At 38.8% G+C, this 144,179-nt stretch overlaps 5 protein-coding genes and 1 pseudogene across 5 annotated transcripts; 4 read left to right on the plus strand and 2 right to left on the minus strand.

Annotated features, from left to right (window-relative positions):
* The first annotated feature begins 692 nt into the window (after positions 1–692).
* Positions 693–41,956, plus strand: LOC104234679 (cis-abienol synthase, chloroplastic-like). The gene is made up of 12 exons (XM_070163469.1): positions 693–903; positions 1,011–1,072; positions 1,264–1,543; positions 2,458–2,638; positions 3,537–3,760; positions 39,240–39,360; positions 39,448–39,545; positions 39,818–40,029; positions 40,112–40,221; positions 40,452–40,550; positions 40,637–40,852; positions 41,878–41,956. The coding sequence occupies exons 1-12, from the start codon at positions 825–827 to the stop codon at positions 41,954–41,956; spliced, it is 1,761 nt and encodes a 586-aa protein (XP_070019570.1). The 5' UTR covers positions 693–824.
* Positions 41,957–49,465: 7,509 nt separating this feature from the next.
* LOC104213941 (histone H2B-like) lies at positions 49,466–50,191 on the minus strand (annotated as a pseudogene).
* Positions 50,192–64,032: 13,841 nt separating this feature from the next.
* LOC138884298 (uncharacterized) lies at positions 64,033–66,051 on the minus strand. Its single transcript, XM_070165410.1, has 3 exons — positions 65,548–66,051; positions 65,373–65,468; positions 64,033–65,300 (listed from the first exon to the last, which is right to left on the minus strand). The coding sequence occupies exons 1-3, from the start codon at positions 66,030–66,032 to the stop codon at positions 64,904–64,906; spliced, it is 978 nt and encodes a 325-aa protein (XP_070021511.1). The 5' UTR covers positions 66,033–66,051; the 3' UTR covers positions 64,033–64,903.
* Positions 66,052–69,181: 3,130 nt separating this feature from the next.
* LOC138882835 (replication protein A 70 kDa DNA-binding subunit A-like) lies at positions 69,182–75,477 on the plus strand. Its single transcript, XM_070163470.1, has 8 exons — positions 69,182–69,284; positions 69,404–69,473; positions 74,182–74,306; positions 74,385–74,466; positions 74,552–74,669; positions 74,748–74,905; positions 74,994–75,114; positions 75,223–75,477. The coding sequence occupies exons 1-8, from the start codon at positions 69,182–69,184 to the stop codon at positions 75,475–75,477; spliced, it is 1,032 nt and encodes a 343-aa protein (XP_070019571.1).
* A 2,432-nt stretch (positions 75,478–77,909) lies between these two features.
* On the plus strand, positions 77,910–79,588 carry LOC104238659 (uncharacterized). The gene is made up of 2 exons (XM_009793081.2): positions 77,910–78,194; positions 78,524–79,588. The coding sequence occupies exons 1-2, from the start codon at positions 77,910–77,912 to the stop codon at positions 79,586–79,588; spliced, it is 1,350 nt and encodes a 449-aa protein (XP_009791383.2).
* Positions 79,589–81,041: 1,453 nt separating this feature from the next.
* LOC104238658 (ATP-dependent DNA helicase PIF1-like) lies at positions 81,042–82,349 on the plus strand. The gene has a single exon (XM_009793080.2). It carries the CDS (start codon positions 81,042–81,044, stop codon positions 82,347–82,349), a length of 1,308 nt encoding a protein of 435 aa, XP_009791382.2.
* Positions 82,350–144,179: the final 61,830 nt, after the last annotated feature.

Genomic DNA, 144,179 nt, shown 5'->3' on the forward strand with positions numbered 1-144,179 from the left:
ATCTAGTGATCTTAGTTTTTACTGCCAAATAGAAAACCAAAAATATTTTTATATGCTTCGAATTTTTTAAATCTATTTTGAAGTGAAAAATAATCTTGTCTATTATGTATAAAAGTAATCAACTTTAAAGAACTTTTCGAAAGATTTTTAGATTTAATTATCAACATTCGCATAAAATTGTTATTTCTTATATATCATACGTTTCTTATGAAATTCGGGTTCGATATTCATTTCAAGTGCAATTTTCTAGGTAGAAATCATAGCAGTATATTTGTTAAAGAAAGAAATCAAACTTTTTCATTTTACATAATTCTTTTTTTAAACTTATACATAGTCTATTAGGTGTAACAAAAAAATGAGGCCCCTATAAATATGGGGCCTAAAGCGATTGTTTTACTTGCTTTATAGAAAGGTCACCCTTGATAACAACCAAAAAATATCGAAACAAACAAGACTGTTATAGAGATGTTTGACTTTATAATTGTTCCTATTAAGAACGAAAGGAATTTTTTTAACTTCTGACACTTATGGTTTAAAGATGATATAACATTTGTTAGATTACAAAATCTTATTACTAAGAATAACATAGAAAGTTTAAATTAAACTATTTATAAATTTAAGAAGTTATTCTTTCAACGGATTAAAAAAATATTGTGATACAAAGTAGAACAAAGGGGATTAGAATTCTTTATTGTTGATCTGTCTTGATTCAATCTACAAATAGTTCAACATTTATATACTATTCTGTGCTCTCTATATCTCTACATTTTTCTCTCCCCTCCCACAAAAAAAAGAAGAAAGAAAAATCGGGTTTTCCGCTTAGAATGATACTTGGACTGAGAAGCAAAATCATACCACTTCCTGATCATAAGCTGGGAAATATCAAATTAGGTTCAGTGACCAGTAAGACACATAATTTTGATTACTATACGCTACAAGAAGATAAGTATCATTCAATTCTTTTTTTAACTAATTTCAATCTCTTTTTTTCAATGTTTCCTTGTTCGAAGAAGATGCAATTTGCCACAAACCATGTAGAGTAAGATGCAGCCACAGTACTGCTTCATCAATGGTAAGCTAAGAGGCTTTTCTGTTCCATTTTCATATTATTTAATTAAAAGGATTATTTGCACTGTATGACCCTTTCCTGTTCTATCTGCGGGCAAATTCGCCCATTGAAGTAATTGAGACAGAATGTAAATAGTGACCTTAGAAAAGGTTATTTTGTGTAAATGTCCCTTAGTAAAACAGTAGTTGTTGCAGGAAGAGGCAAAGGAGAGAATAAGGGAAACATTTGGAAAAATTGAGCTATCTCCTTATTCCTATGATACAGCATGGGTAGCTATGGTCCCTTCAAGATATTCTATGAACCAACCATGTTTTCCTCAGTGCTTGGATTGGATTCTTGAAAATCAAAAAGAAGATGGATCTTGGGGCCTAAATCCTAGCCATCCATTGCTTGTCAAGGACTCCCTTTCTTCCACTCTAGCATGTTTGCTTGCCCTTCGCAAATGGAGAATTGGAGATAACAAAGTCCAAAGAGGTAAATGACGTAGAGTTTAAAGAAGAACCATTTTTTTTCTTTTCGTCTAATCTTAAATATGTCACTACATTTATTGGATGATAAAACAAGAAGTTTAAAACTAAACATTGTACAAACACTTATTCATTTTGAAACAGACTTAAAGAAATAATGTCATCTGCATGGGAACAAATATTTTAATTTTTTCTCCATAGTGTCACAATAACCAAGTCCAAAGAGGTAAATGACACCGAGTTTAAAGAAGAACGGTTTTTTTCCCCTTGAATTTGTAATTCTTAAATATGCAATGACATTTATTGGGTTACAAAACAAGAAATTCAAAGTTAAATTTCGTTCAAATATATAACGTATCACTCATTGTGGAATAGACTTAAAGAAATAACATCATTTGAATGGAGAAGAGATAGTAATTTTTTCTGTATCAGAGTATTCTAATTTTAATTGTTCACACATCAGTTATCTTATTCGAAGGTTTTGGTTTTAGTCTCCTTCTATGTACTAATAAATTTTGTTTTTAATATATAAAGTAGGGGTTAATGCCAAACCCCCTATGGCTTCAATTAAAAAGATTGAATTACGGGGGAAGCAAAAACTAAACTATGAGAAGGAAAGATATATACTTCCTGCATCCAATGAGTATATCAAATCAAATACCTTAACCTTATCAGAAAAATATAAAGCGAGAAACAATATATATATATCACCTAACTATGGTCAAATAATAATGTATGGATCAAAGATACATAGCTTACATTCATTAGTTTGGTGTAAACATTGTTACATGTTATTATTGTCAATTATCTAGATGATGAGCAAACTCAAGTAATGCCATTGACTTGGTTCAAGAAAGAGTGAGCAAAGGAGTTTGCCTTTTGTAGTATTATTGCTTGAATAGTTCATTCATTTTCTTTCAGGCCTTGACTTTATTCAAACGCATGGTTGGGCAGTTGATAACGAGGATCAGATTTTACCTTTAGGATTTGAAATTATATTTCCCAGCATGATCAAGTATGCAGAGAAACTGAATTTGGATCTACCTTTGGATCCTAACCTTGTAAATATGATGCTCTGTGAACGCGAATTAACAATTGAAAGGTATGCTTCTTTATTAAATGGTCATTTTACATATTATGGAATTTATTAGTTTGCAGTCTTGCGCATGTCCCCTTCATGCAATGTTTCTTAATTATAAAACAATGCCAAATTTTAATAAAGGCCTAAGAGTAATCTAATAAGATGCATATATTAATAAAATAAAATAAAATAAATCAATAATCAAACATGACCAAGAGAAATATCAAAAAAACTTGGTAGAAATTGGAAAGGTAAATCGCCAGAATTAGAAAAAATGAATGGATATAGGCATGAAAGGAAATATCATAGACGGTAGGAGAGGTAAATATATTATAGTTAATAATTTTTTCAAAGAAAGAAGTTTACACAGCTACTCATCCGTCCAAACAGTACAAAGCAACATGAAATTTGAAATTACTCATAAGTAAATAATTACACCCTCTTTTCCAATTTATAGAACAAGATTTTCTTTTTAGTCCGTTTTAAAAAGAATAGCGACTTTCTAAATTTGAAAAAATTTTAACTTAAACTTCTTGTTTTATCCTTAATAAAAAAAATTTATAGCCACACAAATATCTATAATTTTTTATAAACCAACCCATAGTCGGATTCTGAATGATAAAGCAAGAAAATAGTTTTAAATTCGTAGAGTACAAAAGTTTCACTTCTAATGATTTTTTTTTTTTTTGCTAATCTAATGAAAATATGACTGCAACACGCACCCCCTCCAAATGCACGCCAACAAATTATAAATAAAAAAAAAAATAAAAAAAAAAAGGAGAGAGAAAGAGAGATGATACAGCAATTTGACTTAGTATGTATTTGATTTTGATACTCTAGCTTCAACTTAATTACACCATACTAATAAATATCTTACATCACTAAACTCATCTTTGTTGGGCCATCTTTTAACCATTAGAGCCCTAAAGAAGGGATTCGAGGGGAATATGGCAAATGTTGAATATTTTGCTGAAGGGCTCGGTGAATTATGTCATTGGAAAGAGATGATAATGCTTCATCAGAGACACAACGGATCGTTATTTGATTCACCAGCCACTACTGCAGCTGCTTTGATTTTCCATCAGCACGATGAGAAATGCTTTGGGTACTTGAACTCAATCTTGAAACTGCATGAGAATTGGGGTATGCACTAATACGATCATCTTAGCACTTCAAGATTATCTGCCTAATTAGGAAATTACTTTTCATTTCTCTTCTTAGAAATCGTTGGGGTTAAGTTTTAGTTATGTTAATTATGTTAATATATGTTTACTATATGTTTCATAGGAAACTATTAGTTTTAGGATAGTAGAAAATATAAAGAACTTTTATTGATAAGAAAATTTATGTTAGTATGTTAATTTAGCGCTTGTGACATCCTTACCGCTTGTCCACACAAGTACGAATGTACATCTACGAACAAATCACATATAGAGTCAAATCATGCTTTAGAGAGAATCCCCAAAAAGAGTTAGTCTAATAAATTTACCTCTCAAGTCCAAGCTCTAACATAGTACTACGATGCTCCAATTTATTTTAAAAGCTCAAACGTCGTCAACAAGTGAATATCTACATATATGAGTTCATATGTCAATAATGCATCACAACAATACCAATTAATTAGTACGTACTCCCTCAGTTCCAATTTATGTGAACTTATTTCCTTTTTGGTCTGTTCCAAAAAGAATGACCCCTTTCTAAATTTGGAAACAATTTAGCTTAAACTTACAATCCTACCCTTAATGAGAAACTTTTATGATCACACAATACTCTTGGCCCCTTTTTAACTTGTTTAGAACCACAAATTCCAAAAGTCTTCATTTTTTCTTAAACTTCGTGCCCAGTCAAACAAGTTCACATAAATTGGAACGGAGGGAGTATCACTTAGGTCCAACTTCACATGACTTTCACAAAAATTCTTAGTTCACCATTGAACATCAATCCTTGAATTTTAACTCCAATTCATCTATTAAATGTGTTATGGAATCTAGTCATTGTGAGCACGTGATTTTTGCCTTACGAAAAATTACTCCAAAATAAATCAAAATAAATTTCTTGTACTGTGTAATTTCTGAATTTGCGTGGTGTTAAATATTTGTTTATGCCCGTAAAATGTTTGCTTTGTTATAATTAAACAAAATTAAAATAAAATACATGTTGCATGCATATAGGATTTAATTATGCATTTAAGAGATAATTTAAATAAAAAAAAACACAAAAATATGCATTAGTTCTATTTTAAATGTTTCACTGTGTGATTGATGTTTTTTCTATGTGTTAAATAATTATTATAGAGTAATTAATATTTTTTGTGTAAGGTTAAAAATTGTTTATAATTTTATTAGGATTTTTTTTATTTACTAATAAAATTAGAAAAAAAAATTGAAAAAGGAAATAAAAATTGGACCTGGATTTAAATCCAGGCCCAAAACAAATTACACTTCCTCAGCCCAATCCAAACAACCTGTCCGGTCCAGTCCCAAGCTAAGACAAAACGACGTCGTTTGGTCACCTCTCATCAAGAAACCGTTCGATCAAATCCAATCAACGGACAAGATACATTACCCTTACCCGTAACCCGTTACCCGATCCATTAACCCGATTCAGTCCGACCCCAACTTTAAACCAAACGACGTCGTTTGATTTAATGAATTAATCTCAGCCATCCATCCTTCCTAATCCAACGGTCCATATCCACCCACCATTCCCCTATATAAACCCGTAACCCTTTACCCGGCCCCCTAACTAAACACCCCCCCCTCTCCGCTCCTGTTCATCATCGTCCCAAACCCCCACTCTTAACCCTAGCCGCCCTAGGATTCCACCGCCTGAAACCCGGCGGCATCAACGCCGCCGGTCACCAACTTAACACCCTAGGACCCCATGAACACCCTCTATCCGAATATGTTACCAGCTTGGTTCAAATCTCCCTAGAGATTCTCGAATCTTCATTTGAAGATTCGAGCCAAGTTCAGATCTAGACCTAACAGTCCCAAATCGACACCACAGCTCCACCTAGTCACCCTGAATATGGATCTATCATTTGTTTGGTTCGAATCAGTTCGGAACTCCTCGAATCTTCTTTTGAAGATTCGGACCAAACAAAAACAGACTCAGATCCGTTTCAAACTAACACCAAATAACCCCTAGGCTACCCACACCCTCGTATCATGTTTGGTTCCCTGCAAATCTGCCTAGAAATGTTCGGATTTAAGATCCAAGAACCTGAAACCTTAAAAATTTCCAATCTTGGAATTTTTCCGATTTCAAGTAAAAGATTGAGGTTTAATCGACCTTAGTCGAAGTATTTTCAGTGGAAAATACTTCGACTAAGGTCTGTTTGATTTCAAACAAAAATCCGAAGCTGAGTTGGGATCGAGTCTGATTAAAGTTCAGAGGTATTTTTCTATTTATTTTGTGTATTCTATGTGTATTGTTGTCCGTATTAATAGCTTGTTAATTTTTCATATTTGTTTTGATCAATTCTGTCATTTCTGTCTATTTAATCCGAATGTGAATTGTTTCTGTTGGTTATGGTTATTTACAATGTGTGTAATCGACTCGATTAAGTTCGTCGATTAATTATATTACGAATTTTTTCATTTCTGAAAATGTTGACTAAAACAGTCTGCTTCTATTATTTTAGACTAATTATTGACAAATGTTGTAAATAGTCAATTGATTAATGCTCGTCAATTAAGTCATGATTGTCTGTGAATCAGTGAATTCAAATGTATGTTGTATATGTTATTGTCTGAACATTAAAGTTTCAGGACATTGTCAGTATTGACAATGATCCTGTGTGTGTTTGATTCTAGTTCAGTATTAAGTCCAGTCTGAATTGGTTTGATAATTGCAGTAATATGTTGTTAGTTCTGAATTCAGTATAATATTGCTGAAATATCCAGTTTGAATTCAAGTTTGCAAAAGTTGGTCAAATGCAATTGTGTTAGGAAGTTAATAGGATTGGTTATAGCTGTAAATCAGGAGATAACTAAGTTTGTACAGATTTTAGAATCTGTTTTGCTGTAGGTTCTGATTTTGTTTTCAGTAATAACACTAGGATTTCAGGGGCATTTCTGGGAATGAGCAGTAAAAAACAGGGTGTTAGTACTAGTATATTATAATGTAATGTTAGTTGCTATTAGTTAATAATACTAATAGGGAACAAGGGATAATGGGCTGCTGAAAATCAGGGAAAAGTTAGCCTAATGGGATTTAAAGTGGAAAAACAGATTTTAATGGAAATTTTCTGTTTTTAAAAGATAAAGGGGGTCCAGGCAGCACTTAAAAAGAAAGGGGCTGACCTGTATAAATACAGGAAGCTGGACAGATTTAAAAACTCAGATTTTTAGGACTAAGATTTTGAAGAAAGGAAAAGAACTCAGATTTTTTTTAAAAAGGAAAGATAGGAGAGTTTTGAGCAGTTTTCAGAGGGAGGGAAATCAGTTTTCAGAAGAAGATAGTTTGAGAGATTTTAGAAGAGGAAGAAGAAACAGAAAAGGAACAAAAAGAACAGTCATACACACACACAGATATACAGCAGCAGAAACAGAAAAATCAAAAAAAAAAATGGGAATTTGAAACTGAAAAGAAATTGAAATCTGAAATATTGTTTCTTTTGTTGAATCTGTTCAACCTTACTTGGTTCCATTGATTCAGTTAACATCTAAAGTATCTTTTAAAAATAACTATACTGTGCATCTGTTTTCTTCGGATCTTATTATTGTTTAAATTTGTGGGAATACCGGTATTTGGCTGAATTTGTTACTGCTGCCACTGCTGAAATTTACTCCTTCCACCTTCATTTTCAGGTACATGTCTTTTAAATTTTAAGATTGGAAAGAGATTCAACATGACTCATCAATGAAGTTTGAATTGAAATGTTATTTTCCAATTGTCCAAGTTCATTAGTTCTAATTTCATTTTTATGTTAGTTAACTAAATAGTAAATTCAATTTGATAGCTATGAGTTAAATTGTCTTATTTTGAAATTCATATAAAGTTTTGTAATAATGTTAGCTATTCCGAAATCTCATTGGTATAGATATATGTGAATTGTCAAAACAGGGAGTGAAGGCATAAAAATGGGCCATTGATTACATCCCATAATACCATTAGTTGAATGTAATGATTAAGAAGTTACATTAGTAGAATATCTTGTAACAAATATGATTTTTTTTGTTTAGGTTGGTATAAGTTATTATATGGTATGATGACAGGTATAATCATATGAGTAAAGTAAGTTGGTATAGCTCATCATGATGTTAAAACGTTATGAATATTTACGCCAAACAGTTAGGTTATATGTAAGGTAACTTTGTTGAATTAACTTGCATAATAACGCCTTTTCTATAAATTTGATGCTTATCTACTTTCATAAAACAAAGTGACCAAATAATTAGGTCTATTAAGATTAAAACGAGCATGTGAGAATAAAGTTGATTTGTATATACATAAATGGCAACTTCTTAAATCAATGGTAATTAAAAATAGAATTTGCATTAAATAATCATGAAAATTCCCGGAAATATTTCCTTCCTTTATGAATTATTTATTTTCGGTTTCATATGCAATTTATTCTTTGGCATATTTATATATGTCACATTTGTTTTAAAGTTAGTACTAATCATATTTTTATTCTGTCTTTTGAATTTGAATAATTGGAATGAATATGATTTATATTCGGAAATTATAATCAATGGTCGATATTTAATAAATTGTGGATTATTTTCCAAAAATTTAAAGAACATCTTAAAACGAGGTTTCTCGTGCTATAACAAACATTTTTTTTTAATTCCATAATATCATCACAAATATGTTGCGCAATTAGGGATACGTTCGCGTACCCCGATTATACTTTAAAAACAAAATTTTGAATTATGCGTACGCGCAATTTCGAATGATTATTTAATAAAAAGGATTTTTCTAAAAGCATTAAATCAATTTCATAAAAATCCAATATGTACGGTTCATTATTTAAGAAAAATAATCATTCTTGATTCAGCGCATTTTCGAAAAAATGTGCTTAATAAATATATTGTCAAAAGTAATTGTGTACACGTGCGCGTGACACAATTCCACATTTTTTTTAATTTACAACACGAATATACGTACGCGTAATTCGATTCAAAGAAGGTCCTTAATCACGATAAGTATAAGCGGTAGTAAAATCAGATAACATCAATATATTTAATAAAATCAAGATGATTAAGCCAATAATAAAAACAGTTAAGCGACCGTGCTAGAACCACGGAATTCGGAAATGCCTAACACCTTCTTCCGGATTAACAGAATTCCTTACTCAGGATTTTTGGTTCGCAGAAAAATAAACAGAGTCATATTCTCCTCGATTCAGGGATTATAATTGGTGACTTGGGACGCCTCAAAATTCCCAGGTGGCGACTCTGAAACAAATAAACAAATCCCGTTTCGACTGTCCTTTAATTGGAGAAAACTCCCCACGCGCCCCGCGGGCGCGGGAAAAAGGAGGTACGACAGCTCTGGCGACTCTGCTGGGGACCGAACCCGGAATCTCTGGTTCAGGGTTTAAAGAATTCAAGCTTAAAATATCTGTTTTATTGGCTTTACTTACTATATAATTTTCAACTGTTTATATGCTAATATGCTAAATGTTTTTTTTTACCGCTTTAATATTATTTGAATTGTGAATATATACAACTGCTACGAAACCCCCTTCTTTCTGAGTCTTCTGAATTTATGGTGTACACGTGCGCGTGACCCACCTTTCTGTTAAAGTCATACCAAATAAGACGGAGTTGGGACAAGTAACTAGGCCGGGCAGACTTTCGTGCTCCCGGTACGTTGCCCCCGCTTCGGCTCAAACTGTCCGTTTGGGTAAGCCAGGTTTAGAACAATCAACCTAAGGTTTTACACTTAGAATAACTCAGCCATGTACCGGATCCCTAGTAGGAACGAATATTTGCATCATATGCATTTGCCCTTGGAGACTCAACACAGGGGTTGGGTCTGTCTAGGACAGGTGAACCCAAAATTAAAAGACCATCATGATGCATCCTACTTGCTACTTGTGCATTCATTTGCCTCAAACATGCTTGTTGACCAGCTTAAATAAAATCATGGTAAGAAGCAAGGAATAAAATGGGTTGTTTTAAAATTTTCGAAAAAAAATAGTTTTAAATTTTGAAATAAAAATATTTAATGAAAAAAAAAATTCGAAAATAAATTTTAGTATAAATTTTCCCAAAATAAATTTTGACTTTATTAAAATTAAATTTCAGATACAAAATGAGCACTACACAAAGCCCCTCATCCACAAGTACTGAGGAATTTTTATGTCAGCTTCAAATGTGGTGGTATGATTTAGGCGAAGACGGTCAAAAATGGGTCGTCAAGCATTTGGGAAATCTCACGGACATTATGAAAGTTGAGCCTCGAGATGATCTGATTACGGCATTAGTAACTTTCTGGGACCCTGTTCACAATGTGTTCCGTTTCTCTGACTTCGAGCTTACTCCTACATTAGAGGAGGTAGCTGGCTATGTTGGTTTTGACGGAAGTTTAAGAAATCAAAGCTTGATATTCACAAAGGCTCCTTCAATACATCGATTCTTCGGTCTTCTGAACATCAGCAGTCAAATCAGGAAAAGCAATGTCATCAATGGATGTTGTTCCTTCAACTTTTTGTATTCCAGATTTGGAAAGTCAGATGGGTTCGAAATTCATGAGAAAGGCCTTACTAATAAGCAAAACAAAGACACTTGGCAGATACACCGACGATTTGCTTTCATGGTGGCTTTTCTAGGAGTCATGGTCTTCCCAAATAAAGAGCGAACAATTGATATTCGCACCGCAAAAATTGTGCAAATCCTCACCACTAAAGAAAATCACACCCTTGTCCCCATCATTCTGTCAGATATTTATCGGGCTTTGACTTTATGCAAATCAGGGGCGAAGGTTTTCGAAGGATGCAAAATTTTGTTGCAAATGTGGGTGATTGAACATCTCCAACAACAACCCAAGATCATACAGTATGGGTCGAACAGAGCTAATTGCATCGAGAGCTATGAGGAAAGAACAAAAAATTACCAAGCTCCAGAAGGGATAGAAGCATGGGTATCTCATCTAAAGGCTTTAACGGCAAATCAAATTGAATGGACTCTGGGATGGCTCCCGATGAGAGAAGTAATACATATGTCAACCTCAAATAGTTATCTACTACTATTGGGATTGAGAAGCATTCAGCCATATGCACCACTAAGAGTCCTAAGGCAACTAGGGAGATATCAAATAGTTCCTGATGAGGAAGATTTGAGTATGCAAGTAATCGAATTACACCCAGAAGCCACTATTCCCGAAGCTCTACTTCAGCAGATGTGGAATGGGTGCCGATACTTGAAAAGTGATACTCAAGTCCTAGACGCTACCAAGGGTGAGATAAATCCTGGATATGCAAGGTGGTTCGAAAAGCGGTCCCGCGTGGATGATGCACCGGAACCTGAGCTAAAAAGGCCAACAAAAAGACCCCATGTTCAAAATTTCAATGATAAAATCCAAGAGCGGTTAATCTGGGGAGAAAAAGAAAAAGGGTACAAAGCCACTATCCATGCCCTAAAAGAAAATCTAAGAAGCCTCAGTTTGGAGAAAGATTTGCAAGAACAAGAAGCCAAAGGCGAGAAAAAGAGTCTAGCTTGTGAGAATGAAAATCTTCATGCTAGATTCCAAAAAATGAAAAGAGTCTCTGAAACGCCAAAGAGAAGCTGGAAAGATCAAAAAACCATCTCCAATCTCTTCGAAAAAATGCAAGATTTTGACTCCATTCTTGCAGAAAACGAAAGGGCATTGAGCAAAGCAAAAGAAAGGATCCAACAATTAAATGAAGAAGCCAGATCTAACAAGGAACGCCAGGATAGGCAATCCGAAAAAGACAAGGCTCAATTCAAGAAGGAAAAAGACTATTGGATGCGATCAGAAGACCAGCTTCGTGCACAACTAGAAGAGGCAAGAAGATGCAACAGAGAATACCAACAAGCAGACCTCGACAGGGAAAGATCACAAGCAAGATTAGAGCAGGCCAGACTCCGAGCTCTATTAGAATCAGCTTTAGATCGTGAAAACCGTGTCAGAGACATAGCCACCACTCGTCAGCAGCAATTGCAAGACCAAGACCAACGTCTCCAAGGTTTCAGGGCACAAGTCCACGACTTGGCAGTCTTCACATCTCAAAGTTATGTAAACTGCCAAGGAATGGATTATGAAAGGTTTACAGAGCATGCGCCCACTTTTGCTCGTCATCTAGCAATAGAGTTGGAAAGGATGTATCGTACGCTGGGAGGCCATCCAGGTCAAGCCCCACATTGAGCAGATAATCCAATATTAGAGAACAAAAGTGGAAAGTGGGGCATTTTGTGAGATGTTATGAATTGTATCTTTTATTCTGATTTAAGTGTGTGTGTTTCAAGCTATTTTCTTAAAGTTTTCGAATGTAATTCCATCTTTGTGTAATAAATAAACATGATTGACTTTGGTCCGAACTACGCAAGGTCTGATTCATGTTTGACATAATACATAGGCAATCTCTAAGAGTCGACCACCACGATAAAGATATCTGTAATAAATAAAAGTGAATAACAATAAAAAATTTCAAAAGCTGGGACGATACAAGCAACCGAGCGAATGCATAATAGAAAGGGATTATTTGTCTAGGAGCATTGCATCTCAACGTGTGATTATATATGTGTTAAACTCTCGAAACTAACAAGTTTGTTCATTTTCAGAATTCAACCAGTTAGTTTCTCTAAAGAGTATACTGGCATATTATCACTATCACACAAGATCAAAAGGACCAATACCCGAAAGTATGTCTATCCCAGATGTTGACACAAGTATGGAGATAGAAGAGATGGATGTCGGGAAAATGAAAGAAGAAATGCTTAAGCTCAAGCAGCAAATGGCAGAAATGTATCAAGCTTGGTCTACAGGACAGTTGCCCCCATCTTACCCAAATAACCCTGCTCCATCAATAATCCAAACTCAGGATAATATCACCACTGAATTATCCCCAAGTTTCCCCATTTATCAGCACTACCGAGGCACCACCTCTCAGACACCACAGTCTCCACCTCCAAAACCAGTTCCGTACCTTCCTCCACCTATGACTCCTGTTTTTGTAGCACCTCCCCTGCTACATTTCACAAATCTCCTAGTGAGCCTACATTTCAGGCCCAAGACAACCAATATTACCCCCCGGAGCCCACCTTCAAAGCCTCCGAAATCAATTCACCTGCTCCTCAGTTTGATCTCCCAACCGAAATTAACAAGCCAGCCAAAAATGCTGAACAAGAAGAGATGTTCAGGAAGGTCAAAAGTCTAGAACAGTCGTTCCGAGACATGCGAGGATTAGGTGGGCAAGTCAGTGTAGCCTACAAAGATTTATGCTTATTCCCTAATGTACAATTGCCATTTGGCTTCAAGATGCCCAAATTTGACCTATACAGCGGGCACGGCGACCCAGTAGCCCACCTAAGGGGTTTCTGTAGCAAGATGCGAGGAGCTGGGGGAAAGGATGAATTATTGATGGCTTACTTCAGTCAAAGTCTAAGCGGATCAGCTTTGGAGTGGTATACACGCCAAGACCATGGAAGATGGTACACCTGGGATGACCTGGCACAGGCATTCGCATACCATTTCCAATACAATCTGGAAATCATCCCAGATCGATTATCTTTGACCAAATTTGAGAAGAAACACAATGAAAGTTTCAGAGAGTATGGTTTTCGGTGGAGAGAACAGGCGGCAAGAGTGGATCCTCCTATGAAGGAGAGCGAAATGGTAGACTACTTCCTCCAAGCCTTGGAACCAACTTACTACGCCCACTTGGTTTCAGCGGTTGGAAAATCATTCAACGAGGTAGTGAAGATGGGAGGTATGGTAGAAGAAGGCCTCAAGACAAACAAAATCATGAGCTATTCAGCAATTAAAGCAACTACTCAAGCTATTCAAGGCGGGGTAGGAGGAATCGGAAGAAAGAAGAGGGAGGAAGCAACCGTAGTTGATTCAGGAATTTGGCCAGGACCCAGGGGTTCACCGCTTTACTATAATCAGCAACGACCTCGCCAATCAGCTTACCACCATGATTCATCCCAACATTACTATCACCCTTCAGAGCCTCATTTCGCCATTAACCACGCTCAAGCATACAATCAGCCACCTGTTCACACCAATTGGCGTGCTCCTGTCACACCAAATACCTACCCCCGAGCTTATCCCGGACCAGGTTTCAGGCCTAGACCAGCATTCAGGGGAGAAAGGGAACAGAAAAAGAAAACTTACACTCCATTGGGAGAGTCTTACACTAGTCTGTTCCACAGGCTGAGACAGTTAGACATGTTGAGACCAATACAATCCAAGCTACCCAATCCTCCACCAAAGAATCTGGATTACACCATTAGCTGTGAATATTGCTCCGGTACACCAGGCCATGATACAGAGAAATGTTGGCATTTGAAAAATGCAATACAAGAGCTGATTGATACTAATAAAATCGAGGTTCAAACCCCCGAAGCTCCAAATATCAATAGAAATCCAATGCCAGCCCATCAAGAGGCTAATATGATAGAAATCATACAAGCTGATGGGGAGACAAAGAAGCCGTCACAAACTGTCATGATGATCAAGTCTCATGAAACCAAGCCAGATAAGCAGTTAATGGAGGAGAAGCCGGTGTCTAAGCATAACAAGAATGGTGGTGAACCGTCTATGATAGTCGATGAGGGATCATCGAACAAAGTTGCCGCAAAACAAGAGAGGACAAAGGTGATAGTACCAGGGGTTGCTAACAAACCCGTCGTAATTGTGGAAGGAGCACGTACAGATCGGGTTATTATTGCACCTGTAATTCAGCTGCCAATCATCAACAACAAAGCCATCCCATGGAATTATGAACGGGTGACCGTAATGTACAAAGGCAAAGAAATCAAGGAAGAAGTGTGTGAGGTACAAGGCTTGACTCGATCGGGAAGATGTTTTACTCCCGAAGAGTTGAGAAAAACTAAAAACAATCCAATGCCCACGAAGAAAGCTGTGACGGAAGAAGAGGCGGAGGAGTTTTTAAGAAAAATGAAGCTCCATGATTATTCTGTTGTGGATCAATTAAAGAAGACCCCCGCTCAAATTTCATTGTTATCATTACTGATCCATTCAGAGGAACACCGTCTGGCATTGATGAAAATCCTGAATGAAGCTCATGTTCCTGAAAAGATCTCTGTAAATCATTTGGGCAAAATAGCCAACAGAATCTTTGAGACGAACAGGATTACATTTGCTGATGATGAATTACCTGTGGAAGGTACCGAGCACAACAGAGCTCTTTACCTCACCGTGAAATGTGAAAACTCCGTAGTAACCCGGGTATTGGTCGACAATGGGTCCAGTGCAAACATATGCCCTCTCTCCACTTTAAACAAATTAAAAATTAAAGAGGAGAGGATTCAAAAGAACAGTATCTGCGTACGAGGATTTGACGGTGGAAGTAGAGATTCATTTGGCGACATAGTGTTGGAACTAACTATAGGGCCAGTTGAATTCACAATGGAATTCCAAGTTTTGGACATGACTGTTTCTTACAACTTGTTGTTGGGTCGACCATGGATCCATGCTGCTAAAGCAGTCCCGTCAACATTACATCAGGTTGTCAAGTTTGAATGGGACCATCAAGAAATAGTCGTGCATGGAGAAGAAAATTTAAATGCTCACAACAGCACCATTGTACCAGTCGAGGGAGCAGAAATTGACCAAGGACCATGGGTATACCAAGTGTCAGACACAGTGTCGGTAGAGAAAATTCCAGAAGGAAAATACCTTGCGAATCCAAAGGTATCCTCTACATCAGTCATGGTAGCTTATGAAATGCTGAAGAATGGCTTTATACCCGGCAAAGGTCTGGGCTTATCTTTGCAAGGAATTGTACAACCAGTATCTCTCCCCGAGAACTGGGGAACATTCGGTTTAGGGTTCACACCTACCACCAATGACGTGATAAAGGCCAGGAAGTTGAAACACCAAGCATGGGTTCTTCCAAAACCAGTACCACAGCTGTCGAAGTCTTTTGTCAATACCGGCGCTAAAAATCGCCCGGTAACAACAATTCCTAAATCCCGGATCAATCCTGAGGAGGAATTAATTGAAAGGTTCGAGAAATTGTTTGGTGATGTGAATATGTTGGAAAGCAGAGAAGAGTGTAGCAATGCAGAAGTTCAATTCGTTGGACCGAAAACAAAGCTCAATAATTGGGAAGCCACTCCTATCCCAATTCGAAAGGAGTCTTGGTAGTTTATTTTGATTTTCTTTCAGTTTGTTTGGGTTATTTCAAGGTTGTAATCCCAAAATTTATCTTACAGTTGGTTTGAAGCGTGCAAAACCTTGTTATCTTTCATTATCCAATAAAAAGCAGTTTCCTTTTTATTATCATTCCTAATAGCTTTCTTTTCTTTTTCTTCTTTTTTGTACAGTTCTTTTTATGCTGGCTCTAGTGATATGGCATGCATGAGGAATCTTCAGCCCAGTCTTAAAAATCAATCTGATTCCGAAATATTAATTCAAGAAACATATTGTGATTATGAATCAGAATATGATGAAGATGAGGTTTTTGAAGAGATTAGTAAAGAGTTAATTCACTTTGAGGAAAAAATCAAACCTAACTTGAATGATACCGAGGATGTCAATATAGGGGACACGAGTAATGTCCGAGAAACTAAAATAAGTGTCCATCTCGAGCCAAAAATCCGAGAGGATTTAATTAAAGCACTCATAGAATTCAAAGATGTTTTTGCATGGTCATATGACGATATGCCGGGCTTGAGCACTGATTTAGTGGTCCACAAATTGCCCACCGATCCAATGGTGCCTCCTGTCAAGCAGAGGCTGAGAAAATTCAAGCCTGATATGAGTGTGAGAATTAAAGAAGAAATCACCAAACAATTGGAAGCAAAGGTCATTCGAGTCACTCGATATCCTGTTTGGTTAGCTAATATCGTTCCTGTGCCAAAGAAAGACGGCAAAATTAGAGTATGCGTCGACTATCGCAATCTCAACAAAGCAAGTCCAAAGGATAATTTCCCATTACCCAATATCCATATCTTGATCGACAATTGTGCCAAGCATGATATAGGATCTTTCGTGGACTGTTATGCCGGATATCATCAAATTCTAATGGATGAAGAAGATGCAGAAAAGACGGCATTCATCACACCATGGGGAACTTATTGCTACAGGGTAATGCCATTCGGTTTGAAGAACGCCGGAGCAACCTATATGAGAGCAATGACCACAGTGTTTCATGATATGATACACAAGGAAATTGAGGTATACGTGGATGATGTAATCATAAAATCAAAGCATCAGACCAACCACGTTGGGGATTTGAGGAAGTTCTTCTTAAGACTTCGCAGGTACAACCTCAAGCTTAACCCTGCCAAGTGCGCATTCGGAGTTCCATCTGGAAAATTGCTGGGATTCATAGTCAGTCGACGAGGCATCGAGCTAGACCCATCAAAGATCAAAGCCATCCAAGAACTGCCACCCCCAAGAAACAAAACTGAAGTAATGAGTTTGTTGGGAAGGTTAAATTATATCAGTAGGTTTATTGCTCAGCTCACAACAACCTGCGAGCCAATTTTCAAATTGTTAAAAAAGGATGCTGCAGTCAAATGGACCGATGAGTGTCAGGAAGCGTTCGATAAAATAAAAGGGTACTTATCAAACCCACCCGTGTTGGTCCCGCCAGAGCCAGGAAGACCTTTGATTCTTTACTTGACGGTTTTGGAAAATTCATTTGGTTGTGTATTGGGGCAGCATGACCTTCACTGGCAGAAAAGAACAGGCCATCTACTACCTTAGCAAGAAGTTCACAGCTTATGAGGTTAAGTATACTCATCTGGAAAAGACATGTTGCGCCCTAACATGGGTAGCTCAAAAATTGAAACACTATTTGTCATCCTACACTACTTACCTCATTTCTCGTTTGGATCCCTTGAAATACATTTTTCAAAAGCCTATGCCAACGGGAAGACTTGCAAAGTGGCAGATATTGCTCACGGAATTCGACATCGTCTATGTGACTCGGACTGCAATGAAGGCTCAAGCACTGGCCGATCATTTAGCCGAAAACCCGGTCGATGAGGAATATGAGCCGTTGAAGACTTATTTTCCTGATGAAGAAACAATGCATATCGACGAGGTGGAACAAATCGAAAAACCTGGCTGGAAACTTTTCTTTGATGGAGCCGCCAACATGAAAGGAGTAGGAATAGGAGCTGTAATCATTTCTGAAACAGGGCATCACTATCCTGTTACGGCTCAATTGCGATTTTATTGCACCAATAATATGGCTGAATATGAAGCTTGCATTTTGGGGTTAAGGCTAGCTGCAGACATGGGTATCCGAGAAATCTTAGTCATGGGAGATTCGGATCTTTTGATACATCAAATTCAAGGAGAATGGGAAACCCGAGATTTGAAGCTCATACCATACCGACAATGTCTACATGATCTTTGTCAGCGGTTTCAATCAGTGGAATTCCAACATATTCCAAGAATCCATAATGAAGTTGCTGATGCATTGGCTACTCTAGCATCAATGTTGCACCATCCAGACAAAGCTTATGTGGATCCAATACATATTCAAATCCACAATCAGCACGCTTATTGCAATATGGTTGAAGAAGAATTTGATGGAGAACCATGGTTCCACGACATCAAGGAATATATCAGGATGAGCATATATCCCGCACAAGCCACAGGAGATCAAAAGAGGACCATCAGGCGATTAGCAAATGGATTCTTCTTAAGCGGAGGAGTTTTGTATAAAAGAACACCAGATCTTGGATTATTAAGATGCATAGATGCCAGACAAGCTACAACTGTCATGGCTGAAATACATTCAGGAGTTTGCGGACCCCACATGAGTGGATATGTGTTGGCAAAGAAGATCCTACGGGCTGGTTACTATTGGCTTACCATGGAGAGAGATTGTATCAGTTTTGTACGCAAATGTCATCAATGCCAAATACACGGAGATTTGATTCATTCTCCACCATCCGAGTTGCACACAATGTCGGCACCATGGCCTTTCGTTGCTTGGGGCATGGATGTGATCGGACCAATTGAACCGGCAGCATCCAATGGACACAGATTCATTCTGGTAGCTATTGATTATTTTACCAAATGGGTTGAGGCCAAGACATTCAAATCAGTGACCAAGAAAGTTGTGGTCGATTTTGTCCACTCAAATATCATATGTCGATTCGGAATCCCGAAGGTGATCATCACGGATAACGGTGCTAATCTTAACAGCAACTTAATGAAAGAAGTATGTCAACAGTTTAAGATTACACATCGTAACTCTACCCCATATCGGCCCAAGGCGAATGGAGCAGTAGAAGCAGCCAACAAAAACATAAAGAAGATACTGCGGAAAATGGTAGAAGGTTCAAAACAATGGCATGAAAAATTACCCTTTGCATTATTGGGATACCGCACTACTGTTCGCACTTCAGTAGGAGCAACTCCTTATTTGTTGGTATACGGCACCGAAGCAGTAATTCCTGCAGAAATTGAGATTCCTTCCCTTCGGATCATTGCCGAAGCAAAGATTGATGATGATGAATGGGTCAAAACCCGTCTAGAACAGTTAAATTTGATTGATGAAAAACGATTGACCGCAGTATGCCATGGTCAATTATATCAAAGAAGAATAGAAAGAGCATACAACAAAAAGGTGCGTCCCCGGAAGTTCGAAGTAGGTCAGCATGTGCTGAAACGCATTCTTCCACATCAGGTTGAAGCAAAAGGCAAATTTGCTCCGAATTGGCAAGGACCATTCATTGTGACCAGAGTATTATCGAATGGTGCACTATGTTTAACAGATATTGAAGGCAAATGCATAGATATGGCGATCAATTCTGACGCGGTAAAGAGATATTATGCATAACTTTTGAATGTTTGTATTTAGCACTATTTCAAAGATTGAAATGACAAAGGCAATTTATTCTGCTGTCCAAACACTATACCATTTGCTTCCCCTTTGAGCCATACTTGTTTCTTTCCTAACCTCTCTTGGAATCAATAAAATAAAAAAAAAAAAAAATCTTCACTATTATGGAATGAACTACGTTTGACCTGATTCCTCAAAGAAGGATACGTAGGCGCCTCACGGCTCGGTCATAGGGTGCACAACATGCACAATGTGCACGGAAAAGAAATATCAAGAGACCCCAATCAAGAGACTGGGGCAAGAATTGTATTGGAAATAAGAAAAGATTCCAAGAGTTGTAATTTTAAACCCATACCACAGCTATTTAGCTTTTAATACCTTTTCCATTCCTAACCTTATACCAAAAAGACCTTTCGATCAATCTTAGAAAAATGCTGATGCAAGCAAATGAAGTGGTACAAACAAGGAAAGAAAGTAAAAATGAGAGAGTCTTATAGGTGAAAACCCACACGGGCACCATAAGGCGACGGAAGTGGAGAGAAAAGTAAAATGAGAGAGTCTTATTGGTGAAAACCTTCCCAGGCACCATAAGGCGAAAGGGAAGTGGAGAAGTGAAAAATGAGGAAAATTGATCAATGAAAACTCCTTGAGACAATTGAAAGGAGATTGATTAAAAGACTGGGTTGATTAATCCGAAATGCATACCCTGATCATTGGTGCCAGTAATTCCAATCAGATAAGTCTTTTATTCCTTTTCCAACAGTCATCCAAAAATTGGATTTTTCTTTTCATTCTATAATTGTCGAAATCAGCGTATTTCGCTACTAATAATCTTACTTTCTCCAAGCTTTGAGATAAATTTTATTCTAAACAAATAAGAAAGAATGTCAAGGTATACTACCAAGATTCAAGGTTACGAAATACAGCCACGAAAGGTGGGAAGATAAAATATGGATGTAAGAAAGGTGAAATCAAAAATGGATCAGCAAAGTCAGAAGGGGCATATGATTACAGTTAAAAGGTTTTGAAGGAAAACATACAGAGGGGAATCCTATAGTCAAGGATCAATTACAAAGACAAAACAGTCTTTTCAACCATTCCAAGGCAATAAAGAGAGACAAAGAGAAGCATCACCATCTGCAAGAATACCACAGCAAACCAACCTGCTTTAAACTAACGAAGTTTTCTTTGATTTAAAACAGGGGCAAGTATAATATTTGTGTCAGAAAATACCTGGTAAAGAGAATTAAAGAAGTCAGGCGTCCACCTGGAGAATGAGGATGAGAATTAAAGAAGTCAGGCGTCCACCTGGAGAATGAGGATAAGAATTAAAAAGTCAGGCGTCCACCTGGAGAATGAGGATGAGAAAAGAAGAAGTCAGGCGTCCACCTGGAGAATGAGGATGAAAAATTGAAGAAGTCAGGCGTCCACCTGGAGAATGAGGATGAGAAAAAGAAGAAGTCAGGCGTCCACCTGGAGAATGAGGATGAAAAATTTAAGAAGTCAGGCGTCCACCTGGAGAATGAGGATGAAAAATTGAAGAAGTCAGGCGTCCACCTGGAGAATGAGGATGAGAAAAGAAGAAGTCAGGCGTCCACCTGGAGAATGAGGATGAAAAATTGAAGAAGTCAGGCGTCCACCTGGAAAATGAGGATGAGAATTAAAGAAGTCAGGCGTCCACCTGGAGAATGAGGATGAAAAATTGAAGAAGTCAGGCGTCCACCTGGAGAATGAGGATGAGAAAAGAAGAAGTCAGGCGTCCACCTGGAGAATGAGGATGAGAAATTAAAGAAGTCAGGCGTCCACCTGGAGAATGAGGACAAAGAATTGAAGAAATCAGGCGTCCACCTGGAGAATGAGGATAAAAATTAAAGAAGTCAGGCGTCCACCTGGAGAATGAGGATAAGAAAAGAAGAAGTCAGGCATCCACCTGGAGAACGAGGATGAAGGAAGAAAGAAAAGCAGTCGAGGCACCCACCTGAAGAACGAGGGAATGCAATTGAAGTGTTGAAACCAAAAGCCCACTCACGTGAGAAAGGAGCACACTTAGAATCAATAAAGCAGAGGAATCCAACAGAATCCCCAGCAAGAAACAACAAGAGTTCCAAGAGGAATACGGAATAAGCCAAATGCCCAAGATTCACCAAGATATCAAGACAACAAGAAACGCAAGGGCATGATCTAGATAAGATTTTATAATTCATGTACCATAGTCTAGTTTAATTTTGTATTTCCTTTAAAGTAAGGTGTAATAAGGAGGTCAGCAAGCAGTAAAAACAGCACGAAGCAGCAGTAACATCACAGTCCCACGGTAGTCCCAGCTACCCAAAACTTCCCGAACTACATTGACCTGATTCCTTTATAGCCAAGGATATGTAGGAAACCTTTGAAGCAGAGGTTCGGTCAAATCTTTCTAAAAATGCTTCCCACGGAGTATTCGAACGGGCAAAAATCGCTCGTGTCCGCTCACTTTATCTTTGTACGAAAACTCTTCGAGTTTCCGCACAAAGAGGGGCAGCTGTGAGCACGTGATTTTTGCCTTACGAAAAATTACTCCAAAATAAATCAAAATAAATTTCTTGTACTGTGTAATTTCTGAATTTGCGTGGTGTTAAATATTTGTTTATGCCCGTAAAATGTTTGCTTTGTTATAATTAAACAAAATTAAAATAAAATACATGTTGCATGCATATAGGATTTAATTATGCATTTAAGAGATAATTTAAATAAAAAAAAACACAAAAATATGCATTAGTTCTATTTTAAATGTTTCACTGTGTGATTGATGTTTTTTCTATGTGTTAAATAATTATTATAGAGTAATTAATATTTTTTGTGTAAGGTTAAAAATTGTTTATAATTTTATTAGGATTTTTTTATTTACTAATAAAATTAGAAAAAAAATTGAAAAAGGAAATAAAAATTGGACCTGGATTTAAATCCAGGCCCAAAACAAATTACACTTCCTCAGCCCAATCCAAACAACCTGTCCGGTCCAGTCCCAAGCTAAGACAAAACGACGTCGTTTGGTCACCTCTCATCAAGAAACCGTTCGATCAAATCCAATCAACGGACAAGATACATTACCCTTACCCGTAACCCGTTACCCGATCCATTAACCCGATTCAGTCCGACCCCAACTTTAAACCAAACGACGTCGTTTGATTTAATGAATTAATCTCAGCCATCCATCCTTCCTAATCCAACGGTCCATATCCACCCACCATTCCCCTATATAAACCCGTAACCCTTTACCCGGCCCCCTAACTAAACACCCCCCCCCCTCTCCGCTCCTGTTCATCATCGTCCCAAACCCCCACTCTTAACCCTAGCCGCCCTAGGATTCCACCGCCTGAAACCCGGCGGCATCAACGCCGCCGGTCACCAACTTAACACCCTAGGACCCCATGAACACCCTCTATCCGAATATGTTACCAGCTTGGTTCAAATCTCCCTAGAGATTCTCGAATCTTCATTTGAAGATTCGAGCCAAGTTCAGATCTAGACCTAACAGTCCCAAATCGACACCACAGCTCCACCTAGTCACCCTGAATATGGATCTATCATTTGTTTGGTTCGAATCAGTTCGGAACTCCTCGAATCTTCTTTTGAAGATTCGGACCAAACAAAAACAGACTCAGATCCGTTTCAAACTAACACCAAATAACCCCTAGGCTACCCACACCCTCGTATCATGTTTGGTTCCCTGCAAATCTGCCTAGAAATGTTCGGATTTAAGATCCAAGAACCTGAAACCTTAAAAATTTCCAATCTTGGAATTTTTCCGATTTCAAGTAAAAGATTGAGGTTTAATCGACCTTAGTCGAAGTATTTTCAGTGGAAAATACTTCGACTAAGGTCTGTTTGATTTCAAACAAAAATCCGAAGCTGAGTTGGGATCGAGTCTGATTAAAGTTCAGAGGTATTTTTCTATTTATTTTGTGTATTCTATGTGTATTGTTGTCCGTATTAATAGCTTGTTAATTTTTCATATTTGTTTTGATCAATTCTGTCATTTCTGTCTATTTAATCCGAATGTGAATTGTTTCTGTTGGTTATGGTTATTTACAATGTGTGTAATCGACTCGATTAAGTTCGTCGATTAATTATATTACGAATTTTTTCATTTCTGAAAATGTTGACTAAAACAGTCTGCTTCTATTATTTTAGACTAATTATTGACAAATGTTGTAAATAGTCAATTGATTAATGCTCGTCAATTAAGTCATGATTGTCTGTGAATCAGTGAATTCAAATGTATGTTGTATATGTTATTGTCTGAACATTAAAGTTTCAGGACATTGTCAGTATTGACAATGATCCTGTGTGTGTTTGATTCTAGTTCAGTATTAAGTCCAGTCTGAATTGGTTTGATAATTGCAGTAATATGTTGTTAGTTCTGAATTCAGTATAATATTGCTGAAATATCCAGTTTGAATTCAAGTTTGCAAAAGTTGGTCAAATGCAATTGTGTTAGGAAGTTAATAGGATTGGTTATAGCTGTAAATCAGGAGATAACTAAGTTTGTACAGATTTTAGAATCTGTTTTGCTGTAGGTTCTGATTTTGTTTTCAGTAATAACACTAGGATTTCAGGGGCATTTCTGGGAATGAGCAGTAAAAAACAGGGTGTTAGTACTAGTATATTATAATGTAATGTTAGTTGCTATTAGTTAATAATACTAATAGGGAACAAGGGATAATGGGCTGCTGAAAATCAGGGAAAAGTTAGCCTAATGGGATTTAAAGTGGAAAAACAGATTTTAATGGAAATTTTCTGTTTTTAAAAGATAAAGGGGGTCCAGGCAGCACTTAAAAAGAAAGGGGCTGACCTGTATAAATACAGGAAGCTGGACAGATTTAAAAACTCAGATTTTTAGGACTAAGATTTTGAAGAAAGGAAAAGAACTCAGATTTTTTTTAAAAAGGAAAGATAGGAGAGTTTTGAGCAGTTTTCAGAGGGAGGGAAATCAGTTTTCAGAAGAAGATAGTTTGAGAGATTTTAGAAGAGGAAGAAGAAACAGAAAAGGAACAAAAAGAACAGTCATACACACACAGATATACAGCAGCAGAAACAGAAAAATCAAAAAAAAAATGGGAATTTGAAACTGAAAAGAAATTGAAATCTGAAATATTGTTTCTTTTGTTGAATCTGTTCAACCTTACTTGGTTCCATTGATTCAGTTAACATCTAAAGTATCTTTTAAAAATAACTATACTGTGCATCTGTTTTCTTCGGATCTTATTATTGTTTAAATCTGTGGGAATACCGGTATTTGGCTGAATTTGTTACTGCTGCCACTGCTGAAATTTACTCCTTCCACCTTCATTTTCAGGTACATGTCTTTTAAATTTTAAGATTGGAAAGAGATTCAACATGACTCATCAATGAAGTTTGAATTGAAATGTTATTTTCCAATTGTCCAAGTTCATTAGTTCTAATTTCATTTTTATGTTAGTTAACTAAATAGTAAATTCAATTTGATAGCTATGAGTTAAATTGTCTTATTTTGAAATTCATATAAAGTTTTGTAATAATGTTAGCTATTCCGAAATCTCATTGGTATAGATATATGTGAATTGTCAAAACAGGGAGTGAAGGCATAAAAATGGGCCATTGATTACATCCCATAATACCATTAGTTGAATGTAATGATTAAGAAGTTACATTAGTAGAATATCTTGTAACAAATATGATTTTTTTTGTTTAGGTTGGTATAAGTTATTATATGGTATGATGACAGGTATAATCATATGAGTAAAGTAAGTTGGTATAGCTCATCATGATGTTAAAACGTTATGAATATTTACGCCAAACAGTTAGGTTATATGTAAGGTAACTTTGTTGAATTAACTTGCATAATAACGCCTTTTCTATAAATTTGATGCTTATCTACTTTCATAAAACAAAGTGACCAAATAATTAGGTCTATTAAGATTAAAACGAGCATGTGAGAATAAAGTTGATTTGTATATACATAAATGGCAACTTCTTAAATCAATGGTAATTAAAAATAGAATTTGCATTAAATAATCATGAAAATTCCCGGAAATATTTCCTTCCTTTATGAATTATTTATTTTCGGTTTCATATGCAATTTATTCTTTGGCATATTTATATATGTCACATTTGTTTTAAAGTTAGTACTAATCATATTTTTATTCTGTCTTTTGAATTTGAATAATTGGAATGAATATGATTTATATTCGGAAATTATAATCAATGGTCGATATTTAATAAATTGTGGATTATTTTCCAAAATTTTAAAGAACATCTTAAAACGAGGTTTCTCGTGCTATAACAAACATTTTTTTTTAATTCCATAATATCATCACAAATATGTTGCGCAATTAGGGATACGTTCGCGTACCCCGATTATACTTTAAAAACAAAATTTCGAATTATGCGTACGCGCAATTTCGAATGATTATTTAATAAAAAGGATTTTTCTAAAAGCATTAAATCAATTTCATAAAAATCCAATATGTACGGTTCATTATTTAAGAAAAATAATCATTCTTGATTCAGCGCATTTTCGAAAAAATGTGCTTAATAAATATATTGTCAAAAGTAATTGTGTACACGTGCGCGTGACACAATTCCGCATTTTTTTTAATTTACAACACGAATATACGTACGCGTAATTCGATTCAAAGAAGGTCCTTAATCACGATAAGTATAAGTGGTAATAAAATCAGATAACATCAATATATTTAATAAAATCAAGATGATTAAGCCAATAATAAAAACAGTTAAGCGACCGTGCTAGAACCACGGAATTCGGAAATGCCTAACACCTTCTTCCGGATTAACAGAATTCCTTACTCAGGATTTTTGGTTCGCAGAAAAATAAACAGAGTCATATTCTCCTCGATTCAGGGATTATAATTGGTGACTTGGGACGCCTCAAAATTCCCAGGTGGCGACTCTGAAACAAATAAACAAATCCCGTTTCGACTGTCCTTTAATTGGAGAAAACTCCCCACGCGCCCCGCGGGCGCGGGAAAAAGGAGGTGCGACAGTCATTTCATTAAAAGTTCAAAATGATATCGTTCAAAGAAGTCCAACACTATTCATCTTTCCTATTAATAAACTTTTCAATGTCAAAGTTAGGATAGTAGGGTTCATCTCTTTCACCCTTCTAACTACTACTTCAGCTCATAAATAACATTAAAACGCTTATTTATACTTCATAAATAAGGATCAAGAAGTAAAAATTACCTTTATAAGCAAATCCTAAAAAATCTCTCTTTTGGTATTTTTAGTTGATTTAATAAAATTTTGCAAATTAAAGGATGCTTTAATGTTAATACTAGTATTAATCAACTTTAATGAACACAAAACATCGATAAAAACTCGCCTTGTATAACCCGAATGAAGCTTTGGTCGAAATTCTCTCCAAAAGTCCTAATGAATGATCACACCCAACTATGCCTTATAAAAAGGGCTAAGCGGATGTTGCAAATGTAATCTGAGTATTTAGCCCAGAGCCGAACCTACAAGGAATTAACCTATCAATTACTCTTGTTAGACTCACTAAATTCTACGTAATCAATTTCCCAAACGTTTTGAATAACAATTGAGGATATTTTTACTAACTATAACTAACTGCAGTTAAGTAACTAAAGACTAACTATGATTAAGTTGTAAACAACTAAGAGAAGGATCTAAGGTTATGATTTCCCCTATTGATGGAATTCCTTCCTGTTATGTTTCACATAGATTTGCCTAACCGTCTCTATCGATCATGAGCACTCTTATTACCGTAAATCTCTCCCAAGTAATCACGACAATTTACTAGACGTACTCTCCCGAGTTACACTAGCTGGCTTTTAATACAGCTCACTTTAGATCGCCTCCAAGGCTTCGTTATCCCTAATCCCACCTTTAAACCCTCGGTTATTGATCCCTCATATACTTTAGGAGTGGTGTTGTTCAACAATAACCTAAATATGCACTCTCTCCCGAGTAATACATACTAAATAGGCACAGCTAATTGAGGATCCTATCAATTAACGACAACAAGAACATAGTTGAACAAATAAAGATTAAACCAGGCAAACTATATTAACATAACACGAAGTTCATCCTTCAATAGGTTCCATCAAAATTCTAGACTAAATATTTAGCTACTCATAGCAAAGCAAGATAAAACCACAAAAGTATTCCTAATGTGCAAATAAAGATAACAAAGAGAAGATTGAAAAACTCTAATGGTTGATTGTTCTTCTCACACTTGTTCTTGCGTCCAATTCAATCTAAAAACCTTGATAATGTTCCTTTGGGCGAGCTGGACCTTTTATAGGTTAAGTAAAATTAGCCCAGAACTTCCAAGTTTACCCCTGAATTATATTTTTCCGAATTGGACTAGCGTGGTTGCGCTAGTGGGCGCGCTACTGACCGCGCATATGGCGTAGTATTCTTCCTCGAACTCCTGGGCTAGCACGGTCGCGCTAGTGGGCGCGCTAGTCTGGGTCATCATTTCAGCCCTTCTTTCTCTCTTCTTTCAATGTACTCAGCTCCGAGGGGCTTCCCATACTTCAATTTAGCTCCAAATACAGTTCTAACCTCATACGCGCAACTCGCTCCTGCAAAACATCAAATTCACAATTAAAGCCAATTTATCATCATTTAACTATCCTATAATAGTGAAACATAGTCAAGCTGGGGCATAAATAATTGCCAAATTACATGAATCTAGCATATTATCAACACCCCACACTTAAATCATTGCTAGTCCTCGATCAATCCACCACACTCTATAAAGGTTCATTCACTAAGCTTTTCCCTTCACGCACCACACCAAGAACAAATCACCAAAATTACGTCTAGTAGTGAACAATCTTTGCCTCAAAAGTTGACTCTCACGTGCCAAGCAATATTCATACTTACTCAAGTTACTCTATACAGAAGTCAGGACTTACCTTTCCTTCGTGAATCACATGCCCTCACATCACACAAGAGAGTAGTTCCACAAATAATAATATTAAGCACAATTAGGAACTTAGATAGACCAAATTCGCTCACTCTAAAAAAGAACATTCACATACCACAAAGATGCACCATAGGCTTGCCCGTAGTGTACTACTCTACTAATCGAGCCCATTCAGTTTAAGATCAATTAGGACTTCATTTGGTTGTAATGTAGGCTAAGGGACGGGTAGGATATATTTGGATATAGCGACTAACCTCCCTAAGCACTTTTAATACAATCACATTAACCTTCAAAACCATACTTATGTCAACCAGACATTCCACCGCATTTTTATTTATAACATCCCACTCCATTAGGTGAAATTGTATCAAGTCACCACTTATCAACTACTACATTTACACATTCTCTTTTTTTTAAAGTGGTGCTTATTCTTTTACTTTTCCAAAAACTACACCTTTCCTATATTTCATCGGTTCTACTCAAAAACCAAACCACCACCACACACTTTAGCTTTTGCATATTTCAAGACCATTCAAGTGCTCATGGGAGGTAAAGGGGTTCAAACAGATGGCCATTCAAACGATTGGGTAAGGTTCATAATGTGGTTACCAAAGAAACATGCTTATAGGCTCAACGGGGTTGACTATGATGTATTATATTTAGGTGGGTCTACTTTATATATCTGGCTTAACAAAGAAATGTCTATATCACTTCTAAAACTGAATAAAGCTACTATTTTGCTTTGCAAACAAACGAGGCAAGTTCTAGGCATCAAATGTAGAGCATAGAATACAGTACAGCTCACACACACATGACACATGACTCACTCTAGATTTGATTATCAAGATACTCTCATTTGAGTATTCAAGTTAGTTATAAACCTACAATTTAAGGCACTCTAGGAAGAATCAACCACTGAGACTAAGCGTTACACTTTAGTGTCTACTGTGTTCAGGTATATCAACGCCAAGGGTTCTTTTTCCTATTTTAGCTCGTAGCCCATCAATACTAACTAAAAACTAAAAATAAAATAAACAAAAACTAACTATACTCAGTTCAAGCAAAACCCTTGGAAAAGAACCGTGGCCCAAAGAAAAACCAAGGGGGAGTTACTACACTACCTTAGACTTACTTCCCTCAAGAAAACTGTCTAAAAGATCCGTTATTAGGAAGAGTCCTTATATTCTTTTTTTTTCACGTCGGCTTAGACTCTCAAGAACCCCGTTGAAAGAGATCCGTCGTCGAGACAAGTCAACTTACCTACTTTAAACTTACCTAATTTGACAACCAAAAACAATCAAGAAAAAATAAAAAAAAACATCAAACAGTCAAATTGTTACATATACATACATATATTGAAGTATCCCCACCCCACACTTAAAAAGAAGACATGTCCTCATGGCATAAAAAATAAAGAACAGTGAGGTAAAGGAACTTCCCTAAAAGATCACTCTTGATCGGAGACTGTGTCTGGGTTCAAATTGCAAGCACGACCCAGAGCTCTCAACCAGCCCAATATTTTCTTCTCCGATTTCACCTGCTGGGCAGCTACCGCGTCAAAACGTTTACCCAAGTCAGCGACCGATGTATACAATCCAGTACCTCCTGCTCCAAAGTTGTGAATAGGGTAACCCGAGCAGCTCCAGATGGTGCTGCAGTCCCAGATGGCGTTGTAGCTGCTGCAATTTGCTCATGGGCTTGTGGCTCGGCCCTCACATCCTCCTGCTCAGCCTCTTCTTCCTCAGAGTTATCAGATTCACCACTATCATCACCACTTGCTTCCACTGCCTCCTTACACGTAGTGACCTTATCTGGTTGGAACTTATGGTCTTTTTGCACTCTTCCATCAACATCTAGATTTTTCGGGACCCGAGCTGCCTGGAAAAGTCGAGTAACCAAGGAAGGGAAGAATAACCCATACCTTTTCACCAGACAACAGACCTCGTGAATCACTTTGGCCAAGTCAAAGTTGTGACCATTAATAAAGCACCAGATCAGAGCCTCTCGAGGACCATTCACCTCCGTAGTGTTGGAAGACAGGATCAGGAGGTTGTTGATAACATACAACCAACACTTCCCTTCAAAGGTTAGCATCGAGGAGTGAAACTTCTGACGATACTTCATCCAGACAATTTCCTTGACGGGTACACAGATTGTTTCAAGGAACCTCTCCCACTGCGTGTGTGATCTTCCATACCCCTCATAATAGTCATCATATGGATCCATAGGAGGGGGCAGCTGGTACATCCTCCGTATAGCCTCAACAGAGGCATCCACCGCCTTTCTGTGCATAGTCACTACGCCATTCACATGTTCTTTTACATTAGCGTAGAACTCACGGACAACCATCACATTCCCCTCTACCAACTCGTCAATGAAGATTTGTAACCCCCGCCTTACCAGCTCAGTATACAAGTGAGGGCAACCAGCTGGACCGACCCTATATTTATGCCTCTTGCCGCTATTAGTTTCTTAGTGGCCTTATCCGCAAAGCGGTCCTGAGCCTTGGCAGAGATGGACCTGCTACTATCAAAGGGATGAGCAAGAGCTAACATACGCGCCCTGGACGATCCATCTTGACTACTGGAAGAGGCACATATGGTGCGACGTTTCCTAGATGGAGCCATAATATCTGGAAAAAGGAATATTAGCACAGCCCACGAAAAATTGTAACTCAATGCGGTTACTTAGACTTGACGCGCACAGTTGGTCACAATTACTCAATTCTATTCACTACGGCATTTAAACAAACACCTTGTGGGCATTATATACTCACACCCCATTCCAAACATGTTACAACCCCAATAACACCACATTTTTTTCCAAACACACCCACTAAGTTAAGATACAACTCCAACAATATTACCATCCACAAACATTACACAAACACTACAAACTTCTACTAAGAAAAGAAAAAGAAAAAGCTACTACATAAAAAAACAAAAATCTTGAAAAATAAGAAGAGAAAAATGGCACAAAGAACTCATACTTGTAGTGAGAGAATGCAGGGAGAAGTGAAGAAGAGTAGGGGAGAGCATGTCTTGAAACTTTGGGAAGTTGGGTTGGGAATTTGAAGAATAAGGGAGTTGAAGAAGATGGAATTTTGAAGAAGAAGGGGGTTAGGGTTGGGGGGTCTTTTGTTTTGTTTTGAGCGTGGGGGAAGTCTAGGGTTGAAGAGGGAGGAAATTAGATAGGGGGATTAGACTAAAGGAAAAATTAAAATAAAAAAACTATTATTAAGTTAAAAAAGAAAAAAATGCGTCAGATGGGCAGGACTAGCGAGTCATAGTGCGGTACGAGCGCGGTCGCGCTAGTCCAGGCAGTGTACTTGGCCAAATGTGCGGCCACTAGCACGGTCACAAGAGCGGTCATACTGCGGTCGCACTAGAGTTTGAGAGCTGAGGCAGAATGTTTGCCTGTATGCACGACGTGTAGTGCGGTGGGTAGCGCGGGCGCGCTCATGGGCACGAAGTTTTTCATTTTTTTCACCTGTTCTCTCCGCGTCCGATGGACTTATCACCTGCCCAAGCTCACTTGCATTAGTTAGTACTTCCCAAACTCAAAATTAACAACTACTACTATCATTGGGTTGCCTCCCAACCAGTGCCTTAGTTAATGTTGTGGCATGATGATTACAACAAATCAATGGGTTTCCTCTCATGCAGCTCCTGATTTAACATTGCGGAACGACGTAGATAAGCGCATTTAAGGCTCACTCGACCTCTGAGGTTCAGTTAGGTGGATATCTGACACTTCCTTTGATTCATTCGTGCCCATATATAGTTTCAATCTTTGCCCATTGACTCTAAATGTATGAGAGTCTTTCTCTGAGGCAATCTCTACCGCCCCTGAAGGGAATACTTCGAATACTCAAAATGGGCCAAACCATCGTGACTTGAGCTTACTCGGAAATAGCCTTAATTTGGAGTTATAGAGCAATACCATGTCTCCGGGGTTGAAAGTTCGCTCGACAATGTTCTTGTCGTGCAACCTCTTCATTCTTTCCTTATACAACCTTGTGCTCTCAAAAGCAAGATATTAGAACTCGTCGAGCTCATGCAATTCTGTGACTCTAGCTGAGCTCGCAGCCTCAATGTCTAGGTTTTGTTGTTTCATTTCCCACCAAGCTCTATGTTCTAATTCCACTGGCAAGTGGCAAGCCTTCCCGAACACCAACTTATATGGTGACATACCAATTGGTGTTTTAAAAGCAGTTCTGTAGGCCCAGAGCGCATCATCTAGCTTTTTCGCCCAATCAGTTCTTGTGGCATTCATAGTCTTTGTCAATACACTCTTTATCTCTCTATTAGACACTTTGACCTGTCCACTGGTCTGAGGATCATATAGTGTTGTCACCTTGTAGCATACATCGTACTTTGCTAGCAACTTTTCAAAGGCTCGATTGCAGAAGTGAGTGTCTCCGTCACTGATAATTGCTTTTGGGGTCCCAAAATGGGTGAATATATTCTTCTTCAAAAACCCCACCACCACTCTGGCATCATTGGTGGGAAGTGCTACAGCTTCCACCCAGTTGGACACGTAATCTACAGCAACAAGTATGTACTTATTGCCAAAGGAGCTAAAGATGGGGCCCATGAAGTCTATCCCCTAAATATCGAACACTTCAACCTCTTGAATTGGGTTCATGGGCATCTCATGGCCACGGAAAATGTTCCCAATTCGCTGACATTCATTACAGCCCTTCACCTATTGATGTTCATCCTTAAACACTGTTGGCCAGTAGAACCCGGTTTGTAGCGAGTAGCTGCTCATCTAGAAAGGTTTCTAGAATATCGTTAACCTCAACTGAGTTTTCAGCTCCTTCAAGTCGTGATAGATGATCAGCGACTTGGTTTTCTGTGCCCTTACGGTCACGAATTTCAAGGTCGAACTCTTGTAGTAATAGCACTCAACGAATCAGGCACGGTTTGGACTCCTTATTCTCAATCAAGTACCTGAGAGCTGCATGATCAGTATATACAATTACCTTAGAGCCAATTAGGTATGATCCAAACTTAGCGAATACAAACACCACAGCCAGCATCTCCTTTTCGGTCACAGTGTAGTTCAGTTGGGCTCTACTCAGCGTTCTACTGGCATAGTAGATTGGGTGCATTAGCTTGTCTTTCCGTTGTCCCAGCACTGTCCCCAATACGTAGTCACTGGCGTCACACATGAGTTTGAATGGTTGCTCCCAGTCGGGGGCGACAATGATGGGTGTTGTGACTAGCCTCTTTTTCAACTCCTCGAATGCTACCCTGCAATCATCAGAAAACAAGAAGGGGTAATCTTTTTCTAATAACTTACAGAGAGGGTTGGCGACTTTTGAGAAGTCTCTTATGAATCTCCGGTAAAAACCATCATGCCCCAGGAAGCTCCTGATTGACTTGACTGAAGTGGGAGGTGGAAACTTTGCTATTGCATCAACTTTAGCACGATCCACCTTGATCCCCTTACTTGATACAGGGTGTCCCAAGACTATGCCCTCTTGTACCATGAAATGGCACTTCTCCCAATTAAGTACCAGGTTAGTCTCAATACATCTTTTCAGCACTCGGGTCAGATTTATAAGTCACTCATCAAACGAGTTCCCCACCACTGAGAAATCATCCATGAACACCTCCATTATGTCTTCGACCATGTCAGTGAATATGGCTATCATGCACCTTTGGAATGTGGCGGGTGCATTGCATAGGCCAAAGGTCATCCTCCGAAAAGTATAAATGCCATATGGGCAAGTGAAGGAGGTCTTCTCTCTGTCCTCTGATGCAATGGAGATTTGATTGTACCCTGAGTACCCATCTAGAAAACAGAAGTGAGACCTCCCTGCCAATCTGTCTAGCATCTGATCAATGAAGGGAAGTGGGAAGTGGTCTTTCCGGGTGGCCAGATTTAATTTTTTGTAGTCTATGCAAATTCTCCAGCCTGTGACGGTTCTTGTAGAAATCAGCTCATTGTTATCATTTTTGACCACCATCATGCCACCCTTCTTAGGAACACATTGCACCAGGCTGACCCAGTTGCTGTTAGAGATTGGGAAAATAATTCCCGCATCCAACCACTTAATCACTTCTTTCTTCACCACTTCCTTCATGTTGGGGTTCAACCTTCTTTGGTGCTCCCTGGAAGGTTTGTGTCCCTCTTACAACAGAATTTTATGCATACAATATGCCAGGATGATCTCCTTAATGTCTGTCATGGTCCACCCAATGGCAGTCTTGCACTCCTTGAGTACCTGCAAAAGTTGTTGTGCCTGCACATCTAACAAACTAGATGAGATAATAACATGTAATGTGGAGTTAGGTCCTAGTAACTCATACCTGAGATGGGCGGGCAGTGGCTTCAATTCCAGCTTTGGTGGTTCTTCTATGGATGGCTTGGCTGGAGGAGTTTCTCTGTTTTCTACGTGCAGGAGCTCGAATTCAAGAGTTCTATCCCAAAACCCTCTGCCCTTTAAAGCCAACACACATTCTGCCAATTCTTCCCCATTCACCGCATCTAAATTTACCAGACATGCAGCAAGAGGGTCCTTAATAGTCAACGTTTCATCATCAACTTCTACGATTACATCCACAGCATCAATAAGAGAGCAATTGGCGAATTTACTCGGTCGCCTCATAGATTTTTGCACATGAATGTTATCTCTTCATCGTTCAATCTCATCTTGAGCTCCTCAGTTTCACAATCAATGAGAGCTCTCCCCCATGGCCAAGAACGGCCTTCCCAAAATTATGAGAATTTCTTCATCCACCTTGCAATCTAGAATCACAAAATCTGCAGGGAACACAAATTTTCCTACCTAAATCAGCACGTCATCCAAGATACCAGAAGGTCTTTTCATGGTCCTGTCAGCTAGCTGTAACAACATAGATGTGGGTCTAGCTCTTCCAATCCCCTACCTCTTATAAATCGCCAGGGGCATAAGATTTATGCTGACCCCCAAATTACAAAGTGCCTTGGCAAAATCAAAGTTACCAATGGTGCAGGGAATTGTGAAACTCCCCGGGTTAGACAGCTTCTCAGCAACTGGTCTAGTCACCACAACACTGCAGGTCTGAGTAAGAGTCACTGTGGCTAAGTCTTGGAAATCAAATTTTTGGGACATCAAGTCCTTCTTCATTTTTGCATAACCAAGCATCTCCTTCAACGCATCAATCAATGGAATATTTACCTGGATTTGTTTGAGCATCTCCAAAAATTTCTTGTATTGTTCCTCTTTCTGATACTTGGCTAGCCTCCGTGGAAATAGTACTGGATGTTTCTTCTTCCCAATGATTTGGGTATTTTTTTTGTCAGACACCACCTCAACTACCGGTTCCTGGGTTGTCTTAATTTCTTTCTCAGCCTCAATCTGTGTGTTATGTTCTTCTTGGGCAGGCTGCACTGTCACCTCTATCAGCTTCGTTGAATCATCTAGCTCAATGGGCACTGGTACAAGTGTCTCGGCCTGTCTTCTTTCTCGGGCCCTCTCTTGCTCCAAGTCTAAGTCTCTGCCATTACGTAGACTTACTGCCATCAGCTGCTTGGGGCCTTGATCTTTTGGATTTACCTGCGTGTCTGTAGGTAATGTCCCAAGAGGACGATTATTCAAAGACATCAAATCTAGCCCATCTGCACTTTAATATTGTTAATAGCTGACTCATGTGCATCTACTCTTTCACTCATTTTTGCATTTGACCCAATAACCTGCTGCATCATTGCCTCGAGTCTAGCAAACCCATCTTCTTGTCTTCCACCATGCTGCTGCTGAGGAGGATGATAACCCTGCTATTGATTTTGATTATTAAATCCATGTGCCCTTTGGTAAGGCACCATATTATTGTGAGGTCTCATACCTCCTATGTTTCCATTGTTGAGCTGTGGCTGGACTGGCTTGTATGGCTGATTTTGTTGGCCCCAATTTTGACCACCCTGTCTCTGGCCTCCATAATTAGACATATAATTCATGTCCTCGGGGTAGTGATGTTGATCACTTTCTGCATTCCACTGGTTACCAATTGGCTGACTAATACAAGATGTGCATAAGCCCCCATTGGTAGTATCTACAATGTGTATCTGGTGCTTCTGCCCTGACTCTTCCACCTTTTTGGTGAGTATACTCATCTGTGTCATTAATGTGGCCATATTTTCAGCAAGAGTGTTGGATAGATCTAAGGGCAATGAGTGAACTACTGGAGTGATAGGTGCATTCCTGGTTGTCCATCTTGAATTATGTGCTATCTTGTCAAGCAGACTCTGGATTTCTCTCTATGTTTTGCTAAAAAATGCTCCACCAGCTGAAGTATCAACATTACCCTTCACGCTATCTGCCAAACCCATGTAAAATCGCCGCCCTAACATCTGATCTGGAATACCGTGGTGCGGACATATAACCAACATTCATTTGAATCTTTCCCATGTTTCTTGTAGTGTCTCCATTGATTTCTGTTTGAAACTCAAAATTTCATCAATTTGTTGAGAAGTCTTGTTGAGTGGATGAAACTTGTACACAAATTGCTTGACTAACTCCTCCCAAGTCGTTATGGAATTAATGGGGAGTGAGTTTATCCAAGTCTGGGAAGCTCCTGTCATTGAGAAAGGAAATAACAACAGTTTTATTGCTTCCTGAGTTACGTTGGGCTGCCTTTGAGTTTTGCAAATTAACAGAAAATTCTTTAAGTGTTGTTGAGGATCTTCGATTTGTGACCCCGAAAATAATCCATTGTTTTGCAACAAGTGCAGCATGTTGTTCGTGATTTGAAATGATTCAGCCTCTATCTACGGGACTAAAATCGCTGTGGCCAAATTCTCTGTTGTGGGTTGTGCCCAGTCATATAGAGCAGCCTCTGGCACAAGAGGTGCCACTGGTGCTAATGGGTCTATCATGTTGTCCCCCATGTCTGGTTCGAATTGTTCAGTTGTTTGTTGTTGTTTGTTTTTCCGGTTGGCCTGATTCAAGGCCTTGAAGACTTTCTCGGGATCTGATAATGCTTCAAATACTTCACCAATTCTCGATGAGTTTCTAGGCATGCACCTGTACAACCAAGTCAACAAACGTTAAAATCTCAATGTATAGATTGGAAGTAAAGAAAATTGACTACACTAAGAAATTTTGTATTTCTCTCAATTGTAATTGAAAACACTGTTAACTCCCTGGCAACGGTGCCAATATTTGATCACGCCCAACTATGCCTTATAAAAAGGACTAAGCGGATGTTGCAAATATAGTCTGAGTATTTAGCCCAGAGTCGAACCCAAAAGGAATTAACCTATCAATTACTCTTGTTAGACTCACTAAATTCTACGTAATCAACTTCCCAAACGTTTTGAATAACAATTGAGGATATTTTTACTAACTATAACAGACTGCAATTAAGTAACTAAAGACTAACTATGATTAAGTTGTAAACAATTAAGAGAAAGATCTAAGGTTATGATTTCCCCTATTGATGGAATCCCTTCCTGTTATGTTTCACATAGATTTGCCTAATCGTCTCTATCGATCATGAGCATTCTTATTATCGTAAATCTCTCCCGAGTAATCACGACAATTTACTAGATGCACTCTCCCGAATTACGCTAGCTAGATTTTAATATAGCTCACTTTAGATCGCCCTCAAGGTTTTGTTATCCCTAATCCCGCCTTTAAACCCTCGGTTATTGGAGTGGTGTTGTTCAACAATTACCTAAATATGTACTCTCTCCCGAGTAATACATACTAAATAGGCACAACTAATTGATGATCCTATCAATTAACTACAACAAGAACATAGTTGAACAAATAGAGATTAAACCGGGCAAACTATATTAAGATAACACGAAGTTCATCCTTCAATAGGTTCCATCAAAATCATAGACTAAATATTTAGCTAATCATAAGCAAGATAAAACCACAAAAGTATTCATAATGTGCAAATAAAGATAACAAAGAGAAGATTGAAAAACTCTGATGGTTGATTGCTCTTCTCACATTTGTTCTTGCCTCCAATTCAATCTAAAAACCTTGATAATGTCCCTTTGGGTGAGCTGGATCTTTTATAGGTTAAGTGGAATTACCTCCAAACTTCTAAGTTTACTCCTGAATTATATTTTTCCGAACTGGAACTACTGACCGCGCATATGGCCTAGTATTCGGCCTCGAACTCCTGGGCTAGCACGGTCGCCCTAGTGGGCGCGCTAGTCCGGGTCATCATTTTGGCCCTTCTTTCTCTCTTCTTTCAATGTACTCAGCTTCGAGGGACTTTTCTTGCTTCAATTTAGCTTCAAATACAGTTCTAAGTCCTCATACGCGCAACTCGCTCCTGCAAAACATGAAATTCACAATTAGAGCCAATTTATCATCATTTAACTATCCTATAGCAGTGAAACATAGTCAAGCTGGGGCATAAACAGTCGCCAAATTACATGAATCTAGCCTATTATCAATGAACTCCCAAAATTTGACCCTAAATCATTTTTTTCCGACCTAGGGGGTATATATAATCTTTCCAGGTGTGCTGCAGCACAAACTTGAACGCGCAGCTGATCTAACCAACCATGAGTTGTACAAAGAGTATTTAAAGACACTGTAAACTAACTTCTAATCTGTAACTAACTAACAACTAATTACAAAGATCAATAACTAACACTAACTAATGAACCTTCTAGAAGTGTACTCCTTTAAATATTCTGCTGCACAACCTGTCTAAGCTACATATTTCAACATTACTAATATAATGTTTTCGTTGTTCTTATAGTTCCCACTATGTACCCTACAAAGATACATTCAAATATCTGTTTGGTTGATGCCCTTCAAAATCTTGGAATAGATCGGTATTTTAAAACAGAAGTCAAAAGTGTTCTAGCTGAAATATACAGGTAATTTGAAATGATCTTCGTTGTTTATACAATTTATCTTTTTGAAAACCTCTATTAATATTAATGATGAATTATGAATATATATAGGCTTTGGCAAGAAAAGAACGAAGAAATATTTTCAAACGTTGCCCATTGTGCCATGGCGTTTCGACTTTTACGGATGAATAACTATGAAGTTTCCTCAGGTTTGTAACTGAAAACTAAGAAAATTAAATTTTTACTTATGCACCAATAATAGAAGGGGAGCTTTGGCGTAACTGGTAAAGCTGTTGCCATGTGACCAGGAAATTACGGGTTCAAGCCGTGGAAACAACCTCTTGCTGAAATGTAGGCTAAAACTGCTTAGAATAGACCCTTGTGATTCGGCCCTTTCCTGAACCCCGCGCATAGCGGGAGCTTAGTGCAATGAGCTGCCTTTTACTTACGCACCAATAAATTGTTACTTGTCTTTTTGTAGAAGAACTAGAAGGATTTGTCGTTCAAGAACATTGCTTTACAACATCATGTGGGAAACTAATGAGTCACGTTGCAATTCTGGAACTTCACCGAGCTTCACAGGTGGCTATTTATGAAGAGAAAGATCACATTTTAGATAAAATTAGTACTTGGACAAGGAATTTTATGGAGCAAAAACTCGTAGACAAGTACATCGTTGATAGGTCAAAGGAGGTATCACTTGTATATAATTAAACTTACGTTGTAATTTTCAATTTTATGATATTCCATTACTAGCTAGTCGATGAAATATCAGATGGAATTTGCTATGAGGAAGTTTTATGGCACATTTGATCGAGTGGAAACTAGACGATACATCGAGTCATACAAAATGGACAATTTTAAAATCTTAAAAGCAGCTTACAGGTATAATTCTGGCACTATTATTCTAAGATTTTAGATAATATGCACCTTCAGAAGGTTACGTTTGCCAATTATTGCAGGTAATCTGTATTGTTTCAAGATTATAAATCTCACATGGAGGCTTACCTGTAGATATCATTTAAATAAAATGTAGTGGTACATTTTCTATCGAAGTTGGAAGTCCTTAAAACTTGATCATACTATTATGTGCTCTCTCTCTTTCTCCTTTTTAGGTCTTCCAACATTGACAACATAGACTTGCTAAAGTTCTCATCACACGATTTTAACTTGTGCCAAGCCCAACACAAAGAAGAACTTCAACAGATGAAAAGGTATTTAAACTGGTTAGCTTGATTAGAGCTTGTCATTCTTAAACACTGCTTCATTTTTGTTGATAAATATATGTATATGAATGTAGGTGGTTCAAAGATTGCAACCTGGAACAAATAGGATTTTCACAACATTACTTATACACTAGTTACTTCTTAATTGCTGCCATACTCTTCGAACCTGAATATGCTGATGCTCGTCTAGCATATGTGAAGTACATCATAATCGTAACGGTGGTGGATGATTTCTTCGATTGTTTTGTTTGCAAAGAAGAACTGCAGAACATCATCGAATTAGTAGAGAGGTATTGTTTTCTCTGTTCTTATAACATATCAACAAAATCATTCTACCTATATAGTTCAACTCCCATTTTTTTAGAGGCACTTGAGTTTATGATAGAGAATGTTACACTTGTCCCTCATCAGTTTTGTAAGGGCTTTCAAAAGGGTTCAAATAATCCTAGGCTACTCCATGCATAACTTTACGATTTTGGATTCATACTAATATTCTTTCATATGGTATCGGAGCTAAATTTTGATAAACCTGTTTGCATAATCTGTTTCATTCTTCATACTCTATCGCTCAAGGCTTAGGTCTCTCAACTCAGCCCATAGATCTGCTTAATTTGTACTTCTTTCTTTTTTAGTCCAGACCATTAAGCCACTAACATATTGCTCCAACCCAACTTATCAATTACCATGTTGAGTTTAATCTATCTAACTATTCAAAGTCACAATTTGTTGAGACTCTTCATTTTTTACTTAAAAGTAATAACCGTAGAACAGGTTATGTTGCAAGAGAGTGTTAGAGAATGTTACACTTGTCCCTTATCGGTTATGCAATAGTTTCCAAAAGAGTATAATTAATGGTCCTTGGCTGTGTTAGGACCGTAAAAATCAGGTGTCATGCGGAAGCTAGCAAAGCAAAACTTCAACGACGATAAATCAGACAACAAAAGAGAAATCTACCAAAAGAGACAAACATTTAACGTGGTTCGGTCAACTGACCTACGTCTACGGCGGAGATGAGCAATCCACTATATAAAATAGAGTACACCAATATCGAGAGAACAACCTCTCACGAAGAGACAAACACAAGTGACACACTAACACTTGTTCCGTAAAGTTCTCCCCCTAAACACTACTCTCAAGCCCCTATGGCTACATTGTGGATAGTACTGAATGAGAAGGACGGATCTTCAATTTATAAAACTCCAAAGTTTTTCCTACAAGAAAAAGGACTAGCCAAGTATAGGAGAATTATAATTTCCTTCTACAAAAAGGAAAACCCAATTAAGATAATTATATTGCACTTTCCTTCAACAAATAGGAAAGTGAAGTTTGAGTTCTGTAGAGAAGCTGCAGGGATAGTGGATCCACCATATAGTTGGAAGGGGGAGAATTGTTAGTTTTTCCAACAATTATGGTGATGTATGGGAGAGGTAAGCAATGATGCAACTCTCCTTAGTGAGATAAGCAATGATGCAATAAGTGGTAGGTGAGATGGGAATATTGCAAATTGATCCTTCTTGGTAGGTGAGATTTGCACTTTTGGTCCCTATCTCAAAACTATAAATACCCCCTTCCATTTCATTGTATAACACACCAAAAAAAATATATCAAAACTCAAGAAGAAAGAGTTTGAGAGGGAGAGAGATGTAGTTCCTTTAGGAATGTTTCCTAACAGGGGAGTGACAAAATAGTGAGTAGAAATACTAGTCGGGTATTTTTCGGGAAACACTTTTGTGTGCGCCACTATTTTGGGTAGAGCTCAGGAATTGTTGTACCTCCAAATTATTGGGGAAGTCTCTCTTTGTATGCCTGCTAAATGTTTTAGTGGAAGTTGGTGTCGGATTTGTGGACGTAGCCTAAACGTTTTAGGTGAACCACGTTAAATATTGTGTCATTTATTTTTGGTTTCGTTGATCATTTATTTTATTCCGCTGTGCAGTAGTGTTTAGTGCCACCGGGTCCTAACAAGTGGCATCAGAGCTTTGGTTAGAGTACTATTCATACGTACGGTACTATTCATACGTACGAGTACTATTCATCCATACGGGCACTATTCATATCCACGGTTACTATTCACCGTCGGAATTTTTTTTAGATTGCAGAAGTCTGTCAAATTCTGATCTAAATGGAGGCGAGGACAAGCAAGATGGTCAACCTGAATGGCACAAATTATCACTTATGGAGAAACAAGATGAAGGATCTCCTGTTCGTGACAAAGATGCACCTGCCGGTGTTCAGTTCTCAGAAACCTGAAGATAAGTCAGACGAGGACTGGGAATTTGAGCACAACCAAGTGTGCGGCTACATACGGCAATTTGTTGAAGACAATGTGTACAACCACATTTCTGGTGTGACACATGCAAGGTCGTTATGGGACAAGCTCGAAGAGTTGTATGCCTCTAAAACAGGTAACAACAAATTATTTTACTTGACAAAATTAATGCAAGTAAAATATGTAGAAGGGACAACTGTGGCAGATCACCTTAATGAAATACAAGGGATTGTCGACCAGTTGTCGGGAATGGGCATAAAGTTCGATGACGAGGTACTTGCTCTTATGGTGCTGGCAACACTCCCAGAGTCATGGGAAACCTTGAAGGTTTCAATCACCAATTCTGCACCCAACGGTGTGGTAAACATGGAGACAGTCAAGAGTGGCATTCTGAATGAAGAAATGAGACGCCGATCACAAGGAACATCTTCTTCACAGTCAGAGGTGTTGGCTGTTACGACCAGGGGGAGAAGTCAAAATAAGAGCCAGAGTAACAGAGATAAGAGCAGAGGTAAATCCAACAAATTTGCAAATGTTGAGTGCCATTACTGCAAAAAGAAGGGGCATATCAAAAGATTTTGCCGACAGTTCCAGAATGACCAGAAGAAGAACAAAGGCAAAAAGGTGAAGCCCAAAGAAAGCAGTGATGATGAAACGAACTCCTTTGGTGAGTTCAACGTTGTCTACGATGACGACATTATCAATCTGACAACCCAAGAGATGACCTGGGTGATTGATAGTGGGGCTACCATTCATGCGACGCCACGGAGAGAACTCTTCTCATCTTACACACCTGGAGACTTTGGTCGTGTAAAGATGGGAAATGCCAATTTCTCAACAGTTGTAGGCAAAGGTGATGTTTGCCTAGAGACCATGAATGGGATGAAGCTACTTTTAAGAGATGTCAGGCATGTTCCAGATATGCGCCTGAATCTGATCTCCGTAGACAAGCTCGATGAGGAAGGTTACTGCAATACCTTCCATAATGGCCAATGGAAGCTCACGAAGGGCTCATTGGTGGTGGCGCGGGGCACGAAGCAGTCAAAGTTGTACGTGACCCAGGCGAGCATCTCCCAACAAGTTATAAATGTTGCGGAGAATGATAGCAATATCAAGTTGTGGCATAGACGTCTTGGCCACATGAGTGAGAAGTCAATGGCGCGTTTGGTAAAGAAGAACGCCTTACCAGGTCTAAACCAGATCCAGTTGAAGAAGTGTGCTGACTGTTTAGCTGGGAAACAAAACAGAGTTTCGTTCAAAAGATTCCCTCCTTCCAGAAGGCAAAATGTGTTGGATCTGGTACACTCAGATGTATGTGGGCCTTTCAAGAAGTCCCTCGGTGGTGCCCGATATTTCGTGACCTTTATTGATGATCATTCACGAAAGACATGGGTATACACGCTGAAGACCAAGGATCAAGTGTTTCAAGTTTTCAAACAGTTTCTGACCTTGGTGGAAAGAGAGACTGGTAAGAAGTTGAAGTGCATCCGGACAGACAATGGCGGTGAATACCAGGGTCAATTTGATGCTTACTGTAAAGAGCATGGTATTCGACATCAGTTCACACCTCCTAAAACTCCCCAGTTGAATGGCTTGGCTGAGAGGATGAACAGAACTTTGATCGAGAGAACCAGATGTTTACTCTCTCATTCAAAGTTACCAAAGGCTTTCTGGGGTGAAGCTCTAGTTACAGCAGCCTATGTGCTGAACCATTCACCCTGTGTCCCTCTTCAGTACGAGGCTCCAGAAAAGATTTGGTCAGGAAGAGATATCTCTTATGATCAATTACGGGTATTTGGCTGCAAAGCCTATGTCCATGTTCCGAAAGATGAAAGGAGCAAACTTGATGTCAAGACAAGGGAGTGTGTATTCATCGGCTATGGTCAAGACATGCTTGGCTATAAGTTCTATGATCCGGTGCAGAAGAAGCTCGTCAGGAGTCGAGATGTCGTGTTCGTTGAGGACCAAACAATTGAAGACATTGACAAAGTAGAGAAGTCCACTGATGATTCTGCTGAGTTTGAGTTGCCTCCAACAGTGGTGCCGAGACAAGTTGGAGATGATGTTCAGGATAATCAACCTGAAGCCCCTGATCTTCCTAATGAAGATGAACCAGCAGATACTGAAGGTAACGAGGACAATGGTGATGATGATGCAGACGAGGAGGATCAACCTCAACCACCAATCCTCAATAACCCTCCTTATCACACAAGATCTGGAAGAGTTGTGCAACAGTCTACCAGATATTCTCCACATGAGTATGTGTTACTCACTGACGGGGGAGAACCCGACAGCTTTGAAGAAGCTATTGATGATGAACATAAGGAGAAGTGGATAGAAGCCATGCAAGACGAGATGAAATCCTTGCATGAGAACAAGACGTTTGAGCTGGTGAAGTTGCCGAAAGGCAAGAGAGCTTTGAAGAATAAGTGGGTGTTCAAGATGAAGCATGATGAACACAATTCCCTTCCGAGATTCAAAGCAAGATTGGTCGTCAAAGGTTTCAATCAAAGGAAAGGCATTGACTTTGATGAAATATTCTCACCAGTTGTGAAAATGACCTCAATACGCACGGTGCTGGGATTAGCAGCAAGCCTCAACCTGGAGGTTGAGCAGATGGATGTAAAAACCGCCTTCCTACATGGTGATTTGGAAGAGGAGATATACATGGAGCAACCAGACGGTTTCCAGCAAAAGGGGAAAGAGGACTGCGTTTGTAGATTGAGGAAAAGCCTCTATGGCTTAAAACAGGCACCAAGGCAGTGGTACAAGAAGTTCGAGTCGGTGATGGGGCAACACGGCTACAAGAAGACAACTTCAGACCATTGTGTGTTCGCTCAGAAGTTTTCTGACGATGATTTCATCATCCTATTGCTCTATGTGGATGATATGTTGATTGTTGGCCGGAATGTTTCCAGAATTAATAGCTTAAAAGAACAGCTAAGCAAGTTCTTCGCCATGAAAGACTTGGGGCCAGCAAAACAGATCCTTGGGATGAGGATTATGCGAGACCGAGAAGCCAAGAAGTTATGGTTGTCTCAGGAGAAGTACATCGAGAAGGTACTTCAACGGTTCAACATGGAGAAAACTAAAGCAGTTAGCTGTCCTCTTGCTAACCACTTTAGATTGAGCACCAAGCAAAGCCCGTCAACAGATGATGAGAGAAGAAAGATGGAGCGGATTCCATATGCTTCAGCAGTAGGAAGTTTGATGTATGCCATGGTTTGTACACGGCCAGATATCGCTCACGCTGTAGGAGTGGTAAGTAGATTTCTTTCTAATCCAGGAAAGGAACATTGGGATGCTGTTAAGTGGATTCTCAGGTATCTTCGAGGAACCTCCAAACTATGCTTATGTTTTGGAGAAGACAACCCTGTGTTGGTTGGCTATACTGATGCAGATATGGCCGGAGATGTTGATTCTAGAAAATCAACTTCAGGATACTTGATTAACTTTTCAGGGGGAGCTGTGTCATGGCAATCAAAGTTGCAAAAATGTGTTGCATTATCAACTACTGAAGCTGAATTCATCGCAGCAACGGAGGCTTGCAAAGAATTGATATGGATGAAGAAGTTCTTAACTGAACTTGGATTTTCGCAAGACGGTTATCAGTTATTTTGTGATAGTCAAAGTGCTATCCACCTTGCGAAGAATGCCTCATTCCATTCCAGATCCAAACATATTGATGTGAGATATAATTGGATCAGGGATGTGTTGGAGAAGAGGATGTTGCGGCTTGAAAAGATCCATACAGACGAAAATGGATCGGACATGTTGACCAAGACTTTACCGAAAGGGAAGTTTGAGTTCTGTAGAGAAGCTGCAGGGATAGTGGATCCACCATATAGTTGGAAGGGGGAGAATTGTTAGTTTTTCCAACAATTATGGTGATGTATGGGAGAGGTAAGCAATGATGCAACTCTCCTTAGTGAGATAAGCAATGATGCAATAAGTGGTAGGTGAGATGGGAATATTGCAAATTGATCCTTCTTGGTAGGTGAGATTTGCACTTTTGGTCCCTATCTCAAAACTATAAATACCCCCTTCCATTTCATTGTATAACACACCAAAAAAAATATATCAAAACTCAAGAAGAAAGAGTTTGAGAGGGAGAGAGATGTAGTTCCTTTAGGAATGTTTCCTAACAGGGGAGTGACAAAATAGTGAGTAGAAATACTAGTCGGGTATTTTTCGGGAAACACTTTTGTGTGCGCCACTATTTTGGGTAGAGCTCAGGAATTGTTGTACCTCCAAATTATTGGGGAAGTCTCTCTTTGTATGCCTGCTAAATGTTTTAGTGGAAGTTGGTGTCGGATTTGTGGACGTAGCCTAAACGTTTTAGGTGAACCACGTTAAATATTGTGTCATTTATTTTTGGTTTCGTTGATCATTTATTTTATTCTGCTGTGCAGTAGTGTTTAGTGCCACCGGGTCCTAACAACATAGACGGAAGTATGTAGTGGTTTAAGTAGATCAACTTATACTCGAACATCGGCCATACTTGGTCTAGTTTTGGTTCTTGTAGCAATATCCAATTCCAAAGGTGTTCCTGCTGGTCCAAAGACTTGTTTGGCATAATGCCAAGTGTGCATGTGGAATGGAAGTTCAGGAAACAATGCCCAAACTGTAGCAATCGGCAAATCTTCATCTAGTTTAAAATCCGGAGTCCATTTATGTATCCACATTTGAGAGCCTCTGATTACCACCACTCTCTTGAACCTTATAAAATCGAAATCTTCATCATTTGTAAAATCCAAGAATACATTGTAGTTGTCATAGACCCCTATCTTGACTGTTCCTTTAAGAGCAATTTTCTCTAAGAATTGAGCCCTAATTGTATCAATTTGGGGCCTAGTTTTCAGAAATCTTCCAACCAAAGTTCGTTTGCACGTTTCCGCCATCACACCATAGTAGTCTTTTGCTTTGAAAATTACAGCCGACATCCCATTGTGAGTGGTTCGCCTTGCAATTACGGCTTCTTGTTCTTGTCGACTTAGGGTCGGAGCTGAGTTTTGTGTTGTCGCCACAGTAGCGGCATATAGCTTTTTTGCTTGTACAGTTCCTTGGGTGTGTTTCGCTTCATTAGGAGGATCGTGTTGATGATCCAGATGCGCCGGATGGCCACGACCTGAGGGCTCCATGGGGTGGAGCGTACTGTTGAGATGTTTTGTGAGAATATATCCGTTGGGAGTGTTTAGTTTAGAGAGAGTCCCAATGCATCAGTTGAGGAGTTCAATGTTAGGTTTGCTGTTCACCCGAAACTTCGATGACTAATGTGCATTGGTTAACCATTTTAAGTGACAAAGGTGAGAATCCGAGAACGTCGCAACGGGCACCTAAAGAGCTTAACCCGTTAGTTGATCAAATCTCAACTAAGCCACTCAACTCAAGTCATTATTATGCAAAATCAAGACATACAAATCATTGTGACGCCCTTTATTTCTACCACAATAGCCCCTTTAAAATTAATAATAAAGTGATTTAAAAGTTTAAAAGGGTTTTCAATCATGAAAATGACAAAATACTCGTTTAAAAGAGATTTTCTCAGTCGCCACTTGGCATCTAATCTCGATATGCCAAGTCACCAGTTAAAACCAATTTTCCCTTAAAAACACATTTGACTCTAAACTAACTGCACTAGAAATTTTATGTAAGGTGGTTCATTTGACTCGGGGAGAAGGTGTTAGGCACTCCCCAAGTCCCGTGAAACTCACGGTTGCATACATAATCTAATTGGATTTTAAAAACATCCAAATTGAGGTAAAAACACAGAAAAAGAAAAATAAACACAAAAGTGACTTGAGGTCGTCCCCGCCTAATATAAGAAAAATAAGAGAAAAGAATAGAAAGTACTAAAAGAAAATATACTAATGGTTCTGATCTATCCTACACTATGCTTCCATTACAATGTAGCCTCGGCCTCCATTTACATTCACTTTGGGGCATACCCTGGATAAAAGAGTATAAAAATATGTAAAAAATTTAAGAGGCATTCCCGGATAAATTAATTAACTAAGGGGGCAACCTCTCACGTCAAAGAAAGCAAGCTTAAATGTTCTAATGTATGCCTCCCGCTCCCGAGTGAGATCCTAAAATTTGCCTATTTGTTTAATCCTTGCGGTCCTACAGTAATTGTTTAATTTGAACCAACCCCCAAAGATGTGCTTGAAACAATGAAAAGGCTCTAACGGTTCCAAGCATGGCCAAAAGCAACTTTCAATTTATTATTATTTCCATGGACTTACTGTATAACTAATTCGGAAAAAGGATCAAATATATTCCTCTACTATCGAAAAAAGTTTAAAAATAATATTTAGTCATCTCAACCCCTGCTGTTATACTATCGTTCAAATATACCCTTCAATTGGACGAACTGTCACGTGCCCTCACATGATTAAAATGACTCATCCCTTTTTTTTACCCGCTTCGTTTAGCCTCTACCCATAATCCGACCCAAAAAAACGTAGAACGATTGACAGCCTCATTTCACCTTATATATCTTCCTTAGCAAATCCATTTTTTATGACTTGATTCCACAAGGAGATTCACGATATGAAAGAATCATGCTTTGTGCTTCTAGATAGGTGGGAGTGAATGCCTGTTTGGATCAGCAAATTAGGGATAGGGGTTACTCTGAAGCACAAGTATTGCTCTCCCACACTCACAATTAACACAAAGAAAAATCATTACAAATGCAAAACTGCAAAACATTGTACCAGCAACTAACCAATCTTTCTTCTTTACATCAGCAAATCCTAATTAAAATCATAAAGCCAGCAGGTAAAACAATTTTAAGAGCTAGTGAATTTAGCAACAGCCCCAGTACCCTCAGAAACAGTATGCTTAGTCGGTTCACCAGGAAGCACAAGTCTCCCAGCAGTCCTAATTCCCGTGAAGTAATTGTAGGCTTTTTATTGTACCTAACAAATCTAGAAGATTCCTGAGCAAGCTTCTCAAAAATATTGTTATGAAACTGTTCATGAATAGCCATGGCTTTACTTGAAATACCGATATCGAGATGAACCTGCTTCAAAACCTTGAAGATGTAGATCTTATAAGTCTCAACTGACTTTTTTGCCCTCTTCTTCTTCTTCTTGTCTCCGGTGGCGGCGACGCTGTTCTTGGGAATTTTCTTTCCGGCCTTTGATGATTTCTCGGCAGCTGGCTTTTTCAGAATTTCTCAACGAGTTTTTTCTCTGCCTTTGGTGCCATTTTTAGGGAGAGATTTAACGAATCAAAGAGGAAATTAGCAGAGTTTGTAGGAAATCAGGGATTTTGAGTTTGAATTGAAGTATTTGCGCAGATCTATGTTTATGGGCTTTTTGTCAAAGGGAATGACTTTGGGTCGGGTTATGGGCAGAGGCTAAACCAAGCGGGTAAAAAAAGGAGTCCGGAACCAAAATGTGGTTCTTTTGGACTCAAAGTACACAAATAGGTGGTAAAAAAAAATTATATTTTTATGTATAGCGCCACAATACTTGGCGTTATACATTAACGGTAACGACACCGTTAATGTATAGCGCCAGGTATTGTGGCGCTATACTGTAAAAGCTGACACGGCACAGGTATAGCGCCACAATACCTGGCGCTATACATATGTTTTTTAAATTCCTTCCGTCTTCTTCATCGTTTCTTCCTCCATTTTTTTAACTTCTCCTCTCTTCTTGGTCTCCCACCCCATACCCGCTTCTGCCCTCCTTTTAAAAAAAAAATTTGGGTCCCCTCGACACATAAAACTTGAAAAACGTAGGTCCCACATTCGAGTAGAGTTTCGTGTTATTGTTGATTCACACTTCCGGAGTCAAAATTTCAATCTTTTTCCTTTCCGAAAATTCTAAATCGAGGTATTTCGATTTATTTTAAGTTGAAACATTTATAATAACGCATATTATTTGATTTGTATGTGCTCTATTTCGGTTTGTGTTTTTTTTCCGAAACTAGCATGTTAAATTTATCCGGATTTAGTATTAGTGTTTTCTATAAAAAATATAAATTTGTAAAATAAATTTGTCTGTTAATATCCTGATTTATATCTATGTGTTTTCATGCCGTTTTGTGTTTTATTTGCAATTAAATTTATTTGTTGTTTATGTTTAGTTAAGATTATTTTTTAGCCTAGTAAAATCTAGACCTTTTTAGCGTAGTAAAACGTAGACCCTTTTAGCGTAGTAAAATTTAGAGCCTTGTAGCGTAGTAATGTGTAGTATTTTAGCTTAGAATTCCTTTTGTTTAAGTATCTTATACTGGTTGTTGAAAATGCAAACTTTGTACAATTAAGTTAATAATTGTATCAACACACATAATTAGTAATTTGTACAATTAAGTTATTAAAAATATGAATTTAAACTATAAAAAGACACATAATTATTAATGATAATTTGGTGTCATTGGGCCTCAAAATATCGAGCCCGGAACTTATATATATATATATATATATATATATATATATATATATATATATATATATATATATATATATATTTGTACAATTAAGTTATTAAAAATATGAATTTAAATTATAATAAAAACACATAATTATTAATGATAGTTTGGTGTCACTAATCCTCAAAATATCGAGCCCGGAACCCATATATATATATATATATATTAAGTTATTAAAAAATTGAATAACTTGGTCAACTGTTTTACTTCCTGAAGTGGAGGCAATGTTAGTTGGTCCTTTCTTAGTATTCATTTCTTTTATTAAAATAGTCAAATCATCAAGTTTTTTATCAAGAGAACCAATATGTTCTCCTAAATTTTTTACATACAAACCCAAATAATTGTTTTGAGGGTTGAAAGGGTTAAGATTAACCCTCATACAAATCATAGGTATCCTTACCCGGAAAGCCCGTATAAGAAAAAGAGGTCTAGATATAGGCCTAAGGAAGAACGTGATACTAGAAAAGCGCATCAGAAATCTACTCGATTTGCGAAGAATAGATTTATATAAACATCATTACCATTACCTGCATATTGGTATGGTTCAAATTGCATTTAAACCTTTAAGGGTTAAAAGCAAAATGTTCAAATTCGTTCTTGTATTTTTCAACAGATTTTGAACTACTAGAACTAGAACTTGCAGCTAAATTAATAATTTTTTCACGAAGTTTTTCATCAGTAACTTCTTTTAAAAGTTCTATTACATTCTCAGATGTAATAGTTTTTATATTTAGATCATCAAATTGTGATTGCAATTTATAAAATTCGTCATTATCACAAGTACAAATATCACCTTTGCAAGCAGTGCAAGAAGTATCAATAGTTTTATTATTATCAGAAAAATCAATTAACTCAACTTCAGCTTCAGATTCAGTTTTAGTTTCTCTCCCCAGCCGTGACTATGTCCGGCTAAACGGATTCATATCTATGTTGAAGAACTAATTTCTCTTGCACCTTAACCATGAACATCCCAGACTCTTTCTAAATATAAAGAAATTTTAATATAGTTTCTTGGCTTGGTTCCAAGATGGTGGTACAGTCAGTTCTGGTACTACTCTTATTGGCTTTGCCTTAGTGGCTACGTCTAGCCAGCTGTGACATTAAAGCCCGTCGAAGTTGTCAAAAGGGCTATCTTTTTCACAGTTAGAACTGCTAGACACATGGGCTCAATAAGAGTATGTATCAGACCTAGACATGCCCCTTGCTTGGGTAAAAGGATATAGATCCTTCCATACAGTCATTAAAACTATAATAGAATTCTCGTATATTTCGAATCATTAATGGTCGTGCGGACTACCGCCAACCTAGCATTAATAAAAAGGGTTCCAAGTATAATTGGAGGGTATAACTGATTTTTTACTAAAAAGAAGAAATGAGGAATACAGACTTTATTCTGGCAAATATGAGTATTAGGCAGTTTGTACTCTATATCTAAAGCATGACCAGAAGCGGATTTCACCAAATGAGTGGTCGTGGTGGGTAGAGAAGATGCAGTTTATACCCTTATCCTTACAATCTTAGAGCATTTCAATGGTAGATTTACCTCAAAACCTTGATTTATTAAATAAATGGACAATCCCTAAAGTTTCTATAAAAACCATTTATGATTATGGTTGGTTTGATAAACTTTCTTCTAAACAATTGATAAAAACGACTGAGCAGTCTTTAGCATTAAATTCGTCTGAACAGACTATTCGTTTGTTAAACAAACATGATATAGATTTATATAAACATCATTACCATTACCTGCATATTGATATGGTTCAAATTGCATTTAAACCTTTAACCCTTAAAGGTTTACGAGAGACCTTCTTAGCAGCTCTTAGAGATGCTAGAAATCTTATAGATCCTTCCATACATTCATTAAAACTATAATAGAATTCCCGTATATTTCGAATCATTAATGGTCGTGCGGACTACCGCCAACCTTTAAACGGGTACTAAAGCAGCTAGATCTGGACGGTCGTGCGGACTACCGCCCGCCTACCCTGATCCTGGTGTAAATCGATTTTATAATCAGAAACGGTCTCAATTTTATCAGCAAATTTTTTTGATAAATCGATAGGTCTAATATTTAAACCAGAAAGCTTTTTATCTAAAAGCTGGGCTAAGTCATCAAGAGATTTAAATTTAAAATCCTGAATCTCAGGAGGTCTTTGAATATGAGTAGGAATAACTTGATCAACTGTTTTACTTCCTGAAGTGGAGGCAATGTCAGTTGGTCCTTTCTTAGTACTCATTTCTTTTATTAAAATAGTCAAATCATCAAGTTTTTTTATCAAGAGAACCAATATGTTCTCCTAAAATTTTTACATACAAACACAAATAATTGTTTTGAGAAATCAATTTATTAATTTCTGCAATATTAATAGCTGCCACGTTATCATCAATAAATTTTTGAAAGGCAGTGAAAGTAATACCAATATTATTAGGTAGAATAAAGGGAGCTTGAGGAGGATAAATTGCTTTAGTAATATTACCACTCCCATCTTTATAAGATCTTTCCAATACCTTTATATAAAGAGGTAAATGAGTTGTTATAAACCAAGGAACAAAATTCATAATTTGATTATGCAAGGCACAAGTTTCATAAAATTATATATATATATATATATATATATATATATATATATAATTTGTACAATTAAGTTATTAAAAAATATGAATTTAAATTATAATAAAAACACATAATTATTAATGATAGTTTGGTGTCATTGGTCCTCAAAATATCGAGCCCGGAACCCATATATATATATATATATATATATATATATATATATATATAATTTGTACAATTAAATTATTAAAAATATGAATTTACAGTTGACGACATGGACGCGACTATACAACCCGGCCCTCGGACGTTGGATCTATTAGCCCTACAGCTCCAACATAGATCCGAGTATATATGGGACGGACAGTTGCTTACGCAGACTTTCTAGGCTAGGAAAGTGGATCTATTGTGGGAGTTTTTGAGTTCTCCCCGCGTTCTACATCCCCGTGTGGTCCATTACCTAGAGGAGATGAGATTATATAGGATTATTAGGATTGACCGGATACAGCTCGACTATGCTTTGATCACGACCTTGATTGAGCAGTGGCGACCGGAGACGCACATTTTCCATTTGCCCATCGGCGAGGCCACCATCACACTTCAGGACGCTGAGATTTATATGGTTTGTCCGCTGATGGCTTGCCAGTTTTACTGCCTGCGACCATGAGATATTATTCGCGGCAGGCATATTGGGATATGTTGCACATGCTCACGGGTTTCATGCTGGAGAACGAGGAGGTAGTGTCTGGGTCCAGTCGTATACAGTTGGTCCCCATTAGAGACCACCTGGTGCAGATCCACCATACTATCACCGACGAGTCAGCGGAGGTGGATGTACAGCGATATACGAGGCTGTTGTTGCTCCTTCTATTTGGAGGGGTCTTGTTCCCGAACACTTCGGGGAACCTAGTGAGCCTCCGTTTTCTACATCATATTGCCCGGTTCGAGGATACATCCATCTACAGCTGGGGTGGTGCTGTCATCTCATATCTGTACAGGCAGATGTGTCGGGCTTGCATCGACACACAAAGAGACGTTGGTGGCTTTCTATCGCTTCTACAGGTGACAACATATTCAAATAATATGTCCATTAGTTACAATTCTACCTAGTTACAGTTTATCTTATACTTTACGTCAACTTTGTATGTTAGGTTTGGGTCTGGGAGCGATTTCTGCAGTTTCAGCTACCTCTACCACAGCTACCGGCTAATGTAGAAATTCCGCAACTCCATCTAGCCTGTAGGTGGGTTATGCGTCGTACTCTTGCACGAGAGTATGATGCCCATCATAATCTCCCCCTCTGCAGGGATGTGTTGGATCTGCTGAAGGACGCACACGTGAATATCTAACTAAACTTACCTGTTATAGATTAACTTAGTGTTGCGCATACTAACGGTTTGTGTTCTTATTTGATAGTTCATCTGGATGTTGTACAGCGATGAGGTGATAGGTACCCTGCCAGCGTATTGCACGTTCGGCCGCCATATTTAGAGGGCTTCTGTCCCCCTCATATGCCTCGATATTGTCGAGCATCATGCCTCCGAGCGGGTATTTCGTCAGTTTGGCCTGTCGCAGCCTATACTGACTCCGCCTGCATGGCATGCTTTATATTATGAGAGGGATGATCGGCCCAGGAAGGACGACACATTTATGGCATGACTTAACGAGTAGTTGGGTACTTGGGACAGGCGAGGGGACTTGACTCCACCTCTGTAGCACTTTCCTATTCAACGTTATATGGCATGGTACCGCACTGTTTCCCGACTTTTTATCGGGAATCCAGTTCATCAGGCACACGGTCGGTACGTCCCATACGCCGGGAGACATGAGGCCCTGGTATGTTTTATGTTATTATTAATTATATACATGTAATTTAGTGCCAAATATGTAGTTTATATTTTTTACTTTGTGCAGGCGATTGGATTGCATACCGTCTATCATATGGGGCAGCAGATGCAGAGTTATGTCCACGATCCTGTGGCCATGCAGGAGTATAGTCGTCGATTCATAGATGTGGTTGCCCAGACATTGCAGCGAGCCCGATCAGATCAGCGTTTGGCACACGAGGCTAATTATATGGACCCAGCGCAGTACCATTGAGGTCATGGTATCCCACGAGCTGGTGGTGCCCGACGAGCTGGTAGTGCCGGACGATGTGGTCGTGGGCGGAGAGGAGGTGGTCCCCAGCAAGGGGGAATTGAGGCTCCTACTGATGATGTTGCTGCTGATATGGCAGGTGGCATGTATGAGACGGACATGCCTTCTTACAGCCTTGGAATTTATCGCACTCCAGTGCCATCGCAGGTGACCCCATCGAGTTAATTATTGATCACGGGCTCGGATATTCAAGGAGTGGATTAGGGTAAATACTTCCCAGGTTCGTCTACCACTGTTGAGGATCGACCGACCCGAGATTTTTATAGTGGGCGCCGACTGAGTTATGGCTCCACATCACATGCGCAGGTATGAGTTTATTAGTATTGAATTTGAATTTGTTTTAACTGTAACTTATTTATTTTCTTTAACTTTATTAATTTCCTTTTTAAGGCTTCATGCGGTGTAGCGACATATGACTACATTCAGGATCTAGAGACGATGATGGTAAGATAATATAAATTATTGTGAATTGTTATGTAGTTTTCTATACTAAGTTTCATATTATTATGTGGCCTTCTACTGGAGCTAACAGCACCACCGATACATGTCATCCTGCGCCACATCCGACTATAAGGAGACGATTTGATGATGATGATCCTGATAGCGTACCCGGGCGACAAGGGATGCGCCTCAGGCCAACGGCTGCATTGAGACACACCGGATGCGGGACATATTGACATGGTGTAAACAATATTTTTGTATACATTAACAACAATATTAAATCGAACATGCCCATTACTTTTTTTAATTCTCTATTCGTTTGATAGTTTCATAAAATAAAATTTAGAACAACACAAGCACTTAAACTTAACTTCCACTTCAATTAAAATAAAATTTAGTACAACACAAGTACTTAAACTTAACTTTTATTTCAATTAAAATAAAATTTAGTACAACAAACAAGGAAAACATTACTACAGCACAAACACAAGTACAAACACAAACATAGCAGGCCAACATAATAAAAATACATGAAATATGAAAAATACACTAAACACATACATGCCAATATTTAGAACTGGTTGGCATTTATTCTCCGCTCCAACCACTTAAATCGTTCTTCCAGTTGTTCTTTTTCTTCTTCTACCTCTATCAGTTTTGCCTTCACCTCCGCAAGTTCCAGTTTATATTTTTTTATGTTCCTTTTGTGCTTCACAATTCCATTGTGTTTTTCATTTTTCTTCTCCCACCTCCTTCAGTTTCGCCCTCAAGTCTGCAATAATTCTATTGCTTTCTTTTTCATGTTCCATTTGCCTTAAACACATATTATGAAGAAACTGCAGTTGTTCTCTGTAACATTCCTGATAACATGGTTCATCAACCCATTCCTCAAAATCACAAATAGGTTCGTCGGGAACCTTGTAAAACTGGTTCATATAGTGCCAGTAGTGGCGTCCAACTTCACCACCGTCCCAACAATTTTGCATCAAGCATGCTTTTTCACAGTTGCACTTTGGTGGACGAAGAGGTTGAGCCATTTGTGAAATATTTGCTTTTAGTAAAAAAAAAACCTTACTTTTAATGAAATATTTGCTTTTAGTAAATTTTGAGCATACAAAATAACTACAATAAGCCCGTTATTTATAGGCGAGATAACACACACATAACGTACTATCTAATGGTGCTATATTTTGCGTGTTAAATATCATGATGTTGACATGACAACTTTATATCAGCTGGTCAGCTTTTTCAGTTCGACAAGACAACAAACACATAACGTACTATCTAATAGCACTATATTTTGCGTGAATATCATGATGTTGACAAGACAACTTTATGTCAGCTGGTCAGCTTTTTCAGTTCGACAAGACAACACACACATAACGTACTATCTAATGGCGTTATATTTTGCGTGTTAAATATCATGATATTGACAAGACAACTTTATGTCAGTTGGTCAGCTTTTTCAGTTCGACAAGATAACACACACATAACGTACTATCTAATGGCGCTATATTTTACATCATAAATATCATGATATTGACAAGACAACTTTATGTCAGCTGGTCAGCTTTTTCAGTTCGACAAGACAACACACACATAATAAATATACAGATAATTTTATTAAATTATTATTTAAATAGGTAAAATGGGAAAGTACAAATCATAATTAACAAGCATAATTTTATTTCATAAATCTTGCAACATAGACATAACAACTAATTATTACAACATCAACTCATGGGTAGTTAGGTACACTAGAAGAACACCCACCACGAGCTTGATTAGTTTTGCCACCCAAACCAGCTGAAGGACATTTACGATGGTCGTGTCCTGTTTGCGAGCATATACCACATTTACGCGCATAAACGGTGTCACTAACATCCATTTGGTTCCGTATACACGTTCTCTTCTGCACTTGTCTTTTACGCAAATAGGACTTGTTACACACCATTTTAAATGGTTCCGGAGGCCAATAATGCTCAGCACCCACTGGCTGCAACTGACCACTATATGTGTTTAGGTACTTGGAAACACTATATTGTTGATCAACATAGTTGGTCTCCGCATAACCAACACGTTGAAAATACTTGATGACATGTGAGCAAGGCATGTGGTAGATGGACCATTTTCCACAGGAGCATAACTTTGCAGATTCATTTAGGGTATGTACATTATTACCCCGATTATTATGGATAGCGGTGCGAACTTCAAAAACACCTCTTTCGTTATCATACTGCAAAAATGAATGCCAATGTGCTCGCAGTCTGTATTTCTCAAATATCTTCATAGGCACTGGCATAAATTCAAGACCTCTCTCCATCAATTCCGTTGTAGCTGCAGACCGTTCAACAAACCTCTCCGCCATCTGCTTGAATGACATCCGCACCATGGTTGTGACGGGCAATCCTCTTGCCGACTTCAATAACCCGTTGAATGAATCTGACATGTTTGTAGTAAGAATTCCACATCGTCTGCCACCATCCGCATGCAACGTCCACTTTTCAGGGTCATGTCGCATTAACCAACGATAGGTTGCCTCATCTTAAATGTGTGAAGACGCCGTTGTAACAACATTCTTGTTGTCACTGATCGGTCTTGGTATAGCCCTTCTAGCTTTTCCCACAACTGTTTGGCCGTCTCTTCGGTACCCGTACTCACTTCACAAAGCACGTTAGGTGCAAGGGATAGTTGGATTGCACTCAATGCATCCCCTTCAATCTTCTCCTTGTCGGGAGCTGATATATCCGTAGGATACTTTCCGTCAATAGCATGGATTGAACCTTCCCTCCGCAGTAACGCCATCATCTGGATCTTCCAGATATTGAAGTTGTTGCGTCCATTGAATCTATCAATTTCAAACTTCATGGAACTCATATTTGCTTGTTCTTTCTCCTTGGATCGTTAAAGAATCCTGTCGCTCTGATACCAATTGTTAGCGGAAACGTAAAAGAAAGAACACAAGATTTAACGTGGTTCGGATCAAAATAATCCTACGTCCACCAGAGAACAATTGCCCTTTTAATATTAACAAAGGAAGGGGAGATTTCCCAATTACACTTAAGAGAATTTCTCTCTTAACTCTCTACTCACTACAATGTATTGTATTATTTTGGGATGATTTCTACAAGTGAAGGAGTGCATCTATTTATAGAGGTAAAGACCTCCTCTTGATGTCATTGGTGACATCAAACTACCTCCTCTTGATGTCATGGGTGACATCAAAGGAGGAAGCTTCCTCCTAGCATCCACACCAACTCTTTCCACCAACTCTTCCAATTGGCATGTCATTGTTGACTAAACATAAACCAACATTTTCAGCATGCCATTGTTAACTAAACATAAACCAACATTTTCAATCTCCACCTTGGTTTGCGTTTCGAGCGTGTGAACAACTCTGGCCAAAACTTCTAAGCTTACTGGGCAACCCCGTTGTAAGAAACAAGAAGAATCAAACCATTGTTGAACATACCACCTCCACCTAGCAACTGTTCTCTTCGGAGTTGCATCAGTTGATGCACACCCCCGCCAAGTCCTTGCAGTGTGCAAACTTAGCGAGCGGGACTATCTTGGTCAACATGTCTGCAGCATTATCGTCTGTGATAACCTTCACGACCTTGATAGTTCCCTCATCAATAACATCTCGAATAAAATGAAATCTGACATCAATGTGTTTAGTGCGCTCATGAAATCTCTGATTTTTCATTAGATGAATAGCACTCTGACTATCACATCTAAGAGTTGATTCCAGCTGAACCAAACTCAATTCCGCTACTAAACTTTTCAACCAGATAGCTTCCTTTACCGCCTCCGCTGCTGCCATGTATTCTGCTTCTGTCGTAGACAAAGCGACAATCGACTGCAAAGTCGACTTCCAACTGACGGCACTGCCAACGAGGGTAAAGATGTATCCAGTTGTGGACCTTCTTCTGTCAAGATCTCCTGCATAGTCAGAATCCACATAACCGAGAATTGAAATACCTGTACCACTTTTTCGAAAGGTAAGACCAACACCAGAAGCTCCTTTGAGATATCTCAATATCCACTTGACAGCTTCCCAATGCCTCTTTCCTGGGTTGGACATGTATCTACTTACCACACTTACAGATTGAGCAATATCTGGACGTGTGCATACCATAGCATACATAATACTACCAACTGCACTGGCATAAGGAATCTTTGACATATGCTCCACCTCATCCTCGGACTGAGGCATTTGTGACTCTGAAAGTTTAAAATGAGGAGCTAATGGTGTACTTACAGGCTTGCACGTTTGCATATTGAATCTCTCGAGAACCCTTTCAATATACCTCTTCTGAGAAAGATGTACAACATCGTCTTCTCTTGAAATCTCCATACCAAGGATTTTCTTTGCAGCTCCTAAATCCTTCATGTCAAATTCCTTACTCAATAGTTTCTTCAAAGCATTTATCTCTGTAATGTTGTTAGCAGCAATAAGCATATCATCAACATACAACAGTAAATAAATCATTGAGTTACCAGACATCTTCTTGTGATACACACAACTATCAAATGCACTCCTTGAGAATTCATGTGTAGTCATGAATGCATCAAACCTCTTGTACCACTGTCTAGGGGATTGCTTCAAACCATACAAAGACTTCTTTAGTTGGCATACGTGATCTTCTTTTCCCTCAGCTAGGAAACCTTCAGGTTGATCCATATAGATTGTCTCTTCTAGATCACCGTGTAAGAAAGCAGTTTTGACATCAAGCTGTTGAAGCTCCAAGTCAAATTGTGCAACCAATGCTAGTAGCACGCGAATTGAGCTATGCTTCACGACCGGAGAGAAAATCTCATTGTAGTCAATTCCCTCCTTTTGGCTGAAACCTTTTGCAACCAATCTCGCCTTGAACCTAGCATCTTCCACTTCAGGAATTCCCTCTTTCTTTCGGTAGACCCACTTGCATCCAACTGTCCTCTTCCCCTTTTGTCTTTTCACTAAGACCCATGTCTGATTCTTGTGAAGAGACTCCATCTCTTCAGTCATGGCTAACCGCCATTGTGCGGCATCCTTGCAAGAAGTTGCTTCAATATACGAGGAGGGCTCCAGATCTTTAATCTCTTCTTGTGCAGCTACGAACGCATATGCAATCAAGTTTGCTTGATTTATAAGGCGTTCCGGTTCTCGTGTCTGCCTCTTCTCCCTCCCCTTCGCAATTGTGTATGGTTCATTGACAGCAAGTTCTTCAACGCCTACATCTTCTGACTCATCTTTAACCTGAGTCTCTTGATCCTTTTCCTTGGCAAGCTCCACCGGAAGCTCCACCTGCTCGTTGTTCTTGTTTCCTGAAAACTCCACGGAAACTTTACGGGGATCAAGTATAGAGGATTCATCGAAGGTGACATCTCTACTAACTATAAATTTGAGTAAAGACAAACACCAAAGTTTGTACCCTTTTACTCCATCCACATACCCTACGAATATGGCCTTCTTAGCCCTTGGTTCAAGCTTTCCTTCATTAACGTGATAATAAGCTGGACACCCAAATACTCGTAAGTATGAATAGTTAGAGGGTTCACCTGACCATACCTCATTCGGAGTCTTAAAGTCAATTGCCGATGCTGGAGATCGATTGACAATATGAGCAGCAGTGTGAACTGCTTCAGCCCAAAATACTTTGGACATTTTGGCTTGTAGGAGCATACAACGAGCCTTTTCAAGAAGAGTTCTGTTCATTCTCTCGGCAACTCCATTCTGCTGTGGGGTATGCCTGACAGTCCTATGTCTTGAGATCCCATGAACCTTGCAGAATTCATTAAACTCTTCATTGCAAAACTCCAAGCCATTGTCTGTGCGAAGATACTTGATTTTCCGCTCCATTTGATTTTCAACCAAAATCTTCCACTCTTTAAATGCTTCAAAAGCATCACTTTTTGCCTTCAAAAAATACACCCAAACCTTTCGTGAGAAATCATCAATAAAAATGAGAAGATACCTCTTTCCGCCCTTCGATGGAAGTTTAGAAGGACCCCATAAATCTGAATGGATGTAGTCTAGCACTCCTCTTGTCTTGTGTTTGCCAGTGCTGAAGCTGACCTTCTTCTGCTTCCCTAGAACGCAGTGCTCACAGAAGTCAAGCGTGCTGATCTTCTCACCTTCCAAAAGTTTACGATTGCTCAACATCTCCAGTCCACGTGCGCTCATATGACCCAGTCTCATGTGCCATAGTCTTGCCTTGTCATCATTAGATAACTGCACTGTAGATGCATTTGCAGAGCCAACAATGGTGCTTCCGGCCAATGTGTAAAGGCCGTTCTCCAGCTTGCCTTTCAGCATGACTAAAGAACCTTTAGTCACCTTCATAGTTCCTGCTTCGCTCATGTACCTGTAGCCTTGTTCATCCAGAGTACCCAAGGAGATCAAATTCTTCTTCAGATCAGGAACATGACGGACTTGTGTAATAGTCCTCACGATTCCATCATGGCAGCGAACCCGAACTGAGCCAATGCCAACTATTGCACAAGTTGCATTATTGCCCATTACTACGGTTCCTCCACTTTTCTCGTAGCTGCTAAACCAGTCTTTTCGGAACGTCATATGCAGAGTACAAGCAGAGTCTAACACCCATTTGTTTTCATAACTACTATTATTATTACACGATGTTGTTAGTACATAATCATTATCAAAATTATGTACCTGTTCAACTGTAGATGCACTCGCCTTTTCCTTGGACTTTGACATTGGGCAATCTCGTTCAAAGTGCCCCTTCTTGCCACAACCCCAACACTCTGTATTCTTCTTGTTCACACGAGACTTTGATCTGTGCTTTGATTTGGTCTTTCCCTGTTGGCTAGTCCGGCCTCTTACAAAGAGGCCACTTGCCTGGTCATCTCTATCTCCTTCAATGTGCCTCCGCACATCACTAGAGTTAAGTGTCTGCCGCACTTGCTCAAGCTTGATAGGCTCCTTGCTATACATCATTGAATTCTCAATATCACGATATCCTGAAGTCAATGAAAATAGCAAAGCACATGCAAGCGTCTCCTCCTCCCTTTTAATTCCTGCAATCTGTAAGTCCATGACAAGTTTATTAAACGCATCTAAATGATCTTGTAACGAAGTACCTGACCCCATCTTAAATGTGTGAAGACGCCGTTGTAACAACATTCTTGTTGTCACTGATCGGTCTTGGTATAGCCCTTCTAGCTTTTCCCACAACTGTTTGGCCGTCTCTTCGGTACCCGTACTCACTTCACAAAGCACGTTAGGTGCAAGGGATAGTTGGATTGCACTCAATGCATCCCCTTCAATCTTCTCCTTGTCGGGAGCTGATATATCCGTAGGATACTTTCCGTCAATAGCATGGATTGAACCTTCCCTCCGCAGTAACGCCATCATCTGGATCTTCCAGATATTGAAGTTGTTGCGTCCATTGAATCTATCAATTTCAAACTTCATGGAACTCATATTTGCTTGTTCTTTCTCCTTGGATCGTTAAAGAATCCTGTCGCTCTGATACCAATTGTTAGCGGAAACGTAAAAGAAAGAACACAAGATTTAACGTGGTTCGGATCAAAATAATCCTACGTCCACCAGAGAACAATTGCCCTTTTAATATTAACAAAGGAAGGGGAGATTTCCCAATTACACTTAAGAGAATTTCTCTCTTAACTCTCTACTCACTACAATGTATTGTATTATTTTGGGATGATTTCTACAAGTGAAGGAGTGCATCTATTTATAGAGGTAAAGACCTCCTCTTGATGTCATTGGTGACATCAAACTACCTCCTCTTGATGTCATGGGTGACATCAAAGGAGGAAGCTTCCTCCTAGCATCCACACCAACTCTTTCCACCAACTCTTCCAATTGGCATGCCATTGTTGACTAAACATAAACCAACAATTTCAGCATGCCATTGTTAACTAAACATAAACCAACATTTTCAGATATTACGGGCCGGCAATGCGAAAAACCATCAATTGCTGGCTTAAACGCCCAGAACACGTAATTGAATATGTATTCTGGTGTTCCCGGACTCTGCTCAAGCTTCCATTCAACAACTGTCCCGGGGTTAAAGTGTTGCAGTGCGGCTATGTACTTTGGTAGAGATGCAAATGACTTATCTCAATTACCATAGACAATTTCAAACGCTTGTTTGCGCCCGAGAAATGCCTTTCTTTTCGTAATGGTATGGCCATATTCCTGGTGGACTGATGTAATGCACTCTTTGATTGTATACCTTATGGACGCTTCGAGGTGCGGAATAAGTACAAGAGAAATCAAGTCAATATCCAAGTTGAAGTGATTCCCGTTGAATGTGTCCATTTCGCATGTGTGGGTGAGAATGTATTTACCCACTTTCCACATACCTGTATTCTTCTTGGTCGCACGCAACATCCAATTACATGGCCAAAACCACCTGCGGCAAATAACCTTGTATACCATCGGACTTGACTCCCATACTTGCATCTCACGATACTCTTTTACGTTGTGCATTTTACAAGCCCTGCTTAAGCGCACTTTATCAGGAAAAATATCCCCTTTGCAAGCACCGTTGGTCTAGACTCATCCCACATTGCTGTTCGAATTTCATCAAAATCCCTTGTGAGAGCTTCTACATCCGGCACGGTTGGCAAGTTATCAATGTAAGGAATCTCCCTTGAATGAAACGACACTTCGGACTTGTACACTCTTCGTCTAGGGGGGTCTCTCTTCAAATCAGGTCCTTCCTCCTCATCCTGCTCATCACCATCCTCACGAAAAAATGGTGTCTCATCTCCGGATTCATCGACATTGTTATCGTAATCACTGTTATGTTCCTCACTCTGTGCATCTTCCAAATCCCGATGTAATACGCTGTTTTCGGTCAATTGAGCGAGTACATGTGGTTCAACTTGCTCGTTTTCACTGCACAACTAACAAAAATATAAGCTACTGAATTAATAAATGCTTTCCATATGGCTATATCACTTCACTTACAAGTCGTAATGTGATAAAATTCCATGATGGACGTTTTCAATTAGGTGATGACTACCGGATGAGCCACTTGTAAAATTCATATCCGGCCGGTACCCCCTATTAAATATATGAGCGTTAATACAAATTCAATACGCCAAAATATACATAATTAACACAAATGAAAATTGAAGTTTACCACTCATCTTGTTTATTATGGAAAACAGGGTATAAATTATTTTCTCGTTGCTCATTCGCCGGCGGTGATAAGTTTAAATCAAGGAAAACTCCTTCATCCGGAACCAGTCCGGCAAAAACTGCTACAGAATGACCATTCGATGACTGAGGGTTATCTCTACTACGCACAACCTCATTTTTTGGAATGGCTTCGACCTTCACGTACATCTCCAACATTGTGATTACAAGAAATTCTCGGCATTCGTCTGGAGTCCTCGGAAAATCACTCAAAGTTTCATCATCGTCGATGTTAAACTCCGAGTAAAAAGCAACCCCTTGCGGAGTGACGGAATAAGAATATCTTCCAGTTACTTTAAGTATCACTGAACATTTCCTCACACTCATTTTTTTGCATAACAACAATATCAATTTATCGTACTCTATTGTAAGTGGCAATTTAACATGACACTGAACATGTAAACTGTAGCCCACAAAATTATTCTCCATCACAACTTCACCCCCTCAATATAATGAAACTCTTATTTTACGCTCTTCAGACATAATAAAAAAATGTTGGAGAATTTAACAACAATAAACGTTTCAACAAGAGTTAAAAATTTTTTTGAATGAATTTATGTACAATCCTAACCTCTTTATATAGGAAATGGCTAGCCGGAAATTTTATATATATATATATATATATATATAGCGCCCAAAAAGTTGGCACTATATGCTTTTGAATTATTGAAGTGGAGTATAACGCTAAAATACCAGGCGCTATATATAAAACTTTTGTATAGCGCCAGGTATTGTGGCGCTATACCTGGGTGTGTCAGCTTTTTCAGTATAGCGCCACAATACTTGGCGCTATACAGTAACGGCACATTTAACGTTACTGTATAGCGCCAAGTATTGTGGCGCTATACATAAAAATGTCATCTTTTTTTCCCACCTATTTATGTATTTTGAGTCCAAAAGAACCACAATTGGGTTCCGGACTCTAAAAAAAAGGGATGGGTCATTTTAATCATAGGAAGACGTGGCAATCCGTCCAATTGAGGGGTATATTTGAATGATAGTATAACGGTAGGGGCTGAGATGACCAAATAGTACAACGAAGTGTATTTTTAAACCTTTTTTTAATAGTAGAGGAATATATTTGACTCTTTTACGTAATTAATTATATCAATAACCACTTTCTTCAATGATATAAATAATAAATAAACTAAAAGACAAGCTAACCCCCACTAAATAAGACAAAGGCAAAGTTTATTAAAAGTGAAATGCAAACAGAGAATTAACCAAATATTCCATTCAAGCATCAACAAGAGCAACAAAACCAAAGATTAGGTAAAGTTAGAAAATAGACCTCACGCAGCCGCAACAATCAAATTAATCGACAGAACCTCAAACTCGGATTACACAACAAATCGGGTATTTGTTCCGCAAATGACCAGAGATTAGAACCGCGAACCAAACCTCTCGAACCGCCCCTTAACTGAGACCTCAAACCCAAAATCGGACAGTTTTTTCACCTCCTTATCACTCAGATCGGGCATTTAAAACCTCAAACCCAAAGAATTTTGCTCAACTAACAGAAGCTTTAATCAATCAGAGAATATTCGAAATATCTGCATACACACTACCCTCCTTAAACCCCACTTAGTGAGACTTTATTGGGTTGTTGTTGTTATAATAGAGGCTCAAGGTGGTGATGTGGTGTGTTTTACATTGCTAAAAATGAGTGGTGTCTAATGATGATTAATAGAAAAGGAAGCTATGAAGATGCTATTTTTGGAGAAAGAGGCTGCGGCTCTATGGATCTAAAATTGCTGGGTTACTTTTCTCCTCCAACTGCTGCCTAATCTCTCTCTTTTCTCTATGTCTGTTTCGTGCCTTCTTATCAAAGTCCCTCCGTTTTTTGGACTGAATCATCGTTCCCTTCTCCCGCTCTTTCTCACTGTTTCTCTCACCTCCCTCACTTTGCTCTTGTGTGTATTTTTTATTGAATGAGTGTTCTTGGGGAATAAGAAATGGGTAGAACCAGCCGTGCGGGCCCTCTGTCAAAATCAGATTCCTCCTCCGTGAATTATCTATGAACCTTAGCGAAATGTCGTTCGTCTTTTTTACCTTTAAGACATATAGTTCCCATAGGACAATATAGTAATTTAAGTATTTCATAAATATTTAAAAATATCACTTAATTAATTTAGTTTTCTGATTTTTTGATAAATTTTTCTTCAATTATTTGTTATTAAACTTTGCCTTAATTAATTGGTTAAATTTTGTCACGTTTCTTACCGAAGGAAAGTTAACAAAAAAAATTTCCTAAACTTTTACTCTCATTAAATTTTGTCCTGTTTCTAACCCAAGGAAACTTAACAAAAAAAATTTCCTTCGTCCGTTGCACACAAGGAAAGTGTAAAAAAATTTCCTTCGTCCGTTGCACACAAGGAAAGTGTTTAGAATTTGACTTCGTCCAGGGAAATATTTTGGTAGAAGTTTTTATTATTTGATAAATTTTTCTTGTCTCTTTAACTTACACACAAATTTACTTTATATAATTCCTTTTATGTGTCAAATTGTGTACCATAATACTTCTATAAAAGAAGCTACAATGTCACAATTTAATCATCAAAGTTCACCCTATTCCAATATCGCGATTTCAGGTGTTGTTTTTTTTACTAATATCAACATCTTTTGCTACTTTGTATTTTCCAAGCACGTTTGCATGCACCAGTTTTTAGTGTTGTATCACTAATTTATTTTTATTGTTGCATCAATAATTTTTTATTATATAGTTTTTGTTTCATGTTTTTGACTTGGCTAATTTTACATCTCACATAATTTATAAATTTTGTTACAGGTTATTGAAGAATTGCAATTCATCACAGAAAATCGGTTAGACATTCGATCTAAGTCTTATCATTTAAATATTAGTATTATTTATTTCCTTTGTTGTATAATTAATAATACTTACAATTGCTATGCCAGCTCAAGTTGCTTGTTTTAAAAAGAATTAAAAATTATACTATCTGCTTTAATTTGTGTTATATTAATACTACATGATTTGCGTTATTGCAATTTCCATGCTTGAATCACTCAGATTTCAACAATTACATCTGTTCAGGTAAACAATCTTCCTTATATTATAAAAATAATCAATTATTGAATTAGTCACTTTGATAACTTATAAAACTCTTAAGCATGTTTTATTTTAGGTACACTTGCAATGGCCAGTGAAAAGGAATTGTTAGACCAATGTGTCCCAATTAATAGTCTAAGAGTATCCGATTCAAGTTGGGTAATACGAGTGTTAGTGTTTGGGAGTGGAATAGTAAAAAAGTTCAACAATAAAACAAATCAAGGCACCCGAAAAATTGTGACATTAGTTGACGAAGAGGTAATTGTTATTTTATATCAATATTTTACTTCATGTCTTTTCATATTATAGTTTTAACCATCAGATTAACTTACAGTGAAATTTTTTATAGGGAACAAAAATTCACGCTACACTTTTCAATGGTTATATTGAGTTGTGGAAAAATTATTTACAACAAAACAAGATCTGTTATATCATAAACGGACGCATCAATAGTGCAAATCCGAATTTTCAATCAGTGCACAAGGAGCTTGAGATTGAATTTAAGGAAAATATGTTAGTTGAAGAAAGCAATAGTCACTTTTCGACAATTGGTTTTTCAAATAATTTTATTTCATTCGATGAGGCATCAAAGTGTACCAATGGAACAATTTTTGGTAAGTTGTTTAGATTTCATCCCATAATCTTTCACTAAATATACAAACAATATTTTATTTCTATTCTGCTTATTAATTTTTGGGTAATATACATATAATTATTTTGATATTCTTTTTAGATATAGTTGGAATTTTAGTGGATATTAAACCCTCCATGGGAGAAGGTTCAAAGAAACGAAGGGAGATAGTGTAAGCACGTGATTTTTGCCCGATATGAGAATTACTCCCAAACAATTCAAAAATAAAATGATTTTTCTTTGGTATGCAATTTTGTGATATTTTGTGATATTTTGAATAATTATTTGTATTTGTCTGTGCATGTTTATTTGTTAAATTAATAAAAATACAAAAATATGTCGCATTTTGCATGTAGGATTTAATTCTACAATTGTTAGTAATTAAATTTGTTTTACAAAAATTAAAAATTACAAAAATAGGCATCGTTTGCATTTTTAGCATTTAATATCCAAATATACAATTTTATGCTTAATTATTACTTAATTGTGCGTTAATTGTTATTGGGAGTTAATTTGCGCTTTTATAACTTAATTTAGTTCTTAATAATAAGTTAAGTATTTTTATAATTTAGTTTTAGAGAAATAAAAGAAGAAAAGAGAGCAAAAATATAAGGAAAGTCGGAATTGGGCCTCTTCTTCGATTTCAAGCCACAGGCCCAAAAAATGGCCCAATCTTCCCTACGACCCAGTCCATTTCGAACTGGGTCGACCCAGTCCATAACCCAAAAGACCCAAACCCCCTTTGTCTTTCATTTTTTACAAAACAAAAACAAAACAAAAACAAAAATAAAAGAAGAAAACCCTAGACTAAGTCATCCGCCCCCACCCCTCCTATCTTCTTCTTCTTCCTCTCTTTCTCCTCCTACCCCAAGCTCCTCCCATGGCAGCCCTTCCCCCTCACACCCCTGCCAACACAACCACTCTCACCCCCACGACATCCCCTCGCTGCCATGGCTGCGTTTTTCAAGTTCGTCGAGCAACTTCTACGCCACCATTGTTGCCCGTAGTTGCTTCTCCTCCTGCTGTTGCGTTTTCTTCTTCTCCAACACTGCTGCTGCTGCGTTTTTCATCCTTCATGTTGCTGCTGTGTCGTCCAAACAAACCACCACAACTGCTGCCCGCCGCGTCCAGCCATGGACGAGCTTCATCGAGCTCGAACTCGAGCTCCCATGGCTGCCGTTGCATCTTCTCCGACACTGCTGCTGCTACTGTTTCGTGCTACTGCTCCAGCAGTGTTGCTGCTGCTGCTCGTCGCAGCAGGTGTTGGACGGATTGCTGATGCTTCAGTAGCTGCGGGCTGCTTCTACTTTTTCTTCGTCTTCGCCGTCCTTCGTTCGAGCTTTGGTCGAGGCTTGGACAAATTTGTTTACAATCGAAGTTCGTCGTTGATTCATCTCCGGTTAGTTGTTTTTGAGTTTTATTTTGTCCATATTTCGTTTTTATATTTCTCGAAGTTAAAATCGTTAAAGAATTCAATTCTTGTTTTGTTCGTTGTTCATCGTTGAAATCATTTTTCTAGTTTGTTCATGTTCATGTGCTTTGTTAAATTAATTTTCAGATTTCAAAATAGAAGTTTAATTAGTTGTTTTCATATTCATTTCATGTTTGTATTATTGTTTAAGTGAATATTTGTTAGTTTGATGTTTGTTAGATTCAAATTGAAATTTAATTAACTATTTCTTCAATTTGTTTCATGTGTTTATGTATTGTTAGAAATTGTTAATATTGTTAAGTTCAAGCTTAAGTTCATAATTGTTTATTCGTCGATCTTGTTATTTGTCTAAAAAGAATTTAGTTGTGTTAAAGGAAATATATTGATTTAATCGTTTTAATCCGTCATGTTTGTTGTGTTAAAATAGATTCATTCATGTTCATACTTTGTTTGGATGATCTTGAATCCGAATTTTGTATAGTTTGATTTCTTGTTTATCATTTATGATTATTTCTTGAATTTGTCTCATAATCTTGTTTAAGTTTAATATAGGAATTGTTTGTTGTAATGTTGTTAGAGTAGTTGATTTTAAGTTCAATATTATTGAATTTAGAAATCTAAATATACTTGTTTGTTGTTGTTGTTGAATCCGAAAATAGGATTGTTTGTTGCTAAAATATTGTTCAATCAAATTTTAGTTGTTCTTTGTTGTTCAATTTGTGTTCATGTGATTTGTTGTTGAAATGTTGAAGAAATCATGTTCATGTGATTTGTTGTTGAAATGTTGAAGAAATCATGTTCATGAAATTTGTTGTTTGAACATTGTTAGAAATTAATCATATTGTCTATATTTTGGTTAAGTTTGATTAATTGATGTGTTATAGCTGATGGGTAGTTTGGTAATTTGCAGTACGTTCAGGGGTAGTTTAGTAATTTCAGTAAGGTCGGAGGGGTAGTTTAGGAATTGTACATTTTGTAATTGTTTATTTGAAGCATGGGGGACAAAATAAAATGGGGTGGGTTGTGATATGGTTATTTAATATAAAGGGGGGACAAGACAAAATTTAGTGGGGGAATCTTGCATTATTTTATGTTAAGCATGTGGGACAAAATATAATGGGGTGGTGTGATATGTTTATTTAATATAATGGGGATGAGTGGGAAGATAATGAGTTTGGTAGAGAAAAAGTATTGGTTTTAATTAATTGAAAGATTTATGGGATGGGTTATATATATGAAGTCTTGAAATCAGATTTATAAGAGAATACAGATAGAGAAAAACACACACAGATAGAGAGAAAAAACGGACAGAGAATAGAAGAGAGAAAAAAAAGGGGCTGAACATTTAAGAGAAAGAAAAATTCCGAAAAATATTTAAGCTTTCAAAATAAAAATAAAAACTAAAAATCTTCTGCTTTCTTTCTTTGTTTGAAATTAGTATTAATGGTTGTTGTTTCATTTAAAGCTTAAAGCTTTTGTTTTTGGGATTACTACTCCACCGGTCGGTTACTGGGTTGTTACTGTTGCTAGGCAGTTGTTGCTGTTGTACTGTTATTACTGCTGCTGATTCTCATCTTCATTTTTCTTTTGCTTCCAATATCAGGTATATATTTTAGACTCATGTTGTGGAAAGCTTCAACATTGCCAAATAAATGAAGTTCGGAATTATAATTATGTCTTTTACTCGTTTAAATCTATTAGTTTAAATTTCAGTTTTGTTTCAGCTGGTTAATATAGTAGCTTACATTTGATGTGAGAACTGTTAGTTAATCATCCTTTGAAATTCGCATAAGCTTTGTAATAATATTATTTATTTCAGAATTTCATTAAGTATAGCTATATTCAAATTATAAGATAGGGAACATGGCAGAAAGCTAGCCATTAATTAAATCTTATGATATTGTTGGCTAAATATGGAATAGTATGGAAGTATCAAAAAACTACATTACTAGCATATTTTGTCACAAAAGTCCGATTTTATTTAAAGCTAGATTGATGAAATTTGTATGTTGTTCGTACATGGCGTGATAACAGTTACATGTATAACCATAAGTGAAAGGTGAGTTGATATAATTCGTTACGAGTTTAGAATATTAGGAATGGTTCAAACGTACAACTATATTGCATGTGATGCAATTTTATTGAATCAATTTGTATAATAGTTCTCTTTCTTATCAACTTGATTCTTATCTACCATTGTAAACAAATTAACCAAACGATTACAACTTTGGATTAAAAAACAAGTAATGTAGAAGGTGATTAGGTTTATAGATTATAACATTTTTTTTAGCATTCGCTTCAAATAGAACAATGAAAATTCTTCAAAAATATCACTTCCTTTCTTACATCCATTCTTTCCCAATTTTTATACGTAATTTGCACGTTGTTTATTTGGGTAGGCAAATATTGTATTCACTAAATGGTAGTATTAATCACACGTTGTTTATTTTTACTCCTCAAATTCGAATGGTTTGAGGAATATAATTCATACGCGAAAAAATATAAATTGCGATCAACGTCCAATAAATTGTAAATTCTTTTTAAGGAATTTAGAGACTAGAAGAATATTTATTTCTCATGATGTTCACATAAAAATACGTGGATATAATAAACAATTTGTGGAAAATTTATACTACCATCAAGAATATTTTTGTGATTAGGGATACGTTCGCGTAACCTAATTATATTTCTAAAAGCAATTCGGATTATGCGTTCGCGTGACTTCGATCGAATATTTAATAAAAGGGATTTCTCGGAGAATATCATTATTAATTTCATAAAAACCCGAGATGTGAGGTTCACTACTTAATTATACCAAAAGGGCGAATGTTCTTGATTTTATTTAAAGCATAATTTCGAAAATAATTATTTTAATAAAAATATTATCTATATTATTGTGTACACGTGCGCGTGACACAACTCCGCATGTTTTAAAAAATATAATTTATAACACGAATATACGTACGCGTGATTCGATTCAAAGAAGGGTCTTTAAATCTAAATAGAAGCGGTAACAATAAAATCATGCAATAAAAATGTATTTAACAAATCAAAATAATCAAGCCAAATATAACAGTTGAGCGACCGTGCTAGAACCACGGAACTCGGGAATGCCTAACACCTTCTCCCGGGTTAACAGAATTCCTTATCCGGATTTCTGGTGCGCAGACTGTTAAATAGAGTCATTCTTTTCCTCGATTCGAGATTAAAATTGGTGACTTGGGACACCCTAAATCTCCTAAGTGGCGACTCTGAAACAAATAAACAAATCCCGTTTCGACTGTCCTTTAATTGGAGAAAACTCCCTACGCCCCTCGCAGGCGCGGAAAAAGGAGGTGTGACAGATAGTGCTTATCAACGAGATGTAAGTTGGTAGTTTTAGTTCAATATGTTAAATGTTTCTTCGTAATTAAGATGAATGTCTAATATATTTAATTGTAAATTTCAGGGTTGATAGAAAGACTGTAACCTTATGGAATGATTTCTCAGAGATAGACGGTCAAGTACTACAAAAATTGATTGATGAAAAACCTGTCGTTGCGGCATGTGATGTTAGGAAAACATCATATAGAGGTAATATATCAAGAGCTTTGGTATTTTTTGTAAATTGTAGAATTTTTTATTATATTTAGCCTTTTTTTATATGTGAAGGAAATTTTTCAATATCTACTACATACATTAGTAGTATAATGATAAATCCAAAGTTTGAAAAGGCGGTAGCTCTCCAAAAATGGTAATATTTGCTTAGTTTTTCTTTTAAGTTTAAGCAATCTTAGTAAAATATAGTTATTATTATTTACTAATTACACAATATGCAGGCATGACTATAAAAAGGCAAAAAACATAGATATTAGTTTATTGCCAAGTATACAACTGAAAAATGCTCGAGAAGTAAAGATTGAGGACATCAAAGATGATTCGTTCGACAATAAAGAGGTAAATTATTCCAACTACTTAATATTTATACTTTTTAAAAATGACCTATTTAACCTATTTTTTTATATTTATTTGCAGGATACATATTTTAAATTTAATGCAAGAATAAAAGATATAATGAACAAAGACGAACCATGGTATTCTTCTTGCAAGAAATGTTACAAGAAAGTGGACGTTATAAATAATATTGCAAAATGTCATCGTTGTGGCGTCGAGAATGTTGATTACCAGGAAAAGTAAAACACATAAAAAAAATCAATTCTTTCTCTACATTTTCACATATCAATAAATGAGCTAATTGTTTGATTATTTATGAATTTGTAGGTATATTCTAAAGCTTGAGGTGTTTGATAAGAAAGAACGTTGTTATGTTACACTGTTTGAATCTACAAGATACTTGCTTGGTTGTGATGTTACAACGTATATACAATCAATATCTCAAAAGGTCAGATTATCTCTTGATTACACCATTACAAAATATACAAATTAGTGACATTTATGTGGTTTGAATACCTTATTCAATCTTAACTAATTTACTCTTTTTTTTGTACAGAAAGAAGAATCCAAATTTTATCGTAAATTGGTGTTGAGTCGGGAAAAAGAGTTCACCTTTCTTGTCAAAATTGATTCCAAAAATGGTGGCGATCGAGATGGAAGACGATTTATTGCGGAGGAGATACAGGAAGTTGAAAAAATTGCTGCAATTGAAATAGATGAAGAGATACAAACGGAAACAGGAATCAAGAAGACCAAAAAAGTCGAAGAAGACATCAACAACCCAATAATTTGCAAAAAAAGTCAAAATTGAAAAGGATTAGTATTGTTGCATTCTCTAAGAAATATAAGCTCTTTTTTCCCCGTATTCTAGATAGTTATTGATTGTTGAAGTTTCTATTTTCTTTTAAATAATAAGGAACAACTTTTACTGGCATAACATATATAATATTTAAATATCAATTTTACTCGGTGTATTCTTTGTACTATGTGTGTTTTAGCTGAATTAGAATACGATATTAACTACTAATTGTATTCCACAGGCTATGATTCATTAACCACATATGGCAAAACAAGGTACATATAAACATAATTAACAAATTATGTTCTTTATAATTTTGTTAATTGCGGCATTAATTTTAAAAAAAATATTTCTTTCTACATGTATAGATCAAGGCAATGTTTCTTATGCGATTCGGAGATTTAGCAAATATAATGTTTACATGCGTCAAAGTCAAATTATGGAAACAACAATATATATGAAGAACAAAATTCAGGTAAAATTACTATTAGCCTGTAGTTGTTTCCTTGGCAAAATTCACTTCAAGTTGCATATTTTAACTTATTACATCAGATCAATACATAATCACTTTTATTCATGCATGTGTATTAATTGTTTTTAAATAATTTTTGCTCCACTAAAATATTATAGGCTAAAAATGTTTATTTACTGCAACTTCTGCAAATGAAATTCTAATTCATTATAGCATAAATCAATTTAATTGCTGGGACCATTATCCATCTAAAATCCTACTATAAATTCGTTACCCTTTACTTAGTTATACTATATTAAAAGCACGAAGGCCCTTAGCGAAATGTCGTTCATCTTTTTTACCCTTTTAAAATAAAGTTCACACTAGACAAAATAGTCATTTAATTATTTTTCTAATATTTAGTATTTTAAAGTCAACTAAAACTTTACTTATTAAAGTTTTCCTTATTTGAACGACTACACAAAAAAATCTAAGTATATATCAAAATCAGTTACATTTACCATATGCAATATTATAATACTAAAAATATGAATGTTTCCGTATTATATTTTCTAAGAGGATGTGCATATAATTAATGGAAGGAAACGGCCAAACTTATAATAGAATAGCCCGATCATAATTTGAAAAGAAAGAATTACAAGAAAACATATATGACTTCACACCATAACAAAAAATGATCCATGTCTGATATTTGTCGGTGATTGATATATTGTGCATTAAATGTTTTGTTTTACCATCTGAAGTTAAAACTAGCCATTTCTTGTGGATGCTTTTCCATGCTGACATATATAGTATAACCATTGACCATAGAAGAATGTCAAAAATGCTTGAGAAGTTTGCCTTTGAAAAACATAACGTATCAGCATGTGGAGTCCATCTTAATAGTATGGTCATTGACCATTTTAAGTTTTTCATGCTCAAATGGAACAAGTCCTCATGCATCTTGTCTCTTCATATAGCCTATTCTGCAGGTGTCCATGTAGGATACCAATTATTCAGACAGATAAGCCATTTAAGCTTGGACCATTGACTACGGTAGCATCGGTCATAGAAGCACGGAGGTTAAAATCACCGGCGTTGATTGCTATAGTTGCAGCGCCGGTAGCGGCGACTTTGTCACTCTCATATTTAGCTTTCACTGATACCTTCGTCATTTTTGCCATAATTTTTTTAAGGACCTTGTCTTTTTTTTTTCTTCTTTATAAACCTTTGCATGTCGTCAATTTTTTGAAATATAATTAGTAGAATTTACTTTGGATCTAAAATATGCTTCTTATTTTTGGGAAATCTTGACTCAATCAATGGAAGATATTGATATTGAAGAAAGAAGACCAAGGAAGCAACGCAGGATAAATTGGTTTTTGAAAGCTCTATCAAAAGAGTGTGAAATTGAAGGTAATATGCAGTACTAAATTATCCAGCAAAATTACTTATATTTTATTTGTGTTCGAGTTATTACCTTCTACTATTCATAACATTTGGCTACATAAATATAGGTGAAATTGTCTCTAAACCATCTACATCCTGTACTCAAAAGTTGGAAAATGTTCCCGATTGTATTCATTGTCACGCTATGAGGTTTCAGCATGAAACTCCAACATTTTGTTGCGGGGAGGGATCAGTAAGATTGGTAAATACTGAAGTTCCAATACAATTATACGAGTTACTTGTTGACGAGTCAGACGAAGCAAAAGAGTTCCGTCGAAATATTAGAGCATATAATAGTATATTTGCATTTACGTCTTTTGGTGTTAGACTTGACAAAGAACTTGCATCTTCAAGGAAAGGAGTTTACACCTTTAAGGCACAAGGTCAAATTTATCACAATCTTCCATAATTGCTTCCACGTGAGGATAATCCATGTTATTTTCAATTATATTTTTTTGACACGGACAATGAATTATGCAATCGGATTTCAAAATTGCAAGAAGCCAACTTATCTGAGGAAGTTGTGACAAAAATTAGGCAGCTAATGGATGGGAATCCTTATGCACAATTCCTTTTCCAGCTAAAGGATCATTCAAGCTTCCAAGATTTACAAATTCAAATTGCTGCTAATGCTACACTGGATCAACGTGTCTACAACAAACCATCGGTAGATCAAATTGCTACAATTTGGGTAGATGGAAACAATCTAAATGTACCATTCAATAGAGAGATTATTGTTCATGAGCATTCCGACAACAAACATAGAGTCAAACATTATTATGGTTGCTATGACCCACTCCAATATCCTCTGCTTTTTCCAAATGGAGAGGTTGGCTGGCACTAAGGAATACACAATTATAAATCAAAAAGAGGTGCAAGTACATCTGAAGTTGCCAATGTAAACCAGAATGTCCCAACATACACGTCCGCTAATGAGGTGTTTCACAAAGAGGAGCAAGGTAAAGTATTGCAATTAAATTACGTATCACTTTAGTTTTCTTATTTGAATATTAACTACACTAATAGATACGACTTATTTTTGTAGGGGTACGTCGTGAATCTAAATCATGTGTGTCTTGTAGAGAGTATTATTGCTACAAATTTCAAATACGCAAAGGAGAAAAGACAATACTACTATTGTGCGGACGGTTATTGCAGCAATTTGTGGTTGACATGTACATCAAGTTAGAAACAACAAGACTTGAATTTTTTAGATTAGAGCAAGCACTACTTAGAAGGGAAATATTGCAAGGTATAGTTGATAGTATCATGGCCGGAGAATATAGAGGAGATAAAGTTGGCCAAAGAGTAATATTGCCGGCATCATTCATCGGAGACCCTAGAGAAATGCACCGTAGGTATATGGATGCAATGGATTTGGTTCAACGTTTACCAGATTTATTTATCATAATGACATGTAATCCCGATTGGGCGGAGATCCAGGAAAATCTATGTGAAGGACAATTTGCACAAGATAGACCAGACTTAGTGACTAGAATTTTTAGGGCAAAATTACAAGATTTAAAGGATCAGATTTTTAAGAAAAAAATATTTGGTCCTGTTGCGGCACATGTCTTCGTGGTTGAATTTCAAAAAAGAGGCCTACCACACATACACCTTTTGATAATACTTGAACAAGGGTACAAGATAACATCAGCAGACCAATATGACAAGTTTATTTCTGCAGAACTTCCTGATGAAGAAGAATATCCACTCTTGCATGACTTAGTTATCAAGCATATGATGCATGGTCCATGTGGAAAACATCGTCCAACAAATTCATGCATGAAGGATAGTCAGTGCAAGAATCACTATCCTAGGCCATTTAGTAATAAATCAATACAAGGAAAGGATGGATACCCTATTTATAAGAGAAGAAATGATGGAAAGATCGTAAATGTTCGTGGCATGAGAATGAATAATCAGTGGGTTGTGTCATATAATCCTTACTTACTAACTAGATACAATTGTCATATTAATGTGGAGTCTTGCTCTGGAGTGAAAGCAAACAAGTATCTCTATAAGTATATATATAAAGGACATGATAGGTGTGCTGTTTATATTAAACCAGATGATGGCGAAAAAGTAGTTGATGAAATCCAAAATTTTCAAGACGCACGTTGGGTATCTCCGCCAGAAGCACTATGGAGAATTTATGAATTCAATCTCAGTGAAATGCAACCTCCTGTCATTAACCTTCAACTACATCTCCCGGATAGATAAACAGGTAAATATTTATCTCCAACAAGGTTAATTAAAACTTTTGATGAAATAAATAACTATACAAGTTTCTGTGAAATGTCAATACACAGTGTGCTATTGGAGCAAGCAAAATTTGCAAAATGTGATTGCGTGGGAATATGCCATGCTCACGGAGTATTTTCGGACATGCTCGAGGGATACTGAAGCATGACAATACCTATACAAAGAATTTTCAGAGTATTATGTGTGGAACTCACATGGAAAGATATGGATAAAAAGAAAAACAAGATCAGTTATTGGTCGAATTGCTACTGGTAAGATGATCTATCTATTCTCTTTCAGATAAATCTTGATGAAATTAATAATTTGAAACAATATTAGTCTTGTAAGATTGGGCACTTTGTGTTTGATAAATTAAAACAATTAAGGCATCAACCAAATAATACACAGTCTAGGATCTGATATACAGGCTATCAAAAAACAGAAGTCAGGGGTAGAAAGTTCACAACATAAATGTGAGTTTCAGAATGTAGCCAATCCTAAACCCAAATAAAAAAGGAGGGTAATGACAGGTTGACGCCAACGCAAAAATAGTCAAAAGTATAACGAAGCTGTGATTTATAGTCCGGAAACAAATGCGAGTCCTTTGGAACTATTTATGCAAAATAGAATAGGGCTATTACTTAAAGTTCTAATCAATAAGAACAAGAATCAGTAATTCTAGATAGTTTTTTCTGGGGGTCCTATTCCTTTTACTGCAATATGGCTATATAGCAGTCTATAAGAGTTCATCATTATTTCTTAGAGCTGAATCCATTAGCTTCGTTACATGATTGATTGAAATAAAATAAGACACAATGACTTCAGCTAATGCCTAATCTATTTTCGGCATATGGCCGATTTGAAGTTAATGTGATGAAGATACTAAATGGAAAATATTTTTTGTGCTGCATACAAAAATATCTACAAATGTGTATAATGCAAAATTATCAAAAACTATTTGCACTTGTCACAGCAAAGTTAGAAGCTGGTGTTATATGTTTCTTGATAAACATATTTCAATTCTTATCAGCTAAGAATATTCTAAGGCTTCAACAAGAATTCAGAATCCAACATGTTTAAATAACGACACTTCTTTTAAGTAAAGAAGGAATATATTTTGGCATCATTCATTGACTTGGCTACATTATACTGACAGTCTGCACCCTATTGTATTTTATCTGGATAAATGACAATGATTAGTCTTAACAGCTAATATAGAATTTTACTCAATGTTATAGCTAATCCTAGAGAAGGCGAAAGGTATTATTTGAGATTATTGTTGAATCACGTCAGAGGACCCTTATCTTTTAAAGACTTGCTAATTGTTAATGTAAGAGAGTGTGAAACATTCAAAGAAGCTGCAAAGGAAAGAGGTTTATTAGAATCAGACAACAGTATTTCAGAATGCTTACATGAAGCGGTCCTCTTCAAAATGCCATCGGCGCTGAGAAATTTATTTGCAACAATTTTGGTTCATTGTAATCCAACGGACATTAGGAAGCTCTGGGAAACCTATTACGAAGATATGTCAAAAGATTTTAGAAAAATACATGACAATTCTCCTGTTGCTCAACTCCAATGCACATTGAAGAGCATAAATTATTTCTTAGAGAGCATGGACAAGAAAATTGACAAGTATGACTTACCTAAACTTGATCATGGTAGGGATAATGGTAATGTATCGGAATGCAGAGAAATAATCAAAGAAAGGTCTATAAATGTATCGCCCGCAGATTTTGATGCACAATCAAAACTAAATCCTGAACAAGAACAAGCTTTCAAGACTATATTAGAGAGAGTCGACTCTGGCAGAGCGGGATTGTTCTTTGTGGATGGACCCGGAGGAACTGGAAAAACATTCCTATATCGTGCATTGCTTGCAAATCTCAGATCAAGAGGCATGATAGCTTTAGCAACGACAACAAGTGGTGTAGCAGCTGCAATTTTACCCGGAGGTCGTACAGCTCACTCTAGATTCGACATCCCTCTTCAGACAACTGATACAACAATCACAATTATGTCAAAACAGAGTGGTGGTGCTAAATTGATAAGAAAATCAAAGCTAATAATTTGGGATGAAGCACCTATGGCCAATCGTCAGACGATTGAAACCGTTGATAGGAGCTTCAGAGATATAATAGATATTAATGAACCCTTTGGTGGAAAAGTGATGGTCTTCGGAGGTGATTTTCGTCAAGTACTACCAGTAGTTCCAAAATCTACCAGAGCTGAAACAATAAATGCAAGCTTGGTAAAATCATATTTGTGGAATAAAATGGAAAAGATTCAATTAATAAGAAATATGAGGGCAAGAGCAGATCCAACATTCAGCGATTTCTTACTACGGATCGGTAATGGAGAGGAACCTACAATAAGAGATGATATGGTCCTTCTTCTAGAAAAATTGATCGTCAAACATGATGGTGATAGTACTGGTGAAGATAATTTAATAAGAGAAATATTTCCATCTCTAGATGAAATGTCAAGCTGTGCAAAATACATGACAGAAAGGGCTATCTTGGCTAGCAGAAATGAGTATGTTGATCAACTAAATGAGATGTTAATTGCTAAATTTCCTGGTGAAAGCAGAACTTTATTGAGTTTTGACTCCACAGAGGATGATACCAACAACTACTACCAGGAAGAGCACTTAAATACTTTAACACCAAGTGGCCTTCCACCACACAAGTTTGTGTCAAATTGCTATTCTCTATCTTTCTGTGAATTCATTGTGTACTAGATCTACCAATATAAAAAGAATCTCTCGATATGTTTTTAATTGAAATAAATTTATTAAACTTACCGTAATCATATTATGTATACTCTTGCAAATTCATCTTATACAATTTTTCCTTCAGAGTTTTACACAAAAGTTGCATGCGTTCCTTTTAGTTCTAAGAATACTCAGTTCTATTATTGAAGTCAATATTCGAAACTTATAGCAAATGTAACATTCAGGATAGACAAAAAAATAGAAGATCATTATGAGAATTGGGAATTATATTAATATATACTATCACATACAGTAGCTTCATCTTTACAATCTACAATTGCAGATTTATTTGAATATTTTATAGTTTGCAGGTAATTTTTTTTTGTGTGAATGGTGGCTTTTTTTTTGGATTTTTCTATAATTTCTAAAATATTCTGTTTGTTACATTCTACGTATCTGTCAAGGAAATAAAGACAAAGTAACATACTTCATCCTTAGACCCGGTAATTTTAGCGTTACTGTAATAAAGTATGTCTATTTCTCTGTCGTCTTCCTTGTGTGCATTTTTATACTCAAAATCAAGCAGAAAAATGGACATCAGGGATGAATAATTCTAATTATCTTGGTGGCTTGCAAAGCAGCTAAAGGAATTAAAAAAGAAAAAAGAAAAGAAAAGAAAGAGTATTGTGAAATCATTTGGATGATAACCTGAACTTCTGCTTGTTATGTTTAAAGATATTATTTGTTGTTTGATAGGGTGGTTTTAAAGAAAAATGCTCCGATCATGTTATTAAGAAATTTGTACCCGGCAAATGGCTTATGTAATGGTACAAGAATGATATGTAGAGGCTTTGACAACAATGTCATCCATGCAGAAATAATGATGGGCGAAAATGCTTCCAAACATGTGTTTATTCCCAGAATTCAACTTTCGCCTCCAGAAAATGAAGATTACTCTTTCAAATTCATCAGAAAACAATTTCCAGTACGTCTATGCTTTTCGATGACAATAAATAAAGCACAAGGACAAACAATACCTAATGTGGGACTGTACTTACCACAACATGTATTCTCACATGGACAACTATATGTTGCACTCTCAAGGGGAATATCTATGTCAACAACAAAGGTTTTAGTCTTGACCGAGCAGCCAAAGCGAAAAAAAGGAACATATACCAAGAACATCGTCTATAAAGAGATATTAGGTAAGATTCACAACCATAACATAGCATATATCATAGAAACATAATTGTATGATGATCTGTTGTTATTCTTCAAGCAATATTTTCTTTTTCATAAAACTTCCTCAACTATACACAAATTAATTATACATATTATACATGAATTTTACATATATTATAACTATAATTATATTTATTTTACAGACTCTGAACTGTTTCACTGAATGCATCGACAATACCGTTATATTTTAGAGGCGCCTTCCTCTTACCAGAATCAACTGAAGCAACATTCTTCATGGCGCACATCAACATTGTTCCACATATGACATCAAGAGGGTAGCAACCGTCTGACTAATAGTTCCAGCAACATCATCACACCCATGCTTCATTGTAACACTCAATTTAGTGTCTGCATACTCAATACAACTATTTCTTTAATGTAATAACTTTTTTTGCATCGTCAAATGCTATTTCACTTAATTCATTCTTATTCAATTTAATATGCACTATTTTAGACAGTTTACCATTTAAATATTTGTTGTATCATCAATTACCTTTATACTTAATTCATTCTTATTCTACCTAATTAAAATACGTTCTTTTGTGCATAACACATAATACACGTGCAACGCACGTACACTAAATCTAGTCTATTTAATAATGTGTCCTGTAGTGATTCAAAATAACAATAAAAGAAGAAATAAAAAAGATTGAAAGAAAAGTAACAAGAAAAAAAAGGTTAGTAATTTGTTCCAAACGTGAATTCATGTAGGTGAGAATTTGTTAAAGTAGAATAAGATGGAATCTTCATTTGCCTTTCTTTTCATTTCAATTGTGTAAGATAAAAAATTTACAAAATATCTAAAATAATTAAACTCAAAACTATGGTTGTCCAATGGGATGGGCCGTCCCGTCCCGTCCCGATCCCGTCCCATGTCCCATCCCATCCCACTTCATTTTAAACAGGATGAGCCAATGTTAAACGGGATACGGGGTGGGACGAGATAGCCATTTCGTCACGTTTTTCCAGTCCTGTTTTGTCCTATTTCGTCTCATCCCGCCTGTCCTGCGTAATAAACGTTTTTTGTTTGAATTCTAGCCGTTGGGCAACGGATTCAATGACAAACATAGCCATTCCCAACGGCCAAAATGGTCATAAATGGCCTCCACTCCCCCGCCCCCGCCCCAAAAAAAAAACACCCCTACCCCTACCTCAAACTTTTAATATAACTCCTAAGTTTATTAAATTACACTTTCGCCTTTTTTCTACTATAAATACCCCATCCTTCTTCATTTTTTCCCACAAAAAATCAGTCATCCTCTTTCAAATCTCTTACATTCTATCTAATATTATTCTCTCAATTTTCTCACTATCAAGTGATAACTTTCAAGTATTTGGGCAAGTTTTTGGAGCAACTTTCAAGCTTCAAATTAATTCGTCAAGTATTTGGAGCAATATTTTTGGGCAATTTCTTCAAGTTTCAATATTTAATCACGGTGCACTTGTTCCATCTCCTAATTTTAATATATAATTTTTGCAAATAATTTTAGTCTTAATTTTTGTGTTTACTTTACGTGTTCTATGTTTGTATTTCATTTGTGTGTTTAAATTTTGTGTTAACTTTTTTGATTTAATTTCATATTTAAATTATGGGACCTAAAAATGTATTTGGCATATTTAAAAAAAGTAGTAAAAAAAATAATAAAGGCGAAAGTAGTAGTAATCCTAGTCCTAGTCGTAATCCTAACTCTTCTCCTAGAATTAGAAAACATACAGATAAAATGACTCATGTTGATGAAACTTCATTTTCCCAAACCCCCGCATATTATAATATTAATTTCAGAGAACAACTAGATCATGAAACTTTACAAAGACAATTTGGCAATGATATTTTTTTGAGGATGAAGAAAATGAGGAAGAAGAATTATATGAAACACCCAATAGTCCCGCAACACAAACTCCAACTCAGAGTCAATCTCGGTCTGGAGCTTTACCCTTTGTACCCCCTATAAGGGGTAAGCCTAAGGCTGAACGTCCAAAAATATCACTTGTATGAAATTTTTGTAAATATAATAAAGTCAATAATCGTGCTATATGTGAAAAATATAAGCAAAATTTTGCACACACAAAAAGTGGTGGGACGAGGGGTTTAACCAGACACTTACGTAAAAATCACAAATCTTTATGGATACAAGCTAACATAGAAAATGGAAAAATTATGGATCCTAACACCGGTACTGACACTCCTAGTGGATCTGGCGGGGGTTCTAATTTGTATAACAACAGCTTGGCCCTGCTTTTGGTACGGTTTTACGCCCATATAACAAAGATAGAGGTCGTGAGAACTTAGCAAAAATGGTGGCTGTCTGTGACTTACCTTTTACTTTTCCTTCTCACTCTGCTTTTGTGCATTATATACAAGAAACTTATAACCCTGCTTTTCAAGATTTTCCTAAGACCACGGTTAGAAATGATGTTTTTAAATTTCAAACTGAATATCTTCAGTATATTCGTTGTGTATTTTTTTAGTTAGATTGTAACGTGTCTATCACATCTGAAATAGTTCGTAGTCGTAATGGTTGTGATTATTTAACCGTTATATGTCATTGGGTGGATCATCACTAGAATATGCAAAAATGTATTATTGGTTATAAATTTGTTGATTCAAAACACACTGGAGCATATATTGCAACTACTATTCTACAAATACTTGATTTTTATGGACTCATTGATAAAGTTTTAACTATCACCTTAGATAATGCTTCTGCTAACACAACCGCAACAACTAACTTAAAAACTAGACTTTGTCCAATTAATCCAGTAATTTTTCATATTAGATGTGCATGCTATATTTTTAACTTGGTTGTAAAAGATGGTCTTAATTTATTTTATGATGCTTGTAGTAAAATACAACATGCTTGAGGCTACATTTTTCGTGCTAATAAAGCGAGTAGAATTCGTGAATTTGCTCAACAATGTGCTAGCGCTAACCTTCCATTTAGAAAAGTTCCAAAAGATGTGTGTACTAGGTGGAATTCTACTTATGAAATACTTAAAGTTGCTTATGATTATCGGGTGCCTATCCAAAAGGTATTCAATATGCATAATAGTATCCGCTATGATCAAATTGTTGATTCTGATTGGGATGAGATCAAAGAGCTTACGAATTTTTTTTTAAAAAATTATTATGCTACAAAATATTTTTTTTGGTATATATTATCCTATTGTTACGCAAATATTATGGTATATTTGTGGAATTTCTATTGTATTTAGTAAGTATAAAATAAATCCAACTTATGCATCGACCAATAATGAATTAATTTCAAAATTTAAAAAGTATTTTTCCCCTATTCCCTAAGTTTATTTAATTTCTACTCTACTTAACCCATCTTTAAAACTAAGAGGTGAAAAAGGACTTGTTCGTAAATTTATGAGAATTTAGCAATTCAAGAAAATAAACAACCATCTCTCGAAGACTGCCAAGCTAGCATATATTTTATGCTAGATCAATGTTTAATAAATATAAATCTATGGAAACAACAGGTTGTGAAATTGCTCCTTCTACTTCTAAGTCTAGAGCAGAAGTTTTATGGGATGATATGGATGATATAACATGTTTTGATTCCTCTATTGATGATGAACTTCATTCTTATCTTAATCAAGGATTGGAAAGTATTAAAGATGAAGAAGGCAACGAACAACTTTTGGCATGGTGGAGGGAGCGTGACAAGACTTTTCCAACACTTTCAATAATGACCCGAGATATTCTGGCCATTCAAGCATCATCAGTAGCATCGCAGAGTGCTTTTAGAGTTGCAAGATTTTAAATTGGAGATCATAGAGATGCATTAGCGGAGGACAATCTAGAGATTTCCCTATTGTTCAGAGATTGGATTAATTCAGAAAGAAAAAATCTTGGTTTTGAAAAATTAACCACTAGGGAAGAAGAAGAATACAATGAGATATTTAGCACTGGGAGCGATGACGACATGGGGCTCATGAAACATCAATCAACATTGCTAATTCCAGAACAATGTCCGAGAGAAATTATTGATAAGTTACAAAGAAGCTATATAGGAGCTTACAAATATTAGTATGTTAATTTGTAATTGGCTACTAAGAGGCCTAGTTCAAACATAATCCTTCCTAGAAGGTGGCTGCGTAGATTAGATGCTCTTCAAAAGAATTATATTTGTATGTGGGATTTGAAAGTTCTATTAATAAAACAAAAGGCTCTAAGCGTTGAATTATTTTTATGAATTGTCTTAGTTACTTAATACTTAAATTATATTAAATAAATTATAACTCTATTATAATTACTAGAATATTTAATTACAAGTCTTTTGTTTTAATATTTTATAATTCTTTACTTAGTTTTCTAATTTCCGTTTTAACATTTAAGTTTATTAAATAAGTCAAAAAACTAGTCGTTGCAAACTTTAAAAATTTAGTCATTGTCAAAAAAACTAGACTTTTTTTTAAAGCTGCACTTAAGGCCATTGAACCCGTCCCGTCCCGTCCCGTCCCGTCCCGTTTGTTAGCGGGACGGGATAGGCCTACCGTTTCGTCCCTTTTGTCTCGCCCTATTACGTCTTGTCCCGTCCCATCCCTCCATAGTCCCAACTAAGTATCATCCCATCCCGTCTCATTAGTTTTATTTCGTACCGTCTCGTTGGACAATCATACTCAAAACAGTATAATTAACTATAACTGTGAAAATGATTTCACAAAACTAAACTTCTTAAAATTAGATAAAACTGGGTAAAATGTATTTTTCTACTTTATTTGGGGAAAACAACGTCTCAAGAATAAGAAAGAAGAAGTTAAAATCCTAATTGTCATGAAAACATATTTAAGAAGAACACGTGACTATTTTTGTTAATTTTTAGTTTTATCAAAAATAAGATAAGTCATATGTAGCTAGACAAACTTACCAATTAGTTAAAATAAATGAAATTTTTTTGTAGTTTTTATTTTTGTGATAAATAGCAAATTAGACCCAAAACCGATATTTAAGGGCTAAAAGGTGCAAAATTTCGGAGAGAGTGAAACATTACATGTCTACAATCATACTAGGTCTCTAATAATTGATAAAGCAACAAAATAGTTAACAAACAATTTGAAGAAATCCGAACCTGTCACGATCCAAATTCTCTCTCCGTGAACCGTCGTGATGGAACCTAGACTCTACGACTACGTAAGCCTAACACTTTACGGAAATGAAATAGAAAACATGAAAATATAACAACTAACAGTAGCAGATATTTAAATAAGCAATTGAGATGTCGCTCAACATATACAATATTCAACTCTCAAATATGTACACAACTCTCCCAAGACCCGGAACACCGTAAGTCACAAGCTTCTACGATTCTCTAACTGTTCTATACATCTGAACTAGAATAAATAAAAGGGAAGCAACATCAGAAGGGGTCTCCGAGGTCTGCAGATGCGGCGGATGTGCCTTGAAGTCTCCGGAAATGGCAGCAATCGAATAACTAAGAATGCGGCCGGTAGGAGGTACCTAGATCTGCACACAAAAAATATGTGCAGGAAAGGATATGAGTACATCACAATGGTACCCAGTAAGTGCCAAGCCTAACCTCGGCCGAGTAGTGACGAGGTCAGGTCAGGGCCCTACTGGTATATATATGATAAAACAAGACAGAATGAAATACCGCAGTAAAGTAGATACTGAAATTTAACAAGAATGAAGTAATAGAAGATAACAGCTCAGTACACAGAGATAATAACCGAGGATCTACCGAGATACCGTCTCGTAGTCCCAAACATAAATGTGTAAGGGGATCTCCCTGAATACCGTTCCGTAGGCCAAAGTAAATGTGCAGTGCATGGGGATCTCCCTGAATACTGTTCCGTAGTCCCAAAGTAAATATGCAGTACAAAGGGATCTCCCGGATTACCGTTCCATAGTCCCAAAGTAAATATGCGGCACAACCAACGAAAATAATAGTTACAGCAAGAAAACCGATAGTTCAGACTAATTTCAAGTCAAAGAAAAGTAGGAAATTCACTAAACATGTTGCACACAGTACAAATTAGTAGTTAAGGCAAGTAGACATGCTATTCTAAGCTAACAGGTTTCTACACATGCTGATATAACTTAAATAAGGAGGTAAATAGGTTATTACTTAGCAGAAATCGGGTTTTTACAGCAATTATCCCGTGTACGTACTCGTCACCTCACGTACACGGTGCTCACATATTAAAAATATTACCAAATCCTAAGGGGAGTTTCCCCCCACAAGGTTAGGCAAGCCACTGACCTCAAACCAAGCCAAATCAATCGGTAGCAATGCTTTTTCCACGAATATCCGACTCTGAATGGCCCAAATCTAGCCTAATTAATTACATAACATAAATATAACTACAAGAAAACTAATCTAGCTAATGAAATCAAAGCTAAAGCAAGAAATTGGAAAAAAAATCGCCCCAAAAAGCCTCCCCGGGCCCACGTCTCGGAATCGGGTAAAAGTCACCAAATATGAACACCCATTCACTCACAAGTTCACTCGTACCAAAATTACTCATATCCGATACAAAAATCTTGATCAAAACCCCAAAATTCGGCCTAAGAACTTTTCTCAAATTTTCCCCAAATTTTCACCCCAAATCACTAATTTAATGATGAAATTAAAGACATAATCATGGGAAACCAAAACTAGGTAAGAATCACTTTCCCCAAACTCCACGTGAAAATCCCTCCAATAATTGCCTAATTCCGAGCTCTCAAGTCCAAATGGTAGAAAATGACATAAACCCTCGACTTTGAACTTTTAAATCTGCCCAGGTAATTCCTTCTTCGCGAACGCGGTCAAAGCCTCGCATTCGTAAAGCACAAGCTGCTTCAGTCCTAAAAACACTCATCACTAACGCGATGCACTGGTCGCGAACGCGAAGCTCACATTGCCTGATCTTACGCGAACGCGGGAGTCACATCGCGACGTAGGCTATTTTGCCTGGAAGCCATCTGACCGTTGGCTCTACGCGAATGCGAGGTCCATATCGCGAACGCATAGCCTTAATGTTCCATATCTTCAAAAACGAAGGAAAATGTCGTGAACACGAAGAACAAACACAGATGGCCTCCCAGATGCCCTACATGAATGCGATACCTCTCTCGCTAACGCGATGAAGGAAGAGTCTGCAACAAAACACCAGAAATCTACTAACTCCCAAAGTCCAAAAATGATCCGTTAAGCACCCGAAACTCACCCGAGGCCCCCGGACCTCAACAAAACATACCAACCAATCCTAAAACATCATACGAACTTAGTAAAGACCTCAAATCACATCAAAAAATGCTAAAATCACGAATCACCCTCCAATTCAAACTTAAAGAACTTGAAACTTCAAATTTCTACAACCGATGTCGAAATCTACCAAACCACATCCCAATAAACTCATATTTTGCTCACAAGTAATATTCAACATTACGGACCTACTCCAACTTCCAGAATCGAAATCCAACTCCGATTTCAAAAATTCCACTACCGGTCCACATCTCCAAATATTTGACTTTCGCCATTTCAAGCCTAAATAAGTTACGAACCTCCAAAACACGATCTGGACACTCCCCTAAGCCCAAAATCACCCAACAGAGCTAGCAAAATTGATGTAACTCCATTCTGGAGTCGTCTTCATACAATTCCAACTACGGTCTAAATGCTGAGAATTAAACCTCCGTTTAGGGACTAAGTGTCCCAAAACACTCCGAAAACCAAAATGAAACCTCCCAGGAAGTCACAATAGCGGAAATAGATATGGGTGAAGCAGTTAATAGGGGATCGAGGAGATAACTCATAAAATGACCGACCCGGTCGTTACATCTTCCCCCTCTTAAAACATTCTTTCGTCCTCGAACAAGCATAGAGACATACATGATGTGGTGAAAAGATAAGGATAATGGTTGCGCATATCCTGCTCGGTCTCCCAAGTTGCCTCCTTGACCGGCTGACCCCTCCATTGAACCTCCACCTAAGAAATGTTCTTTAACCTTAGATTTCGAACATGCCTATCCAAAATAGCCACTGGCTCCTCCTCAACTTAAGATAGATTCTTGTCAAACTGGACTGAACTAAAATCCAAAATATGAGATGGATCATTGTGATACTTCCGGAGCATTGAAACATGAAATACCAGATGAACTCCTACTAGGGTGGGAGGTAAATCAAGCTCATATGCAACCTCCCCAACTCACCGCAACACCTCAAAAGGACCAATATACCTTGGGCTCAACTTGTCCTTCTTTCCAAACCTCATAACGCCCTTCATAGGCAAAACCCGGAGTAAGACTCTCTCTCCGATCATGAATGTAATATCGCGAACCTTACGGTCCGCATAACTCTTTTGTCTGGACTGGGCTATGCGAAGTCTATCCTGAATTACCTTAACCTTTCTCATCTCTCAGCAATCAATTTTGCTACTAGCCTCAGCTGCTTATGACTGGGTCTGACATCTAGATCTACATAATTAAGTATAGAGTGTAGCATGAGTATGTCTCCAAGGAAACCTGAACCAAGTTCGTACCCAATAATCTGGTCTCGCCCAGCTCAAACCAACCCACTAGGGACCGACACTGCCTACCATACAAAGCCTCATACAGTACAATCTGGATGATGGACTGATAACTACTATTGTAGGCAAACTCCGCAAGGGGCAAGAACTGATCCCAAGCACCTCCAAACTTCATCACACACGCACGAAGCACATCCTCAAGAATCTGAATAGTGCGCTTGGACTGCCCGTCCGCCTGGGGGTGAAATATTGTGCTCAACTCTACCCGAATACCTAACTCCTATTGTACGGCCCTCCAAAACCGTGTTTTAAACTGCGTACCTTGGTCAGAGATGATTAGATATAGGCACACATGAAGCCTGACAATCTCGCGGATATAAACGCGAGCCAACTGCTCGGAAGAATAGGTAGTCATCACAGGAAAGAAATGAGCTGACCTGGTAAGTCTATCCACAATTATCCAAACTACATCAAACTTCCACTAAGTCCGTGGGAGTCTAACAACGACATCCATAGCGATCCACTCCTATTTCCACTCTAGAATCTCTAACTTCTGAAGGAATCCACCCTATCGATGATGCTCATACTTCACCTGCTGGCAATTTAGACACCGGGCTACATATTCCACTATGTCCTTCATCATTTTACACCACTAATAATGTTGCCTCAAGTCCTGATACATCTTCGTGGCACCGAGATGGATGGAGTACCGCGAGCTGTGAGCCTCCTGAAGAATCAACAAACGTAATCCGTCCATATTGGGCACACATAGCCTGCCCTACATCCTCAATGCACCATAATCTCCAATAGTGACCTCATTAGCATCATCGTGCTAAACCGTGCCCTTAAGGACAAATAGATGGGGGTCATCATACTGACGCTCCCTGATATGATCATAAAGAGAAACTTGGGAGACCACACAAGCCAAAACTCGACTCGACTTAGAAATATCAAATCTAACAAACTGGTTGGCTAAGGCCTAAACATCCAGTGCCAATGGCCTCTCTGCTGCTGGTAAATATGCTAAGCTCCCCAAACTCTCTGCCCTGCGACTTAAGGCATCGACCACCACATTGGCCTTCCCGGGATGCTACAAAATAGTGATATCATAATCCTTAAGCAACTCTAACCATCTCTGCTAATGCAAGTTGATATCCTTCTGCTTGAAAAGATGTTGCGAACTCCAGTGATCAGTGTAGATCTCACAAGGGACACCGTACAAATAGTGTCTCCAAATCTTTAAGGCATGAACAATAGTTGCTAACTCAAGGTCATGGGCAGGATAGTTCTTTTCATGCACCTTCAGATGTTTGGACGCGTAGGTGATCACCCTACGGTCCTAGATCAACACCGCGCCGAGGCTAACTCGCGACGCATCATAATAAACTATATAAGACCCTGAACTTGAAGGAAATATCGATATTGAGGCTGTAGTCAAAGCTGTTTTGAGCTTTTGAAGGCTCTCCTCACTCTTCTGTCCACCTGAACGGAGTACCCTTCTGGGTAAGCCTGGTTATAGGCGCCGCAATAGATGATAATCCATTAACAAACCAACGGTAATACCCCGCCAAACTAAGGAAACTCCAGATCTCTCTAGCTGAGGATGGTCTGGGCCAACTCTGCATTACTTCCACCTTCTTCGGATCCACCTTGATCCCTTCACTTGACACTACGTGACCCAAAAATGCCACTGACTCCAACCAGAACTCACATTTTGAGAACATTGCATATAACTTCATTTCTCTCAAGGTCTGAAGCACTGTCCTCAGGTGTTCATGATCCTCCCGACCCGGGGAGTACACCAGAATGTCATCAATAAAGACAATGACGAATGAGTCAAGATAAGGCCAAAATACATTGTGCATGAACTACATAAATGCTGCTGGGACATTGGTTAGCCTAAATGACATCGCAAGGAACTCGTAATGACCATACCAAGTCCTAAAAGCAGTCTTCGGGATACCTGGCTCCCGAATCTTCAACTGATGATTACCTGAACGTAAGTGAATCTTGGAAAACACTCTGGCACCTTGTAATTGATCAAATAGGTCATTATGTGAGGCAAAGGATACCGGTTCTTCACTGTAACTTTGTTCAACTGGCGATAATCAATGCACACACGCATAGAATCATCATTTTTCTTCACCAAACAAGATAGGAGCACCCCAATGTGACATACTGGGCCAAATGAAGCCCTTATCAAGCAATTCCTGTAACTGTTCCTTCAACTCCTTTAACTCAGCAGGGGCCATACGATATGGAGGAATAGAGATGGGCGGAGTGCTCGACAATAAATCAATGCCAAAATCAATATTTTTGTCGGGCGGAATACTCAAAAGATTAGTTGGAAACACATCAGGGAAATCCTCGCTACTGGGACTGACTCAATTGTAGGGGTTCAATATTGACATCTCTCACATAAGCTAGATACACATCACACCCCTTCTCAACCATTCGTTGAGCTTTAAGAAATGAAATAACTCTGCTGAGAGTGTAATATGAGGTACCCCTCCACTTTAATAGCAGTAAATGTGGCATAGCCAACATCACAGTCTTGGCGTGAGAATCAAGAATAGCATAATGGGGCAACAACCAGTCCATGCCCAAAATAACATCAAAGTCTACCATGCTGAGCAATAATAAATCGACTCTAGTCTCAAAACCACTAAGAGTAATCAAACACGACCGATACACATGGTCCACAACAAGAGAATCTCCCATAGGAGTAGACACATAAATAGAGAAACTCAAAGAATCCCGAGACACACCCAAATACGAGGTAAAATAAGATGACACATAGGAATAACTAGAGCCTGGATCGAATAGATACGATGCATCTCTATGACAGAATGGAACAATACCTGTAATAACAAAATTGGAAGCAACTACCTTTGTACGAGCATGAAGGGAATAGTATCTATCCCGGCCTCACCCTTTAGGGCAACCTCTACCTCCCCGACCTCCACCTCGAGCGGGCTGAGTAGGTGGAGTGGCAGCTGGTGCTGTAATCATAGCCTGAGGACCTTATAGAGCACGCTGTGGCTGAAAAGTCCGTGGAGGAGCACCCTTCCGAAGTCTAGGGCAGTCCCTCACCATATGACGAGTGTCGCCACACTCAAAATAAGCTCTAGGAGGGCATGGATGGCTTGGGCCAAGTCTGTTGGACTGACCGCTAAAATCACCCTATGTAGGATGCACGCTAGATATCAGGGGTGCATAATAAGGCTCATGAGGCCTAGAAGGGACTAGAACACCACTGGCGGCTAGAAGAGCTGAATGAACAGGGAGACTCACAAAGCCCCTACCATGTCGAACTGTAGTTGGGGCACGTGAACCAGAATAATGGCCAGACTATCGAGACCTCTTGGCCTTTCTCCTCCCTCTCTCGAGCAAACAGCTCTACTATCCTAGCAATACTCACAACCTGCTAATACGAGATATCCATATCTAAATCTCGGGACATGCTAGTCCTAATGCTGTGATGAAGTCCCTCAATAAACCGACGGACCCTCTCTTGAACTATAGAAACCAAGGTCGGTGCATGTCGAGCCAAGTCATTGAAATGAACTGCATACTCTGAAACAGTCATAGCATCCCTGGCACAACTACTCAAACACTACACGCCATTCGTCCTTAAGGATTTGAGGGACATACTCTCTCAAAAACATGTCCGAGAACTAAGTCCTTGTAAGTGAATATGCCTTAGCCGGACGGTCCAACACATAAGCACGCCACCATTGATAGGCTACTCCTCTAAGCTGAAATGCAGTGAAAGAAACCCCACTTGACTCTGCTATTCCCATAGTGCGGAGGATACAGTGGCACTCCTCAAGAAATCCCTGGGCATCCTCTGATGCTAGGCCACTGAATGCAGGAGGGTCGTACTTCTTGTACCTCTCGAGCCTACATTGCTCCTCCTCTGAAACTGCTACCCTACCGTAAGACTGAGCTGGGGCTACAGGTGGCACCAGTATAACCTCTGGAATCTGATCAACTTGAACCCGCTGCTCTGGGGTGCAAGAGCGGGAGTCTGTGCTTCCCCCTAGTTTGAGATGTGGCTAGAGTAAGGGGAATCAACACTAATTGAGCTAGAACGCCAAACATGCTCAGGAACTGTGCAAGGGTTTCCTGAAGAGCTGGTGTAGTAGTAAGCCTTTTAGGTACCTGCGCTCTAATTGGAGCTACTGGTGGCTTGATCAGGCCCAACTCTAGTCCTAAAAAGGATAAGCGGTCGCTGCAATATATCCGGTCTAAAAGTCTGGAGTCGAATCCCACAGAGAACTAAGGCTTAGCTATAGTTGTTTATTATCACTAAGAAGACAAGTTTGAACAATTCCTAAGTTACAATATTAAGATTTTTATGTTTAACTAATCAAATAAAAAATTAAAGAAGTAAATTAAAAACTAGGGATACTAAGGGTTAGAGACTAAATTAAGGAGGTCTAGAGTTATGATTTCCCCAATTGTCGGAATCATTCCAGCTATGTCCCCTACAATTTCGCTGATGTATTCTCTACTGATAGTGAGCACTTTAGTGCCATAATTCTCTCTCAAGCAACTACAACAATTTAGTAGACATATTCTCTCGAACTACGCTAGTTGGCTTCATCTAACCGCTCACTATGACCACGTCAAGGCTTTGTTATTTCTAAACCTACCTTTTAACCCTCCGTATTGATCTCTCACATACGTTAAAAGTGATGTTGTTCAACCACTACCTTAATATATACTCTCTCTCTCGAGCAGTACACACTAAATAGGCACAATCAATTGATGGCCATTCAATCAACAGCAACAAACACGTTGTTGAACAAGTAGAAAAATCCAACGACTCAATTATATTAAAAAACATAACATGAATTCATCCTCCAAAGGTTCCGTCAAAACCCTAGATAATAAATTAGCTATTCATAATAGTATGAAAAAATACAATACTAGAATTTATAACCAATAATGGAAATAGGAAGAAGGAAGTGAAAAACTCGTGGAAGAATTCTTCGCCTTGCTCCTAATGTGTTCTTGCCTCCTTAGGTCGAATCCTAGGTCTCCTAGGCCTCCTTAGGTCTAAATTATGTCAAACGTATGTCAAAGGTCCTCAAAATACCATTTTTCAATATATATATACCAAGTAGGGTCAGGCCCAAACAATTATACGTTCTCCTCCATGAAAAAGGATACTTTTCCAGGTCATGATGTCCGTGGCCGCGGATTTGACCGCGTACCTGACCGTGGATTTTGAACAGTGTTCTATCCACGGCAGCGGATCTGACCGCGAAGTGTTTGAAATTTGGAACACATGTAAACCATAAAAGTTGTAGCCTTTTGAATTAGCTTTCCAACCATACACTATGGAGCCCAAATGGAGTTTTGACCAAAAGGTTATGTGCATTTGACTAGACAATGTGCAATATCCCTACTCGATTCTTCGTTCGTTCTTAACTATCATCCGTTGATCCCCGAACACAATCCTGACTTAATTCCTTAGGCTTTTACTCAGACTTCAAAGCTCTAAGTCACTTGAATTCATTCCATAGCATCTACATAGCTCCGAAGCACTCCTACAAGGCATAAATCACACAATTAGTGCAAAATACTAGCGATTAAGGCTCAAACTCAACTGAAGTACAATGAATTGGAATATAATAATTGACTAAAATATGTAATTATAGCCTATCATCATGGCTCCTCTGTAGCAGCTCACTTGGGTGCTCTAGCTACACTACGTGGGCGTCCTCAGCCTCTACCCTGGCCCCGGCCTCTAGCGGCTCTAGTAGGGGGCTCGGGTGCCTGGTCATCTTCGGCTGCACATGTCCTCACCATATGTGAGAGAAGAGAATATAGAAGTTTAGAATTTCGTAGTCAACAATTTCGCACGACAAGGAATCCAAAAAGTGAAATTTTTTCTAACAGTTCCATAGCCTCCCGAAGATAAGTACAGACGTCTCCGTATTGATTCCCGAGACAATAATAGACCACCTTGTGACTCACGATATCTATGAACCTAGAGCTCTGATACCAACTTGTCACGACCCAAATTCTCCCTCCGTAAACCGTTGTGACGACACCTAGTCTCTACAACTAGGTAAGCTTAACACTACGGAAATGAAATGAAAAACATGAAAATATAACAACTAACATTAGCAGATATTTAAATAAGTAATTGAGATGCCGCTCGACATATATAATATTCAACTCTCAAATATGTACAAATCTCTCCCAAGAGCCGAAACACCGTAAGTCACAAGCTTCTACGATTCTCTAACTGTTCTATGCATCTGTACTAGAATAAATAAAAGGGAAGCAACATCAGAAGGTATATAAGGGGACTCCGAGGTCTGCGGATGTGGCAGATGTACCTTGAAGTCTTCGAAAATGGCAGCAACTAAACAAGTAAGAATGCGGCTGATAGGAGGTACCTGGATCTACATACAAAAAATATATACAGGGAAAGGCATGAGTACACAACAACGGTACCCAGTAAGTGCCAAGCTTAACCTCGGTCAAGTAGTGACGAGGTGAGACTCACGACCCTAAACCCAGACCCGGTCGTGATGGCTCCTCTCGTGAAGACAAGGCCAACCGACACATTCCCATTTCAATTTTAAGCAATTAAAATAATAAGTATTAAGTCTTAAACATGATAAAATCCCAAAATAAGCAGTGAACAATACAATTTGCGGAAAACAAACCCAACACAGCCTGGTACCAGGGTGTCACCAATCATGAGCATCTATCAATATATTACAAGTCTAAAGAGTCTACAAATCTATTACAGAATCATTAACAAGAGATAGGAAATGAGATAAAGGGGGAGAAGCACGGGGCTGCGGATGCTGAACAGCTACCTCGTGAACTCCGAAATCTGCTGGGAGCTCTCAACCCTTATAAGAAAGATCAGCAGCGCCTGAATATGCACAAGGGGTGCAGGGAATAAAGTGAGTACTCCAACTCAATGAGTAATAATCATAAATAAAGACTGAGAAATAAGAAATCACGTAGGGCACATCACGGCCTATAAGGAAGTAGTAAAAGCCAGTAAAAAGTCATAAAAACAGTGAAATTATGCAAAGTGACTTTAGTTCAGTTTAAGCTTCTTAAAATCCCCTTTTAAACAGTTAAGCAAGTAAAAGACAGGCAACTAGAAAAGGTAAACATATAAAGAAATGCCCCTCGGGCACAATACCAACAAAATCAGCCGCTCGGGCAACACATGAAACAATAACCAGCCCCTCGGGCTATATCTCTCATCACAATAGGTACCCGCGCTCACTAGGGGTGTGCAGACTCCTGGAGGGGCCCTTTACGACCCAAGCACAATATCAAGCCATCTCGTGGCATCATCACTAGGCTCTCGGTGTCATATCAAAAAGCCACCTCGTGGCGTACAAATCTTAGGCCCTCGGCCTCGTAATCATAATCAGGTGTTTCCTCACAACATAGGCTCTCAAACTTACTCAGTCAGAATCTCGAAAGCCACTCGGGCAATAACAAAAATGATGCCAGCCCAAAATATCATATAAGTGTTAAAGCTGAGTAGACATGGCTGAGTTATGAAAAACAGTAGACATAGCATGACTAAGTACAAGTATAAAGTCAAAATAGTGAGCAAATATCCGTAAAAATCCCCTAAGGGTTCAAATAGTTGGAACGAGGCCCAAATATGGCATTCAACCCAAAACATGATGATAGCAAATAGTTTTAAGTCAAATACGCGGTAAAACAGTCATTCGGAATGGAGTAAATCACAATCCCCAACAGTGCACGATCCCACGCTCGTCATCTAGCGTGTGCATCACCTTAATATAGCACAACGATGTGCAATCTAGGGTTTCATACCCTCTGGACAACATTTACAATGATTACTTACCTCTACCCAGTCCAAATCACTAGCTTGCGATGCCTTTGCCCCTCGAATCGGCCTCCGGATGCTTCAAATATTACCAAAATCATTGCAAAACCAACGACATATGCTAAGGGAACAAAGCGCACTCGAAAGAAATCAAATTACAACACAAATCCTGAAATTGGCCGAACCCGACCCCCAGGCCCACATCTCGGATTCCGATAAAAATCGCATCAATGGACTCCTTATCACTCCCCGAGTTCATTCATACCAAAAGCATCAAAATCCAACCACAAATGACCCCTCAAATCCAAAATTCTAGGTCTCCAATTACAAGCCCTAGTTCTTCAATTTTAGGCTTAAATTCTATGATTAATTAGGTAGAATTCACATTACAATCGAGTATTAAGTCCATGAATATTACCTCCAAGTATTTCCCCTTGAATTCCTCTTCAAAAGCTCCAAAAATCGCTCAAAAATGGTGGAAATAAACCCAAAAATCGCGGACAAGATGGCTATTTAAACATTTTGCCTAGGCCTCAATTCCTTCTTCGCGAATGCGGTCAATGCCTCGCGCGAAGCACAATCCAACTTTGACCAGATTTTCCTATTACGCGGTCACGACCAGCCCCTTGTGAACGCGATGTCTCTCCTGCTCCTCCTTCGCGAACATGCTCCTCTTCTCGCGAATGCGATGAACAAACCAATCCTCAAACCCAGTTGCCCAGCTTCTTCTACGTGAATGCGGAGCCTCCCTCGCGAATGCAATGCACAACGACCCTACCCCTTTGGAAACGCAGAGCCTTCCTCACAAACGGGAAAGCTAAAATCTCAGCCTCACCAGCTAGCCCTTCATGAACACGAGGAGCTACTCGCGGACGTGAAGGTTAAAATCCTCTGCAACACTTCAGTAGTTTTCTGCAATTCTCAACAACATGAAATGGTCCGGTTGACTACCCAAAAGTCACCCGAGGCCCCCGGGACCCCATCCAAACATGCCAACATATCCCATAACATCATTCAAACTTGATCCAACCTTCGAAACGCTCGAAACAACATCAACACACTAAATTTGCATCTCATTCAAGCCTACGAATTCCAAAATCTTCTAAATTACGCTTTTGATCAAAAACCCAACCCAACCATGCCCGAATGACCTAAAATGTTTCACACACATCCCAAATGACACAACAGATCTACTGCAACTCTTGGCATTCCATTCCCACCCCTATATCAAAATCTCACCTATCAACCGAAAAACGCCAAAAATCCAATTTCGCCAATTCAAGCCTAAATCTACTCTGCACCTCCAAAACACATTCCGATCACGCTCCTAAGTCCTAAATCACCTCCTGAAGCTATCCAAATCATCAGAATTCACATCTGATCCCTCTAATGCATAAGTCAACATCCGGTTGACCGTTCCAACTTAAGCTTCCTCAAAAGAGACTAAGTGTCTCAAATCTTACCAAATCCTTTCCAAACCCGAGCCAACCAACCCGATCCCTCATAGAACCAATAAACAAAGTAATAAGAAGCAGAAATGGGGGAAACGGAGTGGTAACTCATAAGACGACTGGCTGGGTCATCACATCCTCCCCCTCTTAAATAAACGTTCGTCCTCGAACGAGTCAAGAAACATACCTGAAGCCTCAAACAAGTGAGGATATCTGCTCCGCATCTCCTGCTCGGTCTCCCAAGTAGCCTCCTCCACGAGCCGACATCTCCACTGCACTTTCACTAAAGCTATATCCTTTGATCTCAACTTTCGAACTTGACGCTCCAAAATAGTTGCTGGCTCCACATCATAAGTCAAATAACCATCCAACTGAACTGTGCTGAAATCCAGAACATGAAACGGATCCTCAATATACTTCTAGAGCATAAAAATATAAAATTCCGGATGCACACTCGACAAGCTGGGTGGCAAAGCAAGCTCATAAGCCACCTCCCCAATCCTCCAAAGCACCTCAAAAGGCCCAATGAACCGAGGACTCAACTTACCTTTCTTCCAAAACCTTATAACACCGTTCATGTGTGAAACCTTCAATAGAACATTCGCACCAACTATGTAGGACACATCCCGAACCTTCCTATCAGCATAACTCTTTTACCTCGATTGCTCTGTACGATGTTTCTCTTTAATTACCTTCACCTTTTCTAAAGCATCCTGCACCAAGTTTGTCCCCAATAGCCTAGCCTCACCTGGCTCGAACCAACCAACTGGAGATCTACACCGCCTCCCATACAAAGCCTCATATGGAGCCATCTGAATACTCGACTGGTAGATATTGTTATAAGCAAACTCTGCAAGCAGGAGAAACTGATCCCATAACCCTCTGAAATCAATGACACAAGCATGCAACATGTCCTCCAATATCAGAATAGTGCGCTCGGACTGCCCGTCTGTCTGAGGGTGAAAAGATGTGCTCAACTCAACCTGAGTACCCAATTCTCGCTGCACAGACCTCCAAAAATGTGAAGTAAACTGAGTGCCCCTATCTGAAATGATGGAAACTGGGACACCATACGAACGAATAATCTCTCGGATATAGATCTTTACCAACAACTCTGAAAAATAGGTAGTACACACCGGAATGAAGTGCGCGGACTTGGTCAGCCAATCCACAATCACCCAAATAGCATCGAACTTCTTCAAAGTCCGTGGAAGTCCAACTATAAAGTCCATAGTGATCCTCTTCCACTTCCATTCTAGAATATCCATCTGCTGAAGCAAGCCACCAGGTCTCTGATGCTCGTATTTCACCTGCTGACAATTGAGACACCGAGCTACAAATTCCTCAATGTCCTTCTTCATTCTCCTCCACCAATAATACTACCTCAAATCTTGATACATCTTCACGACACCCAGATGAATGGAATACCCCAAACTATGGGCCTCCTCCAGAATTAACTCCTGAATCGCATCTACATTGGGCACACATATCCAGCCTTGCATCCTCAACACCCCATCATCACCAGTTGTCACATATCTGGAATCATTGTGCTGAACTCTATTCTTAAGGACAAGCAAATGTGGATCATCATACTGGCGCTCTATGATGCAATCATATAAGGAAGATCGAGAAACCACACAAGCCAATACTCGACTGGGCTCCGAAATATCTAACCTTACGAATCAATTGGCCAAGGCTTGAACATCAACTGCAAGAGGTCTCTCCCCAACTGGAATATATGCCAAACTCCCAATACTCACCGCCTTTCGGCTAAAAGTATCGGCCACGACATTTGCCTTTCCGGGATGGTACAATATAGTAATATCATAATCCTTTTGTAACTCCAACCATCTCCGCCGCCTCAAATTGAGATCCTTCTGTTTGAACAAGTGTTGGAGACTACGATGATTAGTAAACACCTCACAAGACACACCATACACATAATGCCTCCAAATCTTCAACGCGTGAACTATGGCAGCCAATTCTAAATCATGAACGGAGTAGTTCTTCTCATGGGTCTTCAACTGACGAGAAACATAAGTAATAACTCTACCCTCCTGCATCAATACAAACCCAATACTAACTCTCGAAGCATCACAATACATGGTACATGAACCTGAAGCTAAAGCTGAAGGCAAAACTAACACGGGAGTTATGGTCAGGGTTGTCTTGAGCTTTTGAAAGCTCTCCTCACGCTCATCCGACCATACAAATGAAGCACCCTTCTAAGTCAACTTGGTCAGGGGCGATGCGATGGATGAAAATCCATGAACAAATCGGCGATAATAACCCACCAAACCAAGAAAGCTGCAAATCTCTGTAGCTGAGGACGGTTTGGGCCAACTCTGAACCGCCTCTATCTTCTTCGGATCAACCTGGATACCCTTGCTGGACACATGTGCCCCAAGAAAGCCACTGAACTAAGCCAAAACTCACACTTGGAGAATTTTGCATAAAGTTTCTCCTCCTTCAATATCTGCAACACAACTCTCAAATCTTAGCGTGCTCCTCCTGACTACGCGAATACACCAGAATATCATCAATGAAGACTATGACAAATGAGTCAAGATAAGGCCGGAACACGCAGTTCATCAAATTCATAAACGCTGATGGGGCATTGGTCAGCCCAAAAGACATCACCAAGAACTCATAATGACCATATCGGGTCCTGAAAGCTATCTTAAGAATATCTGAGTCCCTGATCTTCAACTGGTGATAACCTGAACGGAAATTAATCTTGGAGAACACTCTCGCTCCCTGAAGTTGGTCGAACAAATCATCATTGCGAGGCAAAGGATACTTGTTCTTAACTGTTACTTCATTCAATTACCAATAATCAATGCACATCCTCATAATGCCATCCTTCTTCTTCACATATAGTACCGACGCACCCTAAGGTGACACACAAGGCCATATGATCCCCTTATCAATGAGCTCCTGAAGCTGCTCCTTTACCTCCTTCAACTCTGCTGGTGCCATACGATATGACAGAATAGATACATGAACAAGTGAAACAAGAGACTCATGAGGTGTATCCAAATAACGAGCAAAGTATGATGGCATATAAGAAAAGGTGGAACTGGGATCAAATAATACAGAGGTATCTATGTGGCAGACTGAAACAATACCTGTAATATCAACATTGGAAGTAATAACATTGGGTCTAGCTAGAAGTGCATAGAAATAGGCCTGACCACCACCTGATCGACCTTCCCCTCTAGGGTGACCGCTAGCTGATTGGCCTCCAACCCTAGCTGGCTGGGCGGGTGGTGGTAAAGTAACTGGTGCTGAAGCCGATGGCTGACTCCTCTATTGGGATGAACCCGCAAGATGACGAGGACACTACCTCCACATATGAACCATCTCTCCACACTCATAAGAACTCTATAGTGCTGGAGAAGGGGACTGAAGGGAACCCTTCGCACTAGAATGACTAGCAGATGCACCTGGCATAGAAGAGACCTGAACTGATGGAACACGGGACGAACTCTAAGTTGTAAGGGCACTAAGTGATGACTGGCCCTGATGAGAACTGTGAGAACCATGACCCGATGATGCCCAACGATAACTTCGGCGAGCTGGCTGAGCTTGCCTGAATGGACGCCCTCTGCCGTGCTAAAACTGACCTCTCGAAGGAGCACCACTATAACTACCAGATCCTCGAGGCCGTTTGGCCTCCCTCTCCTCTTGCACATGGCAACGAACAAACTCAATCTCATGAGAAATGTCTACAACCTCCTCAAAAGTCGCACCAGTCACCCTCTCCCTAGTAACGAGAACACGAAGCTCATAAGTGAGGCCATCAGCAAACCTCCTAATCCTCTCTCTATCTATTGGAACCAACCAAATCGCATGATGAGCTAACTCAGAAAACCTCATCTTATACTGCGTCACAGTTATCTCTCCCTAACACAACCACTCAAACTTCCTGCGCAGCTCCTCTCTGCGAGACTGTGACACATACTTCTCAAAAAAGAGAACGGAGAACTGCTTCTAGGTAAGGGGTGCTGCACCAATAGGCCTATACCTCTCAAAAGCCTCCCACAATGTGAAGGCAGCTCCAGAAAACAGATAAGTAGTGAAAGCGACCGCGCTGGCCTCCAAAATACCCACCGTACGAAGCATCCTCTAACACTTATCCAAGAAACCCTAGGCATCCTCGCCCTCTTCACCACTGAAAGTCGGAGGCTGAAGTCTACCAAACCTCTGCAACCTACGCTACTCATCCTCTGGCATGGCAGAAACTACATAGTCCTGAGCAGCTACAACTGGCTGGGCTGGATGTGACCCTGGTGTTCGAAGTCCCTACACGACCTGCTCAGGTGTGCGAGCGGCGGGAGTCTGAGTAAAAGACAGGCAACTAGAAAAGGTAAACACATAAAGAAACACCCTTCGGGCAGAATACCAACAAAACCAACCCCTCGGGAAACACATGGAACAATAACCAGCCCCTCGGTCTATATCTCTCATCATAATGGGTACCCGCACTCACTGGGGGTGTGCAGACTCCTAGAGGGTCCCCTTACGGCCCCACCACAATATCAAGCCATCTCGTGGCATCATCACTAGGCTCTTGGCCTCATATCAACAAGCCACCTCGTGGCGTACAAATCTCAGGCCCTCGTCCTCGTAATCATAATCAGGTGTTTCCTCACAACATAGGCCCTCGGCCTTACTCAGTCTGAATCTCGAAAGACACTTGGGCAATAGTAAAAATGATACTAAACCCAAAATATCATTTAAGTGTTAAAGTAGAGTAGACATGGCTGAGTTATGAAAAACAGTAGACATAGCATGACTGAGTACATGTATAAAGTAAAAACAGCGAGGAAATATCAGTAAAAATACCCTAAGAGTTCAAATAGTTGGCACGAGGCCCAAATATGACATTCAGCTCAAAACAAGATGATAACAAATAGTTGTCAGTCAAATACACGGTAAAACAGTCATTCAGGATGGACAAAGTCACAATACCCAACAGTGCACGACCCCACGGTTGTCATCTAGCATGTGTGTCACCTCAATATAGCACAACGATGTGCAATATGGGGTTTCATACCCTCAGGACAACATTTACAATCATTACTCACCTCTACCTGGTCGAAATCTCTAGCTTGCGATGCCTTTGCCCATCGAATCGGCCTCCAAATGCTCCAAATCTAATAAAAATCAGTGCAAAACTATCAAAATATGCAAAGGGAACAAAGCCCACTTGAAAAAAATCAAATTACAACACAAATCCCAAAATTGGCCAAACCCGACCTCCGGGCCACATCTCGAATTCTGATAAAAATCACAACAATGGACTCCTTATCACCCCCCAAGTTCATTCATACCAAAAGCATCAAAATCCAACCACAAACGACCCCTCAAATCTAAAATTCTAGCTCTCCAATTACAAGCCCTAGTTCTTCAATTTTAGGCTTACCATGATTAATTTGGTAGAATTCACATTAGAATCGAGTATTAAGTCCATGCATATTACATCCAAGTGTTTCCCCTTGAATCCCTCTTCAATCCTCTTCAAAAAGCTCCAAAATCGCTCAACAATGGTGGAAATAAACCCCAAAATCGTGGACAAGATGACTATTTAAACATTCTGCTCATGCCTCAATTCCTTCTTTGCGAACGCGGTCAATGCCTTGCGTTCGCGAAGCACAATCCTACTTTGACCAGATTTTCCTCTTACCCATTCGTGACCAGCCCCTCGCGAACGCGATGGCTCTTCCGCTCCTCCTTCACGAACGTGCTCCTCTTCTCGCGAACGTGATAAACAAATCAATCCTCAAACCCGCTGCCCAACTTCTTCTACGCGAACGCGGAGCCTCCCTCATGAACGCAATGCACAACGACCCCACCTGTTCGCGAACGCGGAGCCTTCCTCACGAACGTGAAGGCTAAAATCTCAGCCCCACCATCTAACCCTTCGCGAATGCGAGGACCTACTCGCGAACGCGAAGGTCAAATTCCTCTGCAACACTTCAGCAGTTTTCTACAATTCTCAACAACATGAAATGGTCTAGTTGACCACCTGAAACTCACCCGAGGCCCCCGGGACCCCAGCCAAACATGCCAACATATCCCATAACATCATTCAATCTTGCTCCAACCTTCAGAATGCTTGAAACAACATTAAAACACTAAATTCGCATCAGATTCAAGCCTAAGAATTCTAAAATTTTCTAAATTATGCTTTTGATCAAAAACCCAACCAAACCACGTCCGAATGACCTGAAATTTTGAACACACATCCCAAATGACACAACGGAACTACTGCAACTCTCGAAATTCCATTCCAACCCCTATCAAAATCTCACCTATCAATCGGAAAACATCAAAAATCCATTTTTGCCAATTCAAGCCTAAATCTACTCCGGACCTCCAAAACACATTCCGATCATGCTCCTAAGTCCCAAATATCCTCTCGAAGCTATCCGAACTATCAGAATTCACATCCAAGCTCTCTAATACATAAGTCAATATCCAGTTGACTTTTCCAACTTAAGTTTCCTCAAAAGAGACTAAGTGTCTCAAACCTTACCAAATCCTTTCCGAACCCGAGCCAACCAACCCGATCCCTCATAGAACCGATAAAAAAAGCAATACGAAGCAGAAATGGGGGAAATACAGCGGTAACTCATGAGACTAAATTGCAAAAAACTGTTGAAGTGTTGTAGAGGAATTGGACATTCGCGTTCGCGAGTAGGTCCTCGCGTTCGTGAAGGGTTAGCTGGTGAGGTTGAGATTTTAACCATCGCGTTCGCGAGGAAGGCTCCACATTTGCAAAGGGTTGGGTTCATTGTCCATCGTGTTCGCGAGTGAGGCTCCGCATTCGCGTAGAGGAAGTTGGGCAGCTGGGTTTGAGGTTGATTTTCTCATTGCGTTCGCGAGAAGAGGATCGCATTCACGAAGGAGGAGCGGAAGAGCCATCACGTTCGCGAGAGGCTGGTCGCAATCGCATAAGAGGAAAATCTGGTCAAAGTTGGATTATGCTTCACGAACGAGAGGCATTGACCGCGTTTGCGAAGAAGGAATTGAGGCCTGGGCAGAATGTTTAAGTAGTCATCTTGTCCGTGATTTTGGGGTTTATTTCCACCATTTTGAGCAATTTTGGAGATATTTGAAGAGGATTGAAGAGGGATTCAAGGGCAAACACTTGGAGGTAAGATTCATGGACTTAATGCTCGATTCTAATGTGAATTCTACCTAATTAATCATGGAATTTAAGCCTAAAATTGAAGAACTAGGGCTTGTAATTGGAGATCTAGAATTTGGGATTTGAGGGGTCGTTTTTGGTGGGATTTTGATGCTTTTGGTATGAATGAACTCGGGGGGGGGGGGGTGATAAAGAGTCTACTAATGTGATTTTTATCAGAATTTGAGACGTGGGCCAGGAGGTCAAGTTTGGCCAATTTTGGGATTTATGTTGTAATTTGATTTCTTTCGAGTGGGCTTTTTTCACTTAGCATATTTTAATGGGTTTGCACTAATTTTGGTTAGATTTGGAGCATATGGAGGCTAATTCGAGGGGCAAAGGCATCGCGAGCTAGAGATTTGGACTGGGTAGAGGTGACTAATGATTGTAAATATTGTCCTGAGGGTGTGAAACCCTGGATAGCACCTCGTTATGCTATATTGAGGTGACACACACGCTAGAGGACGAGCATGGGATCGTGCATTGTTGGGGATTGTGACTTAGTCCGTCCTAAATGACTATTTTACCACGTATTTGACTGAAAACTATTTGTTATAATCATGTTTTGGGCTGAATACCATACTTGGGCCTCGTGCCAACTATTTGAACCCTTAGGGGATTTTTATTGATATTTTCTCACTGTTTTGACTTTATACTTGAACTCAGTCATGCTATATCCTATTGTTTTCCTAATTCAGCCATGTTTACTCTACTTTAACACTTGAAATGATATTTTAAATGATAATTTAGGCGGAGCATCATGTTTTACTATTGCCCGAGTGGCTTTTGAGATTCTAATTGAGTAAGGCTGAGGGCTTATGTTGTAATGAAACACCTGATTATGATTATGAGGCCGAGGGCCCGAGATTTGTACGTCACGAGGTGGCTTGTTGATATGAGGTCGAGAGCCTAGTGATGATGCCACAAGATGGCTTGATATTGTGTTTGGGCTGCAAGGGGCCCCTCTAGGAGTCTGCACACCCCTAGTGAGCACGGGTACCCATTGTGATGTGATATAGCCCGAGGGGATGGTTATTGTTCCATGTGTTTCCCGAGGGGCTGATTCTGTTGGTATTGTGCCCGAGGGACATTTCTTTATGTGTTTACCTTTTCTAGTTTCCTGTCTTTTATTTGCTTAACTGTTTAAAAGGGGATTTTTAAGAAGCTTAAACTAAACTAAAGTGACTTTACATAATTTCACTGTTTTATGACTTTTTCTGGCTTTTACTACTTCCTTATAGCTTGTGATATGCCTTACATGATTTTTTATTTCTCAGTATTTATTTATGAATATTACTAACTGAGTTGGAGTACTCAGTTTACTCCTTGCACCCCCTGTGCAGATTCAGGCGTTGCTGATCCCGCTTGCGAGGGTTGAGATCTCCCGGTAGATTTTGGAGTTCACGAGGTAGCTGTTCGGCGTCTGCAGCCCCGTGCTTCTCCCCATTTATCTCATTTACTATCTCTTGTTAATGATTCTATAATAGATTTATAGACTTTTCATACTTGTAGTATATTGGTAGATGCTCATGACTGGTGACACCCCGGTATCAGGCTATGTTGTGTTTGTTTTCCGCAAATTGTACTGTTGACTGCTTATTTTGGGATTTTATCATGTTTAAGACTTAATACTTATTATTTTAATTGCTTAAAATTGAAATAGGAATGTGTCGGCTGGCCTTGTCTTCACGAGAGGCGCCATCACGACCAGGTCCGGGTTTAGGATCCTGACAAGTTAGTATCAGAGCCTAGGTTACATAGGTCTTACAAGTCATGATCAGGTTTAGTATAGTCTCGTGGATCAGTACGGAGACGTCTGTATTTATCCTGTAAAGGCTGCAGAACCTTTAGGAAAAACTTCATATTCTTGGAATTCTTGTCGGGCGAATTTGTTGATCCGAGTACTAAACTTCTGTTATTCTATTCTCTCATAGATGGCGAGGACACGTGCTACTGGTTAGGATGGGCGACCACCAGTACCACCAGTTATGGACACTAGAGGCCAAGGACGCGGTCGTAGTCATAGTAGGGGCAGTGGTGTGGCCCGCACAGCAGCTAGGGAAGCACCTGCAGGTCCACCAACCACCCTAGTTCAGGATCAGGTCCAGTTGTGGACGCTCCAGTAGCACCAGCTCAGGCACCTGCTGTGCCCATTGTGCTTCCGGGTCTTCAGGAGGCCTTGGCTCAAATTCTATCAGTTTGCACCGGCCTAACTCAGGCGGTCTCAATTACTACAACCATAACTACTTCTCAGGCAAGGGGAGACACTCAAACTCCCACCGCTCGCACACCTGAGCAGGTCATGCAGAGACTTTAGACACTAGGGACGCATCCAGCCAGTCGGTTGCAGCTGCTCAGGACTATGTAGTTCCTGCTATGCCAGAGGACAAGCAGCATAGGTTAGAGAAGTTTGGTAGACTTCAGCCTTCGACTTTCAATGGTGCTGATGGCAAAGATGTCAGGGTTTCTTGGATAAGTGTTAGAGGATGCTTCGTACAACGGGTATTCTGGAGACCAGCGGGTTTGCTTTCACTACTTATTAGTTTTATGGAGCTGCCTTCACTTGGTGGGAGACTTTTGGGAGGCGTAGGACTGTTGGTGCAACACCACTTACCTGGCAGCAGTTCTCCATTCTCTTCTTGGAAAAGTATGTGCCGCAGTCTCGTAGAGAGGAGCTGTGTAGATAGTTTGAGTGGTTACATCAGGAAGAGATGACTGTGATACAGTATGACATGAGGTTCTCCGAGTTAGCTTGTCATGCTATTTGGTTGGTTCCGACAGATAGAGAGAGGATTAAGAGGTTTGTTGATGGCCTCACTTATCAGCTTCGTATTTTTATGACCAGAGAGAGGGTGACTGGTGCTACCTTCGAGGAGGTTGTAGACATTGCTCATGAGATTGAGTCTATTCGTTGCCAGGAGTGATAGGAGAGGGAGGCCAAGAGGCCTCGAGAATCTGGTAGTTATAGTGGTGCTCCTTTGAGAGGTCAGTTTCAGCACGGCCGAGGCCGTCCATTCAGGCATGCTCAGCCAGCTCGCCCAGATTATCGTGGGGCGTCATCGGGTCATGGTTCTCACAGTTCTCATCAGGGCCAGTCATTACTTAGTGCCCTTCCAGCTTAGAGTTCGTCTCGTTCTCCATCAGTTCAGGGCTCTTCTATGCCAAGTGCATTTGCTAGTTATTCCGGTGTGAGGGGTTCCCTTCAGTCCCCTTCTCCAGCACCGGGGAGTTGCTATGAGTGTGGCGAGATAGGTCATATGTGGAGGCAGTGTCCTCGTCATCTTGCGGGTTCATCTTAGTTGAGCAGTCAGCCATCAACTTCAACACCAATTACTTCACCACCACCCGCCCAGCCAGCTAGGGGTGGAGGTTAGTCATCTAGGGGTCTCCCTAGAGGGGGGGGGGGTCGATCATGTGGTGGTCAGACCCATTTCTATGCACTTCAAGCTAGACCCGATGTTATTGCTTCTGATGATGTTATTATAGGTATTGTTTCAGTCTGTCACATAGATGCCTTTGTATTATTTGATCCCGATTCCACTTTTTTTTTATGTGTCATCATACTTTGCTCGTTATTTGGATACACCCCATAAGTCTCTTGTTTCACCTATTCATGTATCTACTCCAGTGGGCGATACTGTTGTTGTAGACCGTGTGTACCAGTCATGTGTGGTGACTATTGGGGGTCTGGAAACCCAAGTGGATCTTTTATTATTGTGTATGGTGGATTTCGATGTCATTTTAGGAATGGATTGGTTATCTCTGTGTCGTGCTATTCTGGACTATCATGCTAAGATAGTCACATTGGCTATACCAGGTGTGCCACGGATAGAGTGGAGAGGTTTGACTGATTATGTTCCCAATAGAGTAATCTCATTCTTGAAGGCCCATCGTATGGTTGGGAAGGGTTTTCTTTCATATCTAGACTTTGTGAGGGATGTCGGTGCAGAGACTCCCAATATTGATTCTGTTCTAGTTATGAGGGATTTTCCCGATATGTTTCTTGCTGACCTGCCGAGCATGCCACCAGATAGGGATATTGACTTTGGTATTGACCTGGTATCGGGCACTCAACCCATCTCTATTCCGCTGTATCGTATGGCACCAGCGAAGTTGAAGGAGTTAAAGGAGCAGCTTCAGGAACTCCTTAATAAGGGGTTCATTCGGCCTAGTGTGTCATCTTGGTGTGCGCCGGTTCTATTTGTGAAGAAGAAGGATGGCACTATGAGGATGTGAATTTATTATAGTCAATTGAACTAAGTAACAGTTAAGAACAAGTATCCTTTGCCCCACATTGATGATTTGTTCGACCAGCTTCAGGGAGCGAGAGTGTTCTCCAAGATTGATCTCCATTCAGGTTATCACCGTTGAAGATCAGGGACTCGGATATTCTTAAAACAACTTTCAGAACCCGATATGGTCATTATGAGTTCTTGGTGATGTATTTTGGGCTGACCAATGCCCCAACAACATTCATGCATTTTTTGAACAGCGTGTTCCGGCCTTATCTTGACTCGTTTGTCATAGTCTTCATTGATGATATTCTGGTGTATTTACGTAGTTAGAAGGAGCACATGGAGCATTTGAGAGTTGTGTTGCAGAAATTGAGGGAGGAGAAACTTTATGAAAAATTCTCCAAGTGTGAGTTTTGGCTCAATTCAATGGTTTTCTTGGGGCACGTGGTGTCCAGTAAGGGTATCCAGGTTAATCCGGAGAAGATAGAGGTGGTTTTGGGCTGGTCTAGACCATCCTCAGCCACAGAGATTCGCAACTTTCTTGGTTTGGCGGATTATTATCGCCAGTTTGTTCAGGGATTTTCATCTATCGCATTGCCCTTGACCAAGTTGACTTACAAGGGTGCTTCATTTGTATGGTCGGATGAGTGTAAGGAGAGCTTTTAGAAGCGCAAGACAACCTTGACCATAGCTCCAGTGTTAGTTTTGCCATCAGCTTCAGGTTCATATACCTTGTATTGTGATGGTTTGAGAGTTGGTATTGGGTGTATATTGATACAGGAGGGTAAAGTTATTGCTTATGCTTCTCGTTAGTTGAAGCCCCATGAGAATAACTACCCCGTTCATGATTTAGAGTTGGCTGCCACAATTCACACATTGAAGATTTGGAGGCATTATCTGTATGGTGTGTTTTGTGAGGTGTTTACTGATCATCGTAGTCTCCAGCGCTTGTTCAAACGAAAGGATCTCAATTTTAGGCAGCGGAGATGGTTGGAGTTGCTAAAGGATTATGATATTACTATATTGTACCATCCGGGGAAGGCCTATGTGGTGGCCGATGATTTGAACCGAAAGGTAGTGAGTATGGGGAGTTTGGCATATATTCCAGTTGGGTAGAGACCTCTTGCAGTTGATGTTTAGGCCTTGGCCAATCGGTTCGTGAGGTTAGATATTTCGGAGCCCATTCGAGTATTGGCTTGTGTGGTTTCTCGGTCTTCCTTATATGATCGCATCAGAGAGCGCCAGTATGATGATCTGTATTTGCTTGTCCTTAAGGATAAAGTTCAGCACGATGATTCCAGAGATGTGACCATTGGTGATGATAGGGTGTTGATGATGCAGGGCTGAATATGTGTGCCCAATGTAGATGGGCTTCGGGAGTTGATTCTGGAGGAGGCCCATAGTTTGCGATATTCCATTCATCCGGGTACCGCAAAGATGTATTAGGATTTGAGGTAGCATTATTGCTGGAGGAGAATGAAGAAGGACATTGTGGAATTCGTAGCTCGGTGTCTCAATTGTCAGCAGGTGAAATACAAGTATCAGAGACCGGGTGGCTTGCTTCAGCAGATGGATATTCTAGAGTGGAAGTGGGAGAGGATCACTATGGTATTTGTAGTTGGACTTCCACGGACTTTGAAGAAGTTCGATGCTATTTGGGTGATTGTGGATCGGCTGACCAAGTCTGTGCTCTTTATTCTGGTGTGTACTACCTATTCTTCAAAGCGGTTGGTAGAGATCTATATCGGGGAGATTGTTCGTTTGCATGATGTCCCAGTTTCCATCATTTCAGATAGAGTCACTCAGTTAACTTTACAATTATGGAGGTTTGTGCAGCGAGTGTTGGGTACTCAGGTTGAGTTGAGCACAACTTTTCACCCTTAGACGGACGGGCAGTCCGAGCTCATTATTCAGATATTGGAGGACATGTTGCATGCTTGTGTCATTGATTTCGGAGGTTCATGGGATCAGTTTCTATCGCTTGCAGAGTTTGCATATAACAACAGCTACCAGTCGAGTATTCAGATGGCTCCATATGAGGCTTTGTATGGGAGGCGGTGTAGATCTCTAGTTGGTTGGTTCGAACCGGGTGAGGCTAGGCTATTGGGGACAAACTTGGTGTGGGATGCTTTAGAAAAGGTAAAGGTAATTCAGGAGAAGCTTCGTACAGCGCAGTTGAGGCAAAAGAGTTATGCTGATAGGAAGGTTCGAGATCTGACCTACATGGTTGGTGAGAAGGTTCTGTTGAATGTTTCACCCATGAAGGGTGTTATGAGGTTTGGGAAGAAAGGTAAGTTGAGTCCTCGGTTCATTGGGCCTTTTTAGGTGCTTCGGAGGATTGGGATATGGCTTATGATCTTGTTTTGACACCTAGATTATCGAGTGTGCATCCGATATTTCATGTTTCTATGCTCCGAAAGTATATTGGGGATCCGTCTCATGTTCTAGATTTCAGCCGGTTCAGTTGGATGGTGATTTGACTTATGATGTGGAGCCAACAGCTATTTTGGAGCATCAGGTTCGAAAGTTGAGATCAAAGGATATAACTTTAGTGAAAGTGCAGTGGAGAGGTCGGCCCGTGGAGGAGGCTACCTGGGAGACCGAGCGGAAGATGCAGAGCAGAGATCCTCACCTGTTTGAGGCCTCAGGTATGTTTCTTGACTCGTTCGAGGACGAATGTTTGTTTAAGAGGGGGAGAATGTGATGACCCAGCCAGTCGTCTCATGAGTTATTGCTCTGTTTTCCATATTTATTCTTCTTATTGCTTTGTTTATCGGTTCTATGAGTGATCAGGTTGGTTGGCTCGGGTTCGGAAAGGATTTGGTAAGGTTTGAGACACTTAGTCTCTTTTGAGGAAGCTTAAGTTGGAAAAGGTAACCGGATGTTGACTTATGTGTTAGAGGGCTCGGATGTGAGTTATGATGGTTCGGTTAGCTTCGGGAGGTGATTTGGGACTTAAGAGCGTTATCAGAATGTGTTTTGGAGGTCCAGAGTAGATTTAGGCTTGAATTGGCGAATTTGGATTTTTGGCGTTCTCCGGTTGATAGGTTAGATTTTGATATAGGGGTCAAAATGAAATTCCGAGAGTTACAGTAGCTCCGTTGTGTCATTTGGGATGTGTGTGCAAAATTTTAGGTCATTCAGACGTGGTTTGATTGAGTTTTTGAGCAAAAGCATAATTTAGAAGATTTTTGAATTCTTAGGCTTGAATCCGATGCGAATTTAGTGTTTTGATGTTGTTTTGAGCGTTCCGATGGTTGGATAAAGTTTGAATAATGTTATGGGATATGTTGTCATATTTGGTTGGGGTCCCGGGGTCCTCGGGTGAGTTTCAGGTAGTCAACCGGACCATTTCATGTTGTTGAGAATTGCAGGAAACTGCTGAAGTATTGCAGAGGAATTTAACCTTCGCGTTCACGAGTAGGTTCTCGCGTTCACGAAGGGTTAGATGGTGAGGCTGAGATTTTAGCCTTCACGTTCTCAAGGAAGGCTCCGCGTTCGCGAAGGGCTGGGTTCGTTGTGCATCACGTTCGCGAGGGAGGCTCCGCGTTCGCATAGAGGAAGTTGGGCAGCTGGGTTTGAGGTTGATTTACTCATCGCGTTCGCGAGAACAGGAGCGCGTTCGCGAAGGAGGAGCGGAAGAGCCATCACGTTCACGAAGGGCTGGTCGCAATCGCGTAAGAGGAAAATCTGGTCAAAGTTGGATTGTGCTTCGCAAATGCGAGGCGTTGACCGCATTCGCGAAGAAGGAATCGAGGCCTGAGCAGAATGTTAAAATAGTCATCTTGTCCGTGATTTTGGGGTTTATTTCCACCATTTTGAGCGATGTTTGAGCTTTTTGAAGAGTATTAAAGAGGGATTCAAGGGTAAACACTTGGATGTAATATTCATGGACTTAATACTCGATTCTAATGTGAATTCTACCTAATTAATTGTTACACCCAATATTTTCATACGTGAGAGTACGTCGTAAGTCAACTGACATAAGCTTAGAAATGAGATCATCTTTGAAAGTACATAAAGTAAGTTAATCATGTTGTGATGGAGGTTACAAATATTTAAGATCACTAATACCAAGTACCAAGAGTGTTGGAAGTCTTAGAAGTTAAACAAATCGAAAAAAATAAGTTTCGTCGAAAGTCAACAAGCTGAGATGTTATAACATGTAATTTTGGGTTGAGACTAAGGTGCTTAACATTATAAGGAGTTTATGTTATGAGTTATTTTAGAAGTATGATAGTCGTGTGTTATTCTATGAAGTCAAGCGAGTTATGGAACAAAAGTTGGAAAAGTTCATCACAAGTTCCATTTAAAAATGAGTTGAAACTTAGGCTAAATGTAGCTGAGCTTTTCTCCCAATATACTTCGAATTAGGAAATGATATACCCTAGAAAATTGAATCTATACAAGTCTATTTTCTAACACATTAAACCATTTGTTGATACGATATTGGAGTAGAGATATATTCGCATTTTTGCGAGACACCCCAGACTGGTAGGTGACAAGTAGGTGCATCACCTACTTGCCAAAAGGAGAGGCCTCAATTAAACGTCCTAAAGTCGGAAAAGAGGGGACATTTAAAGGCTTATAAACTCATTTAATTCACTCATATTTCAGACCATAAAACCAGAGTGAACCCCTGAAACTTCTCCCAAAAAATCCCACACAAACCCTAGGTTATTTCGGATGTTACGGTGTGATTCTAGTGCCGAAAACCCCGGACAGCTTTCTAGTTTCTCTTTCTCCTTCACGTAGTTGCTTTGGGGGACTGATTTTTTAAGGAGAAGTACTCGGTTTCGTGGTTCTACTCAGTCCAAGGTAAGTTTATGCTTCTCCTTCCATTATCTATGCTTGTACGAGTTGTAACTCGACCATAAAGACTAGACCTAGCGAGTTTCGAATAAGTGGTATGTTGTTTGTTGTGGCATCACTGTTGGCTGGTTGTGAACTTATATTTAAGTTGAATTTATGGCTGGTTTATAGGATAAGAGGCTTAATTATTTATTGTTGGTTGTGTTGCTTAATTTTAAAGAAAAGACAAGTCGAAATATGTTTTAGTAAATTAGTTTTGAGTTGTTAAACTTGTGGGACTGTTTTGTGGGTTGTTTCATATTGCAGTTGGGTTGTATATTTTGCTAATATTTTTATGAAGTTTGGGAGGAGAAATATTGTGGAGAAACACCACGCAATAGCAGGGTGGTTGGCTGGTAGTTCATCGTTACATTTTTTTGGTTGTTGGACACTACTTTGGTTGTCGTTTTATGTATGAAGTGACTAGGGTGTGTGGGCTGTTTTGTGGTATATTATGATGGAGATAAGGTTGGAACATGATGCATACATGTTGTTATTGTTGTGTTCTTGCTGTTGTTGGTATATGGTATTAGAGGATGGCCTTGTTATAGGGGAGATGCTACCAAAATTTACGTAAACTAGCTATTAGTTTAAGTTGCGCACTTCGCCTTTATTCAGCACTGATTCTGAATCTCTTTATGATGTGGTAGATTAAATTGAGTTGTTTGAAGAATTTCTTGAAAGGAATTAAGGACTCAAATAGTTAAGGTATGTTACGACACTTCTTTCTTTCTTTTGGCATGAACTAAAATGAAACGAACATAAACCACATGCTATTTCATAACAGATCTAGTCCTAGCAACTAAGGTTGCCCATGTTGTTCTTTCCTTATAAAGTTATTCTAAGAAAGTGCGTATGATCCTTGAATCTTACTGAGGTTCATATTGAGGGTATGTATGTCTATAATGTTAATCGAAGGTGCAACGACCTTAAGTTACTCCGAAAAGATTAGAACATGATTCCATGAGTCTAGCATGCATTATATATAGTATCTATTTTACTCTACCAAGTCGTGCTATAGTCGGCCAGGTACGACACCTATTGTGCAACCACTGATCAGTTGGGTTTACCGAGCTCAACGTGGTCGGGTACGATTCTACCGAGCCTTATGATGGCCGTGTATGTTTTTACTGAGTCCTCTTTCAGGCCGAGTACGATATGATGATGACGATGCCCACAGAGGCGTATGTTATTAAAAAAGTTTATGTATATATATGTATTATGCATTTCATGTCAGTATCCCCCAGAGTCACTCAGATGTTACAAGTTGTATCTTCTCTATCTCTCTTTATATTACTGTTCTTGTTTATGCGTTCCTGCCTTACATACTCGGTACTTTATTCATACTGACGTCCCTTTTGCTTGGGGACGCTTTATTTCAAGCTCGCAGATCCCAATAGATAGGATATCATTCCTCCTAGTAGGCTATCAGCTCAGCGGAACGTGTTGGTGCACTCTACTTGCTCCGGAGTTGCCTATTTGGTCAGTATGATTTGGACATGTATTGAGTGGTATGGCAGGGCCCTGTCCCGACCTTTATGACGTGTATGTACTCTTAGAGGCTTGTAGATAGGTGTCATGTATATGAAAGATTGTATGGCCTTGTCGGCCTATGTTCAGTGTATGAGTGTTCATTTTGGTCTTATAGGACCGTATGTCACATATATAAGTTTGTATTGCATGTTGGGCTATCTTATGTCAAGTATTACCTTATGTTTTATTCTAGTTATTTCATGACGGCCCTTCCAGTCCATTTACCCATGATGGTATGATAAGAAAGATTACATTACGTTGGTACTCGATTGGGTAAGGCATAACGTTCCCATTACGGCCCTCTGATTTGGGTTGTGACAAAAGTGGTATCAGAGCGGTTCTTTCCTAGGGGGTCTACAAGTCGTGTCTAGTAGAGTCTTGTTTATGGGTGTGTTTTGCACCACACTTCTAAGCAGGAGGATACAAGGCATTTAGGGTTGTCACTCTTTCTTCTTACTGTAGATCGTGTGGTAGAGCTCAGTTGTGAGGATTCAAACTCCTAAGTTCTATTTCATTAATAATACAAGGATAACAAAGGCAAATGGTAAGAGATTGAATATGGCTCTGGAAGAGCTGAGTTAGCGGAACTCAATTTTGCATCATGCTTATGATGAGTAAATGTAAAGTCTTCATCAGATCATGTGTGTACTAAGATGTGTGAGCTTCTTGATAAAGAGCCCCAAGGCATGAATATCTATCAACCCATATGGTAAAGAGAGACAAGAGAATCAGGAGGTGGATACAAGTTTCAATAAGTAAAAGAAGAAACTTTAAAAAGAGTACGAGGTGCCCTGCTAATGAAGATTATCAGTATTTACAATTCAAGCAGAAAAATATAAGCATTTTGAGTTACCTTCAATAGTAGCAGAGGTATGTACAATTGGCCACACCCATCTCAGTTATGCTCTATGGGAGTTGACAGATATAGTTTAAGAGAAGAAGGGGATAGCAAGATCCAGTTGGGGTTAGAGTAACCCAAAATGGCATATGGATTATTACCATTAGCTAACATTTCCGAAGGATATTGCAAATGTGGTAATAGTTCTCCTTGTGAGATACCCCGATGGTGCAATCTAGAATAGTACATTTAGATTTGAATACTAGAATGTCTGGAATAACTTAGAAGATTGGCACTGGAATCCTGGAATGGATAAATATTTACATTTGTATGGCTCCCATCCCTAGTAAAGAGAGAATGTTAGGTGACCCGAAGAGCCAGTGGATGGAGCAAGGGGAGCTAAAAGTGAAATAATGTTTTGTTGAAATTTTCAGAATAAGGTGATAAACAGAAATATTAGCAGGAGAATAAGAAGAGAGTAAATAAATATTATGAGTAAGATATGATAAATAGGTGATAACAGTAAATCAAAATATGACACGTAGATATGATAAATAAGTGATAACAGTAAATCAAAATATGACACAATGATAGAGTCTATAGTCAAGTGAAGGAAAAGACAAGAGATGACATGCCTTGAGACAATAATAGAGTATAGGCCAAAGGTCGTATCCTCATTTCGAGAAATGAGTTGGTGAGTCCAACATGATTACCAGAAGGCAAAGTTAGACCCCCTGTAGTAACAGAAATTAGTATGGTCTAGTAAACAAGATAAAATCGAACATGAATTAGGGACCGGATGATTTGATAATAGTCGGCATCGTGATAATTTCAGAGATCGTGTTCTGACAATAATAGAATTGACAACAAAAGAATAACCTTTAAAGGTCATTCATGAAGATGCTTCCCTAAAGCAAGTACTGTGAGTAGAGTTAAGCTTAAGTGACTAAGTTTGCCAGTTACACTGGGTGTCACCTTTGTGCGTAAGAAATTCAATTATCACTGGTATAGAAGGGTTACCCCAAGGCAAATAAGAGTCCATGAAAATGTGAAAAGACACTAAATATGAAGACGTAAACCATATATAGGTAAATATTCATAGCATTAAATGCTAGTACTCCCCTAAAGGGGGGAAGACAATGTGATATGGTAGTAAGTCAGAGTTATGTAGTTCAGGTAACTACGGAATAGTAAAGAAAGAATGCGGTAAAAAGGCAAAAGGGATGAGGTTGCATTTATTCAGATCCTACATATATGATACAACTCCAGAACATTATGCAAGCACGACGCCGGGGAGAGGCAGTAAGGTTTCCCTCTCAGGATGTTATTGATAAATAAGTGCGAATGAACACTTGACGCATAAAGAGCCTATGAGAGAGGTAAGTTGAGACAAAGGACATAACGCAAGAGACATTACGTAAAATATAGATTTGAGAATGGACCAACGTGTAGTTAGTAGTGATTGAGGAAGAGCCTAGTTATGACTAGACAAGAGGATACAGACAAATCAACAGATCAGACAAGATAAACGTAGTGAACCCCAGCACAGTGAATTCAGTCTCGCAGATAGGACATCATGATCCTTGAGAAATATTCTGATAGGAGTTGGATAATTAAAAGCACCGTATAAGTGCTACGGAAATAAAAGAGAGTGCTATTGGGAACAATCAAATAATTTTAGTTCAGAAGGAACCCTACGAGCACAAGAATGCAGAGGTAAGTAACTAGGGATAATTATAGGCGAGTAAGAACATCAAAAAACATTCCTTCGGGTATAAGATTTAATAAGCTTGCAGCTTTACAAGAGTCATAAGGTCTCCCTATGTACTACAACGAAAGTTAGCTAAGTAAATAAGGAAGAAGGCTTCAACCTAAGCCTAGTAACTTGAAGAAGATGTGGTTTTATAACAACAATCTCACTACAACATTGTATGAACACCATAAGAAAGTGGCACCTATCGTGGCTAATGAATGAAAAAAAATCAAAGGTGATGTTTGAGATAAAATGAGGTACAAGTAATTACAGTATTCGTGGGAAATAAGACAAGCCAAGTATTCATGCAAGAAGTGGCAGAACAACTAGGACAATTAATTGCTTACATTTAAAGACAGCTGAGAAGGCACAAAAGGAAATCTATGGTGCTAGCAAGTTAAAGGAAGGTTGCGAGCATTATAAATAGATATGTGCAGGTCGCAAGATAATGTATCATAGAGCGACAAGGTTTTAGGTTGATAGGAGTAAGGATGAGAAAATGTGAGTAAAAAGGTGACAAGAATAGGTAAGTCCTCAATATTAAACCCATCAAAATACATGAGAGTTGATGGTTTCCGTAAGTAATAGAAAGCTCGGTACAACCTGAATGAACTCAGAGGAATCTAAGACTAGGAGCAATTAGAAGAGACGAAATGTTTCACTAGTGGTAGAATAAGAGTGTAATTGTGATAGATAAGAGGATGATGCTTAGGCCTTTGATCGAGTAACCATTTAACAAAAAAGGGATTTCATGAATTTCACGGGATTAGAATACCCCCCATAAGATGAATCGCATTAGGATGCTATGAAATAAGGTTATTGAAGTATAGTATTGTCCCTAGGTGGATCAGCAAAATCACTTCAGATGTTCTCGGATGATATGTGTGCCCTAGTGACAGTGTATTACGTAAGAGGTTGCAAGTTAGCAGTGGTGGAATATAGATCAACATTAAAGTGAATCAAAAATAGATAGATAAAAGTTCCAAAGTATGAGATGAGATTTGGTTGTCATCCTTAAGATGAACTGTTATGAGGAAGCGTTAAAGGACATAGATTTATACATATAGGATAAGTAGCGAGAGAGTAACTTGGAGTTTGGTAGCAAAACTCGATAATAATAAATTGAAGTAAGTGTTATGGTATAGTATGACCTACCTAGATGCAATAAAGTCATAAGGATAGATATCCGAGGCTATGACACAAGATATAGATATAGTCGTATGTTCGACAAAGTACCAAGCGAAGGACTTCAGTACACCTATAGATGCATAGAGGGACAACTTGCCATAGTTCTGTATATATTCACAAAGTAAGGCCTAGATATTTGCTAAAATCCAAAAGAAGTAGGAGAGAGGAGTTGCATAGGCGCTCGTACAAAGACAGAGTTGTACAGGCTGCATGAGAGAAGGTAGCAACAATTACGAGATTGGAAGAATGCCAACCACATGTCGTGGTGTGAGAAAGAGGCCTAAAGGGGGAATGCCTTGGCCTTTGGATTTCTTCGTAGAACAGTGGCCTAGAGGGCAAGGATAGTATTAAGATATTCGTAAAAGCTATAAGTTATGATACTGATAAGCGTATCAGTCAACATTCGAGGATGAATGTTCCAAAGGGGGAGCTGATGTTACACCCCATATTTTTATACATGAGAGTACATCATAAGTCAACTGACGTAAGCTTAGAAATGAAATCAACTTTGAAAGTACATAAAGTAAGTTAATCATGTTGTGATGGAGGTCACAAATATTTAAGATCACTAATACCAAGTACCAAGAGTGTTGGAAGTCTTAGAAGCTAAACGAATCGAAAAAAATAAGTTTCGTCGAAAGTCGACAAGCCGGGATGTTATAACATGTAATTTTTGGGTAAGACTAAGGTGCTTAACATTATAAGGAGTTTATGTTATGAGTTATTTTAGAAGTATGATATTCGTGTGTTATTCTTTGAAGTCAAGTGATTTATGGAACAAAAGTTGGAAAAGTTCATCACAAGTTCCATTCAAAAATGAGTTGAAACTTAGGTTAACTGTAGCAGAGCTTTTCTCCCAATATACTTCAAATTAGGGAATGATATACCTACCAAATCGAAGATATACAAGTCTATTTTCTAACAAATTAAACCGTTTGTTGATACGACATAGGAGTAGAGAGATATTGACGTTTTTTGTAAGACACCACAGACTGGTAGGTGACAAGTAGGTGCATCACCTACTTGCCAAAAGGAGAGGCCTCAATTAAACCTCCTAAAGTCGGCCAAGTGGGGAAATTTAAAGGCTTATAAGCTAATTTAATTCACTCATATTTCAAACCATAAAACCAGAGTTAACCCCTCCAACTCCTCCCCAAAAATATCACACAAACCCTAAGGTATTTCGGATGTTACGATATGATTCTAGAGCCGAAAACCCCGGACAACTTGCTAGTTTCTCTTTCTCCTTCATGTAGCTGCGTTGGGGGACTGATTTTTGATGGAGAAGGACTAGGTTTCTTGGTTATACTCAGTCCAAGGTAAGTTTATGCTTCTCCTTCCATTATCTATGCTTGTACGAGTTGTAACTCGACCATAATGAATAGACCTAGTGAGTTTCGAATAAGTGGTATGTTGTTTGTTGTGGCATCACCGTTGGCTAATTGTGAACTTATATTTAAGTTGAATTTATGGCTGGTTTATAGTATAAGAGGCTTAATTATGTATTGTTGTTTGTGTTCCTCTATTTGAAAGAAAAGACAAGTTGAAACGTGTTTTAGTAAACCAAAAAATTAGTTTTGAGTTGTTAAACCTGTGAGACTGTTTTGTGGGTTGTTTCGTATTACTGTTGGGTTGTCTATTTAGCTAATATTTTTATGGAGTTTGGGAGGAGAAATATTATGGAGAAACACCACATGATGTGTGGTATTGTGGTATATTTGTTGTTGGACACTACTTTGGTTGTCGTTCTATGTATAAAGGGATTAGGGTGTGTGGGCTGTTTTGTGGTATATTGTGATGGAGTTAAGGTTGGAACATGATGCATACATATTGTTATTATTGTGTTCTTTCTATTGTTGGTATATGGTATTGGAGGATGGCCTTGTTATAGGGTAGATGCTACCAAAATTTACGTAAACAAGCTACTAGTTTAAGTTGCGGACATAGCCTTTACTCAGCACTGATTTTGAATCTCCTTATGATGTGGTAGATTAAATTGAGTTGTTTGAAGAATTTCTTGGAAGGCATTAAGGACTCAATGGAGTTAAGGTATGTTAAGGCACTTCTTTCTTTCTTTTGGCATGATCTAAAATGAAATGAACATAAACGATATGTTATTTCATAACGGATCTAGTCCTAGCAACTAAGGTTGTCCATGTTGTTCTTTCCTTATAAAGTTATTCTAAGAAAGTGTGTATGCTCCTTGAATTTTACTTAGGTTCATATTTAGGGTATGTATGTCTATAATGTTTATCGAAGGTGCAACGACCTTATGTCACTCCGAAAGGTTTAGAACGTGATTCCATGAGTTTAGCATGCATTATATATAGTATCTATTTTACTCTACCGAGCCGCGCTATAGTCGTCCAGGTAAGACTCCTATTGTGCAACCACTGATCAGTTGGGTTTACCGAGCTCCACGTGGCCGGGTACGATTCTACTGAGCCTTATGATGGCCGGGTACGTTTTTACAGAGTCCTCTTTGAGGCCGGGTACGATATGATGATGATGATGCCCACAAAGGCGTATGTTTTTAAAAAAGTTTATTTATATATATGTATTATGCATTTCATGTCAGTAACCCCTAGAGGCTATCAGATGTTACAGGTTGTATCTCTTCTATCTCTCTTTACATTACTGTTCTTGTTTATGCTCTCCTGCCTTCCATACTTGGTACTTTATTTGAACTGACATACCTTTTTCCTGGGGATGATGCATTTCATGCTCGCAGATTCCAATAGACAGGTTGACATTCCTCCTAGTAGGCCATCAGCTCAGCGGAAGGTGTTGGTGCACTCCACTTGCTCCAGAGTTGCCTATTTGGTCAGTATGATTTGGACATGTATTGATTGGTATGGCGGGGACCTATCCCGACCTTTATGACGTGTATGTACTCTTAGAGGCTTGTAGACAGACGTCATGTATATGAAAGATTGTATGGCCTTGTCGTTCTATGTTCAGTGTACGAGTGTTTATTTTGGTCTTATAGGACCGTATGTCACATGTATAAGTTTGTATTTCATGTTGGGCCGTCCTATGCCAAGTATTCCCTTATATTTTTTTTTTGGTTATATCATGATGTCCCTTCCAGTCCATTTACCCATGATGGTATGATAAGAAAAAATACGTTACGTTGGTACTCGGTTGGGTAAGGCACCGGGTGCCCGTGACATTAATCATGGAATCTAAGCCTAAAATTGAAGAACTAGGGCTTGTAATTGGAGACCTAAAATTTGGGATTTGAGGGGTCGTTTATTATTGGATTTTGATGCTTTTGATATGAATGAACTTGGGGGTGATAAGGAGTCCATTGATGTGATTTTTATTGGAATCCGAGACGTGGGCCCGGGGTTGGGTTTGGCCAATTTTGGGATTTGTGTTGTAATTTGATTTTTTTTCGAGTGAGTTTTGTTCCCTTAGCATATTTTGATGAGTTTGCACTGATTTTGGATAGATTTAGAGCATCTGGAGGCCGATTCGAGGGGCAAAGGCATCGCGAGCTAGAGATTTGGACCGGGTAGAAGTGAGTAATGATTGTAAATATTGTCCTGAGGATATGAAACCCCTAATTTCACCTCGTTGTGCTATATTAAGGTGACACACATGCTAGAGGACAAATGTGTGGTCGTGCACTATTGGGGATTGTGACTTAGTTCGTCTCAATGACTATTTTATCGCGTATTTGACTAAAAACTATTTGCTATCATCATATTTTGGGCTTAATGCCATACTTGGGCCTCCTTCCAACTATTTGAACCCTTAGGGGATTTTTATTGATATTTCTTCACTGTTTTGACTTTATACTTGAACTCAGTCATGCTATATTCTACTGTTTTCCTAACTCAGCCATGTTTACTCTGCTTTAACACTTGAAATGATATTTTAAATCATATTTTGGGATGAGCATCATGTTTTACTGTTGCTCGAGTGGCTTTTGAGATTATGACTGAGTAAGGACGAGGGCCTTGTTGTAAGGAAACACCTGATTATGATTATGAGGCCGAGGGCCTGAGATTTGTACGCCACGAGGTGGCTTGTTGATGTGAGGCCGAGAGCCTAGTGATGATGCCACGAGATGGCTTGATATTGCACTTGGGCCGTAAGGAGCCCCTCCAGGAGTCTGCACACCCCCAGTGAGCGCGGGTACCCATTATGATGTGAGATATAGCCCGAGGGGCTGGTTATTGTTCCATGTGTTGCCCGAGGGGCTGATTCTATTGGTATTGTGCCCGAGGGGCGTTTCTTTATCTATTTACCTTTTCTAGTTGCCTGTCTTTTATTTGCTTAACTGTTTAAATGGGGATTTTTCAGAAGCTTAAACTGAACAAAAGTGACTTTGCATAATTTCACTGTTTCATGACTTTTTACTAGCTTTTACTGCTTCCTTATAGCCTGTGATGTGCCTTACGTGATTTCTTATTTATCAGTCTTTATTTATGATTATTACTCACTGATTTGGAGTACTCACTTTACTCCCTGCACGCCGTAGCAGATTCAGGCACCGCTGATCCTGCTTGCGAGGGTTAAGAGCTCCCAGCAGATAACAGAGTTCACGAGGTAGTTGTTCGGCGTCCGCAACTCTGTGTTTCTCCCCATTTGTCTCATTTCCTGTCTCTTGTTATTGGTTCTGTAATAGATTTGTAGACTCTTCAGACTTGTAGTATATTGATAGATGCTCATGATTGGTGACACCTCGGTATCGGGCTGTGTTGGGTTTCTTTTCCGCAAATTGTACTGTTCACTACTTATTTTGGGATTTTATCATGTTTAAGACTTAATACTTATTATTTTAATTGCTTAAAATTGAAATGGGAATGTGTTAGCTGGCCTTGTATTCACGAGAGGCGCCATCACGACTGGGTCCGGATTTAGGGTCGTGACACGAGGTCAGGTCATGGCCCTACTAGGATATATATATATATATATATATATACATGATAAAATAAGATAGAATGAAATACCGCAGTAAAGTAGAGTCTGAAGTTTAACAAGAATGAAGTCATAGATGATAACAACTCAGTACACAAATATAACAATAGGGGATCTCCTGAGATACTGTCTCGTAGTTCTAAACGTAAATGTGTAGGGGGATCTCTCGGAATACCATTCCGTAGTCCCAAAGCAAATACGCAGTGCGGGGGGATCTCCTGAAATACCGTTTCATAGTCCCAAAGTAAATATGCAGTATAGGGGGATCTTTCGGAATACTGTTCTGTAGTCCCAAAGTTAATATGCAACTCAACCAACAGAAATAACAGTTACAGCAAGAAAATAGATGGTTTAGACTAAGTTCAAGTCAAAGAAAAGTAGGAAATTCACTAAACATGCTGCAAAGAGTTCAAATAAATAGTTAAGGCAAGTAGACATGCTATTCTAAGCTAATTGGTGACTACACATGCTGATATAACTCAAATAAGGGGAAAATAGGTTATTACTTAGTAGAAATTGGGTTTTTACAACAATTAGCATGTGTACGTACTCGCCACCTCACGTACACGACGCTCACATATCAAAAACAATATCAGATCCTAAGAGGAGTTCCCCCACACAAGGTTAGACAAGCCACTTACCTCGAACTAAGCTAAATCAATCGGTAGCAATGCTTTTTCCACGAATATCAAATTCCAAATAGCCCAAATCCAGCCAAATCAATTATATAACATAAATATAACTACAAGAAAACCAATCCAGCTAATGAAATCAAAGCTAAAGCAAGAAATTGGAAAAACATCGCCCCAAAAAGCCTCTCCGGGCCCACGTCTCGGAATCGGGTAAAAGTTACCAAATATGAACACTCATTCACTCACTAGTTCACTCGTACCAAAATTACTCAAATTCGATACCAAAATCTCGGTCAAAACCTCAAAATTCGGCTGAAGAACTTTTCTCAAATTTTCCACCCCAAATCACTAATTTAATGATGAAATTAAAGACATAAAATCCTGGGAATTAACCAAAACTAAATAAGAATTACTTACCCCAAACTCCCACATGAACATCCCTCCAAAAATTACCTAATTTCGAGCTCTCAAGTCCAAATGGTGAAATTGACATAAACCATCGACTTTGAACTTTTAAATCTGCCCAGGTAATTCGTTCTTCGTGAACGCGGTCAAAGTCTCGCATTCGCAAAGCACAAGTTGCTTCAGTCCTAAAAACAGTCATCGCGAACGTGATGCACTAGTCGCGAATGGGAAGCTCACATTGCCTGATCCTATGCGAATGCGAGACTCATATCGCGAACGCATATGCTATTTCCCTGAAACCCATCTGAGCGTTGACTCTACGCGAACGCAAGGTCCATATCGCGAACACGTAGCCTTAATGTTATATATCATCGCGAACGCGGGAACAATGTCGCAAACGCAAAGAACAAACCCAACTGGCCTCCCAGATTCCCTACGCGAACATGAGACCTCTCTCATGAACGCGATGAAGGAAGAGTCTGCAACAAAACGCTAGGAAATTTGCCAACTCCCAAAGTCCAAAAATGATCTGTTACGCACCCGAAACTCACCCGAGGCCCCTGGGACCTCAATCAAACATACAAACCAATCCTAAAACACTATACGAGCTTAGTCGAGCCCTAAAATCACATCAAACAACGATAAAATCACGAAACACCCTCCAATTCAAACTTAAATAACTTGAAACTTCAAATTTCTAAAACCGATGCCGAACCTATCAAACCATGTCCGAATAACGTTAAATTTCTCACAAAAGTCATATTGAATATTATAGACCTACTCCAACTTCCAGAATTGGAATCCGACCCCGATATAAAAAATTCCACTACTAGTTAAAATCTCTAAAAATTTGACTTTCGCCATTTAAAATCGAAATAAGTTACGGACCTCCAAAACCTAATCCGGACATGGCCCTAAGCCTAAAATCACCCAATGGAGCTAACAAAATCAACGAAACTCCATTCCGGAGTTGTCTTTAGTCATCTTCACACAATTTCGACTACGGTCCAACTCCTAAGACTTAAGCCTCTATTTAGGGACTAAGTATCCCAAACACTCCAAACACCAAACGAAATCTCTCGCCAAGTCACAATAGTTGAAATAGATATTGGGGAAGCAGTTAATAGGGGATCGGGGCAATAACTCTCAAAATGACCGGTCGAGTTCGTTACAGAACCATAGCCCATATAATAAGTCAAGGAGCATCTATAATTCTGGAACATAGTCCGAAATTGAAAAAAAAATATATATATAAAGGAAAAGCTAAGCCACCCCCACCCCCAAACAAATATGGCTGACCAGGTTGCCGATTTGGGCTTCTCATTGGGCTTATATGGGGAGGGGGAGACAAACTTTTTAAGTCGTCTATTAGAGTTTATCCGTATTTTAAATTATTATAGCAAAGTCGCTACTCATTAATGTGGAAATATAAGTCTGGACAAAAATACCCCTATCTAAAATACAAAAGAACTTCTGGAGCGACTACTGGACTTTGAAATATTTATAGGTTCAAACTTCTGGAATTGTTCCTTGAGTTTGAATAACTTGAAGTATTAGCTCTCAACTGTTGAAGTATAACGTGAATTCAAAAATCATGAGTCGTTCAGGATTTTTTCTGGATGTTGCACTAGTAAAGATTCAAAACCTAATAAAATATCCTTAACTTTGTATTTAAAGTAAAAGCTTCTGACATATAATGTGAATTCAATAATCATAAATCATTCCCGATTTTCCTACCAGTAGTAAAGGTTGAAAACCACTAATTTATCTTGAATTTTAAATTTTGCACTAGAAAAGGTTCAAAATTGCTGAAGTACAATGTGAATTCAAAAGCCAGAAATTGTTTAGGAATTTTGCTATAGTAAAGGTTCAAAAAACCGGAATCATTCATGGATTTTAGATTTGCACAAGTAAATATTTAAAATTGATGAATTAAAATATGAATTTGAAAGCCAAGAACTATTCATGAATTTTGCACTAATAAAGATTCAAAAATCAAGAATTGTTCTTAGATTTTTCACTAATAAAGGTTCAAAAATGAAGAATCGTTCATGTAACGACCCGACCGGTCATTTTAAGTTTTTGCACTTTGCTCGCCAGTTCTTGGGCAGGACTTACCCCGTGTGATGTATTATGACTTATGTAAATCATTGGTTTTGATTTTCAAGATAATCGAAATGAATTTGGATGAAGAGTTCTCAATTTGTAGCTTGAAAATTGAAAGGTTTGACCAAGTTTTGACTTGCTTGTATATGATCTCGAATTGGAATTTTAATGATTTGATTAGCTCCGTTAGGTGATTTGGTACCTAGGAGCGTAATCAGAATGCATTTTGGAGGTCCGTTGAAGGTTTAGGCTTGAATTGGAGAAATTGAGATTTTGGCGTTTTTCGGTTGATAGGTGAGATTTTGATATATGGGTCAGAATGGAGTTTCGGAAGTTTCACTAGCTCCTTTGTGTCATTTGTGACATGTGTGCAAAATTTCAGATCATTCAGACGTGGTTTGGTTGGGTTTTTTATCAAAAGTGTGATTCGGAAGAATTTGAAAACTTAGGCTTGAATCTGATGTGTTTTGGTTGATCCGATGTTGTTGGAAGTATTTTGAAGATTGGTATAAGTTCGAATAAGGTTATGGGATATGGTTGTGCTTTTGTCTGAGGTCCCAGGGGCCTCTAAATGGTTTTGGATGGTTATCGGGAAGCCGAACTTGGAGTTTTGCACCAGAAAAATTTTCTGCCTCTGTTGTTTCTGCACCTGCGGATTTGGTGATCGCAGGTACGATGTCGCTGGTGCATAATGGAGACCGCGAAAGCGGTGCTGGCCGCAAAAGTGGAGACTTTGACCATATCAGCAAGGCCGCAGGTACGATACCTGGGTCGCAGATGCGGAATCTGAAGGAGTAAGTGGAATCCGCAGAAGCTGGTGTTTTCCGGTAGAAGCGGAAGCGCAGGTGCACTTATGGGATTGCAGGTGCGGAAGTGCTGGGCAGAATGTAGAAAAATTCCCCTTCGTGATTTTCAGTCATCTTGTTCACCATTTTTGTGTGATTTTGGAGCTCCAAGCTGTGATTTCAAGAGGGGATCAGGTGTTTCCATACAGGTAAGCTACTTGGGCTTTATACCTTGTGTTTATGGTGATTATTTCATTGTTTAATCATGAAAAAGCAGTGGAAAATTTGAGGAAGAGTTGAGAAATTAGGGCTTGAAATTGGAGAGTGGATTTTGAGAATCTGAGTGACCATATGAGGTCGAATTTTGGTAAATTTGATATGTATGAATTCATGAGAGGATGAGGATTCCACTGATGTTAATTTTGTCGAGTTCCGAGACGTGTGCCCGAGGGCCGGATTTAAGCAATTTCGTGATTTTGATGCAAATTGGATATTTTCGAGTGGGCTTTGGTCGCTTAGCATATTTTAATAGTTATGTTCTGATTATGGCTATATTTGGAACATTCGGAGGTCGATTCATGAGGGAAAAGGCATCGCGGGCTAGAGTTTGGATCGGATCGAGGTAACTATCCTGAGTGTTTGAAACCCCGGATTACACATCGTTGTGTTTCTTTGAGGTGACGCACACGCTAGATGATGAGTGTGGAGTGGTGCACCATTGGAGATTGTGCCTTGGTCCATCCCGTATGACTGTTAAGTCGCATATTTGATTTGAAATCATATAATAATCTGGAAATTTATATTATATTTTGGGTTGTATGCCATGTTTGAGGCCTTGTGCCGACATGCTGAGACCCTTAGGGGCACTTTCACTATTTTTCCTCACTCTATTTGTTTTGAAAGCATATCCTCAGTCATGTTTTACCAGTTTATTGTTTAAACCTGGTTTTATCACTTTATTTCTTAAAAATGTTAAAACTGTTAGGCTGAGTTCCTTGTTTTACTGATGGTCCGAGTGATCATGAGGTTGATGACTGAGATAGACCGAGGGTCTGATTGTGAGGTTGATGACTGAGATAGATCGAGAGTCTGATTGTGAGGTTAATGACTGAGAGAGGCCAAGGGCCTGATTGTGAGGATTATATGTATGTGGATCGGGCTGCACGCCGTAGCGATATGTAAATGGATTGGGGTGCATGTTGCAACGATATAGCGCTTGGGCTGTAGGAGCCCCTCCGGAGTCTGCACACCCCCAGTGAGCGCAATCGACTATATATATGGATGGGGCTGCACGCCGTAGCGATATATGGATGGGGCTGCATGACGCAACGGTTACTATATGGTATCTATTGAGTGTGAGTGCTAAGTGTGAGCGCTGATTGGTAAGAGTTGAATCACGAATGACTGAGAGGCTCACCCGAGGGGCTACATAGATATACATGTACATGAGTGATGCTTTGCCCGAGGCGCTGGTTTATGAACTTACTATTTTCATTCCTCTTTAATTGAGTTTCTATTGAACAAGTTGATTTGATTACTGCTTTCACTCATCTTTAAACCGAGCCTCTATTGAAAATGTTGAACAAACATTCTAAATAATCTTTCATTTAAACTGAAGTTTCTAAGTTATGAAAAGGGTTGTGAAATTTCTGTTTTGCTCGAGGGGCGGTATGCGAACTATGTTTTGCCCGAAGGGCCGATTATGGTTTTCATATTTTTTATTATAAATGGTATTGAACCCTTACTGAAACTGTTGGGAGGCATTTTCAAATGATTTTTACCGAAAGCTGGGTTTAAAATGAGATGATTTGAAAGCCTGTTTTGCTTATTGAGTTTATTATAAATGTGGATTCATCATTTCCTACTGCTCAGTCTTTATTTACTCTAATTACTTACTGGGTTGGAGTACTCACATTACTCCCTGCACCTCATGTGCAAATTCAGGTATTTCAAAACCTAGTAGCAGGTGTTGATTGCATAGACGCGGAGTCATCAGAGTTAGCAAGGTGGCTGCACGACGTTCACAACACTACTTCCTTCCTCTCATTTTATTACTGTATTTAGTACATTTTTTAGACTCTTGTTGTATTCAGACCTTGGTAGATGCTCATGATTAGTGACACCCCGATGTCGGGCTTGTGTAATTATTCCGTATTTTTCTTTTAAATGTTTATTATGATATTATTGGTTTATAAATGGTATAAAAACAACTTTTAATGGAAAATGGTTGATTTGGGAATTGAGTTGGCTGGCCTTGTCTTCATGAGAGGCGCTATCACGACCGGGTCCAGTTTGTGGTCGTGACAAGTTGCTATCAGAGCCTAGGTTACATAGGTCTCACGAGTCATGATCAGGTTTAGTAGAGTCTCGTGGATTGGTACGGAGACATATGTACTTATCCTCGGGAGGCTGTAGAACCTTTAGGAAAAACTTCACATTCTTGAATTCTTATCGTGCGTCTTTGATTCAGCTTGAAAAGTAACTCTTGGAATTCCTTCCTCGCGTTCGTATGCGTGGATGAGAGTGTCAAATGTGCATCGATGGCTTGTGATTCCCTGATCAAGGGGCGAGATGTGATCTCTGTTTGTTGATGTTGGGCCAGTATGGAGGACTCGAAGCCGGATTTTTGCCTATATCTTGAGCACCGAGGTGCTGATTGTGTGAGCAAGTATTTTTGAACTTATACGTTCGGTAGTGCCCTATTGGTAGCGGTAATGACTGGATAGTTACGTGATGAGTGTGATGTGACTGCGAGATATATTCATATGATTTGGGAGCGACGAAAAAGGTCTACAGTAGGATAGAAGAACTATTAGGTGCTTGATTTTCATCTCGATTTAAGGTATAGCCCCGAGTTATGAGTGTGTGAAGAATCTTTTCATGTGTTTTAGTTGGGAGTGAAATAAATTTCATGTTACGGTATGAGTTCAGACTCGGGAAGATTAAGTGACTACGTAATGTTTATGACATTGGAAGCTATACAGAAATATTAGTTTGAGGCCAAGCAGGTGGGGTTATCTCCTGCGGAGTGTTTTGAGGTTGTGTGATCCTCATGTTGTCTATTAGAAGATCTCATTTACAAGTGAAATATAAGTGTTGAAAATTTAAATTTGGGACACTTAAGAGAGTGGGCTTGACTGTTGCGAGGATGAATGCGAGATTGCAGAAGATTCAAAGTGCCAGATGGTCTGTGTTTCACGAGCTTATGAAGGATTGAATTTAAATCTCACTATGGTGTTATGGAAGCAATAGAGTATCTGTGTTACGAGTTATTGTGTGTGTTTTGGTCTATGGCTTCGAGCCAAGTGGGGGAGTCCTCTATTGATGAGTTGATTGCACGGTTATGTGCTATGTAGGTTCCAGTGTGAGGCGTACTGGTGAATCAGTTATGGATTACGAAGATTTAGATCGAGGATGGCTCGAGTAAAGGAAATGTTTTTACAAAGGTTATGTCATGCGTCATAGATGTATGAGAATCACAGCATGTCTTGAGTTGTTGTTGGTAATGGATGCTCGGTGCATAGAGCAGGAAGTTGCTTGGTTGTTATAGGATGAGGTTATACTCTGCGGTGTCGGGGTGCTATTGAAGCGCGGGTGGTTCTGTTCGTTTGATCAGGCTAATTGCAGTTTGAGTAGAGTGAATGACTCTCGAGAATGGTTCTAATGTGTTCAAGATTTTACCTGTAACAATTGGGTATTTTCAAGTTGTATGTGTGGCTAGGAACTGAGTTTTCATTGGAAGATGTCAAGACTTGTGGTATTTTCTATATTAATTATGGGATTCTATGTATCAGCATCAGGAAGGTAAAGGTAACGAATTTAGATTCGTAGGAAGTCTCTTTAGAGTAAAGTATTTTGAAGGTGGTGCTTTAGGGAATATTTAAGAGAGTATTCAGCGGCTTATGAGTCTTAGATGGTGTGGTTTTGTGCTTGGGTCTCTTGTGGTAAGTATAGGTTGAGAAATTGTGATGTTATGGCAAGAATGAGTATCAAGTTGAAGGTAAGTCAGAAGGGAACTCGGATAGATGGGATAGCTTGGTAGTGGCCCGGATTGGTATGGTAAGGATATGATTAGTTCTTTGGATTCTTATGAGGTAATGAGTTTATACATGTGTTTAGCGACCATGCTCTTGGGTTTTAATGGCCTACGTAGCTCGGTTGAGTTGGAAGGATTGAACTCTGATGGTTTTGTTTTGTGCGAATGGAATTCAGAAAGTTCTCGATGATTCTACCACGGTTAGAGGTGTGTATTTTACCACGGGCATGAAGAGCATGGGATGTATAGTGATTTTCTCCCAGCTGAGGTCTAATAGAAAAGTTCTTAGCTAGTTGAGTACGTAGTTGCGTGCGGCTCAGAATGGATATGAAGTTCTCATGTTTACCTTAGGACGGTATGGTATAAGCGGTGTGTTGTGCAAGACTTAGATTTGCATGTGTAAGGTCACATATCAATTCAGAAAGGAAGGTCACAATTCTTAGGCAGCACAGGCGGTTTCAGATAATTAGAGAAATGAGTTTCAGATGATTAAGGAAATGGTATTGCTAATTGAGGTGATTTGATGAGGGTATATGTTTCAAAAAAGGGCAATATGATTAAGTTGATGGTACTTCGGTAGTATTGCAGCACTTCTTGTCAGATCGGCTGCTGATATTTGAGTTTGCTTGACAGCACAGAAGAATTTTAGAGTATCTCTCGTGGAATGATTGAGTACTAGAGGTGTGCTATATATGCGAGCGACAGAATTGGGATCAAATATGGTAATTCATGTGCTTTATGGACTTGGAGACTGGAAGTTCTCATATACAGGTTAGCTCGTGGTTGTGGTCGGCAAGGATGTGGGCAAGTTAATTAGATGATAGTATGTGCTATGATTCAGTCATTGTGAACTTTCAGAGGATTTGTTTATCTATTGTCTGTGACTAGAGTTGATGTGTGGTTCATTGATAGACCTATATGGATGTCTGTTTTGAATCGAGACGACTTTGTTGACTTCAAGTTGCCATTGGTGAGGGATGCGTTGATTCGGTTGTTATCGAGCTATTAGTAATCAGGGGGATCTATGAGTTACCTTTCTGTGTAGCCTTTAGGATTTGTTGATTATAGGCGCATGTGATGCGGTGTTATTAGGGCCTCTCAGCGGAATTCGAGCGGAAAGAGCACTGGGTATTGCTCAATGGATGACATATCGATTATGTCCTTTCGGGTTGTCTGGTGTTATGTAATTTCCTCGCAGTGGTTATGATGATTGCTTTGGTTTTAGATATCATATTGCGCACGGTTGTCGATTTTGAGCATAGTAACTTAAGGTGTCTCATGTGGACTAGTGTTTGGATGAGGTCATGCATTGGAGCGAAGTTATGTGGAGGTATGACCTTGCGGGTTAGATTCGCGTGTTCTGTTTCTATGATGTGCGACGGGTTCTCAACCTTGTGTTGTGGTGGTATTGGTGAGCTTGCTGTATAACTCTTTCGTTTGAGTCATTTTCATGAATTGAGTAAGTTCGGATTGTGGGTTATTGGTGCACAGATTACACAAGTCATGGCTTTAGTCTGTATTTATGTGTCAATGGCACCAGAGTAGTTGGGTTGGATTAGATGAGATCGTCGGGATCTTTAATGACTGCAAACGGACTTGATTTCAGCATGTTGGAAGGATAATATCGAGGTTCAGCTCAGAAATTTGCTATGGTCTCTGCCAAAGGAGAAGTGGCTTCGTGAATGGTTGATCTGAGAAAATAGTTATGGCTTACTGCGTGTTTTATTTATCATTAGAAATATATGAAAGTGTTGGAATAAGACTTTAGCTGATAAGAGGTTTCCTACCGGTATTCGGTTATTGTGTGCAGCTGCTATGATTAGAAGTTATCGCTACAAGTGTTTGAGTTATGTGGTATATCATGTAATTGCACCTGAGGTTGCAGGTATGGGTTATTATAGCTGATTTGGACTTATTCAGAGTATAGATGTGAGATTCTGATCTTGTGGATGATTTCAGAAGTGGAAATGTGGTTCCAAGGTCAATGGGCTAGGTTGCACTGTGAAATTTCAGTTACATTGTGTCATCGGACCTATACGAGATAGGGTGACATGGGATCACCCCCAGATATATGTTCATGGTAAGGTTATTCATCGATTGGAACCACTTTGGGCACGTTCGAGGACAAGTGTATGTTTAAGTGGGGAAGAATGTAACGACCCGATCGGTCATTTTGAGTTTTTGCACATTGCTCTCTAGTTCTCGGGCATGACTTGCCCCGTGTGATGCATTATGACTTATGTAAATCGTTGGTTTTGGTTTTCAAGGTAATCGGAATGAATTTGGAAGAACAGTTCTCAATTTGTAGCTTGAAAATTGAAAGGTTTGACCAAGTTTTGACTTGCTTGTATATGATCTAGGATTGGAATTTTTATGATTGGTTAGCCCCGTTAGGTGATTTGGGACTTAGGAGTGTGATCGGAATGCATTTTGGATGTCCGTGGAAGGTTTAGCCTTGAATTGGCGAAATTGAGATTTTGGCGTTTTTCGGTTGATAGGTGAGATTTTGATATAGGGGTCGGAATGGAATTCCGGAAGTTGTAGTAGCTCCGTTTTGTCATTTGTGATGCGTGTGAAAAATTTTAGATCATTCGGACGTGATTTGGTTGGTTTTTTTTATCAAAAGCGTGATTCAGAAGAATTTGGAAACTTAGGATTGAATCCGATGTGTTTTGGTTGATCCGATGTGTTTTGGTTGATCCGATGTGTTTTGGTTGATCCGATGTTGTTGGATGTATTTTGAAGATTGGTATAAGTTCGAATAAGGTTATGGGATATGTTTGTGCTTTTGGCTGAGGTCCTAGGGGCCTCGTGATGGTTTCGGATGGTTATCGGGAAGCCGGACTTGGAGTTTTGCAGCAGAAAACTTTGTTGCCTTTGTTATTTCTGCACTTGCGGATTTGGTGACCGTAGGTGCGATGTCGTTGGTGCATAATGGAGACCGCAAAAGCGGTGCTGGCCGTAGAAGCTAAAACTTTGACCGCATCTGCGAGGCCACAAGTGCGATACCTGGGTCGTAGATGCGGAATCTGAAGGAGTAAGTGGAATCCGTAGAAGCGGGTGTTTTTCCGCAGAAGCGGAAGCGCAGGTGCGCTTATGGGATTGCAGGTGCGGAAGTGCTGGGCATAATGTATAAAAATGCCCCTTCGCGATTTTCAGTCATTTTATTCACCATTTGTGTGCGATTTTGGAACTCCAAGTTGTGATTTCAAGAGGGGATCAAGTGTTTCCATAGAGGTAAGCTACTTGGGCTTTGTACCTTGTGTTTATGGTGATTATTTCATTGTTTAATCATGAAAAAGCAGTGGAAAATTTGAGGAAGAGTTGGGAAATTAGGGCTTGAAATTGGAGAGTGGATTTTGAGAATTTGAGTAACCATATGAGGCCGGATTTTGGTAAAGTTGATATGTATGAACTCGTTAGAGGATGAGGATTCCATTGATGTTAATTTTATCGAGTTCTGAGACGTGGGCCCGAGGAACGGGTTTGAGCAATTTCGTAATTTTGATGCAAATTGGATATTTTCGAGTGGGCTTTATTCCCTTAGCATATTTTAGTAGTTATGTTCTGATTGTCGCTAGATTTGGAGCATCCGGAGGTCGATTCGTGAGGGCAAAGGCATCGCGGGCTAGAGTTTGGACCGGATCGAGGTAAGTAATGATTGTAAATACTGTCCTGAGGGTTTGAAACACCGAATTACACATCGTTGTGTTACTTTGAGGTAACGCACACGCTAGATGACGAGCGTGGAGTGGTGCACCGTTAGGGATTGTGACTTACTCCGTCCCGTACGACTGTTAAGTCGCGTATTTGATTTGAAATCTTCTGATATTTCATGTTCTAGAGATTTATATTATATTTTGGGCTGTATGCCATGTTTGGGGCCTTGTGCCGACCTACTGAGACCCTTAGGTGTACTTTCACTATTTTTCCTCACTCTATTTGTTTTGAAAGCATATCCTCAGTCATGTTTTACATGTTTATTGTTTAAACCTGGTTTTATCACTTTATTTCTTAAAATTGTGAAAACTGTTTGGGCTGAGTTCCATGTTTTACTGATGGTCCGAGTGATCGTGAGGTTGATGACTGAGATAGACCGAGGGTCTGATTGTGAGGTTGATGACTGAGATAGACCGAGAGTCTGATTGTGAGGTTAATGACTGAGAGAGGTCGAGGGCCTGGCTATGAGGATTATATATATATATGGATTGGGTTGCACGCCGCAGCGATATGTTGGGTTGGGCTGCACGCCGCAACAATATAGCGCTTGGGTTGTAGGAGCCCCTCCGGAGTCTGCACACCCCCAGTGAGCGCAATCGACTATATATATGGATGGGGCTGCACGCCGTAGCGATATATGGATGGGGCTGCACGACGCAACGGTTACTATATGGTATCTATTGAGTGTGAGTGCTAAGTGTGAGCGCTGATTGGTAAGAGTTGAATCACGAGTGACTGAGAGGCTCGCCCGAGGGGCTACATAGATATACATGTACATGAGTGATGCTTTGCCTGAGGGGATGGTTTATGAACTTACTGTTTTCACTCCTCTTTAAGCAAGTTTCTATTGAACATGTTGATTTGAATACTACTTTCACTCATCTTTAAGCCGAGCCTCTATTGAAAATGTTGAACAAACGTTTTAAATAATCTTTCATTTAAACTGAAGTTTCTAAGTTATGAAAAGGGTTGTGAAATTTTTGTTTTGCTCAGGGGCGATATGCGAACTATGTTTTGCCCGAGGGGCCGATTATGGTTTTCATCTCTTTTATTATAAATGGTATTGAAACCCTACTAAAACTGTTGGGAGGCATTTTCAAATGATTTTTACCGAAAGCTGGGTTTAAAATAAGACGATTTGAAAGCCTGTTGTGCTTATTGAGTTTATCATAAATGTGGATTCATTATTTCTTACTGCTCAATCTTTATTTACTCTTATTACTTACTGGGTTGGAGTACTCACATTACTCCCTGCACCTCGTGTGCAGATTCAGGTATTTCGAAACCCGGTAGCGGGTGTAGTTTCCTCAGACGCAGAGTCATCAGAGTTAGCAAGGTGGTTGCACGACGTTCGCAGCACTGCTTCCTTCCTCTCATTTTATTACTGTATTTAGTACATTTTTTAGATTCTTGTTGTATTTAGACCTTGGTAGATGCTCATGACTAGTGACACCCCGATGTCAGGCTTGTGTAATTATTCCGTATTTTTCTTTTAAATGTTCATTATGAGATTATTGGTTTATAAATGGTATAAAAATAACTTTTAATGGAAAATGGTTGATTTGGGAATTGTGTTGGCTTGTCTTGTATTCACGAGAGGCGCCATCACGACCGGGTCCAGTTTGGGGTCGTGACAGTTCATGGGCTTTATACTCAGCAAATCTTTGAATTTCAGCATAGTTTACTATTGTTTCACTTGTCAAAGCTTCAAACTCCTGTATGGATTGCTGGACTTCTGTTTCGTATTTTACTTGGGAAAAACGTTAATTTAACTAGACCCGTGGCTATTTTTCCATGGCAATTTAAAATATGGCTGGACTTGAATCTGGACCAAAATGTGACCAACCTGGTTAATGAATTCAATATGGCGGGGTTCAAATGAGGGAATCTTAGGCTATGAAATCAGGGCATTTTTATATATACCTGTCACACTTCCTTTTTGCGCGCGTACCCCGAAGGATAAATGCGTGAGGGAGTTTTTCCAATTTAAGTGACAATATTCGAAATGAGATTATTTATTTAATTCAGAGTCGCCACTTGGGAAAGGTTTGGTTTTTGGTGTCCCAAGTCACCGGTTTATCTTGAATCCCAATTCGAGGAAAATATTCGACTTTCCAAATGAAGTCTGCGAACCAGAAATTCTAAGTAAGGAATTCCGTTGACCCGAGGGAAGGTGTTAGGCACCCCCGAATCCCGTGGTTCTAGCACGGTCGCTTAAATTATTGTAATGGCCAAATATCTGATTTTTATACATTTTATGACTTGTGTGCTCTTATTAAGTTTAACCGCTTTTATTATTATTTTTTAATAGAATTGCAACGTCGTGAAAATGCATCTCGAACCACGTCACAATCAATGCACCCGTGGTTGTTAATACGTTCCGACTCCGTTGAGATTTGAATTTGGGTCACATAAATGCGCACCAATACTTAGGGAAGTAATTTTATTAAAAGACGCGCTCTAAGCGATTAGCGTATCGTTATTTTGGGCAAGGCCGTGAAACTTTGCTAAACGGCCCGTCCCCGGAGTCTAAGCAAACTTTACAAACACGTATAGAGGGCCCCACAACTTATGCATTTTTTGGCGAGACTCGTCTCATTTGTTATTTTGTTTCAAAAGAATTGCAACGTCATGGAAACGCATTTCGAACCACGTCACAATCGATGTACCCGTTATTGTCGACGCATTTCGACTTCGTTGGGATTTGGATTTGGGTTACATAAATGTACACCCATATTTAAGAAGGTAAGATTAATTAAGGCGCGTCCTAAAAAGACTAACGAATTGTTATTTTAGGAAAAGGTCGTGAAAATTCGCTAAACGGCAAACTCCGAAGTCCAACCAATTATTGTATACGTTTATTGAGGGCCCCGCGATTTGTAACTATTTGGCGAGGCTCATCTCATCTTCATTTAAGGCCAAATCCTAAAAGACTATGATTTTTCTGTTTATTCTTGTCTCAAAATAAAGAAAAGGGCTGAACTAACTAGCATGCTCAGGTATCATCATTTCAATTAATATGTCAAGGGCAAATAAGCCCTCAAATCATTGGGCCTTAACTAGATTTCCATTCAAAAGGGACTGCGCCAGCTTACAGTCGACATATTTATTCACAAAAATAAGCTTGTATGTGCATAACCAGGCTAAACTTTGGTATTTACATGAGCATGTACACATGGAGATTTGGTGTTTCTGATTGTATAAAATTAACCCATACTTTTACGTTTCTTTGCAACGAAGATTGGGACAGACAAAAGTAATCTACGTGTGATTTTTACCTTTTAAACAAACCTACAATTTATGTAAATGGGTTCAGTATCAGACTATGAAGCATGGAATCAATACAGTTTCTCGTTAATTCACAGAATTAAAGTTAAGGGCCCATTAAATGTTTATGGTTGATCAGACGTTAGTTCAACTAAAGTTTACACAATCAGCGCCAACCATACTGAATCTGTTATCATTACATATTACACTACATCAATAATGTCCCAACGGTTCCAAAACAGTCTAACAAAAGTCCAAATTAAACGGCCAGAGTTTGTATGCACATGAATTGGAATCGAATTTTATTAGACTCTAATATCTATTTGGCTATTACTACATAACAATCCAAACGAACACATTTCAAGAATCAAATATGCGAGCATCTCTCATTTCATCTTCCCTTCAAAGTTATATAAAAAAAACTTAATTCGAGTGTGTACCTGGATGTTGAAACACAACAACAAGAAGAAGAAGAAGAAGAAGATCAGCAACAACAATATGGCAGCAGTAACACAGCAAATAACAACAGCAGCAGCAACAGTATCAACCAGGTAGAATAAATCCCAGTGAACGAAACAGAAATAAACCAATGAAGCAGTACCAGTATCCACCAAAACAGACTCGGGAGACTTAGTTGAGACCCGGAAATACCAATGTTAATCACAGGCAGAAACAGGAGAATCCGAAACAATAGTGGAATAGTAGTTTCTGATTTTCGAACAATCAAAGAAATAAGCTTGAAGCTTCAATGGAACAATAGCAGTTAGTGCTGATTTCAAACAGTGAAAGAAAACAGAATTTTCCAGCTTCAATGGAACCACAGAGGTTTTTCTTTTGCCCCCTTTTTTTGCTTATTGTCTATCTAGGATTGAAGTCAAGAAATGAGCTGCCTGGTTCCAAAAAATAGATTGCCCTTGGTTCTAACCCCCCCCCCTTTCTTGCCCGAAATCCAGTCTATTTAAAGACTAGAGCTGGCCCGTTTTTCATTCAAACATTTCACTTTTAGCCTGTTTTATTCCCTCCTCATGTGCATTTCTACCTTTTTATCATTGAACCCATGTTGTTCCTGATTTCCCACCAGTAAAGTCACTAAGCCAACTCAAGTAGTACCCTTTTTCACTAGTTAATTCAAAAACCTATCAGTCTTTTAACTGGACATTTCTATTTTAAAATTAAACTCCATGATCTTTCTGATTTCCAGCCACTAAAGGCACTTAACAACATTATCACTCCCACTATTGATCCCTATTTTATTTATTAGCTTAGTGGTATATTAGCATTAAACTGACAGACCATTAAAACTTGAACAATTTGCAGGTTCTAACATCCCAACTAATTGACGACATTTATCCAATCGACTATAT

Source organism: Nicotiana sylvestris, chromosome 12 (genome assembly GCF_000393655.2).
Source record: "Nicotiana sylvestris chromosome 12, ASM39365v2, whole genome shotgun sequence".
Taxonomy (NCBI): domain Eukaryota; kingdom Viridiplantae; phylum Streptophyta; class Magnoliopsida; order Solanales; family Solanaceae; genus Nicotiana; species Nicotiana sylvestris.

Bases quoted from the DNA above. Each gene is read 5' to 3' on its own strand.
- LOC104234679 (XM_070163469.1), top strand. From the start codon at position 825: ATGATACTTGGACTGAGAAGCAAAATCATACCACTTCCTGATCATAAG. The intron at 39,361-39,447 runs GTAATTTGAAAT...GAATATATATAG, and splicing joins GTTCTAGCTGAAATATACAG to GCTTTGGCAAGAAAAGAACG. The intron at 40,551-40,636 runs GTATTTAAACTG...ATATGAATGTAG, and splicing joins GAACTTCAACAGATGAAAAG to GTGGTTCAAAGATTGCAACC.
- LOC138884298 (XM_070165410.1), bottom strand. From the start codon at position 66,032: ATGGAGAATAATTTTGTGGGCTACAGTTTACATGTTCAGTGTCATGTT. The intron at 65,469-65,547 runs GTAAACTTCAAT...TATATTTAATAG, and splicing joins CATAATAAACAAGATGAGTG to GGGGTACCGGCCGGATATGA. The intron at 65,301-65,372 runs GTAAGTGAAGTG...TTAGTTGTGCAG, and splicing joins ATTTTATCACATTACGACTT to TGAAAACGAGCAAGTTGAAC.
- LOC138882835 (XM_070163470.1), top strand. From the start codon at position 69,182: ATGTTAGTTGAAGAAAGCAATAGTCACTTTTCGACAATTGGTTTTTCA. The intron at 69,474-74,181 runs GTAAGCACGTGA...TGTAAATTTCAG, and splicing joins AAGAAACGAAGGGAGATAGT to GGTTGATAGAAAGACTGTAA. The intron at 74,906-74,993 runs GTAAAACACATA...ATGAATTTGTAG, and splicing joins AATGTTGATTACCAGGAAAA to GTATATTCTAAAGCTTGAGG.
- LOC104238659 (XM_009793081.2), top strand. From the start codon at position 77,910: ATGGATGGGAATCCTTATGCACAATTCCTTTTCCAGCTAAAGGATCAT. The intron at 78,195-78,523 runs GTTGGCTGGCAC...CGGTTATTGCAG, and splicing joins TGCTTTTTCCAAATGGAGAG to CAATTTGTGGTTGACATGTA.
- LOC104238658 (XM_009793080.2), top strand. From the start codon at position 81,042: ATGCCATCGGCGCTGAGAAATTTATTTGCAACAATTTTGGTTCATTGT.